This window comes from Podarcis tiliguerta (assembly GCF_965153285.1).
Source record: "Podarcis tiliguerta genome assembly, chromosome: 1".
Classification (NCBI taxonomy): Eukaryota; Metazoa; Chordata; class Lepidosauria; order Squamata; family Lacertidae; genus Podarcis; species Podarcis tiliguerta.
This window is the reverse complement of record NC_139534.1, coordinates 88,708,912-88,852,350: the sequence shown is the minus strand read 5'-3', so window position 1 is coordinate 88,852,350 and position 143,439 is coordinate 88,708,912. Positions and strand designations below refer to the sequence as shown.

At 44.0% G+C, this 143,439-nt stretch overlaps 5 protein-coding genes and 4 long non-coding RNA genes across 15 annotated transcripts in view; 5 read left to right on the top strand and 4 right to left on the bottom strand.

Annotated features, from left to right (window-relative positions):
- The window catches only part of SUSD6 (sushi domain containing 6), a 58,640-nt gene extending 9,736 nt beyond the window's left edge, over positions 1-48,904 (bottom strand). The window contains exons 1-4 of one of the 5 annotated variants that reach the window (XM_083399038.1): positions 48,177-48,904; positions 20,922-21,113; positions 4,052-4,249; positions 2,911-3,049 (exon numbers count right to left, since the gene is read on the bottom strand). In XM_083399038.1, coding sequence (XP_083255164.1) covers positions 2,911-3,049; positions 4,052-4,249; positions 20,922-21,042 — 458 coding nt within the window. In that variant the 5' untranslated portion in view covers positions 21,043-21,113; positions 48,177-48,904. Of the gene's footprint in view, positions 1-2,910; positions 3,050-4,051; positions 4,250-20,921; positions 21,118-21,628; positions 21,752-27,777; positions 28,032-48,176 lie in introns of those variants that run through there. The other 4 variants (XM_083399036.1, XM_083399039.1, XM_083399037.1 and 1 more) reach the window with 4 other exon arrangements.
- Positions 48,905-59,556: 10,652 nt separating this feature from the next.
- On the bottom strand, positions 59,557-63,103 carry LOC310657981. Of its 2 annotated transcripts, XR_014502062.1 has the most exons (4): positions 62,136-63,103; positions 61,341-61,412; positions 60,661-60,715; positions 59,557-59,935 (listed from the first exon to the last, which is right to left on the bottom strand). It is a non-coding gene; the product is annotated as an uncharacterized lncRNA (long non-coding RNA). The 2 variants fall into 2 exon arrangements; XR_014502063.1 differs by lacking the exon at positions 62,136-63,103 and having other exon boundaries at positions 61,341-61,498.
- Positions 63,104-63,119: 16 nt separating this feature from the next.
- Positions 63,120-65,848, top strand: CCDC177 (coiled-coil domain containing 177; the record flags this gene model as incomplete). The annotated part of the gene is made up of 1 exon (XM_083398613.1): positions 63,120-65,848. The coding sequence occupies one exon, from the start codon at positions 63,120-63,122 to the stop codon at positions 65,217-65,219; it is 2,100 nt and encodes a 699-aa protein (XP_083254739.1). The 3' UTR covers positions 65,220-65,848.
- An 8,814-nt stretch (positions 65,849-74,662) lies between these two features.
- Positions 74,663-84,589, top strand: LOC310657992. The gene is made up of 3 exons (XR_014502070.1): positions 74,663-75,024; positions 75,514-75,690; positions 84,331-84,589. It is a non-coding gene; the product is annotated as an uncharacterized lncRNA (long non-coding RNA).
- LOC310657994 lies at positions 76,075-79,365 on the top strand. Its single transcript, XR_014502072.1, has 3 exons — positions 76,075-76,251; positions 77,870-77,975; positions 79,203-79,365. It is a non-coding gene; the product is annotated as an uncharacterized lncRNA (long non-coding RNA).
- A 1,206-nt stretch (positions 84,590-85,795) lies between the features above and the next one.
- PLEKHD1 (pleckstrin homology and coiled-coil domain containing D1) lies at positions 85,796-113,227 on the bottom strand. The gene is made up of 13 exons (XM_083398858.1): positions 112,505-113,227; positions 104,458-104,551; positions 103,248-103,337; positions 101,438-101,514; positions 96,863-96,954; positions 95,009-95,061; positions 93,571-93,665; positions 92,882-92,975; positions 91,564-91,745; positions 91,090-91,222; positions 89,697-89,841; positions 89,332-89,481; positions 85,796-88,682 (listed from the first exon to the last, which is right to left on the bottom strand). The coding sequence occupies exons 1-13, from the start codon at positions 112,651-112,653 to the stop codon at positions 88,528-88,530; spliced, it is 1,509 nt and encodes a 502-aa protein (XP_083254984.1). The 5' UTR covers positions 112,654-113,227; the 3' UTR covers positions 85,796-88,527.
- On the top strand, positions 89,787-98,241 carry LOC310657986. The gene is made up of 2 exons (XR_014502066.1): positions 89,787-89,924; positions 96,891-98,241. It is a non-coding gene; the product is annotated as an uncharacterized lncRNA (long non-coding RNA).
- A 6,890-nt stretch (positions 113,228-120,117) lies between the features above and the next one.
- SLC39A9 (solute carrier family 39 member 9) lies at positions 120,118-135,631 on the bottom strand. The gene is made up of 8 exons (XM_083399022.1): positions 135,412-135,631; positions 134,839-135,003; positions 132,636-132,744; positions 129,454-129,651; positions 128,676-128,744; positions 128,152-128,237; positions 126,661-126,795; positions 120,118-123,847 (listed from the first exon to the last, which is right to left on the bottom strand). Exons 2-8 carry the CDS (start codon positions 134,932-134,934, stop codon positions 123,617-123,619), a joined length of 924 nt encoding a protein of 307 aa, XP_083255148.1. The 5' UTR covers positions 134,935-135,003; positions 135,412-135,631; the 3' UTR covers positions 120,118-123,616.
- An 84-nt stretch (positions 135,632-135,715) lies between these two features.
- Positions 135,716-143,193, top strand: ERH (ERH mRNA splicing and mitosis factor). Of its 2 annotated transcripts, none has more exons than XM_083399226.1 (4): positions 135,716-135,870; positions 137,210-137,297; positions 137,684-137,804; positions 142,727-143,193. In XM_083399226.1, the coding sequence occupies exons 1-4, from the start codon at positions 135,868-135,870 to the stop codon at positions 142,827-142,829; spliced, it is 315 nt and encodes a 104-aa protein (XP_083255352.1). In that variant the 5' UTR covers positions 135,716-135,867; the 3' UTR covers positions 142,830-143,193. The 2 variants fall into 2 exon arrangements, with proteins under 2 accessions (XP_083255352.1, XP_083255351.1); XM_083399225.1 differs by having other exon boundaries at positions 135,868-136,205.
- Positions 143,194-143,439: the final 246 nt, after the last annotated feature.

Here is a 143,439-nt window from a genome sequence, read left to right as displayed (position 1 = left end):
TGGGCTTCTGTGGAACAGCTCTCTGCCTCCGAAGCCAGAGAAATGGTCTACACAGCAGCAAAAGTTGTCTGTCAGGAGGATTAACTGCTCGATGAGACTCCTTAACCAGGAATGCTTCGGCACTGAACCCTATATCCAGGTTAAAAACAGCTAGAATGACTGGGAATATTGTCACTAAGAACAGCATGTGTCAGACCATAGCAGGAGGGAAAATTCTCATTATTTCCAGGGAACTGTCTGGGGTTCTTCCCATATATGTGTGTGTTTGTTTTAACAAACCCTCATCAAGTCTCCAGAACTGAGTAAGATTTCGAATGTCCAATTCAAGCAAGGGCTTCAGCTTCTGAGACAATGGAATTGATAGCTATCCCAAGCAATGTCATAATTCCTAGTAGAAAACCAAAATCTAAAGAATTAGAGGTGGCTCTTTACATGGGGCAAATAGAGCTGCACCCTTCTTGCACCCACCAGCCAAAGCGCACTTTTCCCCTGCTCTCCATCACTTATAACACACTTTTTGCTTGCCGCCACTGAGTCATATGGCCTGGCTTCAGCAGCAGTCTCCTCCCTTGTTCTGGCCAGCCAAGGGAGGTCTGCGTGCATCTCTTCCTTCTTACTGTGGCTTCTGTTCTTCCCCTCATAACTGAGCTTCAGTAGCAGCAGCCCATTTTTCTGAATTTTTTTTAAAGCATAACGAGGTGGTCTAGTGTGTATTGATGGTGGTTAATAGAGAAACCAGCACGCAGGTTGCACTGTGGTCTAAACCACTGAGCCTAGGGCTTGCCGATCGGAAGGTCGGCGTTTCGAACCCCTGCGACGGGGTGAGCTCCCATTGCTCGGTCCTTGCTCCTGCCGATCTAGCAGTTCAAAAGCGCGCAAGTAGATAAATAGGTACCACTCCGGGGGGAAGGTAAACGGCGTTTCCATGCGCTGCTCTAGTTTGCCAGAAGTGGCTTACTCATGCTGGCCACATGACCCGGAAGCTGTACAAGGGCTCCCTTGGCCAGTAAAGGGAGATGAGCGCCGCAACCCCAGAGTCGTCCGCGACTGGACCTAATGGTCAGGGGTCCCTTTACACTTTACCTTTAATAGAGAAGCAGTTAACATCACCACTCTCCCTACTGTGAAATAGGCTTTTGCTGAGTTTTACAACTGTGAAATGGACAAGTATTATTGGTCTCTGTTTGCCCGCCCCTAAAATGGGTGTTCCATTTCACAGGTGCTGCTGCAAAGAACAGTGCACCTTAAAAAGGAATGCACAAATGTTTTCTTCTTTTGAGGGGGGGGGGGTGTCCATTATCCAAGAGAGTGGTATGGGAAAGACAACATGTCTGTATGGTTTGAGACTAAGCTTCAGATCTGTTTCCATGCAAAACTGGAGAGTGTAAAAGCAGAACAGCAGACAGGACTGCCGCAGAAATTAGCCATGAAGCAACAAAGCAGTGCCTGTTACTGTGGGCCTCATCGCCTACATACATTGCAAAAGAGCACCACAGATGTTTCTGGCGTTCTCCTCAATGAATAATTTCTGTGTTGTGTGATTGCTGCCCTGAGTTCATTATCTTGTTAAGAGGCAGACTTTCTCTCCCCAACCACCAAGCCTCCTGCTACTTCAGATACTGAGCTTAGAAAGGAAAATTATGCCTCATTCTGCATCTGTGAGGCTCGCTGTTTGCTCCAATATAAAAACTAGTAAGATGGAAAGTCCCTTCTCTCTCAAAAGAACATGCCTTTCTTCTACCTCACTGCAAAATACGCTCTGTGTGAATAAGCCTGGATAGTTCAGTTGGTTAGAGCATGATGCTGATAATGTCAAGGTTGCAAGTTCAATCCCTGTAGGGTGCAACTGCATATTCTTACATTGCAGGGGGTTGGACTAGATGATCCTCAGAGTCCCTTCTGACTCTACAATTCTATGATTCTATATAACCCAGAACCCACATACTAATGCCTGTATTACAGCAATAGCTACTTAACTGCTGCCATTTAACAGCCTCTGTAGCAGAGACTTGGTAGGCTCACTAAGGCTCTATACTAAGCCCTCCCCTATCCCTCTAAGTGAAGACCAAAGCAAAGCTTCCACTCAGCAAGTGCATCGCCACCATCAGGTGAGCATGAGCAGCCCCCAACCTTTGAACTATGGTGGTGGACATAGTTGCACTGCAATCCCTCCCCACAACTCCAAAAGTGGGAGGCTGGATAGGGGTTGTTTAGCTACTGTGTAACTGAAGTGCCAAGAGCACCTCAGCTGCACAAAGGCCAAGTCTGCAAGCCCCCCCCCCCCCCCACTCTCCCTTTTCCTGCAGGTAAGGGTGAGAAGGCTCTTTGGGCCATGCAGTGGCCAAACCAGCAAGGGAAATTGTAGGATCTTGGCAGCCCCAGCTTTTAGCAGGCTGTTTTGGACCCCTGCCAAAAATCATCAGTAAAAGCTGTGCCTAAGGAATGCTTCCCAAGGAACTACCAAGGCTGAATCTTCTCTACAGATTATGAGACTGCAGTCATTAGAGGCCTGCACAACTTGAGAACCATCAAGCCCAATGCAGTCTTCACAGCCACTGCCCCGCCCCCTTTTCTACAATCCCCTGGAGGCAACAAGAGCAAGAGGCTTATCAAGCCTTTGCAGGTCGCAACATGGAGCTGCTAGACTGCATTAAGCTTAGTGATCAGTCTTAGTTGTGCAGACTTGCAGCAGGATCAGCAGCCTGATAGCAACTTTTTGCCAAAGAATGCAGATACTCTGCTACTAGAACTCAACCTAGAGAAGAAATCCACAAGAGTGAAAATAACACAAAATGAATAATAAAAAAGGAGCAGGCAATAAGCATGATTGTAGGCAGGACAACAGCATCTGCATGCACATACATCTGCCCTCTAGTTACAGGTCATCTCCACCAACTCCCAGAAGCTCACCTGCTGTGATGAAAGGACTTCAGCTTTGGCTGCAGCAAAACAAACAACACAACTAAGAGGAGGATGAGAGCTACAGAGCTTGCTGTGGAAGCCACTATGGACAGGGTGGGCACTCCTACACTTGGAGGTGAACCTTTATCTGTAGAGCAAAAGAAAAAGTTGTTTTTTAATGGTTTCTTCTTATGAAGCAGCTGTTTCCCATCACCAAATAAGAGTCCTAATAAACTGGGCAAGGAGAGAAAGTAGGATTATAAAGATGCTCTGGTCTTCACAAGGCCAGTCAGTACCATGTGGAATTGTCCTAGGGAGAGACCTGTCCCAAATGCATTCATTGGGTTGTCAAGTGACCCTTAACCATTTGACAGCCAGTGCCCCTTTCAAGTGTTGAGGCTATTTGGTTACATGAATGCAAGCTAACCCTACTAGCTAGCACCCACCCACCCCTACCTCTCATCTGAATTGCATTTTATATCAAGGGAACAAGGAGTTGAAATTTTCTCCTTATTTATGTCTGGATGACTAAGTCAACTTCTCATCGAGCATACTGGTGAACTGTGAGACTGCTGCATCTTATCTGTTTAATAGCCTGTCTTCCTGTTGTGTCTTCCTCCACTCACTCCAACAATCTTTAAAAACATGCATGATTTTCAGCACATCATCCAGCTTGCAGGGAATTTCTCCTTTCCACAACATTTTATTCAATTACACACACTCCTCCCTCCCTCTGCTCCAATACCTCATGGTCAATTAAATGACAAACATTTTCCTGCAGACTTCTTGGCTTTCTGTCATGGGAAAGGAATTCCTATCCAACTGGTAAAAACCTTGCAAGACACAACTGTCAAGTTACTTTGGGGAAGTTCTTTTATTTTTGAGACAGGCAGGACTAGGCAGAGAGAACATTCTGTGCTGCAGCAGGGTACAATCAAGCAGTATCCAAATTAGACCCCTCTCCCTCAACTTGACCAGGTTCACTGAAGCTGATGGGATCTGAAATCAAACAACCTCTACAGGGCTGCTCTTAAACCATAAGCTTGCTATTTGAAAAGAAGATCAAGGGGAATCATTCAGAGTTATGCATGAAACCTTTTTACCAACCCAAACTGGTGTGTGAGTATATTCACAGTGAAGCATTACTGACCTTGGCTGAGCCTACAGGTAACTTCCATGTCTGGGTTCCACTTTCCATTCTTGCAAGTCAAATATTTGTAGTCTCCCTTCAGCAGATAGCCTTCCTCACATAAATACTCTATGACACTGTCAGATGTCAATGGCTCTTTGCAGGGGGACGGGTGGCATATGTAGCCTCCATTCTCAGGCTCGGGTGGCTGTGGACAGACTGAAAAGGGAGGGGAAAGAGCAGTTATGATAACAAACTGAACAAGGGGAGAGAGCAAGAAAAGAAGCAGGAAACAACAGGAAATAAACCGGATGCCCTCCCTCTACCAGCTTAATTCTTATAAGTGCTATTGAGACATATAGCACAAATATTTTCTAAATTTCAACTGTTAATGAAAAATGCTGCATAATAATCAGGGTCCATTTTTTGCTCATGGCAGATGAGAGGAACATATGCAATGGATGCTGACTGAGCACCTCAACTCCCCCACTAGCACTCTGCCACTGCCACAGGCACCATATTCTGTTGTTTCTAGGTTGGCAGCTGAAAAGCCAGGCGGCATCCCTAAAGGTCCTTCAGTTGCTTCTGATCATCACAGCCATACTCTCAACCTATTTTAATTCCAATGTGAGGGGAGAAAGACTCTGTGTTGGCCAGCAGGTAATGGCTTTTTCCACCTGCCTTGCCTCACCCGCCCCCCTCCCACCCCAGCCGTAGGAGCCTTCATAAGGGAACTGTTTACAGAAGAAGAACTGTGAGAAGGGGAGGGGCGAGGGAGAGAGACCTGTTTGCCATCAGAGGGTGGTTGGTCTCACCTGTGCTGCCCCACCTTCAGCCCAAGTGAGTTGCTGCCACGGGCATTATAAGACTGTGTATTTTAATGAGCTGTATAGAGTGAAAGAATATGAGTCATGAGGGTGTGGAGAGAGTATGTTGTTTTATGTATGATAAATGTTGTATTGATTTGCTAATCATATAATATGCCTTTTGCTTTAATGGTGATTTTTAGCTTTTTTTTAGTTGTTTTGTTAACAGTGTTTTACAACAGTGTTTAGTTGTTTTGTTAACAGTGTTTTACTGATTATTTGTTAATTATCCTATATTATGTATGATGCATTTGTGATGTTCCATTATGTTCTTTTGACTTCAGCCCCAAAAGTGCACTCCTCCATTGTCTCCCGAGACAGATGGATGGCAACAACAACAAATTATGCACTATTTGTGAGGTTCTATTATGTTCCGTCATGTTATTTTTATTTATTGTTTGCAAACGGTTTTGGGATTCATTTGAATGAAAAGCGGCATAGAGATATAATAAATCAAATCATTTGTTCCAATTACAACCTTTCAGTTTAAGGACTTGGAAAAACAATTTAACTTAGAAAAGCACTGGGATAAGAACAAAAAAGCCTGCTGGATCAGGCCAATGGCCCATCTAGTCCAGCTTCCTGTTCTCAGTGGTTGACCAGATACCTGTGGGAAACCCACAAGCAGGAGCCAAACAAGAGCACTGTCTCTTCCTGTGGCTTCCAGCAACTGGTATTCAGAAGCACTGATGACTCTGACTGTGGCTAATCCATTCACACAATGGTACAATTGCACTACTGATTACTTTCAGCAGCGGGGGCAGGACTAGGTCTATAAAAACATGCAATAATTATTCATGAATAGATTACTTTATGAGTGTCAGATCTTTCACTCTTCCAGAAGTGCAGAAACAACAGCCTCAAATAAATAAAAGATACATGCACTGGTCTTCCGTCTCGGCTTTTCTCATTATTTCCCTTGTAAATGTGCTCATCAAGGTAACTTGGTACTGGGGTGTAGAAAATAGATGGTGCCACACCGTGTTCAAAAGCATCTGTTATAAATTAGTGAGCTCTCGTTTCATTTCCCACAATATGTAAAACGTTAGCTGAAGCTGAAGTTCAGCACAGGAATGCAAGTTCAACAGCCCAGACCTTGAACAACATGGACTTTTACTGACTAGACATCTTCATTTTTTGTCTTTGTAGTGTTGAAGATCAGGCATCTTCAGCATGAGAGCAGATGGTTATGTCAAGAGAAGGGCAAGTTCCAGAAGGAGCTTCTCTCAAAATCTGCCACAATACTTGGGGGTTGCAGCTGACATCAAGCTCAGACTATGTTGATGGCTGTTAAAAAACCTGTCTCTATACCACGTAAGATGTAATGTATAATGCAATAGGAACACAGTACAAGATTTTTAAAATGAACATTTCAGTGTACCTCTTACTCCCACCCAACCGTTTATTTCACTATGAACTTTACTGAATTCACAGCAGAAAAAACTTCAACGTTTGTTGCTCCTGGTTTCTTCATATCAAATCATTATTGGGAAATTACTGTTTCCCTGTCAAGCCTGTATTTTGAAGAAGAGTCTACTTTTGTAAGCTAATGTTGATAAATGAGAGCACGCTCAAGAGAAGGGATTTGTCTGTGTAATCATAGCTGTGCATTTATGTAATTAGACACAAACACTTATACAGTGTAAAATATGCCCAGTCATTTCAGACTTCCCCAAAGCTTTTTAATAAAAGATCCCCAAAAGAGAAATAAAGACTAATTACAGTCTTATACCAATGCAGTCACCAGCTGGTGATTCACAAGCAGCAGAGTTGAATTCTTAATTAACATGCGGCAACACTAGAAATACCGCATCCTCATTAACCCTCTACCATGATTAGCAAACCAGGGAGGAAACCTGCCAGAGTACAGCTTTCTATTAAAAATATTGGGTGGACTTTAATGCCGTGCCATGACAAATGCTCCATTCGCAAAAGCATTTCCGCTTCCCCGATGGAATGATCCCCCCTCTGCACACTGTTCTGGGGGTTCTCTGGACACCTCCCCAAGCCAATTTTGAGGGTTCACGCTGATGGGACTCATTTGGTTAATCCTGCCCTATGTCCTGTAGCGTGCTCTAACTTTGCAGTTAAAACCATCTCATCAGTAGGCCACGTTCCTAAGAACGCTTTGAGAAATTTAAAGAGTCAAATGATGGTGTATCAAATCTTAGCCGATGATTATGGAACGTAGTAACTATTTGTATCCCATAAGCTGCCTTAATTTGGTTTCTGTGTTAATATAAAATTGGGCTTTAAAAATATTACACACCAGCAAAAGTATTACTTATGAACTGGATTTAGAGTGTGTTTGCTTATGTTGACAGACCTTCAAAAACACACATATTCCATAGTTTTCCAGACAATTCACTGGGGAAAAGGTGTACCTTATTTTTGTGACACTAAATTGTCAAATCTATATTCTAATTTGTAATATATTTCTAACAAAAACAGCAACAAATGTAACAGGGGGAAATTGCATAGAAAAAGACAATCCATTCCCAGGGTTAGCATAATTCATTACAGCATTCCAGAAGCGAGCAAACAAAGGCCATTTATCATTAATCTGCTTTACTTCAACAGAACAAAACCAACAACAAAACCAACATTGTATGCAGTCTGTATACTAAGTGTCTGCTGGCTCTCCAAGTACTTCTGTCACAATTAATACATTTGTGTCCACTACTAGGACACCTAAAAGCTTCAGTGTTCCAAGCCAAACACAAGCTGAAAAGTCACTAACAGATAGTATGAAGGCTTCAATTTCAATCACCCACAAGACAAGATAAGCATCACTAAAATAGAACTCTAACCAGAAGCGATAGGTAGCCAAATGTTTTAATGGTTCTCTTAATAAGGCAAAGGGACGCGGGTGGCGCTGTGGGTTACACCACAGAGCCTAGGGCTTGCTGATCAGAAGGTTGGCAGTTCGAATCCCCGCGACGGGATGAGCTCCAGTTGCTCGGTCCCTGCTCCTGCCAACCTAGCAGTTCGAAAGCACGTCAAAGTGCAAGTAGATAAATAGGTACCGCTCCGGCGGGAAGGTAAACAGCATTTCCGTGCGCTGCTCTGGTTCGCCAGAAGCGGCTTAGTCATGCTGGCCACATGACCCGGAAGCTGTACGCCGGCTCCCTTGGCCAATAAAGCAAGATGAACGCCGGAACCCCAGAGTCAGTCACAACTGGACCTAATGGTCAGGGGTCCCTTTACTTTACCTTTAATAAGGCAAACAAAGACTTGAGCTACTGAAGGGGTCTTGAAGAAAGTTGGAGTGGATATCACAATCTCTGAAACTGAAGACTCAGAAGTGAGAGATTTAAATGCTGATGATTACAGTGAAGTTGTGATCTAATAAGTTGATGAGGTAGCAGAAGGAGAATAAGCTCAGTGGAGAAGCTGGAGGAGATATGGAATTTCTCCATGGAGACAGCTGAAAGAACAGAATGAAGTGATGAGTCACAGGTGGAGCCCCAATAGACATGGGATCCCTCAGACAGAGAGGCGAATAAAGGATGCACACCCTGAAATATTATGTCAAATAGCTTTCAAAGCACATTTGCACATTTGCACCTGTGGTTCCCTAGCTTTCTGTGTATGCCTTGGGCAACGTTTGCAGGTCTCAACAACCTTCACAAAAACAAATGAGGCCAAGTTTATGACAGTCATATTCAGGGGTTTTGCTGCAACAGTACAGTGTAACAATTCTCGGAAAGTGCTCTACTCACCAAAATAGAGTGAAAGTGCAAAGAACAAAGTTCTCAGGGGGAAAACCCCTCAGAGAGTACTTAAAGAGAGGCCACTTTCTGGTTCTGCTAGATGCCAGTCAGAAATAAACTGAACAAAATAGCACTGGTTCAACCTTCTTGCCCCATGTGTTCGACGCCAGCTCAACCTGGGGATGGGGGTTTCAAAAATTTCCCAAATGCTCTATGGCTGGATGCAGGTACATTCCCAATAACAGACTGCACAGAACCCCCCTGCCCGCCTTCCACTTTGAAATCATTTTAAGGTACAGTGGTACCTTGGGTTACAGACGCTTCAGGTTACATACACTTCAGGTTACAGACTCCGCTAACCCAGAAATAGTATCTCAGGTTAAGAACTTTGCTTCAGGATGAGGACAGAAATTGTGCGGCGGTGGCATTAGCTAAAGTGGTGCTTCAGGTTAAGAACAGTTTCAGGTTAAGAACGGACCTCCAGAACAAATTAAGTTCTTAACCTGAGGTACCACTGTATATTACCAATTTATGCAACACTAACATCAGAAAATCTTCCTCAAAATCTGTGATATCCCCCTGAAACCTGTCCCCAAAGTGAGCTAAGCCACTGAACAAAAAGACAAAGCATATTGTGTTCCATTTCTCAAGATGACACAAGAAACGAACTTTAAGAAACCAGATCGATGCTGAGACACTGTAGAAATGGAAGGTTTATACAACCTTTGTGTAACTTCTGACATTTATGAGTAATGGTTATACTGAAGTTTTAGTCTTGACAGAGCTTTGAGTGGATTCCTTATGATGCAATGCACTGTTGAACTCTCAGATCCATCAAATTAAATCATAGTTTCCCCAGTCAATAGATATCTGACTTAGAGCATTCTTATTCAGTGAACTTCTTCACACTTTATTTTATGCTGCTCTTTGCAGGCATAAGAACTGGGTGCTTTTCTAACTTAAATCATATCTCAGATTCTCAGGATTCCACAGGAGCAATTTTAAATCATATTTATTCATTAAGGGATCCCATAGACTGTTGGCACAATAGAAACACAGAGGTTTTCAAGGTTCATGTCCCAAGACCAGTCCTATGAACTCCAGAGCTTAACCTATTCCATTACATGATGAAACATGCCAAAACTGCTGCATCTTGCAATATAACAGTGTACACAGCCTGGTAGATCACCTCGCACACACTGAACTGTAAATTGTTTAAAACTACCATTTGAGAACAAAAGCCAAGATCCGAAGCCATGGTTTTATTGATCCTGGTTTGCTCTAACTAGCCATAAACATCCATAGAAATCCATCTTCTCCAATGGAAAAAATTCTTGAGCATTAGGTTTTCAGAGTTCATTTGACCATGTTTGAATCTCTTTGGTTTATTAAACAGATGCAGTTCATATTTCATCCTCCCTCTACATCCACAAGAGCTATAGAAAATTGCTTTAAAATAAAAAGTACATTTGACTATGTGTGGTTCTCTGTGCTAGTTATTTTGGGCTCCTAAAAATCAATGCCACATGAAAGTTTAGTCAAACCTACATGAATCATGGAGATCACAGGAAATAGAAGCTCTACCATTCTTTGTCCATGCATGTGTACAGCATATGTACATTAGCAAAGGCCTTACAAATTGCACACCTCTCAGAACCTACTTTTCTGACCCCCCATGTGTCAGAGCACAGGATGTACACAATTAAACCAACCCATTTGAAAAAAACCAGAGCACAACAGAGTGACTCAGATTCACTGGTATGACTCTGGGGAAGTTTCTTTATAAGTGTTGGAAATAATGCTATGGTCTGCTGTGTACTGTAGTTCAGATATTTTGGAAAGGTGGTTTGTCAGTCCAAACTAAACATAGCTAGAGACTGGGGTTCCTTCTTCTCCTCATAAAACCTGTGAGCACAGGAAATTCCCATTTCTCCATATGAATCCAGACTACTAAAATAGAGAATTTATTATTTATAATTGCTCTTTTGAAATGAGGTAGCAGTGGCTTCCTTAAATACACAGAAGGGACTTCTTGGTGGTATCCCAACACTATGCAATGCTAGAATGGTTCGAGCCCTTTTTTACAGATTAGGAATCTTTAATTAGGAGTAATTAAAAAATTAATCCTTGGAGTATTTTATTGTATTAAACTACATTTAACATTTGGCTTATTTTGTGTTTATTATTTGGGAACATTTTATTACTGGATCATTTTATAATTTTTATAAGCGAGTTTATTATAGCATCCTTAGAATCCATCAATTTGAGCAAGTGTTTAGATAACATGGAATATGCAAATAAATCTTAACATCCATGTACACCTGGAATTTGTCTGAAAGCAAGATAAATGCAAGCCAATCTAAGGGAGAAGAGTTTGTTACTCTTAATGAAAGCCCAATTCTTAAGAACAGGTCTATTTTAATAGTTGTGACCTTCTTCTTCTTCGTCTTCAGTGATCACTCGTAGCCAAGTGTCTTCCATGAACACTGTCTTAACAGTGAGTCCGTATGTGACTGTGGAGGCCCATTCTGGATCCACACGTCCTTCCACAATGGGGACATAGGTTTCTGGGCATGAGATCATCATGGTGTATTGTACTACAACCTTACTGTACACTTGTGAAACATGGACCACTTATAAACACCATCTCCAACTCCTCGAAAGTTGTGACCTTATGCTCTACCTGAATCTCCTTTAAAATAGTTATCGGAAACACTTCTTCTATTTAATGGTGCTCTTAACAGTACCAAGTATTGTCATGAAAGCAAAAGACTTCGTTGTGAAGTTTTTAGAATTTTTTTTTTAATATATAGAAAACATCCATTATTTCAGTGTATTATAAATATAATCCAAATAGTAGAAAATAAAGGCAAAGGAAGAGCACCCTTAATATTCTTTAGAACACTGTGATTATGATTAGTTTTTCTCAGTCTCTCCAATGATCCTCTATAGCAGATCATTCCTGTAGTTACATGAACTACTGTTAAAATCCCTCGGACCCGTTAAAAAGGGTAGAAGTAGTGCCATTTGTAGACCCTTGAAATGTTAAGGTTTGTGACAACCTTCACTTTTAAAGCCTCTCCAAGTCTCACTTTTATTATCTGCTATGCATGTCAATCAGTAGAATAGCTACAAAGCAGCTTTTCAATTAGGAGGCAAACCATCTACCTCTTAGAACCTGGGGGTTATGGAAATTCCCCTTTTGAAATGCTAATATTATTACAAGCACAGCACCAGAAGACAAGTGGCAGAGCCTGGGTGACAAGCCGTTCTGGCTGTGCCCTTTTACAGATGGTTTAATCAGGGTCTATTGTAAGCTACCTAAACTCCCACTCTCAATAGCTATTCCCCTCTGTGGAATATTTGACAGCTGTGGTCCAGATAAATAAAGTTTTGGTAACAAGTAATGGGGAACAGCAAAATGAGGAATAAGTGTGCCAACCGTCTGCAGTGTGAAGCTTCATTCTCAGCCATGCTTACAACTTGCCTAAGGCTACCTTACATTCAGTGGAGGCAACATTTGAAATGAGAATTTCGCTCAAACCACTACATCACGAATTGTTCTTCGAAAGTCTACTCTCAAATCAAGATGGGGCTTAGGATGCAGTTGCGTGTGCAACATCATGAAAGTACTCATTGCCATTTTCCTTCCTTCAAAATGTAGGATGGAAGAATATGATTATTATTTTTTGCATATCCCAAAGCCATGAATTCTTACATTAGAGAAATTTCAGAGAAGACATGCTTCAGGTTGTAACCTTTTCCCTGACCAAACATAAACAGGAACCACATTTTCAAATGGACGGAATTATTTACATACAAGGCAAGTTAGAATGTTAGCTGACCACCCAAAAACCTGCAATAGGCAGAACTGTCACCAACCAACCCAGGACTACCGGAAGATAATATTTACATTGACATGAAGCAAGAACTCTTCATATGTTGCTGTTTTCCCACCTCCAATTTGTAGGGATTTCAATGAGTCTCTAAGCAGACCACACACAGAGCTTCAAGCTGAGCCTTCAGTCAAGTGGAAACTAGGCTAACATTTAAACAGGTGAAAAAACACATTAACTGGCAGCGTACACTGCTGATCAAGCTACTGTATCCAGTGAATGAATATTCCAGTGTTCAAAAGTTGTTTCCATTCCACTGCTTGTTCCCTGGCTGGATTTAGAGATGATTGTTTTTAAGACATCTTGCCAAAAGCAGAAGCAGTAAGCTGAAGATTCATATAAAGAAACCATTTTATCACCTTGCACAAACTGCCACAGCAAGGGGGGGGGGTAAAGAGGGAATAAAAAAACATTCAAGTAAAGTGTTAAATACAAACTCCTAGCAGTACATGGTAACCAACCTGTTGGGATTATTTCAATAGTGCATTTGTGTGAAAGTGTGTTAAGAATTACCATCTTGTTCAGCTTCATATATAACGTGTATGCCAGAATGGGACAATTCTAACCTTAAATGACAGACAAGCTTCATCATACTAGGCCCACTGATGAGTACAGTAATATTTCAAGAAGGAAATACGGATCTGCAGGCTCACAATGGACCCATGCCAGTGTGTGTGGCCATTAATTCCCCAACGTACAAAGAATTTGTATTCCAAGCATTCGAAGGGAGGCATGGTTATGAACCATAGAGAGACTTGTCATGTGAAGTGTTTACCAGCCAGGTGGCCAACTGGCAGGAATGTATGGATGTGGGAATTTCAAGTTCAAATTCCCACTTGCCTGCAAAGATCACCCTTGCCTGGAGCATGCCAATTGCTCAGCCTAGCCCACGCACATCATTCCTCAGGGCTGTTGTAAAGCTAATACTGTTCTCAGCTCCTGGAAGGAATGACAATACACCATTCTATGCCATGCCATCCCACACTAATGATGTCAACATTGCTCTTGAGCTGCTCCAAGTTTTGTCTCTTCTTTGCTGTGCCCAAGCCTAAAATCCATTCACTTTTGCCTGGAGGTAAGCCATTTGGATGAAACATCGGCTCTCGACCCATTCCAGTCCGGCTTCCGCACTGGTCATGGGACCGAGACGGCTCTGGTTGCCCTAACAGATGATCTTCGTAGACAGCTGGATCGAGGTGGGTCGGGGCTGCTGATTCTTCTAGATCTGTCAGCAGCTTTTGACATGGTCGACCACAAACTTCTGGACCACCGCCTTGCCGACGTGGGGATTCAGGGCACAGCCCTTCAATGGCTGCGCTCGTTTCTCTCTGGTCGGGGACAGAGGGTGGCGCTTAGGGGGGAATTGTCATCGCGCCACTCCTTGGTGTGTGGAGTACCTCAGGGTGCGATACTCTCCCCGATGCTTTTCAACATCTTTATGCGCCCCCTCGCCCAGCTTGTCCGGAGTTTTGGGCTGGGTTGCCATCAGTATGCTGATGACACCCAACTCTATCTGTTGATGGATGGCCATCCTGACTCGGCCCCAGACACACTGACCAGATGTCTGGAAGCTGTGGCTGGATGGCTACGTGGGAGCCGGTTGAAGTTAAATCCTTCGAAGACAGAGGTCCTGTGGCTGGGACGGGACGATATGGGATTGAGGGGGCAACTCCCATCTCTTGCGGGGGTGCAATTAGTGCCAGCACCGTCCGTTAAGAGTTTGGGTGTAATCTTCGACACCTCCCTTTCAATGGAGGCGCAGATTGCAGCTACAACAAAGGCGGCATTTTTCCATCTCCGCCAAGCTAAGCAGTTGGCTCCTTACCTCTCTCGCCCTGACCTAGCCACTGTGATCCACGCGACGGTCACCTCCAGACTGGATTATTGTAACTCGCTCTATGTGGGGCTGCCCTTGAGACTGACCCAGAAACTCCAGCGGGTGCAGAATGCTGCAGCGAGACTCCTTACGGGGTCTTCGCTGCGAGATCACATTCACCCGGTGCTATACCAGCTGCACTGGCTCCCGGTGGAGTACAGGATCAGGTTTAAGGTGCTGGTTTTAACCTTTAAAGCCCTATACGGCCTAGGACCCTCGTACCTACGGGACCGCCTCTCCTGGTATGCCCCACAGAGAAACTTACGGTCTTCAAATAAAAACATCTTGAAGGTCCCAGGCCACAGAGAAGTTAGGCTGGCCTCAACTAGAGCCAGGGCTTTTTCGGCCGTGGCTCCGATCTGGTGGAACACTCTGTCACAAGAGACCAGGGCCCTGCGGGACTTAACATCTTTCCGCAGGGCCTGCAAGACAGAACTGTTCCACCAGGCCTTTGGCCAGGGCACAGCCTGACTCCCTCCATTGGCAATCTTCGCAGAGCTCTGGCCCAATGGTTGCCAGTGGCTTGAATTAATTAATTTTATAATGAATGATTTTAAAGTGTTGTTTGTGCTGTTTTACTGTTGTTAGCCGCCCTGAGCCCGGCTTCGGCTGGGGAGGGCGGGATATAAATAAAATTTATTATTATTATTTATTATTTAGTAGTAGTAGTAGTAGTAGTAGTAGTAGTAATATTAGTATCAGTATTAGTAATAGAATTACTATTAGTATTTTGCCAAAAAGGACCATATAGTGATCAACAAGACAGGATGCCCACCTAAGCTCCACAAGATTACTATGCAATTCCACGAGAACATGCTTAGCACCACCCAGTGTGATGGCTCATGCTCAGACACCTTCCCTATTAAAAGCAGCGCTGTGTGCTCACCCCAACTCTCTTTGGCATATTCTTCTCCCTCGTGCTTTCCTATACCTTCAGCTCAACTGAAAACTGTGTGTACGTGTCTGCAAACAAGACATGAAGACTGAGAACATCAACCCTGCTGTGTGGGAATCCCTTGCAGAAAACCATAGTGCCTGGAGACAGGTTGTGTATCTACAGCAGTGACTAGAGGAGGAAAAACCACTGGGATGAGTGCAGAGAGAATAAATGCCATGGTGCATCTGCAGCAGCACAACCAGATGCCTTCATCTGCCCCAGCTGCAACAAAACATGCCTCTCCCATATATAGCCATGGCAGGCAGGCCCTGTAACTCTCCCAACGGTTTGACTTCATCCCTAAAGGTGCACACCTCCATTGTCTCCTGAGACAGATGGATGGCAACAACCAACAAGCTTTCCTCCTGCAATCAGTAAGATAGTTTCCCTTTGTCTACATGTTCCTCAGAACTCCTATCTACTGACTAAAGCGTATGTCTGCAGTCCTGTACAAGTGTGTACATTCTCATTGTCAATGCATAGGCACCATTCATAGCTCTGGCCGATATTGTATTTTTTATGGCTAAAGTTTATGAGATAGGGTTGGGAGTTTTGGGGGTATTTCAAGCTTTGCTGGTTCTGAACATCTTTATAAAATGCATGTTTTGTGTGGGTAATTCAAGACACTACAAAAGTCATCCCATTTTATAAAGAATCAACTGTCTAAAATGTGCAGAAAAACCAAACTAGCCAAATTCCTCTAACTATAAGTATTCATTATGTATATTACACAGACACATCTGGGAAAGTGCTGTTTCTTCCAATGATCCATATGCAAGAATGAATTTTATTTGCTCAAGTCAATAAAAGAAAGTCACCACTTGACAAAATATTGACTTCAAACACAAAGCATCATAAATGTCCAATTGCAGTCTCCCAAAAGACAGCTGAGACACTGTGCTTTTTCTTTCCCAAAATGTAAGAGATGAATTTAGCAAGCAGAACATTCAGCCATCTGCAATTCCAAATCAAGGAAGCATCCACAAATCCTCAGCTGGATGAACTAACAGACAGAAATGCAAATGCAAGGTCATATTCACATATTGGGATCAAATAAACTGCTCAGTAGGGATGGACAGATTTCCAGTCTGTATCAATTTCATATGTGTTTTAAAATAGTTCTTTTTTATGCAAACCAATTGGAGTTTATTTTTTATTATTATTTTTGATTGAGCAGTATAGAAATCTGGCAAATTAAATAATTCTGCCCCATCCTGTTTCTGGCATTAATCTGTGAAAAATATCTGAATGAAAATTCATTTTTAAGTATTTATTTTATCAGATGTGTTTTAGAACATGTGTTTAAATTTTATTTTGGTACTTTTTCTGAGCAGAGAACTATATCCTAGGTTTTGGAGAAACACAAAATCTGAAGGATTACATTCCAATTCTGTTTCATCTGTGGGACATGAGATCTTTTGAACCATTTAAGTGTTTAGAAATCCTTTTGCATGTAAATGTGCATCCATTTTTTAACGCAGAAACATAAGGAAATCCAATGGATTGCATTTTGAGTAACTCAAACATTGCCCATGTTTTAAAATTACTGGGTACTATACATTGTAGCATGAATGCATGGACAAGCCTTCAAGGAAAAGTTTTTCCCCCCAGCCAGAACTCACGGGAACTGAGTTCCGGCATCATTTTGTTGTGCTGCAGAGGCGGGAGGTGGCAGAGCGATTGTGGTGGCAGAGGTGGGTGGTAAAAGTTGAAGTTTGGGTGCTCCCTCTCAAAAAAGGTCAACAAGTTCCGACACCTCTTTTTCTAGAAAGAAGTCCTACATAAACCTAAATGTGGTGTCATGAAATAGCCTACTAGAACAATGGAAAAGAAAGTGGTCATACACAATGGAAAATGCTTCCAACAAGAAACTTGGGAAGTAAGAGTGGAGAAGAAATACCTCAAGTTCTTACCAAAGCTTTCCCCCACAGCCCTTTCCCTGAACAACCCTGTATTAATTAAACAGCAGACACTGCAACATGTCAACGCTTGCTGTTACGAGAACAGATCAGCATTCTGAATGAATATACTATTACAAGCACAAAGTCAGTGATTTGCTTGCTACAGTTCAGCAGGAATAAGGTTTGATAGCATCAGCAGTTTAAACCAGTGTGCTCTCTGCTGAATGGATGTCAGCTCAATGCAGGGCCCCTTCCACACCATGATGAGCACTCAAAGCTGCTAGAGCACAACGACCACCCTCATCTAGTGCTACATCAGGGGCACCTCCATGCCTGCACCAAAGATGTGTAACAGGGCTGCTCCCAACAGCAGTTGATAGTGAAATCCTTACAACTGAGCTGGAAACTGCACCAGAACTCATGCATGCAAAGATCTTCTGGGTCAGAGCAAGGGCCTAAAATTATTAGTAAGCTGCCTTATGCCAGGTCAGGCTGCTTGCGCATATAGCAAAGTATTGTCTAGTTTGCCTGGCAGCAGCTATCCTAGACCCTGGCAGAGGGCTTTCACACAAACTACTACCCGATCCTTTTAAACTGGAGATTACTAAAGACTGAACCCAGGACCTTTTGCATACAGAAAATCTTACCTACAACAGAGTCTTGTCAAACGTTGTGATTTATAAAGTGGTTTGGTGTGGTGACTATCCCTAAAATGTGCAACGTTAGAAGTGCTCATATGAAGTGCTCAGTTACACTTCCAAGGTCTGTTTACACCTTTGTCTGGCTCTCCTGAACAAGGACCTCTACCTTTCTCTTACCCATTTAAAGGACACCTAGTCACTTAAACGTTCTACTAAGAAAGCAAGAACTATTAGTCATCTTCCAAATCATATTCAAACAAATCAGTTTCCCTTATCACAACAGTGGTCTTGATAAGTTCTGAAATTCTAGTAAGTGGTAGAGTTAGCCAGAAGCAGATTAAATTAAAATTTCTCATGTCACCTTTATTTTTTGCTGGATACTGCTGCCAAGAAATGGGCCATGGGGATCTTTTGGCAATATCTGAAATCATAAGCTTTGAATCTAGCTGCACATCATTTAGGACCGTTACATACAATTAAAGTTAATATTGTCATTCAAGATATATATTCCATATGCTTCAGATTCTGTTCCATTATACTTACTTCATTTCTTATAAAAATCTATCAGTATCACTGTACACCTTCACTTGGCTATCTCAAAATGAATTTAGTGCTATAGGCAACTAACCAGTACATAGATTTCTATTTCCTCACATATTATAGAGTTTCCCCCTCTCTTCAGGAGCTACATCTGCTTTACCATGGATGGTAAAATTAGAGGAAATTCTTTTTTTACAATATTCATGCCTGCTTTATGAGCCTTTAGCCCTCACAGAGGAGTGTACTCAGTGTGGGGTAGGAATAATTTAAATTGATGTGTGTCAGCTTCATCTGGGGGACATCTGCTGTCAAACTTTTAGCATTTCCCCATCCCTTTGCATCAGCATCAAATTTTAGGAATGAAGGCAATTAAGGAACTTTACCTTTTCCAATACCAAGTGCACTCATGTTATGACCTTTGCATTCTTTTGTATAAATGTCTAAATAGCAAGGAATCCCAGAAAGCAAGGAGAGGACTAAACTGCTCAAAAATAGGTAGGTATGCCTACTGAAAGCAGAACTGGGTCCTTATCAATACATCAAATCCTTAGCGGACTTTAGGTTACAGTACACAAAAGACCTAACTCTGCTGCCGGTGAACTTTGTTGCATGTCTACAGTCTTCCACCTCTCCCTGAAGCTATCAGTTAACTTGCAACTAACACAAAATAGCTGCATCTGGAAACAGTCACATCCTTAAGGAGAAGGCTCTAGTGCAGGTGTAGGCAAACTTGGCCCTCTAGATGTTTTGGGACTACAACTCCCATCATCCCTAGCTAACAGGACCAGTGGTCAGGGATGGTGGGAGCTGTAGTCCCAAAACATCTGAAGGGCCAAGTTTGCCTATGCCTGCTCTAGTGTGTCAAGGAATACTCCTAAACTAAAACCTTTCTTCCCCACAAATACTTTTAAAAGCTGTGGTCCAGCCACCTGCTTGTATGATACAATCTCTTTACCCATTTCAAACTCCAAAGAAAGGAAAGAATGTGATGTACTGTAGGAGACAAGCAGCCCATTTCTAACACAAGGCACAAACCTTTGAACCAATGCAAGCTACAGCTGCTTCAGGCAACTTTCTCAGACACAATTGGAAAACTACACTGAAGAGCTCTAAAAAGTATCTTAAATTCCATATCTATAGTCAGATGAGTTGCCATTACAAGTATTGAAAATATACAGATATTTCAGAAAATAATTGAGAGTTTCAGGAATGAGACATTACAATCAAGCATCCCATAGGCTTATGGCCAAGAAGCTATGGAGAATTCAAAAATAAGGATGCATGCATTTTAAAAACAGGCCTTCCCCATTCTCTAGTTTTTATAATCTATCTATCTATTTATTTATTTATCATACCCCACCCATCTGGCTGGGCTTCCCCAGCCACTCTGGGCGGCTTCCAAAAATATTAAAACACAATAGTCTATTAAACATTAAAAGCTTCCCTAAAAAGGGCTGCCTTCAAATGTCTTCTAAAACTTATAATTCAGCCATAATCTACCTGACCATCCACACCAGGGAGAGGGGGAGAGACTAAATATTGCCCATTCTGCCACACCTGGACAGCAGCTAGTGAGTCTCTCTGTTCCAACCTCTCTTCTGCCCTCCAGAACCATACTTAATATTTTGCTAAGTTTTTATTACAAGTACTGTATATTGCATAGATGCACTTGTCCTATCAGGGTTCCCTTCTCAATGGGAGCTAGAATAAAGGGGTGTAAACTCAAAATAAAGACCAAGCCAGTGTCCTCAACAACAGTGATTACCTTTACTGAATGTTAGCAATTCATATAAGAAATTGTCCCCCAGAGACATGGTGAGAAATAGAATATTTCCTGTCTAACATGTATTTCCTATAATTATTATTTATTATTTTTATTCCCCACCGTTTTTCTCCAAGGACTCAAGGTGGTCTACATGATTCTCCCCTGTCCTCAATTAATCCCCACAACAACCCTGTGGGGTAGGTTAGCCTGAGAGGCAGTGACTGGCCTAAGGTCACCCAGTGAGCTTTGTTTATGCTGAGTGGGGTCCCCCAGGTCCTAGTCTGACACTCTAACCACTGCACCACACAACTGCAGTCCACTGGTTCTATCTACACAAGTCAGTTCTAGGTTTAAACTAAAATGTATAATGGAGAAAACCACAAGCTGCCTTTTAATATATAGAGTAACCTGTCATTTAGACAACAGGACGTAACTAATGCAACTCTCACAAGATTGTATCTGCACTAACCAGTCAAAATAGTTCTCTGTGTATCAGTTCCATACTTCATGTGGTGTGATTAGAATCTCCACTTCATTCACAAGCATGCACTGGAGGCAAGCTAACCCCCTACCTAGCTCCTACCAAGATCCTTAAAGGATAAGGAAGCTGCCTTAAGCCATTTTTGTTCTCTGTTCTGTTTCTGAATTTTTAAGTGACAAGAGGCCATTTTTAATGCATTTATTGTTACTTGCTTTGAGCCATCGCAGAGAGAGCTAGAAACCTAACAAAAGTTAAGTAGGGAGAGCTTTACTTACATGAGTCCAGTCCTTCCACCGTGAGTGTACTGAAGAGAGCCAATGGAAAAAATATCCCATGACTGATCAAGGTAAGCAGCGATGTGGTGGTGCTCGTTGTTGATACCATTCCATGGCACATCTTTTAGACGCCAACTGCTTTTGATTATTCCCCCCCTCCAACGTTTAATGTTTTCTTGGCAGAGGTCAATTCTACCTACAAAAAGGGGGAGGAGAGAGAGAGAGAGAGAAGGTCAGCTAAACTTCTAAAATGGAAAAAGAATATTAGACATCTCCAAATAAATACACTCCTGACTAAATCGACTTCCATATGGGCATGTGTGTGTGTGTGTGTGTGTGTGAAACAAAATTCAAGAAGCCTTTTGAAAAAATCCATGAAATATAAAGTTGCCTGGAGTCTATAGAAAAGGGACACCTTTCTTGACTGTTGTTAAGGAAGATGATATACGTTACGAGGGTGACTTGTTTTTGTTTTAAAGATACAAGCCACCTGGCAAACTGCCTCATCTGAAGATATCACTCAAGAGACCTCAGGTAAACCAGTTTTACTAGACAGAGGCATCGGTCTTTAAAAGGAACCACTCACACAGAAATGACAGTCAGACTAGACAGCTACGATAAATAAACCAAAATCCTTCATTAGCCACCTGGAAGGAGACAGAAACCAAACCCCCAAGGGAGAAAAATAGTCAGAATATATACACTACCTGAAAGGAACTGCCGTATAAGTGGAAGCCAGCGAGAAAAACAAGCTGCTGAGCAGAAATGTCAGACCTCTGAATTACAAAAGAGTGCAGCTATTTAAATGCAGGGAAGTGACATCATTCCTACCTGTGGACTATTAGATTCAAGCCAATGGTGTATGTCACCTTCTATATTCAGAACGGAAGCCAAATGAATAAACAAAAACCTGTCCTCTGGCAAGTAGCTTCAGGGGGTTAATAATGTATTCAAACGCAGTTTACAGCTGTTATAACTCTCAAACATTCAATCCCAAATCAGTACAAAAACTTCCTGGAACTGGATTTCAAAATACCGTATCTGCACTGCAGGGGGTTGGACAAGATGACTCTCGGGGTCCCTTCCTACAATTCTCTGATTCTATGAAACCCTTCAATGAACATGCACTTGCATATAGGAACAACTAAACCTATGCTATTTATTCATCAGAGTGGGAGGAGGAAGAACACACACCTTTGCTATTCAGTACCAGTGATCTCATGGCCTTCAAATCAACACTATTTGCCAATTAAACCAAGTTATCGGCTGGAGCTGAAGTACTTGATTCTCAACCCCACCCCAAGTTCACGGGGTGAAATATGTAACTGAAAAGTTACTTGTGAGTCATATTGGCAGAATATATATCCTGAAAGGGGGGGAGCAGTATAAATAACTGTAATAAAAAATATAGCACGCCTCCACCTTTTGAAGATCCCTCCCAAAAGGGCTCCTTTTCCAACTGACTTCTCATTTATTCATCTCAGCAGCTCACACAAGCCAAACTCCAAGATTCCAGTCAAGAAGAACCTCCCAGACCTTAGGCATTTGTGAGAATTCTGTACACAGATACAGTGGTACCTCGGGTTACATACGCTTCAGGTTACATACGCTTGAGGTTACAGACTCCGCTAACCCAGAAATAGTGCTTCAGGTTAAGAACTTTGCTTCAGGATGAGAAGAGAAATCGTGCTCTGGCGGCGCAGCGGGAGCAGGTGGCCCCATTAGCTAAAGTGGTGCTTCAGGTTAAGAACAGTTTCAGGTTAAGAACAGACCTCAAGAATGAATTAAGTACTTAACCTGAGGTACCACTGTATTTACAGTTTAGTCACTGTACGCAAACAATAATTCCAAAGACTATAGTATTCATTTACATGTCAGAAAAGGCTTCACACAGCACTCAAACTCTTATGTTAACTGAATTTGGAAGAATGACACACATTTCCAGGCTCATATTTATTGTATTGTATCTGACTTTTACCTAGATCCCTTGGAAAAGCAAAGTTTGTGTTTGTGTGCACACACTCTCTTTTTCTGTCTTGGTGGAGGAGGGAAGAGACCAGAGAGGTTGGTGTCCATGGTACTTGATCAAAAATGCAAATGACTCCCTGAGGCTAAAAAGGTTGGCAACCCTTATTTGTCCAGGAGGGCATTCAATAAATATTTTAATAAAATTAATACCAAACTTAGGATTAATTTAAAAAGAACTCATCCCAAACAGGATAAAAAAAACCCGGTAATCTCAAGGGGGAAAGTCTTCTTTAAAAATCTCTTTGTAAACCAATAGGAGAAAGACTGGTTTAAAGTCTAGTCTGCAAAAATTCTATCTGCTTTTTTGAGTTTTATTTTATTTTATTATTTTATTGTGGTTTTAAGTTAAGTTCAAAGCCTTTTGAGAACACAGTTGTTTCAGAACTTATAGTTTTAATTGTTAACTCTTTAAATTATGCGGATAATTTAAGAAATGCCTTTGAAATACAGTGGTACCTCGGTTTAAGAACAGCCCTGTTTATGAACTATTCGGTTTACGAACTCCACAAAACTGGAAGTAGTGTCCCGGTTTGCAAACTTTACATTGGTCTAAGAACGGAAGCTGAATGGTGGAAGGGCATCGGCAGCGGGAGGCCTCATTAGGGAAAGCACGCTTCGGTTTAAGAACAGTTTCAGTTTAAGAACGGACTTCCGGAACGGATTATGTTCGTAAACCGAGGTACCACTGTAGCTATATCTCTCCTCTCACAGGTTTTTTTTTTTAAAAAAAATCCTCCGGTACAGAGTTCCTACAGAGGACAGCACCTCAAAACCACTGGAAGAAGTTACAGGGGAAATGAGAAAATGAAAGAGAACCAATGTAAAAGGGTCTGCTTAAACATCTCAACTCAGCCAGCATTCATCAACCAAGTGTGACTATTAGCTGCTGCAAGGATGAATAGCTTAAGGAAGGTGAAAGCCTTTACACACCCAAAACACTATAACAATGGAACAGAAGCACATCTATTTCCTAGTCCTATGAAGCACTAGGCACATGACACTTTAATGCTATGTCTAGGTCTACACCTCCTGCGGACAATTCCCAACCCTTACCCTGAACCTCTAACGGTCACTAAGCAACAAAAGCCAAGCAGCTAGGGTGGGTTGTTTATGGGGAGATGTTTCCTAGTCCCAGGAGTTTCAGGTTCTAAGTATTTTAATATTTATCTCCTATCAAACCAATACACATAAGACAGGCACTATTCGAAGCTTTTATTGTTGTTCTCTCTTAATATGCAGCCAGGAAAACTTACTTTGAAGCTGCTGCCTTTGTGAATTAATCCACAGACCACTCATCATTCCATCATTGCCTTTTGAAGTAGCAAGAGATCAACACATTCCTTTGTTTGAAAATACTGAAGCTTTCTACTCTCAAATTCATGTGAGCATGTCTCCTTAAGCAGCTATTGTTACTCAAATTTTCCTTCTTACTCAATAATGTATCTCAGTTTCTTGAGAGTAAATAACCCTGGTAGATGCACACTCATCAGAATTATACAGAGATAAATTGTTTACAAAAGCACCTTTACTTAGCTGGATAATGTTTGCCTAGGCTGTATTTTTAGGGGGGAGAGGGAAAGAAAAGGGTCTATTCAAATTAAATTTAAGGCTCACACGCTTCCTACCTACAGGCAATAAAATTCTGCTGAACAGAGTCAAAGCAGGTCTAGGTTTGAAAAAGCTGCCGGGAACAATCTCAAGTGTCAAACATTCAGCCACCAGCTGCATAAATCTCAGCAGCAGCTTGAAGGCAAATTCTACCTGGGCTGATTTCAAAAGCTAGGGTGGAAGCCTACCTTTGATCAACAAGTCACAAGATAGGCTGTATTTAATTGCCTGTATTTAATTGCCTTTGACCTAAAGGGCTGATACTCCTGTTTTTTCTCTTTCATTCTTCACCTCTCTCAACCCAAGGTGTCAGAAGCTTGTAAAGTGCTCAGCAACTGGATTCTACATAATTACTGCTCACTCTCACTACTGCATAACTTCTTTGCTTGCACTAATTCTCCAACAGAATGCATTTTGAATTTGTCAACAATTTATCTACAAAAGCGGACTGCTTCCCAAAATCTAAGCAGCTACCAGGAAGCACCCTTTTTTTAGTAAGGCTTCAAATCAGTTTCAATAGACATGAAGCTCTGGCCAAACATGTGTGCACCAAGGGTTTTTTGTCACTCTAAAGCCAAGAGGGGCACAGGCCATAAAAGGGGAGGAAGAGGAGAGCAGCAGGAGACCAAGTTCAAAAGGTAAAAGCCCATCTTTAACAAGACCTCTAATCTACATTTGAAAGGAAAACTCAACAATTTTATGCTGGATTCCCCGCCCTTCATCTGCTTAAAAGGATCACATTATACAGATTTTATAAAGGAAACCCCTGCAGACAACATTCTGTGGGAAATGTAATTGCCATGTCAGTGGGTGGAAGATTTCTGAATGAACACATAGATACTTATAAACCACAGCAGAAAACTAGCTTGAAACAAACCTGAGTTTAGCTATTAACAGGAATGGGAAAGAGCACAAACACACACAAACACACACACACAGAGAAGTATGCACCACTAACTCAAACACCCAAATGTTCTTCTCTATAAAATATCAGGAAACCTCCTGGCCCCAATAAAACAGTCCAAGCAAAAGGATGCAAGCTAAGAAATACCCTATTTTCATACATACCAAGCATCAGGAAAACAATCAAATATATGACAGTGTGTTTAATTGACACCTTTTCTGGGGGAGCTATTATAATTGTAGCTTTTGTCCTTTATTTTGTCCCTGCTTGCCAGAGAGAATAAGCTTCCTTATCCTCCCTCTGTGCATTGTTCTGGGGGTTTTCCTGGCTATCCAGAGTGGATTTGGTGGTGGCATGGGGCAGGGGCACTAATGGAAGCCCTTGTGTTGACTTCCACTAATTTGCTGAGTAAGGGGAATTAGGGCCAAAATATCATTTTTCTGTGTCTAAGAAAAAAATCCTGAGTTTACAAATTACTTTTCTTGGGAAGGAAAGGGGACCCTGGAACAAGGAAGAGGAATAAAGAAGTGACAATCTGAGAACCAGTGCACCAACAAGTATACATTTTAAAGAGTAACTTTGTGTTTGCCATGGATACTCAGTTTTAATCATTGAAATAAACTAATCAGAGGAGCATGGCACTGAATTCCTCCCCATTGATTTCCCTCTCATCAAGTCATCTGAAGTGAAACTGAAGTCCGGACTATGAGCATGTACGCCCCTTGATTCAAACCAACTACATGGTCCTTGAGATACCAATAGATGCAAACTGTGCATCTGACTGTATCATTCTGTTAATTTATGTGCACAATCTGTAGCTGGGGTTCTTAATGATGCAGATGCGGGGACCATGGCACCCTCAGACACCCTCCATAGCACCTGCCAATGGTACCTGCCAAGAGTACCCACCTTTCACTTATTAATTTTTAAAATGATGTTCTTTGACTTTGGGGGGATGTTTTGCTGGTGGGAGATTGCCTGCTTTGGAATTGATGGTATCTGCTTTTTTGATTTGGTGTGTGCACGTGGTTTGCCTATTGTTCTTTGGAGGTCTCAGGATCACCAGTTTTTCTTATTCTCTTGTGCTGCCCACAGCAGTTTTAGTTTTCCAAATGAACCATCCAGGCCAAAAAGGGTAGGGGACCCCTGATCTATAGCATAGTATTATACACTTATTAAATGAAGATATTTTGTTGATTCTCTGAACTTCCTGTATGACTACTCCTTATATTCATTTATTTGTACCCACAGAATTGTGCCCAATACTATAATTACTAGGCTTTTTACATAATTACTTCTTATTGGTCAAATGCAGCAGTTACACTGTATATTAAAGCAGTGTGAGCCAAGAAGCAGAAACTCTGTGCATATAAATAAAATAATGAAGTTGGTAGTTGCATCAAAACAAAGGAAGTCCACAACAAAGCTAACCATTTAAATATAATATAATGCTGCAAATTATAGATGTTTCAGTAAACTGGCATCCAAGAGCAAATAAACATTAATACTCTGTTTTAACTACCTGTGGGTGGGGAAAGTTTTGGAGAAGGATACAAGTTCCCCAAAATGTTATAAGTCTCAGTTTCCAGCATATGCTCAGTCTTTGGGGCTCAGCACCACATTGCCATTTTACCCTATTTGCTGTTGTGTTTATTTCTAGGAAGCTTTGAGCACACTTTTTTGGAAAAAAAATGTTAATTTTCTACATGTGAGAATCTATGCAGGGGGGTAATTGCAGCCTGGAACTATTACAGTATAGGGGCAGATGACAACATTGAACGATACTGTTTTGCCCTGCGAAAATGACAAACTAAAACCAAATATTTGATATGGTACGTCCAAATGCAACACATGGTATGTGAATTTGCAAGCATCTAAAAATGTCTAGAGTTCCCTTTGTTCACAACAGTTTAAATATTGTATGAATTTCAGTTAGTGCATAATCAGCTTAAGAACATAACAGCTATTCAAGAAACCTATTTCTGAGAACAATGGCTCTCTTAGCCTCTATGATTTATTCCCTCTATGTTAGTTGTGGGAGAAGTTGCTCCATATATATGGATATTTGCAAATACCTCTTCAGAACAGCCTATTGTATGCCAAGCTTTTTTCTTCTACACTTAGAACAGGAACCCAACAGCACCTCTTCAGTACATACAGGTCAGTCAGTGGGACTGGCAGAAAAACCCCATACAATTTATTCTTACATAGATTCTTCTCTCTCTCTCTCTCTCTCTCTCTCACACACACACACACACACACACACAAACAGAAACAAAAGCAGTGAAAAGCTGTATAGAGGGTAGGCTCACTCACCACAAATGCAAGCCACTGAGCAAATTCAGCTTTATATTAAATTGGCTCTGAACAGCAGCAGGCACAACACAAAGGAGAGGATATTCAGTAAAGATGATGACCGAGAAGCCAGGATCCAGTTACTGAACTCTTTGAAAAGACAGGCTTTATTTCTACATGGTGAGCAGCTCCTTTGTCCATGAATTTTTGTATTATAAAATCCACACCAATAACTTGACACACAGCAACAATTGCTGCCTGCGTTACTGCTGACGGCCCTCTGCAGACAGGACATGTGGGAACAAAAGAAGAGATCAGGCAGCAACTGAGGAAAAGGACACAGTGAGAGAAACATCTGTTGGTTTCACTAGAAATGCCATATGGCCTGTATCAGATACAGAATACTGAGAGCCTGCCTTAACTCATTTAGAGCAAACACAAACCCCATCTTTTATTTAGAAATTTAAAAAATCAGTTCTTTCCTCAACTCACGCTGACCAGATGACGTCATGGTGTCTGAAAGTATGCAAAGTAGCTGTCAGAAATGAGAAATGCTGCTCAGAACCAAGACTGTGGTATCTAAAAATACTTTTCTCTAGAAAGGCAGACTCATTCTGTTGGCTCCACCTTTGGCAAACAAGTATGGGATTGACTGGCCAGACCCAGCCAGGAAGCAACTCTTTCCACAGTTGCAAATTCTTTAAGAGGTCAAGAGAACAGTTCAGAGCAGAAAGTGTTACCAAACTTGGGCAGAATTTGAAACATCCAAGATTTTCCCCATTTGCTAAAATGAAGAAATAAAGCCACCATTTTCATGTGACAATGTATATTCCAAACTAGTCCACTCTTTAGGGAGTAACAACAAGAATTTTGAGTTCTTGTCCTTTGCGAAGAAGGTCTTCCAAAGGGAGAAGTATATTTGCTCAGGGTTCAAAATTAGCATGGCACCAGGAGCATTTCGCACCTAAATATTCTCCATTTGTGAGCCCCTCAAAAGGTCTGGGTGCCATTATTTGCACCTGGCTGACACTCAAGAATTGCTGAAATGTATGTGCTTTGATGCGGATGGTGCTGTGGTCTAAACCACAGAGCCTAGGGCTTGCCGATCAGAAGGTCAGCGGTTCGAATCCCTGCGACGGGGTGAGCTCCCATTGCTTGGTCCCTGCTCCTGCCAACCTAGCAGTTCGAAAGCACGTCAAAGTGCAAGTAGATAAATAGGTACCGCTCCGGCGGGAAGGTAAACGGCGTTTCCGTGCACTGCTCTGGTTCGCCAGAAGTGGCTTAGTCATGCTGGCCACATGACCCGGAAGCTGTACGTTGGCTCCCTCGATCAGTAAAGTGATATGCGCGCACAACCCCAGAGTCATCCACAACTAGACCTAATGTTGAGGGGTCCCTTTACATTTTTATGTCTTTGAAGCCTCGAAGTATATGTTAAGGACAGACAGTATGTTAAGGAGTTTAGAATGTTTTGAAAATTGAAATATGGTACCAATATTTTTATTGTAAACACCAAATTAAAAATGTATTAACATTTTTTTTAAAAAACACACATATTAACAATGAGTCACTTATGTGAATTGCATATTAGTTCATGCGCATCAAAATAATAAATAAAATCTGTTGCCGACTAAATGGTGACTAGACAGAATATTTTGGCGCCCACAACCCAGATCCCAGGAGCCATTTGGTTCCTAGCTTTTCTATCCCAGTTTATAACACTGTATCTGCTGTCCCACCACCCAATAATGTCCATCTTTGTGTACGCAATGAGCTCTTCTCTCCCACCCACCACCTTGCCTTTCATCTACTATGCCAGAAACTGTGAGCTTTACTGCAGTTGTGGCAAGTGCATTTAGCCTCTTTACAAGCTTTTTAACTTGGTGGATTGATTGATGGCACACAGGGCCAATCAGTTTGCAGTTCATTACCAACATTCCTTGGGGGCCCTTAAAGTATGCTAAGGGCCCATAAATTTTTGAGATTGGCTTCACAGGCTCTCTTGTTACTACTAACTATAATACCCTTCTCTATCCTTTTTTTAAACCACTCATACAAACCTTCAGTACAGACTGGAAGCTTATCATCTGCTTCACCAGCACAATTAGATGCCATGCAGCTATTCAAAATAAGCTAGGGATGACTCAAGAAAAACAAAGCTATTTTTCCTCTTTCAAATCAGACTGTGGCTCCTATATAAATTCAGAAATCTAGCAGCTGTGCAGTATAGTTCAATGATTTGAGTTTGCAGTGTTTTTGCATCCAAATTTGGAACACCAGACCACCCCTGAAGCCTGCACTTTAAACAGCTGCATTTTTAAAAATGGACCCATTACTAAATACAGCTTGCTTGGGAAAAGCAACCTCTTTCTTACTAATGTAGACCTGCAGCAAACACATTAAAAATGTAGTTAATTCCTTTTTGCCATTTTACAATGGGCTGGACCCAGGATAAATTAGCTGAACTTACGTTAGATGGGAATCAATCAATGTCAGCAGCAGCAAGTGAGCTATGACCCAAGACAGAGGTTCTCAAACTTTTTGCAGTAGTGGAACCCTTTACTTTAAACAAAACTAGCTATTACAGTGGTACCTCGGGCTACAGATGCTTCAGGTTACAGACTCCACTAACCCAGAAATAGTACCTCGGGTTAAGAACTTTGCTTCAGAATGAGAACAGAAATCACACGGTGGCGGCGCGGCAGCAGCGGGAGGCCCCATTAGCTAAAGTGGTACCTCAGGTTCAGAATGATTTCAGGTTAAGAACGGACCTCCAGAACGAATTAAGTTCTTAACCTGAGGTACCACTGCATTCTATGGGGGGGGGGGGGGCTGAACTTAAAAATGAATTAGTCCGTATTACTATAAGCTTAGTCAAGCAGTACAAATACACAAAAATCAGGGCCCTGGAAAGCAAATGTAACCCTCAATTACCAATCCAGCATTCCTGTTTTGATTTATATTTGGTATTCTATTTTTTTCCTTACCAGCTTTCTTAAAAAATATAGTGCCAGCATCTAGACCCATTAGTCTCCTAGATGTGGCTTCCAAATTATACTCATGATATCTACTAAATAAAATTCTGGAATGGAACAGCAAACAAGCCATCATCCATGAAGAACAAGCAGGATTTAAGAAGGTCAGGTGCACCACAGACCAAGTATTTGTTTTGTATCACCTAATCTGTAATTTCACCAAAAGCCCACATAAAACTTTCTATGCTGCACTCATTGACTTCTCCTCAGCCTTTGATTTAATAGATAAGGAACAGCTGTGGAACAAACTCGCCCATCAGATATTGATAAAAGACTTACCTGGTTCATCCAACAATTACATTGAGGGAACCCCATGCAAGTGAGACTAGGCCTTCAATGTGCCCTTCTCACAGACAATTCCAGTTAACAGAGTTGTCAAGCAAGGATGTATACATGCACCCTTCCTATTTAATTACGATATAAATAATCTCATTCTTGATATGGCATCCCCATCCTTCTTCGCTCCCACCCTTGGGAATTGTAAAGTGCCAATTCTGCTCTATGCCAATGACTTAGTTTTGTTATCCCAGAATAAAATTGGATTTAGAAGGATGCTGGTTAAATTTGGACAGCTGTGTAAAAAAAGAGTGTCTAAAAATTAACTACCATAAAACCAAGGTCATTGTATTTGGCAAGAGGACTACCAAGTCCAGGTGGACTCTAGACAGTCACACCCTTGAGCAAGTACCCAGATTTAAATATCAAGAATTACTTATTGATGGGAAGTCATCATGGAAACCCCATCTGGAAGCAATTGAGCTAATACTGGCCATTCTACTGGGCAGCTATATAGGTTCTTCCATTCAAAGGGCAGACAGTTAATCAATCCAACTATTAAGATATTTGTCTCTAAAATCATTGGACAAATGCTCTATGGGGCTAAGATATGGGGGATTCATGTCAATTCTGGAATAGAGGTCCTACAAAACAAATTTATGAGACAGATTTTGGGGTTTCCATGGGGTTTCCATGCGGGACACTGGCAGCCCACCGCAGAGCAGAGTTGGGCCTTCCCTCGCTAGCAGCCAGAATTGATCTAGCCTATCTGAGATACTGGTGCAGGCTAAATGCCTTTGAAGATAATACTCTGACTAAGCTCTGCTGGTTAGAGCAACTAAGGACAGGGGCTGGGCACAATAGTGCCAAGATAAGCTTAGGGCTTATAATCTCCAAATGGAGAATTACTTAGCCCACATGACCTTAGAAATTGGATTTTTGATCAGGATGCCAACGAAGACAGAGCATCCATCTTTGCTGCACGCTACTCTACTCAGTACCCCCAAATTAAGACCAATCACTCAAGGCCCCTTTACTGTGAGACTGACCTTCCCACAACTCTGCAGGGTCTTTGTAGAACTAAGATTTCAACAGATGCCCTTGGCATATTTAGAGGGGAGATACCGGGGAATTCCCCATACAGATCGCAAATGGATGCTATCAGGTAGAAGACATCACACGCTACCTGCTGACTTGTTCCCCTGTATACAACGCCCAGAGGAAAATTTGTATCACCAATTCTTAATTGGCTTCCAGGTTGATCCATACAGGAAGTGACAGCTGAACACCTAGCAGATAAACATCTATATATTACATACCAGGTAGTCAAATTTGCACTGGCAGCCAAGAAGCTCTGTTCCAGCTATGTGAATGCACTCCCATCTTAAGTCTTAATGTTGTAAATTCCTTTTATGTTGTAAACTGCTACAGGTTATGTACATGATTTTAGATTAAAGTTTCATTTAACTCTCTGTCATCCATTGTAAAGGCCTTTGGTTATACAATAAAAGTTGATTGATAGTGCCAGTATCAGATTCTTTGGGATTCTCCAAATCTTGATTCACCTGCTATTGGCATGCCTTTTAAACAATTTACTCTTCTGCAAATGGCCCATACAAAACTAAAGACACTGGGCAACCAGGTCTAAAACCAGAAAGTCCACCACTAGCCTCATACACGTGCATCTGCACCAATAGTTTAAATTGAACCAGTCTCTTCCAGACCTAGAAATAGCACTGTCTTTGATAGTATCAGTGTATGAACTATCCAATGAAGTGCCTTCAACATTATATTCTAAAATAAACAGTGGGTTGGGAACTAAGCAAGAGTTTAACTTCTTTCTGAATATACCATTAATTGAAGCAGAAATGAATACTAAGGGCCAGAGAGAAAGGGGCTAATGCTATAAACCCAACAATCTCCATGAATCTTCAGATTGTTACTGACAGTAGTAGCCTTTATGTTCTAGAAGACAACAGAGGCATTCATTCCTTACAGTCACATCCACCCAATGGCCAGACTTTTAAGAGAACAGTACACATAAACCAAGCACCCTCAGGAAAAAAATACTCGTGCTTTTGAGAAGGCCAACTTGAAACCACTCAGTTAACTGATGTCTAGGAAAAAGTAGCACAGCAACATGAATATGGAATGCCTTGTTACTTGAGCCAGACAACAAAGCTGGCAAGGAAGTATTGTGCCCTGTACCCAAGGACATATAGATTTTCCACTTTGGAAGGAAGAAGGGATAAAGGGGAATCTATCACAAAGATCATTGCTAGTCAAGGAAGCACTAAGTGGATAAGGCCAAGGCAGTCTCAAGTGTCCACTGAGCTGTAATAAAATACCAGCAGATCATGATCACCACTCATCTGTTTCTTACAAGACATTTCTGCTTTCTGCAAACCCTGACATGATAAGGGCATGATAAGGGCACTGCTTTGAAGGAATTGTCCAAAAACATCATCATGGTGCAGCTGGACATCATGCCCTTAGGTTAAAAACATGATGTATTAGCTACAGGATGCTGAAGAGCATAGGGCTGTACAGGTAGCTGTGGAAGAGAAAACCTGGCAACTGACAGCTTGCAAATCAAAAGGGACAACAATCAACAAATTTCAGTCACACCAATTTGAGTTTTCAGTTCAGCAAAACAATACAAGATTATGTTAGAACACCTCTACATAAACATGCAAGGCAGAGAGGGCTAGCAAAGGTTACTCTATAGCAGCTGAACCCACAGAGAGACCGCAACAGAAATCAGAGGTCTTCTGTAGCACAGCTCACATATGCCCCTGGGATTATTATCTACCTTCTAATCAGCTCACCAGATCCACCTTTGGCTCCTATCTTTTCATATTTTGAGGGCCCATGGAAAACCATGGAGGGCAATTGACTCAACCTTTCAGAACAGTTTCATGCCTTTCCCCTCTAGAAAGCAGGGAGATAGCCTAGCCCAAATCACGCAACTACCAGGATTCTGCATATTTCTTCAAGGGAGAAAGCAAATCCATTCTACTTACTATGTATGAAAGGTATTTCTGGATCCTGTAAAAACTGTTGCCAGATTGGGATTTAGGTTTGGCACCAACCAACGGTCAGTAGGCAACATTGCCAGCTTGCAAAAAATAAATAATTCAAACAGGAAGTTGCCGTTTTAGCTCCTCCCCTCCCCTTCCTTCTTCAGTTTTTAAATAATAAGCCAGAAAGCAAGGAGATTTGGTACCAGTATAGCATGGAAGGCAGCTTTAAACAGAAAGGTTGCCTTTAAAATTCACTGAGACTCTGGTAGGAAAGGTAGAGAAGTATGATGGAGAAACTATTGGGGGGAGCGGGAGACAATTGATGAGGTGCAATGGAATAAACAGCTGCTGACAGCCTGGGTGGGCTCTGGCGGTAGCTTTTATGGGATCCAGAAAAACCTTTCACAGAAACAAATGCGGCCAGATTGGGATGTACAAAAGCCTACAGACCCATGAAGAGTGGAACAAACAGTGACTGGAAGAAGGTGCTGCAACACCCTCCTTCCAAAGGCAGCTGAAGCTGAAGCCAAAGTGTCAGTTTTGTAATGCTAAAGGAATGTGGAAGATGTTGACCATGTGACCAGTCTGCAAAACTCTTGTATGTAGATGGGCATTTAGGGAGAAGGCTGCAAGAGTGCTGCTGTCCTAGTCAAGTAGGTGGAGGCAGGTTAAGAGAAACACAAGCCAACAAAATGCATTGTTTCTGCCATCCAGCTAGAGTAGTGAATTCAACTCTTTTCCTCCTCAGGAGAGGATGAAAGGAGCTGAAGAGCAAGCTGGTCTGTTGTATGGACCGTCACTTTTCAACGAACATCAAGGGAGTTGCCTGCCTTTTCTGACAGATGTACCAGAAAATAGCAGAATGATGGAAGAATCAGGTCTTGTTGGCAGTGGAATTGTGAAAGTACCTTTGGAAGGAATTACTATCTCTCTCTGTGGAAAACACAACGATGTCTCTCAACTGACAATGAATTTGGTTCTGAAATGCCTCTGGTGGAGGTAGTGGCTATGAGGCACAGGACTTTAAAGGATAGTAGGAGGGACCAACTTGAGTAGCTCAAAAGGAGGACATTATAGAGATGATAAGACAGTATGCAGATTCCAGGTGGGGAATTTATGTCGCACAGACAGGGAGAGAAGTGCTACTCCTTGAAGGAACGGGAGGAACGAGTGAGCTGGCATAGGACGATCTGGGTCTTTAGAGAGGATAGATGAAAAGTGTTGAGGTCCAACAACACAACAGGCACTGTAACTCTTCAACAGTTTGACTTTACCTCCAATGACGCCCGCTTCCATTGTCTCCTGAGACAGACAGATGCCAACTAAGGTTGTGGGCCTGGCTTGAATGCAGCATTTTAATCCTTTAAATATAAACAAAAGAGTCTATTTGTCCCTTCTTCTGCAGTGGTTTTAAAAAATGATTCAGCAACACAAGACAAACTGCCAAAAGTTCAAATTTTAAGATATTTCACTGAGAAGGAGAAATGAAACTCAATAGTGCTGAATTGTTACAGTTCGCTACACAAAACAGTTAAATCAAATTAACCAACAGAGTTGGCCAGAGATCAAAACTAACCCAATAAAAATTCAAATGCTGAGTCAACTATCACAAACAAGTGGAAATTGTGAATGCAAAAACCCAATTCAAGCAAAAATGAAACTACTGTTATGTTTAAGATCCTGTTGTTACATACAGTATATAGTTTTTATGAACAGAAAAATTAGACTCCTGGCTTACACACCTCAGTCAAACTCAGCTTTTCAAGGACGGCAGGCCTCCTAAATCACAAACAAAGAAGAAAATTGGGCCTAAACATGATACAACTGAATCTAGAAGTCTACACTTAATGTAAAACACTGAATGGCCAGAAACTCCAAATATGAGAACTACACAGATATTTGGGTGTGTGAGAGAGAGGTTATTAACATAATTCCTGCAAATTTGGGGATTTGTTCGGGACTAGGATAGAACAGGATGGGACACTTTTACAGAATGCTTCTAAGAGTATCATTTGAAATTCCTAAACAAGTTACACAAGTCTGCAGAGCAGTGTTAGAAACTCAGATATATAAGTTAATTGCCAAGTGGCACCTTAAACCTAGGTTACAGTTGCCACAACAGAATTTCTAGGCACACAACAGAGGTGGGGGGTTTTTTTGCAGTGGAATTCATTATTATTTTCATTTCTACACTGCTTTATATTTAAAGAAAAAAAATTCTCAAAGCAGCTTACAGCACATTAAAACATCAAATAAAACAATTCAGAATAAGAGAAATTCAAGTTTCAAGGAAAATATTTCAGATTCTTCTCTAAGTGACATTTTGCTTTCCTCACATTTATTTACCTACTTAATTTATATAGCTGCCCCATAACAGAAGTACGTCAGTGTGGTGTAGTGGTTAGGGTGTTGGATTAGGACCTGGGAAATCATGGTTCAAATTCCCACTCAGTCATGAAGCTCATTGGGTGAGCTTGGGCCATTAACAGCCTCTTAGTCTACCTCACAAGATCATTATAGGGATTAACTGAGGGGAGGGGCCAAACTCCTTGAAGAAAAAGGTGGGATATAAATACAACAAATAAGCTTTCTGCATACTGGCTTCAAAAAGCTGGGGGGGGGGGCAGCCAGATGGAGATGTCAGTTGCCAAACTGGCATCCAGAGATGTCCATATGGTCACACCTGGACCCACACCAGTTGCAAAACATGCCTGGCACTTGGGGAATTACTAACACTGCTACAGAGTGAGAAGGTCTAATTTCTGATCAGTGGAACCCATACTCTTGTTTTCTTTCCCCCCTACCCCCTTTTTAATCCCCTGACCTATGCGTTTGCAGAAATTTATCGGCAATACATTTATTTTTCAGAGTTTGGAATCTCAAGCTTCTAACTGAACTGAAAGCACAGCTCAAAGCCTATATTCTGCATTCAGCCTTCTCCTACTCCACTGCCTGGCATCTACTGCAAAATTATGGAACAGTGCATGAAAGGTAAACTGGAAAAATTCCAGTCTCCTGAAATTCTTATTCTGCCTCTTAGAAGTTTGAAATTTTTATTCCTACACAATGATAATGTCTAAAAGAAAATGATGATTGAAGTCTACAGAGTCAGTTTTTACTGCCCTCGTGTTACTGCTACAAAATTAAGGTTTTCCCAGAAAGCATCCCTCAACCCAGGTTTGTACAGAGCTTACTTTAGAGATATCCAACGTAGCCAATTGCAGCAACGCTGGATTTTAAGGGCACTGTCCTTATTAGCAACATGTTTCTGAAACCCGCATTCCAAACATTGTAGAAGAGTTACACAAACATTAACTGCAGAAATACAGGCAATCTCATTTTCAGTGGATCCCAACTGATAATCCTTTTAAAAACATTATCAGGAACCTGAAGATAAATAACTATGACTATACTATGTCTTTACACATATTTGATAAGTAATGGCCCTATAAATTATAGACACACAATACTGATAGCTCTTTTTGCTGATGAAAAAGCAGAAACATACAGTCTCATTAGGCACAACCTACTTAGAACTAAACTAAATGCTGCATGAAAAAATGTGCGCTATCACCTGCTCCTCAGAATGCTGATTTGGTAGAATGCAATTAAAATGTTTTACACCTATTGGCAAGGAAAAGGTTGAACAGACTCCCATTCAAAGTATCCTCCCACAAATTTCCAAATGGATGCTTGTTCTTCAACATGTTTCTATTACTCCAGAAAGTGGGGATGGGGGACTGAGTAATTTAAAGCAGAAAACAACAGGTAAGGAAAGGGTCTCTCTCTCTCTCTCTCCCACACACCATTTCTCCATTCCCAATTGCCCATTCTTTACATTAATTAAACAAACACACTCCAAAAACAAAAGTCATGTTGCAAGGAGGGAGTGGCTTTATTTTACCTAATTTGAGACTATATTTTTATCAAACTGGTAGCCTGTGCAATACAGAACCATTTCAATGCTCAGAAGCCACTTCAAAAACTGCAAATACCGAGGCTTAAAAGCACACTATTTAAAAGCAGCCCATATTAAAACACTGCCTTGCATCGAAAACAGCCCTGGCCATTTCTTATCCACAGCCTGCATCAGCACTTTTATCTTAAAGCATCTTATAGCGCCAAGAAAAACAAAAGGCCTAGACATTTAAGAAGAGTAACAGATTTTGCCCTAAAATAAAGTCTGTCATTTTCTAATTTAAGCAGATGTGGTTACAGAAGACTGACAAATAACACACTACAGAATGTGACTACAGGATGTGTAAGAGCATCATCTGATCATATATAGTCTCTTCCTCCCCCCAAAAAAATTCAGACTATTATTTCTACCTGAAGAATTCAGGCTTTTATGCCATAGGATTTCTGGTGAAGAAGTCTTCCTCCCCACATGTCTCCTCCTATTGTTTCTTATTTAAGCCTACCTCATAATTATATACAGAAAAGCCAAGTAAAAGAACAGTTTCCAATTATAAAAGCATACAGTAACATTGAGAAGCTTACACTGAAACACCTGGATTCAAGGACATTAATTTACTAGTAGCAGCATGCTACATTCCCAGTTGACATCTGAAAAGATAATTCATCGCTATACCTAGAATACTCTTAGTTTCTGTGATCAGGAACAATGACTTCTCTAGTATAGGCCATGGGTAGGCAAACTAAGGCCCAGGGGCCAGATTCGGCCCAATCGCTTTCTAAATCCGGCCCGTGGACGGTCCAGGAATCAGCATGTTTTTACATAAGTAGAATGTGTCCTTTTATTTAAAATGCATCTCTGGGTTATTTGTGGGGCCTGCCTGGTGTTTTTACATGAGTAGATTGTGTGCTTTTATTTAAAATGCATCTCTGGATTATTTGTGGGGCATAGGAATTCATTCTTTTTTCTCCCCCCCCAAAAATAGTCCCCCCCCCAACAAGGTCTGAGGGATAGTGGACCAGCCCCTTGCTGAAAAAGTTTGCTGACCCCTGGTATAGACATTTGTTAATCACCACCCAAGTTGATGATCTGAGGTGAAGGCTGTAAAATGTAGTCTATAATTAATCAATATTAAATGCAATGGTCTTCTGTGATTAGCAACAGAGTAACAAACAGGAACTAGTGAGGTGTCAGCCGAGGACAAGATGAAAATAAATGTGAGTTAACATGCATGCTCTTTTTAGCATTGCTCTTAAGGTCCCACCTCCTCACCATAAGCTAGCTTTGTTGGCTGAACCATATTAGGAAACCTTTCCAGGGTACACAAGCTCACTTACAAACATAGCACAGGAAGAGGCACTCTGACCAAATTATTCAGAAACAAGTAACCAAATGCACATACTGAAATACCATTAGACACTCAGGAAACAAACACAAATTATTGCTCCTTAACTCCCTCCAATCTTTGCTCTTGCGTTTATTATATTGTGAACTAACAGAAGCAGTCTTAAATCTAATCTACATCAGCCTTTCACATTGTGTTTCATTTAAAATAAAATTCTTGCACGACCATTTCACGAAGACAGGAGTGAATTTTAGCTGAAGCGATGTGTTGGATTTCAAATACAATGAGTAACAGCAAATCTTGAGGCAGATTCAGATAATAGAAATATTAGCACAGACAGCAGATGCGAAATTAGCCGGCTCCTCTGCTTCCAAACTGCTCATTCACCTGCAGTCACATCCATATTCCATCAATATGACCAAAGATTACATTTGTGTGTCAAGCAGCTCATTACATTGCATTAGCAGTAGGATAACATGCACACATTAATCCCTACATCCCATCCACCTTTGTACTTCAAGCCACTGTGCTCCTTTTGGTTTCCATTAGCTCAACAACTTACATAACTTCACACTTTACAAGGAAACTGAGTACTCATCTGTCTACTGAAATTGTGAGCAGTGTTCCCAGTAATGCCCAAGACAAATTCGTCCTCCCTTACACTCCACAAGCAAGCTTGGAAAACACAGCCCAGATCCCCTTCATAATACACATAATGAGAAAATAACTTACTCCATATCTGCTATGGTAAACTCTGAAAGGTACACATAGCATATAGAATATGCTTGCTAATAATACTCAGAATGTGAAACAGCTATCAGAAAAGCAATCCTTAAAGGGAATCTCAGACTTCCTTTGAAATATTACCTCTCACTGCTCAAGTTTATCTTCTTTCTTCATTTTAAGCAGGATTCATGCATCTGGACCCCCATGTAGGGGAGAAAATGCTTGGGGTGCCATGTGAAGCCAAGAAACAGCAAGTAGGAAGAGGATTGTGTACCTCCTTCCCTGCCACTTTGCTTTCTTCTGAAGCTGCTTTTCAGAATCACAGCTCTGTTTTATGCATCTGTGTAGTTAGCCCCCAAGAGATTTGCTTTAGGGAACTAACTTGAAAACCAAAACCTTGTAATTAACATTTTCCTCATTACACTTTTTGCCTGTAGGTTTCTCTGTCCTCACTGATTTTTGTCATTCAACCACAGCAGGAACTTCTAAATCCCTTCTGTGGCGTCCACTGTCCAAAGAACTATCTTGAATGTGCCAAAAGAACTAAGGCTAGTGAAAGATAACAAATAAATCTGAACAGCCACATTGCTGTTCTTTATGGCTAGGAAAAAGAAAGGAGGAAGTTGCCTTTGTTTTGTTCTATCACCTTACACACATTCTTCATGGTTGTATGCTGCAGCATGCTAGAAGCACCAAAGTTTCAGAGTTATGTGTCCAGTTTGTCTTTATATATTGTAATCATATGAACTGAGCTGTGCTTCAGTATTCCAGGCAAAAGCCCCATGGATTTTCAGTAGCCAGTTGAATAATTATTTTAGGTCTCCTGTACAATTTCACTATTCCCAAGATCCAGTGCAGTGCCGGAAGTGCAAGGCTGAATGTTGCAAACACAGGTTCAAAATTCTGATTCAGCCATCAAGCTTTCTGATTTTTCTAATGCTAGCTTAGTTTTAGATAATTGTATATAGGATCAGACATCCAAGACACATACAATATCTGTACGTATACATTAGTTACTAAGGAAAAAAAGTTGCACCACCCTGATTAATAAGTTTTGAAAAGCAGATTTTCTATATATTAAAATAGCTTTCAGCCTGTGTGCCATTCATCAGTTTAAAAAGCGGTACAGGCAGAGAGTTAAACAACAGAATTTTCATGCTTGAGTATTTGTAGAAACCGATTTTGCTTCCTCTTGTGCTTCATTAGCTACTGAAGCATTACAATAAAGCTAAAACAACAGAAACATTGAAGTAGCTTAAGACTGCCAAGAAAGAATACCACTACATTCCACTCTGGGTGTGTGAAGCAGATTTAAAGGAAGGTTGGGTTGTTTCCAAGACTGCTAATTCCTTGCAGGTATTTATGTGACAGGACACAAAACGATCCTTTCTTCAGTGAAGATGGATCTCAATATGTACATCTGATTTTAGAGTATATCTGCCTCCTACTCCAATCTTCCACTTTTGTGAACCTTTAAGGTCCCATTGTGATATTAATGTAGGTATTGCAATTGACACCCTTCCATTGTTTAGTTTTGTCCCTCATCCCTAGCTCTCTGTTGGTGAATGCTGAACTGACTCAATTCAAATAAGGAAAGAGAAGCACTCCTCTGTCCCTTTCCAGTAAAAGCAGGGCAAGTACCACAAAAAATTCCATAAAATTTGACATGAGGAATTACAAGTAATACTTGGTAAAAATATCATGACATTACAGAAAAACATTTTTTATTATCTTTCTTAGGTTATACTTGAGCTATGTTTGTTCTGTGAAAATTTCCTGTTTGCAAACTTCACCATAGAACAAGTTTCCTGTTTGCACACTCTCTTTGTGCTGCAATCAATGTTGAAAGTTAAATGCCGTCCTTCTATTTTTTGATATGAATTCACTTCAGGAAGAATTAGACATTCAGTATAGTTTCTAAGTTGGAACTGTAGTCACTATGACTATATTCCATTTGATTTGTGCACAGATCTTCATCAATAATTTTAAAAAACTCAACGTAGTAACAGTTACATTTTCCTTCCTCTCTCCAAAAACTGTCATTAACAAAAGAATACATAGTCAGGTGGCAAGAATCTTGATTTTTTAAAATGTTATAGACTTCAAAAGGGCAGTGTTCTCCATAGTCACTGCCAAATAATCACACCCGTGTTTATCACTTCTTTGAAACTTTCCCCTAACACAGTGAAATCATTAAACCACTGCAGCAGAAGCATTGTGACCTCCACCAGTGCCCCCACACCCTGCAAATGTCAGTCCTCATCTCAGTATGGAGAACATTGAAGTGAAAGAGTTAATGCTGATACTTAAATGTTAGGCGCCTGGGATTTTTTCAGCCCTGGATCTAATGAATTAACGAAGCAGAGTATTGACACTCATAAATGTTCTGATATCATTATACTACTAGAAAAGAAGGGATATTCAAGGAAACTGGAAAGTGCACAAAAGCACAACCAACACTCCTTACTTCAACTTTCTCATGTCTAATCTAACTCATGACAATCCCTGACCTGCTAACAAATTAGGAAACATTTTGTCACTTTTTTTGTATGCTCCCCTGGTAGTAAAGCAGATGTCAAATGAGTCTTGACAGCGTAGCTTAAGTAAAGGGGGCTAATTTGATCAGATTTGCATGAGGGCCATTCTTAACATTTGCTGGGGTTTATACATGTTTCTCCCTTTTAATTGCTTCACTAGAAGCACTTGGAAAAGGTAATGGAAAGAAAACATTTTTTTCTTCTGCAGTTTACTTAATACTGTCTAGATTAGAAGCCAAAGCCTTGAGCAATTTTAACATCAAAGTCATTGGGTAGCTAGAACAGCAACAGCACAGGGAAGCAGCTGCAGTGATTCATGCTCTGGTAACCTCTTCTTTGTATTACTGAAACACACAATACATGGGGGAGTCTTTGAAAACCTTGCAGAAATTTCAGTTGATCCAAAATAAGATGGTCAACTAGGACTGGACCTTATGACCATAATACACCAGTACTTGCTTGCTTCCCTCCATCCCGCTCTTTCTTTCTTTTGCACTAGCTTCAAGTATTGTTCTGGGCCCAACTCAAAGTTCCAATATTAAGCCTTTAAAGCCCTAAAAGGTTGCAGACATGTTATCTGAACAATAGTCTCCTTTCACGTAACACCTGCCACATTAAGGACATCAAGGACCTTTTTCAGGTGTTCCACCAAACGAGATCCAGCAGGTAGCTACCGATTGAAGTTTTAATTGGTTATTTGCTATAATTGGTTTTAGTGTTTATATTGTGCCTGGGTCACTTTTGAATGGAAAGCCCCTTATTAATAGTAATAGTATCAATAATAAGACTTTTCAGTGGTGCCACCCTAGCTGTACAATGTCTTCTTAGAGAGGCTCCCCTGACACCCACACTTAGGATAGATTGGGACAAATTTGAAAAAGACTTACTGGTAATTGTCAAAATATATCTATAACTGTTTGTTCCAAAGTATTATTGTCCTAACTGTGTTATTGTTCATTGTCCATTGTTCTTTTTATGCTTTGGAGTACACAAAAAGCAATTTTCATATTTGTTGATCTTTATGCTGACTGTGCTCAATACATAAGGACTTTTATTGCATATTATACTGTATCTTTGAATTGTTTTTATTATGCATGTTGTGTTTTTATCTTGTATTTTTATGCTGTGAACCACCCTGAGATCTATGGATGAAGGTCAGTATACAAATTTAATAAATTCTACTACTAATAATAATACTAACCCAGCCACAAGCCTGAGCATATTATTTTAGTTCTCTAGTTGCTTTACTCATTAAAGTAATTTTATTATCATTTGTTGGACACTGCCTGGGGTGATACTAAAGGAAGGGTGATTCATAAACAACAACAACAACAACGGCACACATGCAATAGAGTTTAGCTTACCTGACAACAAATGTATTTCTGAGCCTTAACCACAAACTGAAAATTAAACCAAACTTAGCTCTGACAACTCAGTTATTTATGAGGGGGGAAACTGGTTTTCATAACTTTCAACTGCCAATCAAAAACCACTGTACTATGCAAAGGATTCTGGAACATGTTCTTGGGTACCATTCATATGAGGCATGCACCAGCCCTGTTGGGCTTCACTCTTGCCCCCCCCCCCCAACATAATGTGACTCAGGACACACCCAACACTCCTTCAACTACTGTGGTACCTTTGGATGCGAACAGGAACCGTTCCGGAGCCCTGTTCGTATCCTGAAGCGAACGCAACCTGGGTCTGCATGGGTCGCGATTCACTGCTTCCGCACATGACGTCATTTTGAGTGTCTACGCATGCGCGAGCAGCGAAACCCGGAAGTAACGGGTTCTATTATTTCCAGGTCGCCGCAGAGTGCAACCTGAAAACGCTCAACCCAAAGTATGACTGTACTCACTGTTTGTGAAGAGAAGGAATGCTAGGTAGCTATCTTCTACGTTTCTTTGCTCTTTCTGATTTCTCACTGAAAACCCCTCATAAGATTCTAAGGATCAAAGTTCCCCAGAAGACATTGTAAATAAAACATATGCAATGACATAGGTTTTCCTCCTTGCAGACAGGCACACAGACTAAGCAGGCTCCAGCTTTTGCTACAGAGGCCACTTATGGAGCTGCTGCTTTGCACTTGCTGCTGCTACCTGCAAGAAAGAGAAAACTGCCCAGTTACTTATATGGCACTGTGGGCATGTAGTTTAATCCAATGCATGTTTGATTTTGTAAGTCAATCAAATTACATTCACTGAGTCAGAGAGCTCCTCCGGATGTTATCTTTGTAGAGTGGGAGCAAGAACACTGCAGTTCAAGTCTAGACTTCTTATATTACGCAAGTGGCATGGGAAGAAGCTGCACAGTTTGCAGCAGTTCCCATGTAGTGAAGCCAACTAAGAGGGTGCCCAAGTATGACTGCAAAGTACGCTCTCTTTTGTACCTGCAAGCATAATTGCCAGGTATAAGTTATCCACACATTGTCCATAAATCCACATAAATGGGCTTCAATGTTTAGCATTCAAAAAAGAACATCACTCACAACACTGTTTTGTCTTTCTCTGGTGGGGACAGTGCCCTGTCTGAAAAATTTCTTAGGCCTATGCAAGCATTTTCGTTTCTCTCTTGCCGTAGTTCTGGGACAGGCAAGTACATTTTATTACAGAAGGAGACAAAGTGGCATCCTCCTCCTGCTTCTGCACCCAAGCATCAGGCTTTAGATACTATAGTTCCAAGACTATTTCAACAACCCTGAGCAGAGTTTAGAAAAATCTCAACTTGTGCTAGGAAAACAACATTCTCTTTTGTTAAAAACACTTCTTCACTTTCCTTAAGAAAATCACTTTATTTTAAAAAAGAAAGAAAGAAAGAAAAACCCTGAATATCTACCATGATAGAAGAGAGCCTGCCAAGTGAAGCCTTGCTACACAATAGCATTTACTGGAACATAACGAAAGCACAATAAAATAAATTGGCAGTACTTGAGATACAAACAACTTCAAGCATCATCAAGAAATTTCAACATCTTCACTTCCTTCCCAGTTCAGACAAATGTATGACACAAGGTTACAATAAATTGTGATGACATTCAAAAACTTCAAACAAAAACCCACATTTCCTAAGAACTGAAGCTTGCCAAACTAGTGTCTCTTAAATTACTCCTCAGCAGGGACCCACAAATTCGTCTACCACACTTTCTGATGAGACCATCAGCTGGTGTCTTCCTCTGAACCTGTCAGATGGGGCAGTGATTTTTCCTCTGGATGCACTATACTTTCGGGACACCAGAATGCCACAGAAATGCAGGGAAGAAATGCAGCGAATTCAGGGAAGATCCTCACTCCACTCTCTAGTTCCAAGGTGGAGAAGGCAGCTATGGTTGAAGGGAAGACTGATCCCTTCCCTACTTCTACACTATGAGCTGGGGAAAGGAGCAGGGGGTTATGATTGTACAGCACACAAAGAGAATCCTAGCAGTTTCAAAATATTTTTGGTTAGCTAAAGCTTGCAAATTTGGGGATCCAAGTGTGTGGAGCTCTGCTCATCAGACACTATCACATTTTAAATTACCGTGTACTGTAAGTTGAGTATAGCCATTCAGGAAGAATCTAAAGACCAACATATCTCAACCATTTTTGCTTTTTTCAGCCCCTGGACTTTTGATACTAGAGTGGTGACTCTTGCTTACAGGCCTAGAATCAAAATGTTATTTCAAATAACAAATAGGTATAGGTATACTGAAAAGTGGGATGTAGTAAACAAAAAAAGCTATGTACTAAATAGATTCAATTGTTTGTATTATCTGTATAGTAGCAGAGCTTACAAAATTCTACAAAGCCGATGGGGGGCAGACCTAACATGGACAGGTGTACATTCACACACATGTACCCAAATAGTGAATGTCAACTCTATGATGCAATTCTTCAGCATAAGACAACAATTAAAAACTGAGAATCTCATCAATCCCCCACCCTTTAATATAAGGAATTTTTTTTTTAAGTATATCCAAATATTGAACAAAAGTTAAACCAGACAGAGGCCTTGTATAAAAATTCAGCTCCTCAGCACTAATATGCTAATATTCAGGTGGAAACCACCACTTAGAATGAAATATTCAATAGAAAGTGTCAATGTACCACTCAAGCTGATCTTGCATATACATTTTATAGGAAAGGAGAACTCATACATGAGAAGACCTTTTGTCAGCAGAAGGCTGTGCTGGTTTTTTCTACTTTAAGTTTATTATAGAACACATCCTAGCAGCTAACATTAGGATCAAACAGGATCAGCACACCAGCCACGATTATATACGATTAGCAATTCTTACGTAAAGTTTCGTGGAAGAGGAGCACATTACTGGAAAGCAAAGCATTCACTCTCTCTTAAATCCAATAATGGACTTTTATTCTTATTCATAGGCACAACTATTTTCTCATTACACCTCACAACTTATTTCAAAACAGAGATAAGCATATGAATGCAATATTTCATCTTCTAAAGCCCAAAAGGCTTTTGTAAAATAGCACAACTTTCTAAAGAGATACAGATTTTTATTATTTTTTTAAAAGAGTCTTCTTTCTTCCCCTATTCCTCTTTTTTAAAAGAGTGAGGTAGTTACTTACAGCCACACAACTTTCCCCAGGAAATTCAGCATTTGTAGAGCAGCACCCAAAGTACAGATTCAGACACAAAGAAACTAGACATTACCAGAGCCTAAGAGTCATTTCACCACCCACACCACCCGCTAAAAGGAGGTTTCAGAGACATGGCATAAATAAAGATTGTGTTCCGTTATGTCATCAAGCCCCAGAATTCTCTTTAGTAGCTGCCCCCAATGCAGACACAGGACAGGCACATCTGCATTTGAGAATCCACTGGTCTTCAACTAGTGGTTTGGGACATGGCCTGGACTAAGACAGGTTAGCACAGCAGTGCAATGATTACAGGAACAGAAAGTAAAATAATAATGACAATACTTTCGCTAAATGTTTGTGTGGCTTAAAAGAGGGTCACAGATCACCAAAAACTGCTGCATCTAACTAGCCCATCCTCCAGCAACTTTGAGCGTTCTGGCATCTCCACCACAGCTTTGTCCTGACAAGTTTCCCAGGCGATGATGGGATTTCTTCCCAGGATTTCTCCCCCCACCGTCACCCTTGGGAATCTAATCCTCTGAAGGAATTTTTTTTTTTGGGGGGTGGGGGGGAGACGAAGAGAGTGGCTGTCAGTCTCCATCCACAGATGCTCCCGCAGAAAACAGGGCTCAAGCATCTTCGCCCTCCGCCCTTTTGCCCCAAATCCACCTAAACCGTCGCCGTCTGTACTCGGCGGCTCTTTTATTATTTTCCAGAAGCCGCCCCCCACCCCACCCACCCCCCGGGCTCCGCAGAGCAGGTGTGCATGTCTGGGAAGGGGAAAGCCCAGGAACTCTTGACAGCCCCCCCCCCATGCCTGCCTGCCTTCCGCGCTTGGCTAACAAAGAACCAAAGGAGGTGGGGAGGGGTGGAGAGAAGGACGCGCCTTCAGCCCCACCGCCAGCCCCCTCCACACACCCCACACTTTCCTCGCCCGCCCTCCCCTCCCCACCCCCTTTCCCGGCAGCGGCTCGCTCACCCAGCCGCGGCTGGTTCCGGGAAGAAGGCGGCCCCTTCTTCTTCTTCTCCTCCTGCTACCTCCTCCTCCTCCTCGTCGCTCCAAGGCACTGAGAGGCTGGGCTGCCGCTGCTGTTGCCTTTGCTGCTGCAAGGCCCGCGTGCCCTTGTCTGCCTGGCCCTGGTTACGGCAGGGGAGGGACCCGTCTCCTCTTGGCGCAGGGCTCGGCCAATGCAACATTCGCGGCCGCCAGGGGAAATAAACAAACAAGCGAGGGGTTTTAAATAGATAGAAATGCCAAGGCTAAAGTAGCTCCGGGGCAACGTCGCGCGGGCGGCGGCGAAGGCGAGGGCACTTTCCCTCCCCCCCCTCCTTCCTCCTCTCGTCTCTTCAGTCTGCTTCGTTCGGACTCCGACGCCGAGTCCCGCTTCCTCCTTCGCCGCCGCCGCCACAAGCAACAGCCGCTCTCGGTCGTTGCTCCGCCTGCGCTCTAGCGCGAGCTCGCCTCACGCGCCGGGCCTGGCGAGTGGGAGGGGAGGGAGGCGGGGGAACGAGGGCGGCCTGCCCTCCCTCGGCGAGGGTTTAAAGGGGCAGAGCAGCTGCTCCTGCCGCCTGCAGGGTCGAAGTTAGAACCCTGGCGGGAGGGAAAGGATTGATCGGGGCGAGGCTCCCCAGGCCGGAGGAATACAAGGGAAGGGAGGAGCCTCGCCGGCCGGCCTTAACAACGCGGGAGATCAGCCAGCGCCTTCCCGCACGTGGACTGCCGCCTCCCCGCTCTCCTCGCGCGGCCTCGGCGGCTGTGGGAAGAAGAGGAGGAGGAGGAGCAGCTCCCTCCTCCGGGGCGGGGAATATGGGAGGAAGGGAAACAGGCAGGAGGAAGCGGGCTGGCTCCGTTCTCTTCCCATGTGCGAGGTTGCCCACTTTGCGCCCTGTGGCTTTGGGGTATTTTCGTCTCTTCTCATAATGTGCCTTAACTCTGAGCGCAGGGGGCCTTGACTTCTCTCCCCCTCCCCCGCTTTATTTATTTCTCCTCTTCAGCGTTAAATGGGTTGTCAGAGGAGACAAGCTTCCGAATGCAAAATGTTACATACGCTAGAGAACAAGTTGGCAGTTGTGGTTTCTGTCGCCAACCCCACCCTTTCCACAATATTGCCCTATCCTTTCTGTCCTCTCCATTTTCTCTTTTGCCACTTTGTATTCGTCCCTTTTATCGGATCAACCTGCTTATCCATTCCATACCCATTTCCCCCCATTCTTTGCTCGCAACCCATCCTCACCCAGTGCCTGAATGGACTTCTGCTGTAGAAAGTCAAATCTCTGGATAAGTTATTTCCTCGCTTTATCAAATGAAAATTCCGAGTCTTGCAGCTCCTCCCCTATCTAAATAAAACACCATTTAGCATCCAGAAACACACTTTTGTGAGAGAAACTGCCAACACTAATAATTGCTGCTTTTGTCAGTAATTTCCCAAAGAGGTGCAGCATGAGGCCCTCTGAGGTGCTTTTCATACAGCTTTTAATCTGATATCTTTGTCACTGGTTTTGAAAGACTACACATTTGTTCTTCCACTTTGTTTTCCTGTTATCTCAAACTCAAAAGAAGTGCTTAAGGCTTGACAATCTGAAAGTACCCAAGCCTTTGCGGAATCAGAAGCCCACAGATTCTTTCTACCAGGAATGAGGAACTTGTGGTCTCCAGATTCTCCCAAACTACAGCTCCCATCTTTTCTGGCCACTGGCCATCCTGGGGCTGTATCCAATTACCGTAAGTCCATCCCAAGAGTAGACTCAAAATTAATGAACCTAAATTAGTCATGTCTATTAACTTCATTCAGCCTGTTCTGAGTAGGACCAGCACTGGAAACCACCTCAAAGCCACAGGTTCTGCTCTATATTCTTGCTCATCTGGTGTGTTCATGAGTTAAATTACACTTTGATCACACTCTTTTTTCCAGTGCTCAAATAAACCAAGGTGAAACTGGGAAAAAAAAGTCAGAAAGGTGTATCTTTTATGAAGGCCTGTTTTGTATTTATTAGGGGAGGGGTGTAATATTTGATACATTTATGTATATTATTCTGTGTGTTCATAATAAAAGGTAAATAAATCTCCTTAGTGGCAAGGTGATTATGATGGTATCACCATATTTAAAATTGGCTGCACAGCTTAGGTCCAAGCTATCTGAAAGAATGTTTTGGCTCATATGCAAATGCCTGGGTTTTGAGATCTTTCTTTGTTTACCTATGCAAGACACTGTTTCTTAGCACCCACAATTGTTTGGGTTTCATATTGGGTATTTGTGTCTGGAGTCCCAAGCAAGGACTATCCCTCCTCTGAAGTCTAAGTGTGCATACATAAGGCTACAGAGATGTAGTTCCCTGCCAAGCGGCCTTTCATCTGAGCAAATTCTCCCTCACGGTAGTGTCCTGTGTACACCATATCCTGTGATCTTGTGTTGCAACATGGGTGGGACGGTTGTCAATTCAGGGATGTCTGTAAAAAAAATTCAGGGACGTCTGTAAAAAAAATGTTTTAAATCCCTCCTATTACATCAGGTTTGAGCTGATGTAGAATCACAGTGTCAACAACAGTGTGGCACTTCAAGTCAACCATGTCAAGAGCCTGATGTGTCTCGCTGTTCCTACTGCCTGACAGGGGCTCCAACCGTGTCACCTGCCCTGTCTACTGGAAATTCCCCGTGGGCAGGCAAGAATCCATTGGGTAACTGGCCACATCCTACCACGAGAAAAATTATTCATTTGGAAAGCCCCATATGATTATGACATGTCATGAACTAGGTTTTCTTTTTTAATATATCCTCATTCTTTCTCCTTTTGTCTTTTCTTGTCTCTCCTAAAACATAGTTTTTAATGAGCTAAGAATGACAGTGTAAAAAAGAACCGATTCCAAAGAAATGGAAAATAACAGCAAGGAAAAACCAAATACATAGACAGCACAAAGGAGACATGTGATACCACATGCCAAATATATCCCAAAAGGCCATGAAATCTTTCAAGTCCTGCTGCATCGATCTCTTAAGGAAGATGGGAAGTGTTAGATGAGAGTCAGACGACTGCATCATCTGGCTCAGTATTTGTTTATAATGGTTGCCAGCAGCTCTCCAGAGTTGCAGGCAGGGGTTTTTCCTAGCTCAACCAGGAGATGCCAGGAATTGAACCCAGGGACCTTCAGCAGCCTTAATAAACTACAGGTCGGGGGGGGGAATTGGGGAGACGCTATGACTGTTTAAAGTGGTATAGTGCTTTAAACGTATGGTGTGCATGAGGCTAATATTTTACATCCTAACAACTAAGCATACTCAGGGTTGCTTGTATTAAGCAGACTGTGCAAGAATACCCATAAAGAACATACACCTGCATGTCATGTATTTCAAACTTTCAAGAACACAAAGTGCAAGTTTGATTCATATGGTTCAGTGAAAGCTAAGAGGACTCCTCCCATCTGGCTTCCTGACAGGCACTTTGCTTGTTCCTTAATAATAAACATACTCCAAATGCAATTCAGCAGCCCTTTAGCAACCAGTCATTTCCTGCATTTTACACGTGTGTATTGCAAACATAAAAACATATGCTAAAAATGACCAGGGGCCAGGGAGGGAGAGGACAGGTTGCCTGTAAGTGCTGCCCTTTTAGCAGTCTTGATGACACAATGTCAGCCTGTGCACCTTCTAGGATAGCGTTAAATTCACAGGTTCCTGCTTATATGACACCCTGAGCCTTTATAAATAAAATGAAAAAGTAAGTGTGGGGGGGGGGAGAGAAAACACACAATGTATGGCACAAAATGGCAGGAAACATTTTGGTTGTGTATGTCGTCCAGAGTGGCTGGGGCAACCCAGCCAGATGGGCAGGGTATTATTATTATTATTATTATTATTATTATTATTATTATTATTCCTGACCGAAGTATAAGTAGCAATGACAAGGAAGGCTAATGTAACACACAGGAAGCTTGCTTGTCTGAAAAAAGAGACAATGCACATACTTTTGTAAACCAATAAAATCTTTAATTTTAAAAAAATTATATAAAAAAAGAAAGTTTGCTTGAATTTGGTCCAAGGACATGACTACATGCTAGCTGTCAACAACACATTACCTATTCAAAATGCTCTGCGTATAAACAGCATCTATTCAGAGGCAGGAAACAGCTGTATTATCCACTTACTAGACGATTTCTACTTAGACAGGAAAGCAAAAGGTGAAAGAGCTGCACAAGAATTCCCCTGCTGTTTGTAGCATACCCTCCAGCATTTCTCCGATGAAAATAAGGACGCCCCATTCTATAATGATAATTTTACTATTTATACCCCACATCTCACTGGGTTGTCCCAGCCACTCTGGGCAGCTTCCAAAATAATAAAAAACATAATGAAACATAAAAAAAACCCACTTCCCTATACAGCAGGGATGTCCAACTCCCAAGAGATTGCGATCTACTCCTGGAATAAAAAAACTGGCAGTGATCTACCCATTTTTTTTGGGGGGGGGGGAATCCAAAGTTGTTGAGTTGTTTTTTTTAAAGGGGGAAGGGGGAGCAACATAGTTCTGCTTTTGGGGGGGGCACTCCATAAATCGCTCACAAACCAATAGACGCTCCGCAGCTCTCATCTATGACACAGCTTCATCCCCACTGGGGCCATCGCAGGAAAGCAGGGAACGGATGCCAAGAACAGTCTAAGGACAGCTGATGCCATGGGTAGACCGGCACTGTTGGGGATCCAAGAAGCCTCCTAATGGAGTGAACTTGCGGCAGCTTGCTGGCAGGGACTTCCTAAACACCAATGTACCAGGGTGCCAGCAGCCTAGCAACGACTGACTCACGCCAGGTCAGGACGGCACACACACGGATGCTCTTTTTCTCCGCAGAGAAAAATGAGCCAGCGATCCACCATAATCTATCACAATCACCCGGGGATCGACATGTTGATCGCGGCTGACTCGATGGACACCCCTGCTATACAGGATTGCTTTCAAACAGCTTGGGGGGTCAGATAACTCCATACCCTCCAACATTTCTTCAATGAAAATAGGGACATCCTAAGGAAAAGTATGACATTCTGAGATCAAATCATAAATTGGGGCGGCTTCTCTAAATCAGGGACATCCCTGGAAAATAGGGACAGTTGCAGGGTCTGTTGTAAGCAGCACAGTCGTACCTCGGGTTACATACGCTTCAGGTTACATACTCTTCAGGTTACAGACTCCGCTAACCAAGAAATAGTACCTCGGGTTAAGAACTTTGCTTCAGGATGAGAACAGAAATAGTGCTCCGGCGGCGTGGCAGCAGCAGGAAGCCCCATTAGCTAAAGTGGTGCTTCAGGTTAAGAACAGTTTCAGGTTAAGAATCGACCTCTAGAATGAATTAAGTACTTAACTCGAGGTACCACTGTATATGCTTTAGTTTGATTTGTGTCTTCGTTCTGCAACAAGAAGCAAAAATGCAGAGGAGAGAACTGCAGGGGGTCTCTCTACCACATGGAGAGACTCCCTAGGTTTTGCAGGGAAAACGGGGGTGTCAAAACTACCTCCTGCCTCACATCCAAAACCATCCAAGGCTGACGGCTGGATGTGCGTGCCGCCCTCATGCTGCCAGGAAGGGAACCATGGCAGCCGAGAGATGCACAGGCAGAAGCTGTCAGCCAGCTGGCACTGGGAGTTAGGCTGAAGGAAAGCAATGAAGCAGACAAGCACTTGCTTCCCTCTAGCTTGGGGCCTAATGGGGAAGAAAGGACCTGGCTGTGGAAAATAAACAGCTTCCTATCTTCCAAGCCTAAATTCCCACCCAAACAGACCCTTTAAGTCAGTGTTCATCAATATTTTCAGACCTGGAACCCAACTGTAATTCAAACATGCATTTGGGGGCCCATTTCTCTCTCTCTCTCTCTCTCTCTCTCTCTCTCTCTGTGTGTGTGTGTGTGTGTACCATATATTTGAATGGTGGTAGTGCTGCTGTTTTGACCCATCTTAGCTCAGGCAGGCCACAACCCTGTACTGGCTCGCAACACACCTGCAGGAGACTAATGCTTTAAGCTGTGAAATGAGGCCTGCCATTTTAGAGTTTAAAGGTTCATGGGGATGCGGTGACGTGCACTGGGGGTGGGGAAATTGGTCTTGGAGGGAATGCTTGAAGATTCACATTCAGAACAACCCGTCAATAATGATATCAGTTGATTGGCAGGATGCGAATGGTGCTGTGGTCTAAACCACTGAGCCTCTTGGGCTTGCCAATTGGAAGGTCAGCAGTTCGAATCTGCATGACGGAGTCAGCTCCCGTTGCTCTGTCCCAGGTTCTGCCAACCTAGCAGTTTGAAAGCATACTAATGCAAGTAGATAAATGGGTACTGCTGCAGCGGGAAGGTAAACAGCGTTTCTGTGTGCTCTGGCACTCGTCATGATGTCCCTCTGTGCCAGAAATGGTTTAGTCATGCTGGCCATATGACCCAGAAAACTCTCTGTGGACAAACGTTGACTCCCTTGGCCTGAAAAGCGAGATGAGCACTGCACCCCATAGTTGCTTTTGATAATAATAATAACCATCCAGGGGTCCTTTACCTTTATACCAGTTGATTGGCAGGTATGTTGTCCTGGCCACCTGACAAAGTTGGCCCATGATCTGGCCCACCCTACCCAAAAGGTTCCTGAAAGTTTTCACAATGCCCCAAGGCCTTCAGAGGAACAAAAGAGAGCCTTTGGCTCTGAGGGATTCTGAGTAACTCACCACTCCTATCTTCTCTGCCCATTCCCATAAGCAGTGGCAAGATAAAAAAAAATGCCAAAGGGCTAAACACATGCTATATGTACAGAAGAATATGAGAAAATAAGAAGAGCCTTGCTGAGTCAGGCCAAAGGTCAATTGCATCCAGCATCCCATTCTCCCCGTGGCCTCGGGGAATCCCACAAACAGGAACTGAATGCAACAGCGCTCCTCCCAGAAACTGGTATTTGGAGACATCCCTGAAATTGTAGTCAGTGTTTCAGATGGAAATCAGATTAAAATCTGAGGTTTCCCCCCCACCCCCAACTGCTTAACCTGATCCAGGAAGCAATTTCATGGGCGTCAACTGTGCAAAAGTTCTACCAACCATGCCAATCCCGCTTTGTCAATACACCTTCTATTTTTAGCAAATATAGACTAATATAAACATTTAGCCTTTTCAGATCTTGGTGTGGGAAAAGGCACACTGCTTGGGGAGTGTTCTCAAAGCCTTGGAAGTAATTGCTATGGTTGGCTCTTGAGCTTTTCTCCTAGATGAATGGTATTGCCGTTCATAACAACCAAAAGGAACTTTAATGTAATGCATGACAATGACAGTGCGTTCTAACAAAGTACTAATGTGGTGACACACACAATAATGCCATTTGTTCAAGGTCTCACCATGAGTTTCTTATTTTGGAGCGCTTCAGGTGGCAAACCTATTCGCCTTTCAGCCCTTGTTCAATTGTTTGAAAGTTGGTTGATTGAAAAATTAAAAATAAAGTAACTAATATCTGATCAGTGAGTGCCCTCTAGTGATGAAAAATATTCAAATCCTCTGCCTATAGATTGGAAATCCCCTATGACATCTGCCTGTTTACAGTTTCTAAGCACCGCCCTTTAAACTCAAATGTGAAATCTTATCTGGATCTGACTCAGTGTAAATCTGTGTTTCTTCCTCCAGAATTAAGCACAATGCAAGCTGGGCTGAGCAATCCTATATTCATATTAACCCAGCACAGGAGATATGCCACCACTGCACTGGTAGAACGGCCGCTATATCCAATCCATGCTCCGTCCAGGGCAAGAGGAAAACACCCTAGCAGAAAATGCAGAAGCCAATCAGGAGCTATACTGGCAATAATGCCCCTAAGCTGCCTATGCAGGAACAAATAATGAACTCATGACAATCGGAACATAGCATGACTAGTGGCTGTTGCACGTGCTGAGGTGCTGGTGTCTGTCAGGGCTGGTTCAGCATGAAGACTCAGAGATGAATAATAAAGCTAATTCTTTTATTCAAGGCAATGGAACACACACAAACCTGTGGCAGACCCTCCAAGTGTCTCTATTTTGCTGGGACAGTCCCAGATTTACAGAAGCCACCCCAATTTCTGATTTGATCCTGAAAATGTCCCGCTTTTCCTTAGAATGTCCCTATTCTCATCCGAGAAATATTGGAGGGTATGGTAGGATTTTCATCAGAAAAATGTTGGAGAGTAAGGAGTTATCTGACCCCAAGCCACCTGAAGGCAGCCCTGTATAGGAAAGGTTTTTATAAAATGTTTAATATGTAATTTTTATTATTATTTTTATATATGTTGGAAGCCACCCAGGGTGGCTGGGCCACCCAGTCAGATGGGTGGGATATAAATAGTAAAATTATGATTATGATTATTATCATGGAATAGGACATCCCTATTTGGAGGGATGTTGGAGGGTATGCTAGGTATGACTGGCCCTGGTGAAGACATTCACAGAACTAGAGTTCTGGGTCTCCCACTTCCTGCTAAGCCTCCTCCCCACCCATGTGTCTTCCCAGCAGTCTTAAACTCTGCTGGAGAGGGGCCCTCTGAGCTCTCTGCTCTGTAACATGCAACACCCTCTGAGTCCTCCTCAGAGACAAGCGGGGAGGAGAGCTAAATACAGTAGGACCTGCCTGCTCCTGTGAATCTGTCTCAGCTTCAGCCCCCACCTCCTCCTCCTCCTGTTCTTGTTCTATGTCTGCAGTGTTTTCCTTCTCTCTCTCACTCAAGCCTGTTTCTTGTTCAGCATCCCCCCATTCCTCCTCTGTCTTCATTGTCCCACTACCACTGTCCCAGCTCAGAGCTCTTCTCTTCTGAAGCTTCCCTGGGGTCTTTGGGCTGGAGCTCCCCATCATTCCTCACCATCCAGCCAGTCCCTGACAGTGTCCTCATCACCCTGAGTTCATAGGCTCTTTCTCTATGGACAACATTTGAGCATTATCATCAGCTGAGTCCATGGTGGGTTGCCACTAGTGGTGTATCGTGGGTTGCCAGGGGCATGTCTGTCCCTTTTATACCATTTTTGTATTTTCTGGTTGTGTACTTTGCCCTTCCTTCCTATGATAAGCTTGTCCAGGATATTGTGGCCATTCAGCCAACAGCGCTCTCTTCTCTCAAAGCATAATTATAGTTATGAGTTGCTCTGCAAATTACTTCCTTCCTGTCAACATTGAAGGTGAGCTTTCAGAGTAGCTTTTATTGTTGTCTATTCCAAGAATGGGGAATGTGTGGCCCTCCAGCTCCTAAACTGTGACACTCCTTTCTTCACATGGCAACTATATTTTCTGTGCTCTATGATTTTACACACTGCTGCAGAAACTGTCAGTTTCAATTCGAACTGTAAAGTCTTTCACTTCCAGCCATTTTGAAATTATGTTAATAAGGCAGATGTTTCTGTTTGTTTACTTTGCCTTGTAATTAGAAGAGAACGCTTTAAAAGTATGTGTCAAGACAACATTTTTTTTCTGTTGGTATAAACTATATGCTCTGTGTTCAGGGGTTTGCTGTGGGGCTGTTTTTGTTTTTTTGGTCTGGTTAACCCACATATAGCAATTGAAAGGACCCAGGAAAGAGGAAATCTCCAATTAACATCAATGCAAACCTTAATGCATGCTAATTTCAAGGGCAGCTCATTTAAACCACGGTCAGCTGATTTCTGTATTTCTACAGGATTAACTCTTCAACATCTGGCACCGAGGCTTGTTCCAAACATTATCATAGTTCAAAAGCTTTTCTTCTAGCAATCTCCAATGCTGGCAACAATCCCAGATACGTGGAATGAAAATGAAGCATTGATGTGGTATACGCATGCGTGTGCACAGACAAGCATGCCAGCCAAAGTAAGTGATCCCACAAACCGTCCTACACAAACCACGCTGGAGCTAATAGATTCTATGCCAGGCTTCCTCAGCCTCGGCCCTCCAGATGTTTTTGGCCTACAACTCCCATGATCCCTAGCTAGCAGGACCAGTGGTCAGGGATGATGGGAATTGTAGTCTCAAAACATCTGGAGGGCCGAAGTTGAGGAAGCCTGTTCTATGCAAATGCTGACAAGTCAAAATTGACTTTCTTGTGACTTTCAAATATCTAACATTTCAGGAAAATATTAGATTTCGGAAGCTTCCCCATGGCAAGCTCAGTATGTGCCTCTTGTTCTTAGCATGTGAATGACAAAATCAGCAGCAGGCAATTTTGTTTTATCCTTTAACTCCGTGGTTCCCAATTAGCTAAATACTGAGGACCCTCGATTTTTCAAAAGCCAATCCACAGACCCCCTACCTTTGAAAATTTTGATAACTCTATGGTGGTTACCTGTGCAAAGCAATTTTTTTGAAAAAAAATGTGGGGTAGCCCCTAATAAGCAAAGGATTTTAGGTATACTAAAAAACAGACTAGGGCTGAGTGATATATCATGATGTTGGAAAACAGATATCAGCAGCTAAACATTGCGATATTCCGATATATCACGATGTCTTAAATTTGAGATCAGGTGTGGGGATGAGGGAAGAAGTAGCCTCAGAGATCGAAGGTAGTGCCATGGTGTCTTGAAGTGAGGGTAAGCAGCTCTGTCTTCCCTCAGCTTGAAGGAAGGCAGCTCAGATCAGCAGCGTTGATCAGCCGAGATCGGAGGTGCCTTGAAATCGGCTGCCCTGCTCTACCTCACACAAGGGCAGCAATATATTGCCGCATATTGCCAGGTCAAAATCGTTATCACAGTGTGATTTAAAAAGCGAGTTTGGTCAATATATTGAAAAAATTGCACAGTGCTGAAACAAGACCATTGAATCTGTGATGTTACCATGCAAAAATGACAAAAAAATTAGTTGTAGGGAGGCAAGGGATGGGGCCACCGACCCCCTGGGTGTGTTCTCCGGACCCCTAATTGGGAACCACTGCTTTAACTAACAGCCAGATCCTACTTATGTTTCCTTGAAAGTGCAGCTGTGCTCACTGAGACTTATTCATAGTAAATATGCTTAGGATTTCATCATGTGTGAATGAAGAGAGCTGAGGATGAGAACACAAGAACCGCCTGCTGGAACAGGCCAATAGCCCATCTAATCTAGCATGCTGTTCTCACAGGGGCCAACCAGATACATTTCACTCATCTCAAGGAGACACATGGCCAGTTCCCTAATTGGAACCACATTTTTCGGCTGCGATGTTATGGGGCCCATCATCAGACCCAAGGTCCTGAAAAGTTGTTGGACTCCAACTCCCATCAGCCCCAGGCAGTACGACCGATGGTCAGGGATGTCAGGACTTCTTTTCCAACAAAATCTGGAGGGCCAAAGCTTTCCCAATGCTGTTTCATATTGCATTTTAATTGTTATATGTGTTTTGCAGGCTGCCCAGAGAACTTATGTTATGGGGCAGTTTTGTGTTGCCCAGGCGTTTCTGGCAGCACAGAGAGTGGGCATGTTGCAGGGCAGATCTTCATGAAGCCAAGGGCAGCCTGTGTATGTAGGAAATATCATGCTCAATATTTCTCTGATCAGTTTGAGGTTATTATTGAATGTTCTCTACTGCGTCCTGTAACAATAAAACCCAGACTGTTTTATTGCCTGCGAGTCGGATCAGAGGGGAGATACTGTTGCTTTATGTTCGGAGCACCATCAACTTTTGCACCTTCTCTCACGAACCTTGCAAGAATAGAGGAAACTGCCCAGAGCAAGCAGGTTAACCACTCCTTGGAGGAACAGCTGGGTGCACCCAGGTGACTGTCACGTTATCACAGAACAAGTGGTGGGATGGATCCTGTACCTGGGGGAGAGCAGTCTATGATGAGCAGAGACAGACTCACAGAGAGCGATGAGCAATAGTCAGCAGCTGGAGCAGATGGTTCCTGGACTTAGAAACATAGAAGGTGTTGTGAGGAGGTGAGAGGGAAGAGGGAATGGTACCAAATGGGTGCTCTGTCAGTACAGTGGTACCTCGGGTTAAGTACTTAATTCGTTCCAGAGGTCCGTTTTTAACCTGAAACTGTTCTTAACCTGAAGTGCTACTTTAGTTAATGGGGCCTCCTGCTGCCGTCGCGCCGCCAGAGCACGATTTCTGTTCTCATCTTGAAGCAAAGTTCTTAACCTGAAGCACTATTTCTGGGTTAGCGGAGTCTGTAACCTGAAGCGTATGTAACCTGAAGCGTATGTAACCCGAGGTACCACTGTACCACTATTGGGGCTTGGGGAGAAACCAGAGAAACTGTGATTATAGTCCTCCTCCCCCCGCCCCCGTTGGGGTTGTAGTGAAACTGTGTGCAAAGTGGTTGTCTGTTCTGTGCATTCAAGCTGTGAGCAGAGGCAGATTTAGGGGAGAGCGACCAGTTAGCCTGCACTGGGCACAGAGCCAAAAGGGTCTCGCAGGGACCCTTGTTGTTTGCCAGCAACAATGGCAAACAAAGCAAGAGGCGGGGAAGGGGGAGTGAACTGAATTTTGGTGTTGCACCAAATTTTAAAGCCCAAAGTTGTCCACTGCTGTGAGATGCTTACCTTTATTTATCCAGTTGTGACATTGGTTAGAGTGTCCTTTGCCAACAGAGGGAGCCTGTTGGGAGCAAATGTTACAGCAATATGGTCAAACAAGATGTAGTCTTGCTGTATGTAGGAGAATGGAGAAAGGGAGTGAGACATGAGAACAACAGTTATATATTCCAGCATGTTTGCCCCTTCCCTTGCTTAATTGTATGGGGTGGCCTATCCTAGAACCCCCAGTTGCTTGAATTGAGTTTTGTATTGGGTGTTTGGGGTTTCAAACACAACAATCCCTTCGTGTGCAAAGTGACCTTTCTCACTTTTCCCCATCACCAAGTCCCCCGCTCCCTGCACAAATTCTAAGTGTGCACAGCACCAGACCACAAAGATATAGTCCACGTGCTACATGCCCCATCATCTGAGCTGTGGTCTCCCCACCTCTGCCATCATCTGCAATGTGGAGATAGTGCTGCTGGCCAACCTTACAAAGCTGTTGTAAGGATTATGGAGATATCACGTATGAAGGTTTTCACAAAAGGGATTTTTCACATTTATTTATTTTAATAGCTTTTCTCCAAGAAAGGTTCTCAAAGTGCATGGCTACAAATAATACAGTCCCTGTCCCTGCGTACAGGACACAAAAGGAAAACAGATTGGGAGGGAGGAGGAAATAAACAAACTCAGGTATAAGTTCTTACCTACTAAAATCCTAGTGATGTCCAACCTTAGTCATACTCAGAGACCCACTGTTGGCTATCACTCGCATTGAGCTGTAGAGGCAGGCGTGAGGGTTATTCAAAAGGCACATGGGGAAATACAGCAAGGGCAAGAAAACTCGCAGTACGCTCCATCCCCTCCTCTCTTATTCAGACCCCTCCTTCCTCCTCCTCCCCGCGTCCCCCGTCTCGCGGCAAGTGGCGCGGATCAGCGTTCCCCGCGCGTCTCTCCTTCCCGCGGAGCAGCAGCAGCGCAGCAGCGGAGGCTCCATCGCATCCTTGCAGGCGGAGCTCCGAAGGCGGCGGCGGCGGAGGGAGGGAGGCAGGAGCCCCGCAAGCGAGGCCGGTGGCAGCGGAGATGGGCAGTCGCTGTCCTCTTCCACCTTCAGCTTAGGAGCCACAACATGCTAGGGGTTGCGCAGCCCAAGGCACCTGCCAGCTGCCTCCTCCCGGCCGTGGGCAGAGGCTCTGCGCGGGGGTTGCCGGGCGCCATGGAGAGGCCGCCGCAGCCGCCACTGCTGCTGCTGCCGCCCGTAACCTGATCTGCCCCCCACACGACACACTCGCACACACACCAATACCCGTTTGGTGCTACATCATCGAAAGCCCGCGGATCCCCCGAAAGCCCAAACGGTGAGTGATCGGCACCCCCTCCCCCTCTTCGCCCACCCCAGATGTTTTTGTCTGCGGCGAGGGGACTGATCGATTGATGCACGTTTTGCTATGGGGCGGGGGGGGGGGGAATGGAAGGGTCGCCGGGAGGGGCAGGCGGCTCACCGCTGTAGCTGGAGGAGAGTGTCCGAGGCTTTCCAAGGATGGCTGTTCCCCATCAGGGTGTTTTCTGGGTAGCGGCGCTGCATCCCAGCGGCAGGGAGACGAGGCGGAGGCTTGTCCAGAACCGGGGAAACCGCGGAGAGGTCGGTCTCACGGGACCCGGAGGAAAAGCAAGCTTGCGTTAGAAAGAGGCGCTTTGGGATCCTGATCCCCTCTGTCGTCCCCGCACCTCCCCGCCCTCCCCTTTCTCCGGTGGGACTTCAGGGCTGCTAGGTAGGCAGCAGGGCAGGTGCGAGGGGGCTGGGGAGGCGGAAGGGAGGGGGACCTCTTCAGCGCCCCTCTCTCCCATCTCATTATATGGGGGAGGCTAACCTTAATCATCCACGTTGCCCAGGGCGGAGGGAGAAGCGTTTGGGGCGGCGGAGCTTCGGTTGGGATCCCGCCCATTCACACACACACACCGCCGTTAGGTTCCCCTCCCCTTGATCTCCCGTTACTCAGGACGACTTTGCAACTTCTCGCCAAACTCCGCACTCTTTCTCCTTTCAGCCACCGGGGCAAGAGCCACTGTGCATAGAAGCCAACTCCTAGAGGCCGAGGTCCCTTCGGCCCCCTCAATAAAATATTTCACACACACATACACACCCAAGCATTGCCATTCAAATAGTGTGCCTCTCTGCACCATGTCATGTGATTGATTATGCGCGGTGCCCCCTCCAATATTTTATTCAAGTTGGCACCCCTGCCACGGTGCGGGGAGTCTCCCCGGATGGATCTTGCCCGGGTGCTATGGGGGGTGGAGAAAGGTTGTGGGTTCCGCTGCTTCCCACTGCGCCCCCCCCCCCGGCTATGGAGACGCAGATGCCGGCTAATCCCTCGATGGCAGCAGATTAAATCCCGGCGAGGTTATTTTTACGATTGATCCTCCTGATTTCGCTGCTTCTGTTTTTGCTTTCGTTCCCTCGCAGATCCTGCAGGAAGCCAGGCATGGTGGATCCGGTGGCGGATGCGGGCGAGGAGAAAGACGCAGAGCCCGGGAGCGCAGCAACAGCAGCAGCAGCAGCAGGTGGAGACGAGGCCTCGGCGGCGGCGGCCCCGGCCCCGGCAGCAACAGCAGCAGCAGCAGCAGCAGCAGCAGCCAGTTCCTCCTCCTCGGCGACGGATGGTGCCTCTCCGGCGTCCGCCTCGGGCGCGGCGGAAGCGGCGGCTCCTCCTGGCGGAGACGCGGGGCAGCTGCGCGAGGAATCGCCGATGCTTCACCTGGACCTGTACAACTTCGACTGCGCCGAGGCCGAGGGCAGCCGCTATGTGCTCACCAGCCCGCGCTCGCTGGAGGCGTGCGCCCGCTGCGCCGTCAAGCCAGTGGAGCTCCTGCCGCGCTCGCTGGGCGAGCTGGTCAAAGAGGCGCCCGGGCGCTCCATGCGCGTGGCCGCCGGCCTCTACGAGGTCTACGAGATGGACCGGCAGAGGAAGCTGCAGCAGTGCCGGGAGGAAAGGGAAAGGATTATCCGCGAGGAGAAGAGGAGGCTCTTCACGCCGCTCCTCACCGCCAGCCTGCCTTCCTCGCCGGCGCCCAGGATCGCCTTCAAAAGCACCAGCGGCAGCTGCACCCCAGTAGGGCAGGCCAGGACCGGCTGCTTGCCTCCTCCTCCTCCTGCTGCTGCTTCTGCTGCTCCCCCGGGCGCCAGGACCAAGAAGAGCCACTCTTTGGACTCCTTGCAGAAGAGGAGGGATGGCCACTCCACCAAAACCTCCTCCGACTCCGGGGCCTCCTCCTCCTACAGCGGAGACAGTTTCCGGGACAAGTGGCCCAAGGAGCTGCCCAGGACTAAGACGGTGGCAACCATGACAGCCCTAGTAGGCCGCAGCTTCAGCTTGGGCGACCTGAGCCATTCGCCCCAGACGGCCAAGAAGGTGGAGAGGATCGTCAAGGAGGTGAAGAGGAAGAAGGGCCTCAAGGAGGTGTCTGAGAGGGACCGGAAGATCGCGGCGCTGATGATCGCCAAGCAGCAGGAGGAGAGCATCTTGAAGGAGCAGAGGTACAGTGCCCACCTGCAGTGGGACATCCAGCGGAGGCAGGCGGAGCAGAGGAGGGAGCGGGAGGAGAGGCAGAAGCAGAGGGCCTTGCTGCAGTGCCACCAGCTGTGGGAGTCGCGGCTGGAGAGGCGGCGCAGCAAGGTGAGCCAGGAGGAGCAGGCGGCCACCCTGCTGAAGCAGAAGCAGAGCTGGCAGCAGGAGGAGAAGTGGCGGGAGCACCTGGAGAAGCAGGAGAAGATGAGGCGGGAGAGGCAGGAGAAGGCCCTCCTGGATGACAAGAAGAAGAAGCGCCACCAAGAGCACAACCTGAAGGCTCAGGAGGAGGTCAAGAAAGAGGCCATGGAGCGAGAGGTGCAGCTGCTGCAAGAGAAGCTGTCCTTGGCCGCCCAGAAGAAGCTGAAGAAGGAGCAGCTGCTGCAGAAGGAGAAGCGGCTGCTCAACCAGGCCGAGAAGCGGAAGCACGAGATCATCCTCAAGGAGAAGGCCAAGCAGGAGGCCGAGGAGAAGGCGGTGCTGAGGGCTTCTGTGGAAGGGAGCCTCAACAAGGCCCAGGAGAAGTACGAGCAGCTGGTGGAGAAGAGGAACCAGGAGCTGAGGGAGAGAGCCAAGCGGGAGGAGATGCACAGCCAGAGGGCCAGGAGGGCAGCGGAGAGGAGGGACCGGGAGCAGAAGGAGTACTTGAAGGCCTTGGCCAGAGCCTCCGAGCGGAAGCTGCAGCATGCGGCCCAGGTGGCCGAGGAAGTGGTGCAGCAGAAGGCCCAGAAGGTGGTGCAGAGCCGGCTGGAGAAGGAGAAGGTGCAGAAGGTGAACAAGAGGAAGGTGGAAGAGAACGAAGACATCCGTCGCAGGGAGATCTTGCAGTCCATTGAGAAGAAGCTGGAGCGGAGCGAACAGATCTGCAAGGAGAAGAAAAATGTCTTGGAAAACGCCCGGTCTGTTGCTCGGGCGTCGTTCCATGTCCGGGAAAAAGTCCGGGAAGAGATGAACATACGTACCTTTGACAGGATGGCCTTTGAGGCGGAATTGCAGGCCAGCCTGGTTAAGAAATAAACAGTCTTTTTTTTCCTATTTCAGTTAAGTGGCAAAACCTTTTTTTAAAACCTTATTTATTGTTTCAGGGGAGCACAGAAACTTTGGCAGCTACTTCACAGAACTTTTTCAAACTGCATTTGTTCAGACACCTGTTTCTGCCATTCCTACAGAGGAAAAGGTATATCTTACCCTCCACTGAAGAAAATGTTGTTTACAAGGCTCAAAACAGGGGCAAATAAATTTTCTACAACCTAGTGCTGCAGTAAAAGCTCCTCAGAAAATCACGGGCCATTTCAATTCCTCCTGCAGAAATTACCAAACAAGCAGCTACTTCCTTTTTTTTATACACCTCACACTTAATTTGGACTCCATTCGCTTTGGATCAGGCTGCAGCATTTGCATGCTGGGACTTGCGCTCCCTTTAATATATAAAGACGAGTGTATTTTACAGTGTTTTGGCTCGTATGGTGCACTTTATCCATGCTCTTGGAATGGAAACACTGGAGCTTGTAATGGACATTTCTAGACAAAAAAATGCAAGTAAAATTCTGATTAGGCCTGATCCACGGCATTAAGCAATATGCAGAAACTCTGGTGCAAATAAAACTAAAAATATATGGGAGGTGTTTTACAGCTCCTTTCATTAACTTTTTGCTAAGAGTTATTGGGTGACATCCAGCTGTGTCCATTGCTGAAGGAAGGGGTCCTCAGTGGAACAGGAAAGGGAGGCAATTTTCAGCAGTCCCCCCCCCAACTCATGCAGCCTCCCATGGTTCCTCTAGAGCTGAAGCTGTAGTAGGAATCACACAAAAATGCTTGCCTCCCTCATTCTGCTGCTGAATGCCTCCCATCAATGGGCAGACACCAATGGATGCCACCCACTTTTTACAAGCAATGTAGTAGAAAGAACAGGCAAATGTTGCAAATATTGACCTGTAGGAATAATTGCATCAAAAGTGTTTAAAACTACCTTGAAGCTTGGTTATCTTGTTGGATTCCAGGTGCATTCCTGTAGCACCATACCTAGATTATTGGATAAAACCCGTTTAGACCAATGTGCCCAATTTAAGAAGAAAGTATCGTGCCTGAGCAGAGAGCTGTATGCTGAACATAACATCTCCACTTATCCAAAACATTAATAGCAGCTAAATGTATACACATGTGGAACTAGCTGCAGGCGAAAGCTTATGAACCACCTACATATTGGATGGTAATTTAATTCCTTCACAGTATGAAACAAGGTCTACTCAAATTATTTCATTTGTTTGTCAAGTGAGGCTAATAATGGTGTATGGAGACATATCTTGTAACCAAATGAGTTTTGTAATATCTCTGCTCAGCATGGGATCATATCAGCCTGGATAGCTCAGTTGGTTAGAGTGTGGTGCTGATTAAGCCAAGGTTGCAGGTTCAGTCCCCTTATGGGACAGCTCCAGAATTGCAGTGGTGGCCAAACCTGGCCCTCCAGCTGTTTTGGGACTACAGTTCCCATCACCCCTGACCACTGGTCCTGTTAGCTAAGGATGATGGGGGTTGTAGTCCTAAAACAGCTGGAGGGCCAAGTTTGGCCATGCCTGGACTAAATGATCCTCAGGGACCCTTCCAACTCTCTGATTCTAAGACATTTCTACAACTTTGAACTAAACAGTTGTGTTACCAGCAGAATGAGTCCCACTAGCAGAATGGAACTCCCCCCCCCCTCCATCTCCCTCCAAATTAGCACTGTGGGGTGGGGAGTCAGGAGAACCCCAAGAACAGGGAGAAGGGGGAGGAAAAGGGAAATTGTTTCACTTGGCAAACAGAAATACTTGCACCTGCAGTATAATAGTGCAACACTAAATTCCTCTCTCTGAGTATCGTAGAATGAGTCTCTTAAGGAAGCACGATTGTCCCCCCCGAAAATTGCACTATGCAGAAATAAGTTGTCATGTTCATTATTTGGTTGGTTATTAATATTGTAACAACTTAACTTAGCAAGCGAGATCTTCTGCAGTATTGGAAGGGCCTAATATAGGAATGGTAATGTCCCCAAACTGAACAGAATTGCTAAATGTTGGCGACGCATCAGGACTGGCTTTACAATTCTGTTTTTACATAAACTATACAACACCATGAGCCAGGTAGGTTTTTTAAAAAAATTTAATTTGCTTATTTATTAAAATATTTCAGAGCACCTTTCGAGGAGTAATGGCCCTCACAAGGTGGTGTACAAAATTCCAGAATAAAATATCATGATATATAAAATCATCCAGTTAAAAATGGAACAGTACAAAATAATCCAAGCACAGCAGTTAATAAAACGAGATTGAAAAAGAACGGTCTTCAGAGTTTTCTTTAAAAAAAAAAAGCACAACCTGATAATGATGCAGCCACACATCTTTGGGAGGAGAGAGCTACATAGGTTTGAGGCAACCACCCAAAAAGCCCTGTTTCAGGTACCTGTCAGCCTAGTAGCACATAGGTAGCTAACCTGATGTCCTTCAGATGTTTTAGACTCCCAACTTCTGTTGGTTTCAGCCAGCATGGCCAGTGCTTAGCGATTGTGGGAGTTATAGACTACAGCCTCTGGCTATGCATAATCTAACCTGTATCATTAAGAGGTTGGGTGGCCATGATCTGCCAGAGATTCTTTAGCTGTGGTTTCCTAAATTGCAGCGGGTCAGACTAGATGACTCTAGGGTCCCTTTCAGCTCTACAATTATACAATTCTATGATAATAACAATATAAAACCTGGGAGTAACAGAATGTGTAAACTTGTAAATGAATACATACATAATTTATTTATTTATTTATTGGCTATAGGATATGGTTAAGGACAAGTGGGAGAAGCCAAAAAGCTTAGATGTATAGTGATAAATTCTAAAGTCCAGGCACTTTACATGACAATCCACATCGCGTTCTAAGATTACACAACAGAAATGAATTTCTGGCTAACACAGACAATGCGATTTCAATACCAAGCCAGCTTCTCTCTCCACTTCAACCCTGCACCTCCATCCTTCTGCTTTGTTTAAAATCCATGCTGATGAAGCATTTGGATGGACTGAAAAGTTAGCTTGCTAATTCATGACATTTGGATTGGTCATGATACAGGGTCTTTGGAAATGGCAAATCAACTCTCAGCTATGCTTGCCAATTTATCCTTCCCATCTCTCCCATTGGTGAGTTTCTTTCTGAGAAAAGCTTTAAAACCACCTTTTTAAAATGTGTGGGGTGGGGGTTTGGGGGTGGGGTGGGGCTGGCTATTGGGTTGTTGTTTTATTTTGATCATGTATTTTATGGTTTTATATTTTGATTTTATTCTGAAAACTGCCCTGAGACCTGCGGGTATAGAGCGGTATATCAATTCAATAATAAAAACAACAATAATATTTATTTTGCACACAGATAATTGGCAAATAGCAGCCCAGGAGATAATCCCTGCTGTGAAATAAGTGGCAGTGCAACATCCTTGCCTGTCCTTGCTCCTCTATGCCACTGATGTTCTCCTGGAGACACCTAGCTTGGTTGTCCTAGGGGATTTTAACATCCATGCCGACACGACCTTACAAGGGGCCGCTCGGGACTTCGTGGAAAGCATGGCCTCCATGGGGCTGTCCCTGAATAAGTCTGGCCCAACCCATAGCCGCGGACATGCCTTGGGCCTGGTGTTTACCTCTATGGATGTTGGTGATCTGGCCCGCTGGAATGTGGAGTTAACCAGGGCTATTGACTGTTTGGCTCCGAAGCGCCCTCTCCGATTGCATGGAGCCCGGACAGCCCCATGGTTTTCCACGGATCTGAGGGCAATGAAACAATCGTTGAGACGGCTAGAGCGCCGGTGGCGGATAACTCATTCCGAATCTGACCGGACACAGGTTAGAGCTCAACGTCGAGCCTACCAAGTGGCGATAGCGACGGCGAAGAAGACTTTCTTCGCCGCCTCTATTGCATCTGCAGAAAACAGCAGCAGGAGACTTTTTCAGGTGGTTCACAATTTAGCGGAACCACCTGCGACATCGGGGCCCAATATGGGCCACATGATCTCCTGCAATGATTTCGCAAAGTTTTTTGCAGATAAAATCGCTCAGATTCGGGAAGAAGTAGACTCCACCGTGGGAGCAGAGCCAGGGCGGGAGAGTGCTAGAGTCCTGTCTAGTCAAGTTGCATGGGATCAGTTCCAATCTGTTACCTCCGAGGATGGGGACAGGCTGCTTGGACGATTGAAGCCAACCACCTGTCTCCTGGATCCTTGCCCATCCTGACTTATGAAAGCTAGCCGGGAAGGACTGTGCGATGGGCTTCATGGGGTGGTGAATGCTTCCCTCCATGATTATTAAACCGCTTCTTTAAAAAACCATCTTTAGATGCGGTCACGATGGCCAATTATCGCCCAGTCTCAAATCTTCCATTCTTGGGCAAGGTGATTGAGCGAGTGGTTGCTGAACAACTCCAGGCACGCCTGGAAGATGCGGACCATTTGGATCCCTTCAAGTCGGGATTCAGGCCCCATCATTTTGGACTCAAAACTGTCCATGGAGGCACAGGTCAAATCTGTATCCAGGGCAGCTGTTTACCAGCTCCATCTGGTACGTAGGCTGAGACCCTATCTGCCTGCAGACTGTCTCGCCAGAGTGGTGCATGCTCTGGTTATCTCCCGCTTGGACTACTGCAATGCACTCTACGTGGGACTACCTTTGAAGGTGACCCGGAAACTACAACTAATCCAGAATGTGGCAGCTAGACTGGTGACTGGGAGCAGTCTTGAAAGACCTACATTGGCTCCCAGTACGTTTCCGAGCACAATTCAAAGTGTTGGTGCTGACCTTTAAAGCCCTAAACGGCCTCGGTCCAGTATATCTGAAGGAGCGTCTCCACCCCCATCGTTCTGCCCGGACACTGAGGTCCAGCTCCGAGGGCCTTCTGGCGGTTCCCTCACTGCGAGCGGCCAAGTTACAGTGAACCAAGCAGAGGGCCTTCTCGGTAGTGGCGCCCGCCCTGTGGAACGCCCTCCCATCAGATGTCAAAGCGATAAACAACTACCTGACATTCAGAAGACATCTGAAGGCAGCCCTGTTCAGGGAAGTTTTTAATATGTGACATTTTAGTGTATTTTTCATCTTTGTTGGAAGCCGCCCAGAGTGGCTGGGGAAACCCAGCCAGATGGGCGGGGTACAAATAATAAATTATTATTATTATTATTATTATTATTATTATTATTATTATTATGCAGTCTTAGTGTCACACTTGAGGTCAAACTGCACACTATAGGCAGCACATGACATCTTCTCTGACTTAAATTTAAAGCAGCAGGAGGAGGAGGAGGCTGCGATCTTGAGTGGAGGATCAACAGGAAGGAGAGCAATGGCTTGTCGCCTGTCCCCCGCCGCCCCCTTGGGATATTTTCCTACTCAAGATTGCTCCCCAATTGCTTTTTCTCTGGGGGGAAGGCACAGTGGGAAGAGAGATAAGTGCCTGTATCTTTCCCTGCAGAGTGAAAAGTAGGTTGTGTGCATGGGAGGGTAATCACCACCAGCACCCCAGCCAGCCCTCTGCTGAAACTTGCAGCCAGTTCTGCTTCAAAACGAAAGGAATTGCTTCAAAACGAAAGGAATTGCTAGAGAAAAGATACCTGCAGATATGTGAGCCAAACAGTTTGGCCCTTGGAAGATTGATTTAGGATATTGACACACAGATAATGACAGCTTCATTCTGCCTACAGGAAGGTGCTTTTCACCGAGACAAAAATCAATTAGGCTCTCCCTGTGACGAGATGTTGTTAAGGCCTTTCTGTCTCACGTTCTTCGTATCGTTGTATAGACTTGCTACTAATTAGTGTGCCTGTTCTTCTACCTACTACATGAGCATTTTTCTTCAGGGATTTTGCCCTGTGCATTTATCCTCTGCCACAGCAGTAAGTAGCAGTGGTCAACCTTTATGAATACAAATACTAAAGGAAGCCCTGTGGATGCAGATAAGGGAAAGATGCAAGGCTCAGCACTGCAAAAACCTTCAGCATTCATTGGCCAGTCACAACTGCACAAAGCAGATGGTGAAATGGAGAGAAGGGGAGAATCTGGATGCTCCACTCGGATGCCTCCCTTGAGGGTCACACTTTTAATAATTGATTTATCAGCAAATTTATACCCTGTCAATGACACGACTCAAAATCTACATACTGCTCTGCATTTGAAGAAACTGCAACAACTTACGGCACCAATCCGAACTTTTAAAGGCTGTTTTGTTGAAATTGCAAGCGGCGCTCCATTTTTTTTACTCGGGTCACTTGCAGATGACTTGTTTATCGAGCGTCCATCCAGATTGGCTAGCACAAAGTTTGCAGGGAGGTGTGAGCAGTATCACACCAAACAATTGTTATGCCACACTTTCCAGTCATGTTTCATGCCGCAAATTAAACGTCCAGGGTGGTGAGAGCAAGTTTGTGGTGCACAAGCACCAAATCCATTTTAACTGCGTAACCTAAATTTGCTAGTATGTAATTGAATCTCACCTGCAAAACAGCAACGATCTGGAAGTGCCCTTATCCACACTTCCTCTTGTCTTGCAGCTTTCCCCTGAGAGAAACCACTCTTTAGCTCTGTGGATTGCAGTTTGCTCTGATTTAAAGCTAAAGAGCAGGTTTTCACTGGAGGAAAAGTGAGGCAAGAGGGGAACTGCTCAGATCTGTTTTTTCTAGGCATGGGATAAATGGAAGGGTGGATGAACCCTAAATTGCTGTAATGATCATCCTGGTTACCAGGATAGCAGCTTAACAGAGGCTGGAACAGTAAGAAGCTGGTTAGAAATGGCCACCTTCCACCCAAATTTTTGTTATTGTACGTATGCAAAACCATGTTCAAAATCACTTAGGTCCAGTGGCGTAGCGTGGGGGGTGCAGGGGGGGGCGGCCACACCGGGCGCAACATCTGGGGGTTAGGGTTAGGGGGTGCAAATCCACGGGTTAGGGGGCGCAAATTACTTGCCTTGCCCCGGGTGCTGACAACCCACGCTACACCACTGCTTAGGTCTTCAGGTTTTCCCCCTATGAATTGCTAATCTAACTGGCTTTGGTACTCCCCATAGAAGTACTGCCACATATATCACAGCAGGGATTATGATGTTATCTCCTGCGGTGCTATTTGCCAATTTTCTGCGTGCAAAATAAATAAGCTTTTCTCAGAAAGGAAACTCGCCAAATAAACTAATCAGAGAAATGGGAAAGATATATTAGCAAGCATAGCTGAAAGTTAATTTGCCAGCTATATTTCCAATGATCCTGTATCAAATCTACCAAATGTACCAATCAAAATGTCGTGAATTAGCAAGCTAACTTTTCAGTCCACCCGAATGCTTCATCAGCATGGATGTTAAACAAAGAAGGAGGGTGGAGGTGCAGGGTTGGGGTGGGAAGAGTAGAGCTGGTTTGGGATTGAAGCCGCAGTGTCCATGTTCGCCAGAAATTCATTATGACCATAGAAGTACTTCTCATAGAAGCCTGTAAATGTGCAGTGCACTGGGGAAGAAAGGTGCCTACAGACTGGGACGCTGAGCTAAATAGAGGCCAGAATCAGTGGCGCAGCTAGCCGCTCAAGTGCCTGGGGCGGTGCATGAGCCCTGCAGCTGGGAGCGGAGAGAGCCGCCCATGGGGGCAGGGCAAGCTGCCCATGGGGGCAGAGAAGAGCCAAGGCAGGGCGCTCTGCATGGAGCCTCTCCCTATACTGCTCGAAAAAGCAGCGTGGAGCTTGCAGCCAGTCCGCCCCAGGAGAGACGCGTGCCCCCCCCCACCTCACCTAGCTACCAGTGGCATAGGAAGGGGGGTGCAGGAGTTTTTTTTATAAAGTGTAGTGAGCCCAACTTTTCAAAAATTATTTTGAGAACACATATTTTTGCCATTTTGTCACCCCCTCAGAGATTGCACCTGGGGCAGACCGCACCCACCACACCTCCCTTCCTTTGCCACTGGCCAGAACCTGAATTTCCAGGGAATGTTCTTTTAGAGCAGCTCTTTTAGGGGAGCAGCGGAGGGCTCAATTAGTTGATGTGGTTGAAGGGAGACAGGCTGGAAGTCCAACAGAAACTTGACAAATGAAAGGTTCACTCTCTCACCACCAAAGGAACACAAGTGAATAGCAGGGAACCTGCAGAAAAAAATGTTAAAATAAAAATGTTACCTGGAGGGGAAAAAGAGAGAGAGAGAGACATTGCACATACTTTTTTAAACCAAGAAAATATTTAGTAAAAATACATTTAAAAAACAAAACAAATGAAAGTTTCAAAAAATCCTGGGTTAGGGCTTAGCCTCAGTCCTGATTGCTCCATTTCACTCCAATTACATTCATTTAGCAGCACATAGCCTCTGAAAAGAGGGAAAGAACCGCTTTTCCAAACGTTAACTGCATGCATCAGCTATATTTGGACGTCACACAAAAATGCTGCTGGGTGCTGATGCTCCTATGTCTTCTTCACACAGCGTAAATGTCTGTGCCATATGGCTCCATACACTCACAATCGAAATGCCCCACTTAGGCTACAGCATCCTCCAGGTTGTTAATAGAAACGATAATGGCAATTTCTGAAACGGTTAATAATGTAACCCTTCCTGAAGATCTCACGGTAGCAGACTTTACTGGTGGGTTACTGGGAATGGGTGGGTGGAAGTCTGGAAACCCGCCATACCCAAGCCATGCAGCAAAGATATGGAAAATATTGCCTAATGCAGCAGTTTAATTACAAAGAGTTTATCTCTTGATCCTGAGTTTAAGGATTTGCCTCTGGCAGATAACACAGCCAGCACGTGGAAGATGCTCAAGAGGCTAAACTCTTGCCATCAGGGAGGCGGCTTTGTCCTGTGGTCTCTGGCTTCATCAAGGCTTCTGGAAGCAGTTCATGCTCCAAGAGAAGCATGCCCTGGATATGCAGAGAGTGGGGTGGGTGAATGGGGTTGTAGCCTCCTGCCTTCCGCGTCCTCCATTGACGTGATACCTAGAAAGCACACACCATTCCACACATGCATCTCCATCACTATTTTGGGCAGCCAAGTGTATTTAGTAGTGTGTGCCAAGAAATAATACTTCACGGCGGGGGGGGGGGGAGCTTTTAATAGTGCAGGAGGTTATTAACTGAGCAATACGTCTGGCTCAAAGGAGAAAGTAAGGCTTCCTAATAGGAGGGGAAACAGGAGCAAAGGTTAAGTGGCTATTTCCAGCTAGCAGGAGAAAGTGAGACATTTAGGACGTAACCCTGTTAGGGATGTCAGAGAATTCTGATGCAAATGGAGATGGGAGCAGAAATTCCAGATATTCACTTATTTGTCCCATAACCAAAATCAACCCAGCCAACAATCTATATATTGATATTTGCTGCTGTTGTTATTTTCATCTCCGCAAATGATATTGTTGGGGAGCGGGGGGACGGAGACTGGGCTGTATGCCTGAGTCCCCTTCTAACTCCTGGATCCAGCAAGGATTAAATTACTGGAAGAGTCAGAGCAGCTTTTTGGTGAGGCAATGGCCCCCTAAGTATGAGTTGTTAAGGAAGTGGCTTGGTACCATAAATCAAATGAGTGGGCTCTCCCAACTGAACTGGCTGGTAGTTAGGACAAAATCCAGCATAGACCTGTGTGAGAGAGCAAGGAGCTAGAAGCCGGCTGCAGGCAGAGGACTGTGAGAGAGATGTGATTGATTTCTGCTGTAATCCAAGGCTGTGTCTATGGGAGAAGCAAGACCCTCCTGTGAGCCCTTCCATCTTAGGTTCGGGTTACATATATGTGTGAATAAGCCATATACCATAAAGACCCCACAATCTCCACTGGGCCTCATTTCCAAAAAGAAACATGAACCCTGGGTAAGTGTCTGGAATATCACACAGCTTGAAGACTGAGGTGGCGTGCAACAATATGGTTTATGTTGTTCCTTTTTACCAATTTACATTGTGTTTCTTTTGTATTGAAATGCATGGTGTTGTATAATATAACTGTACATAACTTTTCACCCGAGCGGACGGCTAGACAAATAACATTGTTTTTGTCAGAAGCCAACCCCAGGTGAAATGAAACAGAGGTGCTTGCAAAGAATATGGGGCAGAATGGAAACTGATGCTTTCTTATAACCCTAAATCTATATCTGTGGGGTGAAGGGATACAGGATTCCGTAGAAGTTCCACTACATTGGCAGAATCCCAGCTGGGCCTTCTTCTGCAGCCCCTATGCTCCTGGTGTGTATAATTGGGTGTTGGGACTCAGGAGCAGAGAGAGATGTTTGCCCCATGCTGTGTGTGAGGATTGGCTTCTGTGGGCTGATGAGGAGTTACAGAATATAACTTGTCTGACGGCAGGGTGAAAAGGTCTGAAGTGGAATAGCAGAGGAAAGGTAGAAGAAGCAGAGGCCTTGAAAAAGAGAAGCACGTTGTTCAATGGGCGCCCACAAGATTTATAAAAAGCAGGTGCTGTTTGCAAGCAAAGGGAGCTTTGAAAACTGGGATAGTCTGAATTAGAGCCAAGAGGAGACATACGTAAGTGTTGAGTGTAAAGTAGGAGACTGCATTTCACTTATTCAATTATTCAATTAATCACAGCTTTAGCTGCAAGTCGTTAGCTGGATATTTATGATCTAGCCCTGGTGCTGAAGGATTATATATTATTTAAGGCAGATTTGGGGTTGGTCAAAAGCAGCATGTTCATTATTCACATCCAGCAAATGATGGCTTGCACCACGCTGTTTTCTCACAAATTCGTGCCTGTATTATTCCCAGCAGAGGTGTGAGACTTCTTCAAGCAACAGCAAATGGAAGTATTTTGCTCAGAAGGAAGAGGAAGCCGATGTTGCCATTATGAGGTTGGTTGGTGGGTGGGGAGGGGAAGAAAGGGGATGAACCAGGAGTGCACCAATACAAAATCCTGATTCTCTGCCCCACACAACTGGAAACCTGTCTCGTTTTATTCTCCCTCGGGGTACTACAGGACCCAGGGAGCAGCTGGCCTGAGCTGCTTTCAAATATTCTGGCAAGATAGTAAGAATGAGCAGATGGCCTTACACACTCTTTCCATGCCTGACCCCGAATATGACTTAGTGAGTTCTCTATAATTCATGTCCTTAACTGTTTTCCTTCAAACGTTAAGATTTTCCTCTCCTTTGATTAAAAAACTTGCTGTGGCCATACACCCTTATCCTAACCACGTTTATTCAGGAGTACATCTCAGTTTGATTCCAGTGGGATTTACTCTCAGGTAACTATGCTTGGGATTGTAGCCTTTGTAGCATAAAAGTCCAACCCCCGAACAAAACAAAAAACCAGCCTTTGTGCTCAGCTCTTCTAAAGCCTGATGCCTCACTGTTAAGGCTTAACTGTGCTCTCTGGTATTGTTGCTATGGTAACCCAACAGTTTATCCCTCACTTCCAAATATATTCGCACAGTTCTTGTTAAACACTCCCCCCTCCCTTGCAATTCTCTATTGGAATCCAATTATCTTGCATTAATTCTAAATCAAATTCAGAGCAGCACAAACACCCGTAACATGTGTGTAAATGATTATTTTTATAATACTGTTAGCGCCACATGCACATATATATTCTGTGCCTTTGAACACGCAAGAAAGAAGCTATTTTCTGGTAAGAACCTGATACCAGGCTGTTTTGTTTTTGGCTTAGCTGGGTAAAATGCAATACCGCTGAAAGCTGCTGGCCTTGCAGACTCGAATTCCCAGCATCTCTTTCAATCCATAAAACAGGCACCCCAGTGGGATTCCTCCCCTGTATGACTTTGACAAAGTACATGTTCAGGATCTTGCCTTAAGTGGGGATGTCAGTCTCCGCAGTATATTTTCTAGCACTCCCATCAGACAGGATAGTTTGAATTTGCTATCATAAAACGTAGAAATGTCACTTATTGGCAGTTAAATATTAAGCAGGGTAAAAACACAAACACAAACATCTGAAACGAAAAGGAACCGTACCAAAACTAAAACAAGTAAACAAGCAAAAACCTGATTTGACAAGGCATTGCCATCAGAGAGCTCCACTCTGTGCTTGGAAGGATTTAAGCAACAAAGCTCTTGGCATAGAGGTAACATCTGTATATGAATTCGTAGTGGTACTTTATGGAACTGTCTGATCAATAGGAATCTATGGGTGCAAGTGGTTCACTGACCTCGGCCTACAGGAGTAGTCAGTGTCCTGGTGCTGAGCAGCCCATTTTGATCACAAGTCCATGGTTGGCCCCCCACATACTACCCCTATGTGACCGATCCTCTCCCTCAACTGCATAGGAGCACATCCAAAAGCTCTGCCATTCTGAGACCTATATTTTTATATTGTACAAGAGGTACACATATGGGACAGCATTTTGGCTGGTTGACATCTGATGACCTTTTAAATGTGTTGTGGCTTTATTTGTTTGTTTTTATCATATATTTTGTCTTTTTATATTTGTGAACCGCTCTGAGATCTATAGGTATAGGGCAGTATATAAATTAAACCAACCAACAAACTTTATACATGTTTGTTAACATCTACCCATGCCACAGTTAAGAAGCCAACATGTAAAATAATAAAAAGTGTATGTATCCTTATGTCCTTGCACTGTCCTTGACCTGAAACCCAATGCCCATTCCTATTTCCAGGCATGGCATTGAGATAGTTTTACTGACAAAGCCCCATTCAGCTGAGTTTTGTGTTTCGGATCTTCAGAGAGAGTGAAGAGAAGCTTTGCTCCAGAGATTCTATGTTGCCTCTTTGGACAGGAAGGCAGCAAGAAGGAACTTTGACCACAAACCTATGTCTGCATCTGATATCACCAGGTAAGATGCAACTGACCTGCCTGTTACATCAGGTGCGCTTCACTTTTATGTTCTTTATGCTAAAAAAAGAGAGAGAGGTCCTTTTGGCCAATTAAAAGGTTGCATTCTGCTCAGGCACCACTAGAAGGCATACACTGAATTGGGTACAGAACTTCAAATGACCCTGCCCACGGCACCTGTATCATGCTCATTGGTGTAAATGGAAGATAGTGGGATCTACACACAGAACCGAGAATATGTGATGCTCACAAACCTGTGGAAAGTCCATTTCAAATTTTATTTGTAGCTTACAGCAGAAGAGCAACGGTTGGGTAGCACCAGGAGCCACCTGACAAGCTGTCAGGTGGGGAAAAAACATTGGAAATATATCTAAGGCTCCTTAAATGTTGCTATAGGACTAAATATACTAAGGTATTGATTTAACATGGAAAAAGAGTTCAGAGAGCTAGACAGCTGGAAACAGTAGCAAGGTAATGATGACCTTTTGGGTTTGGTTTTCCCAGCTAATGTTTCCTTCACAGCTAAAAATTGAGGACAGAATAGCAACGGAGTAGAATCTATGCATGGAATCAATACAAGATTCTAGAGAACAAGAGATAAACAGAGAGCTGAGCTCCAGGCCACAGATGAGACCCATTAAGTATGACAGACAGCAATGCATGGATAAATGAGTGCTTTTAACACACACACACACACACACACACACACACACACACACGAAGGCGCACACACACACACAAAACACACTGAAGGAACTTCCCCAGAGATTCCACATTCTCTCATGAACTGAAAAGCATTCTGCTAAAAATGATCATTCCAACAGCCTCTGCTGGGTTGCGGGGGTGGGGTGGGATTTGTTACAACAATGTCAAAAATGGGGAGTGGGATACACCTGAATGGCCAAAAAAGTCTCAGGTCCCAATGCAAAAAAAAATAAATTGTGAATATATCATCTTCTTTAAATTATAAGAAAGGAATGCACCTAAAAGCAAATATGAAATCTGATTTCAGATAAAATTATATCTAATACCATCATATCTAATGACACGCAATTGTGTCAAACAATAGGTAAGGAAAGGGTGCACAGGGGCAAGAACAACTTTGTATAGTTTGGCTGTGTGTATTGAGATGTTTTGGCAATGCTGTAACAAGTGGGCTACATAGCAGCAATTGTCTTCTAATTGTTGTTTTGTTGTTTTATTAATTTATTGGATTATCTAATTCCAGAAAGCTGGATTTTTGTACATTTCCATCCCATGTGGAGATATGTAGTGGGTATGGTATAGCCCTTCCAGCAAGGTGGTGAGGCGCCAGGATGGATCATTGCCAGCTTGTAATTGCCAGACCATCTCTCTTAATCCAACCAACCCCAAGGCCTGCTGTCATCCAGTCAGAATGTAAGTGGGCATTTGCAGCAAGGACATAACAAGGAACTGCAAGCAGTTGGAGGGGCAGCACAGCAAGGCCATTTTAGTTGGATGTTCTGGGAGCTATGCTGCAGAGAAAAGCAGAACCCTCAGGGTATCCTGGCACCCACAGACCCCATGTTAGTAGTGCCAGGATTAAAGTCCCTCCATTTCCATGCCGATTGAAATTGTGCCTTAGATGGATGTGCCTATTCAAATTCTGTACCTGCCTCCATTACTAATTCTTAATATCCTATGCTAACTGAAGTTGCTTTTGGTGGATGTGCACCAGCAAGAATATATTCTAGTCTCCGTGACAGTTTTAGGACTTGGGAACCTCTGGTTTGCAAGGAAGCTAAGAGCCCCGTACAGCAGACCCGCCAGGGATAGTCCCAGATTTATAGAGTCTGGCCTGGTTTTTATATGATCCTGGAATGTCTCACTTTTCCTCTCTATTTTCATCAGAGAAATATTGGAGGGAGACAAATATACCTATATAATTTTTTGTCCAGAGACAAAAAAATGACAAGGCCAGTTTTAAAAATCTGATTTACATCCATTCTGACTTGTAACTTTATTCCTCAAAATTCTACTGAGGCTTTAGACACACATTTTTATGATGTAGCCAGCACAGTCTATTTTGGAAAATTCCAGTCCCCTTACCGAAGGCCACATCACCAGTCTGTCTAGTGACAAACATGGAGCCAGAGTCGCCTCCAAGAGCTCTTCTCTGTCTTTTACCAGGCTTGGAACCCTGGGCTGAATGAAAGAGGAGTCCTGATTTAGAATAGTGAGAGGAACAGCACAGTCTTTCTGCTCTCTGACTGATAATGAGCCTGGCACATTCTTCCTTGTGAAAATCAAGAGAGATACATTTTAAACTATTAATGAGAACAGAAAACAAATCTCTGAAAGAAATGCACATTCTTTGCATACAGCTTTTAAAGTGATGTTTCAATATCATTGCCACCACATTCTTATGAATAAACACGGGAACAGCTGGTAGGACGTCCACACAAAGAAAAGCTTCTGGGGCTCTGTTGCCACTCAATTCTAGCAGACTTTTTGAAGTCCCTTCCACCCAGGCCGAATGAATGGTAGGAAACTTCAGGGAGCAGCTTAAAGATTCTCCAAAAATTTGCAGCTTCTTGAGTTTGCTGGTAGTTCATCAGAAGGGACTTTTCAGCTCACAGACATGAATGCTGGGCATTGTGTAGGGTTTTTTAAAATAAATAAATTGCAGCAACTTTGATTTTCACTTTGAATCAGGTCACTGCACCATGGTGCAAGTAAACACTACTTAACACTGTCCAAGCTTACCAAAGGCAGATGTGTATACTAAAATAGCTGACTGCTATGATGATTCATAGAAGTAAGCCCCCATTGAAGTCAAGGGGCTCTACTTCAACAAAATGTAATGCAGCGGAATAATGTCAAGGTAAAAACCTGGTAAATATTTATTATTGATGGCAACTATGACCTGGAACGCGGGTGGCGGGTGGCGCTGTGGGTAAAAGCCTCAGCGCCTAGGGCTTGCCGATCGAAAGGTTGGCGGTTCGAATCCCCGCGGCGGGGTGCGCTCCCGTTGTTCGGTCCCAGCGCCTGCCAACCTAGCAGTTCGAAAGCACCCCTGGGTGCAAGTAGATAAATAGGGACCGCTTACTAGCGGGAAGGTAAACGGCGTTTCCGTGTGCGGCTCTGGCTCGCCAGAGCAGCGATGTCACGCTGGCCACGTGACCCGGAAGTGTCTCTGGACAGCGCTGGCCCCCGGCCTCTTGAGTGAGATGGGCGCACAACCCTGGAGTCTGTCAAGACTGGCCCGTATGGGCAGGGGTACCTTTACCTTTACCTTTTTATGACCTGGAAAAACTGTCTGCGGAGTGGACAAATGGCAGCTCCCTCGGCCTGTAAAGCGAGATGAGCACCACAACCCCAGAGTCGTTCGCAACTGGACTTAATTGTCAGGGGTCCCTTTATCTTTACCAAAAGCAGAGCCATTTGAGGACCTAGAAAAGGTCAGGTATACCTCCAATGTCCCTTGATAGGTTGTGGACTCTCCTTCACTGGAGGTTTTTAAGCAGAGGTTGGATGGTCATCTGTCCTGGGTGCTTTAGCTGAGATTCCTGTGTTGCAGGGGGTTGGACTAGATGACCCTTGGGGTCCCTTTTGACTCGACAATTCTATGATTCTATCTGACCACCATAGTTTAAATTCAGCCTCCATTGCTTCATTTGTTATTTCCTTAAGTTTGTCTCTTCCTTTCCTCTCCAGCGCAAGTTCCTGAAGTAGCTGAGACTCAGAACGCCCTGGCCTTTCAAAGCAGTAACTGAAATAATTGGTTACATAAAGTGAATTAAGTCACAGCTGACTAGTGAAGAGTTCAACTTAAAGAAGAGGAACTTCAACAGACAGAATGGGGCCACTGTATGACCTGAACAGAGAGTGCAGCCTGTAGGACTGGGATGCTTTCAGCACTACCAACAGAGCGCTAAAACACCGACTCATAAATATCACTAGCCTCAGTGTGCAAAAGTATCTCACACTCCTTTTGCAGCCTGAACCCTATGCATGTGGTGCAACAAACAGATTACAACAGGGAACAGTTCCATTACTTTTTGTAACAGCCCTATAAAAGGCCTGCAGGGGGTGGAAGGGGCTAAAATTGGGGTGGAGGAGTCAGCAAGTGCCATTTGCAAGATCTCATTAAGGGCCTTTGAGCATTACATTCATTTGCATGGGATTGCAGCCTTGACACCAAGGGGTTATTCTCATTGTAACTCCCTGGGCAGGTTGATGGACTTCTCTGTAAAAGCAAAAGCAAAATTAAGTCCAGATCTAAGAAGAGTCCAATGCCATTAGTATGTTACATACTTACGGATCTTCCCAAATGGTCCTGGCACCAACTGAAATAAATGCTGGATTGCACCAATTTAGTTTTATGACTTTATGCTGCCAAACATATGGCAAGGAGTAACACCAGTGTAATGGTTCTAGGGGTTGCTCGTGCGTAAGTTGCCATTACTCCTGGATGGTTGCCTGGTTGAACCCTTCTTGTCTGGACAGCCTCAAGTACCGTGGCTGCCTCAGTGGCTGGCAGAATCCGTCAGTGGGCGTTTCTTGAACCTCTTCCAGCATAGAAGCTGTTTGACGCCCAGTCTCCTCCTACTCTGCGTGCGCGGAAGTCTTCTGCGCAGGGAGGGTTTGGGCAGCGGAGTACCCGTACTCTCTCCGCTGGTCTCCTGCGAGGAGTCTTGGAGCCACCTCTCCGATTCCCCCATCTGCCCCCCTTCTCCACTGGTGTTACGCTGATTTCCTTCCCCAGCGGATGGGCTACCTCTCTCCCTACTGGGACCCTCTCCGCCTCCAGCTCCGATGGCAGTTCCCTGACAACCAGTATCCTGTGACAATCACTAATTAGAAGGCACGTTCGTTTTTAAATGTGTTCGCGCGCTGGCATATGCTAAAAACAAATCTTGCTGAGAATAGGTAACAATTAGTTGTGTTTCTGTCAGCGTCTATGAAATACATGGCCTGGCTGGCCTGGCTGATCCACTGGGATCCCTTCCAGATCTGGTTCTGTGACTAGGGCCCTCATTATGAATTATTCTGAGACAAGACCCCTTAAGGCCTGACCATAGACAATGGATAGCCTAGGACAGGGTGGTGAGTCCCAGATAGATAGATAGATAGATAGATAGATAGATAGATAGATAGATAGATGCACAGCATGGAAATGTGGGAGAACCTGGGGCCAGGGTGTGTGAGAGAGAATCTGACCCCTGAAATCCCATCCAGGGAAGGTCCAAGGGCACAGAACAGGAGTCAAATTGGCCCTCAAACATTCCTCGTCACGTCCCCTCCCTCCCATGCAGCTGCAGTCCGGACTATCCCTCTTCTTGTACATCCTGGAGGGGATGGAGGGAAGAGGCAGAAAGTCACAGATCCAAGGTCCCCTTTCCTTATCTGTGTATGTATGTTTTGGATGTGAGAGATGTTAGAGGTGAAGGAAATAATAATGCACAACACCCAGCTTTATATGTCTTCTTTGAGACTCCAACCACTTTTGGGTAAAGGGACCCCTGACCATTAGGTCCAGTCATGACCGAATCTGGGGTTGCGGCGCTCATCTCGCTTTATTGGCCGAGGGAGCTGGCGTACAGCTTCCGGGTCATGTGGCCAGCATGACTAAGCCGCTTCTGGTGAAAACCAGAGCAGCGCACGGAAATGCCATTTACCTTCCTGCCAGAGAGGTACCTATTTATCTACTTGCACTTTGAAGTGCTTTTGAACTGCTAGGTTGGCAGGAGCAGGGACCGAGCAACGGGAGCTCACCCTGTCGCAGGGATTCAAACCGCCGACCTTCTGATCGGCAAGCCCTAGGCTCTGTGGTTTAACCCACAGCGCCACCCGCGTTCCACTTTTGGGTAGGGAGGTGCAATAGTAACATTGCCAGCAGGGTGTTCTTGGGCTATGATTTTTACAACAAATCACAGCGTATAGCTTTCCATTTGGACTGTTGCTGCATCAGAGCACCATTAAAATCTCATGCGTTTTTCCCCTGAAAGGACTTTGGCAAAATGACCCTGTTTGCTCCCAGCAGAGGTATTTCTATCTGACAGCTTTCAAAGATATTTTGATTTGCCCCATCAACTCCCGGCTTTCTAAAGCATTCAGCAACCCCACCCCTCCATTCCCATTTCCCATCACTCACACAGTACTTCTCTTCCCTGTGGCAATTGCACAGCCAAGGCTCTTAAGGAAACACAATGAATAGGAAAAGGCTTCTTTCTTATTGCCAATTGCTCCCCTATTGACTCCCAGGCCTAAAGGCAGCTTCTTCATCTCCACTAGTTCTTTTGTAGCAGCTAGGAAGGCAGTCTATGCAGCTCTTCATGTTATAAGCATTTGCTTTGTAAGCATGCATGTGTTGTTGTCTTTTATGTACCAAGGAGAAGACGTGGAAGCATCTGGCACCAGAAGGCAGAAGTCAACCGTCTACAGAGCTGCCGTTCATGACTCTGGTTTCTTTGGGATAGACCCACACCCTACTTACAAGCCAATAAAAGCCTCACAGGTCAACTAGAAGCTCCATGAAGACACAGACCTTGGAACTTTTAGGCCATCCTATGCACTGAAGAGATACTAAAATTAAAATTAAAAATCCAACTTCCTACTACCTTGAAATCTGGAGCCGGTCTCCTATTCGAGGCTCAAAGAAATCCCACAGTTATGGGTCTCTGTTCAGATAATGAGTCTTGATCCGGTCTTTTCTAACAATGATGCTTCATATATTACATGGGTAGGCAAACTAAGGCCTATGGACCTGATGCAGCCCAATCACCTTCTAAATCTGGCCCACGGACGGTCCAGGAATCAGCATGTTTTTACATGAGTAGAATGTGTCCTTTTATTTAAAATGCATCTCTGGGTTATTTGTGGGGCATAGGAATTTGTTCATTTCCCCTCCTCCAAATTTTAGTCCAGCCCCCCACAAGGTCTGAGGGACAGTGGACTGGCCCCCTGCTGAAAAGGTCTGCTGACCCCTGTGCTATAACATGGAGCCATGACTCTTTATTCACCTCTTAGATGCTATAAATGATTTGCCCATGTCCCCCATTCCAGATGTTAAAACTGAAAACGAATGCATGTCTTTTCATAAGTGCCGCAATTCGGGAGACGGTTACATCACTTGGTTTCCTTTGCCATTAGGCAATAAGCCAAAGGAAAGTGGAATCAAAACGGTGAAACTGTTGCAGAACCTAAGTTCCCAAATAGAGGTTTGTGTGTGCGTGCGCATGTCATTCATGTAATCTGAAAACTAAACCAGACCAAACAAAGAATGTCTCAAATATTAATGGTCCAGGTTAGATTTCAGGACCATGTGTGGTGTAGGGAGCCAGTGTGGTATAGTGGTTAAGAGCGGTAGACTCCTAATCTGGGGAACCGGGTTCGCGTCTCCTCTCCTCCACATGCAGCTGCTGGGTGACCTTGGGCTAATCACACTTCTCTGAAGTCTCTCAGCCCCACTCACCTCACAGAGTGTTTGTTGTGGGGGAGGAAGGGAAAGGAGAATGTTAGCCGCTTTGAGACTCCTTTGGGTAGTGATAAAGCGGGATATCAAATCCAAACTCCTCCTCCTCCTCCTTCACTTTATATGCAGCAACTCCCACCTTCACTTCCTCATTCACAGTAACTGCACTTTGGCATGACCTTGAAACTACTTTGTGTTTTGTGAACTGCCCTGAGATATTGTGACAAAGGGGCAGCCTACAAAAACCAATGAATAAATATAAAATAAATAAACTAAGTAAACGGGTCATCATGGACCACAGCTCACCTTCAAACCAGAACCCAGTTGCTTTCTAATTAGGGTTAGCGGTAATCACAGTTACTGCAAACCAGGAAACTGGTAGAGGGAGGAGCAAGGAGGGACAAACAGCATTCAAGCAGGCCTGGGGCTCAGGACCCAAATGTTGGACAGACAGACAAAAGGATATGGGGCGTATGAGAGTACAAAGGTAAATTTGCATTTATTGCTCCTCCTACTTTTGCCTCTGGCAACCACAAATGCAGCTCTCAGGTTGAAAAAGATGCCCTCCCCCTGATGTATAATACCTTAGTAGACTGGACACATGTTCTATTTCAAGTAAGGATGAGCTTGGGGGGAAATAACATCTCACACAGGTGAGAAACAATGGAAGGGAAGGGAAATCCCTCACAGGTATTGAGGTGACTGCGTTTCTTGGTTCTTATGGAACAACTCCACCTGTTATTTATTAGTTACTAATTCACAGCTGGAACCAGTGTGGGAAAGTGGTCAGACTAGGGCCTGGACCAGTCCCTGCCTATCTTAGGGGCTGTTGTGGGGATTAAACGAGTAGAGGGGAAGAACCATGAGCTCTTGGGAGGAAAAGGTGGGTTATAAATGAAACCAAGTCTGTCTTGTGGCAATTGCATTGCTACCAAGGGCCACTAGAGGGAGCCCATGCTCCTCCAATACAATAACTCGATAGTAACTTGTAGCTGGGATTGACTTAATTCAGAATCATAGAAGAGTTGATAGGGACACTGAAGGTCATCTAGTCCAACCCCCTCAATGCAGAAATCTCAACTAAAGCATCCATGACAGGTGGATATACAACCGCTGCTTAAAAACCTGCAAGGAAGGAGAGCCCACCGCCTTCCAATGTAGTCTGTTCCACTGTCAAACAGTTCCTATTATCTTCCCCTAGACCAGTGGTTCCCAACCTTTCTTTGGCCATGCCCCACCTAAGCATCTCTTAAATCCTGATTCCCCCCCCCCCCCGTGACATATAATTCTTATTATTCAAAAAGTGAACCCCTATTCATGTGGAGAAAGCCTAAAAGGCTATTAATGATTAATAACTCATTTTTGAATTGCCCCCCTTAAAAATCAAATTGGGAACCATGGCCCCCCTCCATTTTTATTTTTTACTTTTGTTAGATAAGGAAACAAGGAAGCTATTGATGTTTGTGTCAGCAAGCTTTTGGGTCAGGCCTCCTTGCAGAAGGCGGTACTGCCATGCTGTGTATGCATTCCTAGCCGCAGACACCAACAGCATTAGTGCAAGTTGAGGCCAGTGGTTGTGGAACTCAGTCACCACAATTGACCACTGGCTGCACACAAGCCACTAAAACTTTTGAAAGGGCATAATCAAAGGCATTTTTCACTATCTTTGAGCAAAGTTTCTGTAAAGAGCCAGTGGCAATTACTTACATACTTACTTATTTTTTCTTCCAAGTAGCTCAAGGTGGTGTGACATGGTTCTCCTCCTCCCCGTTTCGTCCTCATAACCACCCTGTGAGGTAGGTTAGGCTAAGAGATGGTGGCTGGCTGGCCTAGTGAGCTTCCCGGCTGAGTGAGGATCCAAACTCTGGTCTCCCAGGTCATAGGTCCAACACTCTAACCATTACACCATACTGGCTCCATACAGGAATGGAACCCAGAATTTGGCCTGCCTTCGACTTCTTGCATGTGCAGATGAGTTTGACACACCAAGGAGACTTCTCCCCACTACCACACTTCTCTGTCTTCAAGAAAGAAAGAAATCCAGGAGGCATTTAAGGGTTTAGCAGCACAACATTATGAAAAGAGATTTATGAAAGGGCAAAGTCATGTTACAACCATCTGCCTAGGCTGACTTGCCTGATAGCTGGTGGCTACTCCAAGGCGCTGGGATGTGCAGGCCTCACCGACAGCAGAGTGTGTTCAGATGCTAATACTATTGAGGAAAGCCAGGAGGGGAGGGAGCCACCTGAATTTGGGCAATAAATAAGACGAGGTAAATTTTGCCGCTGGCTAGCAAGAAGCAGCCTTGGGAAAGCTACAAAGGTATCCTATTGTTTTAAAGAGCTTCAAAAGTGTAGCAATGTCTATCTGCTGCCGCCACCCTGCCCTGCTTGTGAATTTGTAAACAAACCCCATAAAAAGCCTGTTAAGTCCTCAGACCTCTTGCCTTGCAAGAGAACCAACTCTGTGGAGGGCTGCCCTTGAAATGTCCTGCCACTCTGAGGAAGTGGGAAGCACAAAAATGGTATACTAGAAACATGTAGTTTTTGCAGCCAAAGCAGAATAAATATAGATAACTGTCTCCTAAGTAGCCACCCTATGCTTAGGGCAACTGCCTGCACATAAGCTGAGGAGCGTTTTGGTCATACTTGCATATTCAACCAGAAACCCAAGGAAGCAGAATAGGAATATCATTCCTCTCACCACAATGAAAAAAAGACTCTCCTCTTGTGTAACTGGAGGTCAAATTAGTCCCCTAGTCTGAAAGGTTTGGCCAAACATTCTTTAAGAGTAAGCTGTGGTTTCGATTTGAGGCAAACTATGGAGTATTGACAAAGCACATCTAACTGGGAGTCTCAGCTGATGGGACGGGGCAGCTGGCAGAAAAGTCATAACATGCTTGGCAAAACGGCTCCTCTCCCCTCAGGAATGGCGGCAAACCACAACCTCCACCAATGGAGAGTGTTCTAGTCACCGCCCATCATTCCCTCAGAAAGAGCGCACTGCCAGCAGGCATCTCAATTCCGCCTCCTCGTCGCAACAATTTGGTTTTTGGCCGAGTGGAATGGTGGCAAGCTGAGTTCGGACTCTCCCTCCCAAGAGAAGGAGCAAAAGTTCACTTTTTGTTGCCTGAGGAGGAGCTCTGACGCGATATCATGATCTGATAGATGGTCTCCCGGAAGTGCTGGTCCTGAGTCAGCCTCTTGGCCGCTTGCTTCAGGTCTTCTATGCTCTCGGCCTCCGAATACATGAACGACTGGGACTGCCGCACTGAAAATGAAAACAGCACACAACACTTAGTGCTGGTAAAGAGCCACACTAGGCGAGGAATGGGGTTGTTGAATCTGGAAGCTATTATGATAAAGTTTGACCTAGGTGGTGTTTAGCAGAAATGACTGAGGGCTCGTCCACACAACTGCTTGTCCTGCCACTTTCCCCCAGGTAAACCTGCTGTTTACTGCTGAATCAGAACAAACATCAATCAGTTTTTCTGAAGACTGGCAAATTTGTTCCAATTCATTTGTAAGCAGTGGGTTTTCCTGGGAAAAGCAGTGGGACACACAGAAAACTGCTCAGACACCTGCCTAGGAAGCCCAAGACAAGCAGAAAACCTCTTGGACTGATGCTTTCTAGGCAAGGGACAAGAGGAAGTGTGGCCTTGAGACCTCATTGTATGCACATAATTCAGTGCAAAGGCCAAAGAAGAAAGGTCAACTCACTCAGCCACAGGGGCTCACAGGCCCCTAAGAACCAGAGCCTGATGTGTACATCACAGAGCATGCAAGGGAAAGGGGTGTCAGAGCTGGTCGTAGCAAAACTGCATCCAAGTGTTGCAAGGCAGGGCTCCTGCAAAACCTGCACTTAGCACCCCACAACGCAATCCCACAGGCCATAGGAGAATATGGGGAAGAGCACCTACAATCAAGCCAGGAGTTGCTGGATCTCCTGCGATGGAAACGGCAGCTTTTTATCCTGCGAGTGGCCGCCTTGTGGAGGTACACAGAGTTCTTCATGATCACAGGCATCTTGGCTTCCAATTCAGCATTTCGGATGCACTCTTCAAAGAATTCTGCAGGGAAGAGACACCCAAGGGAGCCAGTTAATATGTTCCTTAGGCAGCCTCAGTTCAGGCAGATGTAGCATTTTGGAAAATCTCCTTGAGGAGATTCAGTTCTGGCTGACGAGGATCAACAGTAGGCTTCTGCTTTCAGTTGTTCATCTGGATTTTTGGGGTGATGGCACCGGACGTGTTGGGGAAGGCAAGATAAAGTATGGCTTGCTTACTTTTCAGATTGCTGACGTCGGCTTTCATTTTTTCCTCCTTCTCTTTGTTACGGTGCTTGCAGTTCAGGCCTTGCTCCAGGCTCTGCAGGGCCTCCTCAGCCTCCTGTAAACGCTTCTCCAGGTCCATGCGAACCTTCACCTCTGCCTGAGCAGGAAGGAAATCAGGCAGCCCTCAACCAACCAATAAAAATAACCCAGGGAAAGAAACAAAACACCAAAAGACAAAACGTAAGCAAGGACTTCCTTCCTTCCTTCCTTCCTTCCTTCCTTCCTTCCTTCCTTCCTTCCTTCCTTCCTTTTGCTCTCTCTCTCTCTCTCTCTCTCTCTTTCCTTGTCTTCTTCTAAGGCACATCCGGGAACTTGTATGCTGTGACCTAATTAAGGCATAATTTATTTAATTATGGTATGGATTGCATTACAGTGGTACCTCGGGTTAAGTACTTAATTTGTTCCGGAGGTCCATTCTTAACCTGAAACTGTTCTTAACCTGTTAACCTGAGGTACTATTTCTGAGTTAGCGGAGTCTGTAACCTTAAGCATATGTAACCTGAAGCATATGTAACCCGAGGTACCACTGTATATATGTTGTTCATCTAGGATATGTGTTTATCTATTTAAAAGATGTTTTTTGGGCCATGCTAGTCAACATTCTGTGTGAAAGTACTGGGAGGAACGCAATTGTGCGAGACCTTTGAGGAAAGAGGAGTGTCCTTCATAACGTTTGGTGCCTTGGGGTAGATTACTTGGCTCCCAATGTATACCTTTCTTTTATATTGCTTTTATTGTGAAGTTCATGTGTTATGTGTGTAGGAATAGGCCATATAACTTTTTAAACAAAGAATATACCTTCAGCTGTTGGCAAGAGAGAGCGAAGGATAATGAGATTGTTTGCTGAGCCTAAAGCAGAAGCCAAATTGGTGCACAACTCTATGCTATCAGTAGAGATGGGTGAATCAGTCAATTTCAGTTTCTCTCAGTTTCTCATTTTTCCAATCTTAAGTACAATTATGCACATTTCCACATTAGCTGGTGATATATATATATATTTAAAAAGTCCTCACGAACATTTATCAGCATTTAAGTACAAATTTCTGCCAATATAAAGGTTTGTATACAATTTTGCCCAATATATGCATATTTGCAAAGCAATTCTCCCAAATATAATGCATTTTTAATGTCATTTTCACTAATATATGCATTTTACTTTGGCTCAATATATGCATTTTTGTCACATTACTTGGGATTGCAACATTCAGGGAAGTGTAACTTCTCTGAATGGCTCACAGGATGGCTGGGTTCCAGTTCTCGTATGGTTTGGGAAAGGGCAAATTAGGTAGAGTCCCCTTTAATTGCAAGCTGAATCAGATCGAACTGAACCCCCAGCTATCAGTACCTTGAGATCTCGCTCGGTTTGCTGCTTCTCAGCGGTCAGCTCTGAGAGCGAATTCTGCAAGGCCTGCGACTGGGAAGAGTAGAACTCCCGCTCCTCCTCTAGAGCTCGGGAGCGTTCTTCATTCTCCTTCATCCTGCAAAGCAGCACCAGAGACACATTCAGCCGTTGTCCCCATTCCTCTGCCTCTTTTGTGCTTCTAGAGTTGCCAGGTTGCAACCCACAGATTGACTCTATACCTTCAAATCCTTCCACACAACAGAAGTGACTCCTCTTTGGCCCATTCCCTCCTCTGCCCCCATTTTCCCACTCCCTCTCCTGCCCGTGGGATGACACAAGATGGCAGGAGCCACAGAGTCAAGGGAGGAATGAATACAAAAAGCCACAGATGCCAAGTCGCCCGCTTCTTTCAACCATCAACCAGGTTGCGAACAGGGAATCCTGCCTGTTTGGAAGACTCTCCTCCCCACCCCTCACCTTTTCTCAGCCAGGAGTTTCTCCTCCAGCAGCTGGTGCATTTTCTCCTCGATCTGGTGCAAGCTGCTCTGCAGACCCCCGGCAGCATCAGGTTGCTCACAGCTCGGGCTGGTCGGGGGCTGCAACTCGCTCTGGTTCTCTTCCAGCATTTCCAGAGTTCGTTGCTTTTCCAGAGAGAGTGCCTTCAAGCCACACAGACAGGTTGGATTGGTTACCCCTTACAATAATTCAAACAAACTTTCTGTTCACATAGGGGGCTCGTCCACACTTGCTCTTTCCCTGCCACTCTCCCCTGGGGAAACCTGCTCTTTACCGCTGAATTGGGGCAAACATCAATTGGGTTTTCCGTGGATGGATGTTTTCTCTGATTCAGCAGGAAAGAGCAGGTTTTCCTGGGGAAAGTGGCAGGGCATATGGAAAACCACTTGGACCTGTGTCTAAAAAGCACGGGGCAAGCAGAGAACCTCTTGCTTGCTAGGAATGGGACAAGCCAAGTGTGGACGAGCCTTTAGTTGCAGTATGAAAAGTAGAGTCGCTACATTTCCCTTGATAGCAGTCCTTTAAACACACCCTTGATAAATAGAAACTTTGCAGCTTGACCCTTTCTCATCACTGCATCTCAGTAACAGAAGAAACTTGACCAGCATAATTTCTATCTCTCATTCAGCATTTAGGCAGGCAACCCTTGAGATTACATGGGAAATGTATCATGTGAACAAAGAAAACCCATAATTCTGAGAGTGACTTTCCAAGACAATTATACCAGGAGGTATAATTAATTTGTTGATAGACGATTTTGTTGATTTCAGTGTCTATTTCTACTTTTTCCAAGTCTTGACATCCGTTCTTCCCATTTCCACATCTCTGTGGTTTTTAAAAATGAAGAATTCAAAATTCATACACATTTTCAAGTACATTTCTCCTAAAATAATGCAATGTTGCCAAGTATACACACTTTGGAATGCTTTTTGTGATTGGTAAGCAGCATTCCAAAATTCAGAGAAGTGCAACATTTCAAGCAATGAAATGTTCAAAGAGTTTTGGTTCATGTATTGGTTCAGGAAATGAAAACTGGGTATTAACGTGTGAGTCACAAAATGTATTGCAAAAAGCCCAGGAGTCCATTGTACGATCTCCTAAAACATCCCTGCCATGAATAAGGGAATTGTGCTATAAGCAAAACATCTTTCCTTGAAGCCTTAAGATTTTAGTTCTTACTGTATAGATTAAAAACTCATTCTGAAATGATTTCCATGGAAAACAGTTGCTAGATCTTAAAGGCTGCCATCTGGAGAGAGGTGGAAAGTAAGACACCTACTTCCAGGGTCTTCTGCAATGTCTCTGTCAGGTTTCGGAGTCCTTTCTTTTCCTCCTCCACTCCTTTGAGGGACTGGGCAGTCATCTCCAGCTCCCTGGAAAACAACCAGTTGGAGGAAGAAATTTTGATTCGTGCAGCCTTCGCCAACCTAGTGCCCTCCAAATGTTTGGGACTACAACTCCCATCAACCTTGGTCAGCACAGCTGGTTGGGGGGGGGTCTGGGCAGGTGGGCCTGGCTTTGCAAGAAACAGCCTTGCAAGTTGCACGTTCACCATGACAGCACTAAGGTAACTATTACTGGAGTTGGGTAAATATTTTGCAGCTGTGTGCCGAAAGACAGCGTCTGGTAAAAATGCTGCTTGAAAGAATAGCAAAATTTTAGGCTTATTAACTTCAGATTAGGAAAGTCATTCTCAGCACAAGAAAAACCTGAAGGCCATATCCAAAAGAGGAGCCCAAATTGCCAAAGGAGGAGCATACATGTATTGATATTATATGGAGGTCAATTTACAAGAACTAGGCCAGTGGAGGACACAAGGATAGTTAAGAAGCAATAGGATGTACCAGGAAATAAGGGCATTCAGTGAGGGCTTACTAAGGTGGCTATTCCCTCAAGATAATCACCCCTAGCTGCCAATGAAAGGACCCACTTTTTCACCAGGCCGCTTCAGAGTTCAGGTACTATTACCGTTTAATCTGCTCTTGCTCCACTCGCAAATCTTGCACCACCTCCTCAAACTGCTGCTTCTCTGCCTCCAGTACTTGGTTGAGGTGCTCCAGAGCCTTAAAAGAGAAGAGGAGGAGGTACATGGAAAGCCCAAAAGGCTGCAAAGTTCCTTATCTCATACTGCGTCAGGTGCTCACATGTGGAAAACACTTCCACGTAGAAGACAACACAAACCTTGCACAGGTAACATCACACAGCATTTGCTGTAGGCAAACACACAGAAGGAGGTAGTAGCAAATCACAGTTTCACCGTGGCCTGGTTCTCAATGAATCTAAGCCATCTAAGTTTGTGAAACTGAACTATGACTAGACCTACTCTGGTTAGCTAACTATGGTGTGTTTGTAGCCAACAAACCACAACATGAAACCATGTTTTAAAGATGGCTTACAAATTTAGGGGTGAGTTAGCTTTAGTTTCTCTTTGTGTCTGAACCCACTATCCTGGCACGTTGTGGTTCCCCACCCCAGATGACTGCTAGGCTACAGAGGTGCAAGGCCAGAGCATTTTGAAAACAAAACCAGGACAGGGTGAACTAAAGCAACAGTTCCTTTGCCTGTGTGCAAGATTTAATCCAGTTTATTTAACAAACTATAGTTAAAACAAACTATGACTAAGGGTAAAGCGAGAATGCAGCCAATGTGTGCATATGCAGCAACAAATGCACAATACAAGTCCGTACATTCAGTGATCAGTAGGGACAACCATATTATAATTTCCAATATAGAAGTGCTCCCCACAGAGAATTTTAGGAAAGGAAGGTAAACCTGTGGCTTTCCCCAAACAGCATGCCCAGGGAGGGATGACTGGGAGCTGTAGTCCAGCAACAGCTGAAGGACCACAGGCTCCCCACTCCTGCTTTAAAGAGATGCTATCAAGGTTTGTCCAGGATGACCACTTTTTTTAAAAAAATTAAAAAACTGAAGCACTACATGAACAACATTCTTGTATTTTTCTGCCTATTCATTTATTGATTGATTTTTTAAAAAATAATCATTTGTGACGTGCAAACTGATCTGGGGGAAATTTATTGATGCAATGATGAGGCATGGTGTGAAAAGCAGCTAGTGCTTCAAAACTTGCAGAACTATCCCCCCCCCCCATATTCTTTCTATATTTAGATAGAATGACGTTGGTGTGCTTCCAGGAAAGCCATTAAAAGTGTTGCATCTGCCTTCACCCTAAGAAGAGATCACGATACTGTACAATCACTGGACCCCAAACTGCCCCATAATTTTATTATCACAGATTTTCCTAAAACCCCAGACGCCCTTCACTCTAAACTTCTGGAGGCGGGGAGGCAAAAAAATGCAACTTGTTTCTATTGCATTAAATGGAAGTCTTGCTCTTACACATGTTGTCAATAAACAAAGTCAGAAAGTTAAAAGGAGGAGAATAAACCTCTCTCTGCTCCCTCTGTAGACACAGCTCTTCCGTCTCTTCCATCAGTTTATCTGCAAACAGACAGGGAAAAGTGAACGCAAGCAAATTGCTTAAGACAGTTGGACAGAAATTGCATGGACCTTGAAACACAGCACAGCGAGAACCTCGCTTCTTGCATATTGTGCTGTGATTATTTGAATTTACTATGATGAGATTGCTTTCATGTGTTTTCGTCTCCCACCAGTCTCCTGCCAAATGAATTATAAATGACAATAACAACTTGTTCAGCCTTTAGTGCCTTCCTTTCAAGGGGGTCATTGTCTACTAATGTATCTAGATTTACAACCCCTCTCATCAGGTAGGATGGCATCACTGCCTTCATTTAACGGATGGTTAAAAAGAGTACACATTGAACAAGGTCAGCAGCAAAGCAGTGAAAAAGGCTCACTCCTAGTCCTTAAGGGGCTTTGGCTGTGTTCATACACTTGGGGGAGGAAGCACGCACTGTGAAACAACAGCACAGTGTTCCCAGCTCCCATGCAAATGTTGAGGGTAGGATTTGCAGGAGAACAAGTGGGTGGGAGGTGCTTAAATTTCCCATTTCCTGATTCCATTCTATTAATTCACCACTCAGAAAGCCCAGCCCCTTACCCCAACTGGCCTCAGCAATCCAAACCCAAGATTTGCCAGGATGAACACAGTTTGAGATAGATGGTTGAGCTGGCTGAGCCTGGACTATACCAGTCCACCATCCTCCATCAGCTAAAGACAGGCATCCCCAAACTTGGCCCTCCAGATGTTTTGGGACTACAACTCCCATCATCCCTAGCTAACAGGACCAGTGATCAGGGATGATGGGAGTTGTAGTCCCAAAAACATCTGGAGGGCCAAGTTTGGGGATGCTTGGCCAAAGATACGCTAGCATAAGTCCCGCATCCGGGTTCAGTCAGGATTCAGCCCAAGACGACTAAGTCAAAGCCAGGGTGAATCCCTAAAGAAGAGGCCCTCTGGGAGAGGGGAAGGAAGTATTTAATATTCTGTTGGAAACTGCCCAGGGTAGCTGAGGCAACCCAGTCAGATGGCAGATGAGTTGTTGTTGTTGTTGTTGTTGTTGTTGTTGTTGTTGTTGTTGTTATATTACCACTGCCCCATTCCAAACTCCAGTCACTCAGATATATGTGACCTTGCAACCCAGAAGTTACGCTGCCAAAAAAGGTGGTGTAAGTCAAACTGCCCCACATCTGTCAGTAGCAGCTCCACTCCTGAACAGAGTTTGGGCTAGAGATTAGTTACATTTGCATAATTTACCCTGCATAAATGATGCTGTCTTCCTATAGTCTGGAATGCTCTGTCCCTGTGCTTCGACATGGGAGGGGCACCGCAAAGACTTTCCCTACTTGATCTCGATGGGCAGGTGTCAGGCTACAACAGGAGCGGGAAATGTTCTCCTGAACCCCTCCCCCCCCCCCCCGAGTCACATTAACTTGGAAGCTTCCATCACAACATCAAACGAATATCTTTGAAGCTAGGAACGGTCTGCGCTCCCAAGGCACTCATTAACTCTGCTTTATTTTTGTCTGCTGTAATAGCTTAGCAGAACATGCTGCTTAATTGAGGTCACTGGTGATGAGGTCTTGAAGGTACACAGGCAGAATTGTTAACTTAACCATCATTACAGAAAGAAGGTAGGCACCTGGGATGTTGCATATGGGGGGGGGGTCATTACACCTGTCACACACACCCCAACAACATGTTATAAAGCACACTGTACACTGCTGACGCTCTATAAATGGTAAAATGCATTAATCATATACTGATTTGTGCTGCTGATACGCTATTCCTCCCTGAGGACTAGCGGCTGTTACTTCCAACCTAAATACTCCTGTTTCTCCTTGGCCAGCTGGAGTCCCTGGGCTTCGAGGCTCTCAATCATGGCTTCTCCCAGCTGAGCGTTTCTCCAGGTCCTGAAGAAAAGAACAAATGGAAGGATGGAAATAGCTCCTTTTAAAGAACAGCCTGCTGTCAAGTTTGCACTCTCCCCTCTCCCTGTGGCTGTGAAAGCAGAAGAACCTCTTCACAAACACTGAACAGAGAGGGACCGAGAGAGATGGCCTGTGAAAAAATGGCGAGAGTGGGCAGCCTGTTCCCCAAGTACATTAACCTGAACAGATAGGCTACCAGTTGGAGATAATGAAAACAAATCGCCAACACGACGATGGATCAGGAAACTCATTTCTCTCCAGAGAACAAAATGGCAATAAAAGCGTGGGGCCGAAGTAATTCATCAAGTCCTTTTAACCATCTCTTTCAATTTCCTAGGCTTTCTGCGGCTCTTGTAGCTCCAAAACTCTCCCCTTGTGTCCCACAAATCACAACCCTCCCGATTTCCCTCCACAGGCAGATTCTACATCCTGAAAGGTTGGAAATGTGAACCCCAAAGCCAGGATGTGGGCCAGGACCACACCCAGATTTCAGAGCAACAGATGGATCCAGAGCTCAGGATCGATGAATAATTTGAATTAACTGCTGGGGAAGCCTGAGTGCTCTGTTGCTGTTGGCTGAACCTTCCAGGCCTCTTGGTTGGTGCTCAGGACGCTCTGCAGATGACACACTTTCTCCCTGGGCCACACCATCACTGCCCCTGCTTTGCACCAGCTTCTGAGTGCTTCTGCTCAGCCAGAATGTGTCTTTGAACTGTGACGATGCTTCTTCCTTATCCAGATGGGTGCAGGGTTACCTGTGTGCATGGACGTGCATGTAGAAATCAGTGGTGTTTGACCTATAAAGCCTTAAACGGCTCAGGACTGCAAGACCTCAAGGACCACCTCTTTCCATATGAACCTTCCTGGATCCTGAGATCATCTTTTGAGGCCCTTCTTCATGTGCCTCCTCCTCGAGAGGTCCAGAGGGTGCAACCCGAGAAAGGGCCTTCTCTGCAGTGGCTCCCCTTCTGTGGAATGGTCTCCCCAGGGAAGTTGCCTGGTGCTTTCATTATACACCTTTAGGCACCAGGCAAAACCATTCCTTTTTAACCAGGCCTTTGGTTGATCCAATTTACATCCTATGCCCTTTTAAAATGTGGTTTTTTGTGTGTGTGGTGGAGTATTGGGTTGCTGTTTTTATTTTTATTAGGTATTTGTGGTTTTAAATCTTGATTTTATATCTTGATTTTATTCTGTGAACCACCCTGAGACCCCTGGGTATAGGGCAGGCTATAAATTCAAACAACAACAACAATAAAATTAACACCTGCTGATTGACTAGATTTTTCCTCTACCCCCCCCCCCCCGGCATGTGCCCCCCACCCAAAGGTTGCCCAACAGGGAATGCAGCTCCCAATGCTGGAAGCATTCCCTGAACTAGACGAATAACGTCCCTCCCAATATCTGAGGCCCCTGGACTGAGATTGCCACGCAGAGAGCAAAATGGACGTGACTGCTTTGCTACGGATGGCCAGTTTGCTTGCTTCTGTTCCACCAAAGCCCACGTTTTTCAAAATGCTCCTTGACCTTCACAGCCACGGGCTCTCTGCTTCTCTCCTAACAAAGCAACTGCATGACTGGTGGAGCAATTCCTCAGAGCTATTTTAAACTCCTCTGGGCAGCAAAGGTGCTCTTCGGTGATTTTGCTTCTGCAGCAAGGATACGCAAGCAGCAATCTAGATTGTTACTTGTGACTGAGCTGGGCTGTAGGCCTAGAGTTCTGGTGGGTATGTTGCCCTGCAGACATTTGCTTGATTATCAGCCTGAAGGCTGGAAGCCAGGTTGGCTTGATGGCATACTTCATGGTTCATAAATTTAGGGGTGAGGCAAGTCCCATAAAGAGGGGAAGAGGAAACGGAGCTTGGGGTCTGAGAAAGTTCTGTAGCAGTCCATGAAGCAAGACAAGGGAGGACTGGAGCAGAAAGTTCAGGTAAGCTGACATAGGTAGCTTAGGGGACATTGACATAATGAGCAGGACCGGGTCTGATGTAACTCCAGGGTTGGTTTTTTTTTTAAGGCCTGCCAGCCAGTCAACAAATTATACTGTGAACCAATAAGAGGCTGGAAGCTTCCACAGCCTAATTAGGTGCTGCTGACTCTCTTCCCTTGTTCATTTGCACATGCAAGGGGTGAGTCAGCCGTTTAAAAGTGCATCAGAGGAAATCCAGTAATGTCCAGGGGTGAGTGGGGCAGACATCCATTCATACAACAGTGAACTGCAGTCCCATGTGCACCCCCAAAATCGGCTGTGGGGGGCTGGGGGATCCTGCAAAGCAGTGTGTCTGCAGGGCAAACAAGAGGAATGGGATGTTGTGCAAGTCCACTCATGAGATTTTGCCAGCCGCCCATTGTTTATTATCTCTGGGATAATGGGTCCCAGGTCAATATGGAGCAGCTGGAAACTCACGCTTGCAGCTACTGGCAGAATAACCCAATGCATGTTCACTCACAAGCCAGTTTTCCGTTTCAGTCACACCCGCCGAGAAGGTTGCTTAGGACTGCTGCATAGCCAATGCTATGTCTGATGCATAGGCGCCTTTTATGAAAAGTTATTATGTGCTTCGTCCTGCTATTGCACTTGTGTGTGACCTTGCTTCCCCAGTATGAGTACACACACAAAACCTAGAATAAACCCTGGTGGGTGAAAAGGATTTGTTTTTTTTTAATTGTTCCCTGTAAGCTTCAATGAAATAAAATCTTTCTAGCTGGATATAAACTGCTGGTATGGAGCAAACAGCAAAACTTAAGCAGCTTAGCTGACAATTATAGGGCTCTAAAAGTTCCCCATCTGTTTTGGGAGTGCCTCCCACTGTAGCCCTTGCCTTGCTTACTTCTCGGAGATGGAAAGAGCTTCCCCTTTCATTATGTGAAACACAGCATGAAGGTCAGGAGGACAAGCACTTGGAGTCCAGTTCCATGCTCAGTGTGGGGTCCCTAAGCCCCCTGAAACAATATAAAACACACCTAAATCAACATAGGATTGCAAGTGTGCAGCTCAGTCCTTCTTATGTTTATGCACTGGACTCACTGGAAGTACATCTGAGTGTGCAAAGGTTTGCAGCCTTAGTAAAAAAACCACATGCTTGCTGAATATTACAGGTGTGCAAAAGCAGGGTAAGAATCTTGGAGTAACAGACTTCTTTGTAGAACTTTGGGGAGCTGCATGATTGCTGATGAGAAGAACATAATGAGATTCATCTTCTTGAAATGCATCTATGGTCCTAGTTGCCTGCATCTAGATTAGGAGGGAAGGGACCTCATCTCCTGGCCACAGAACCACAATAGTAAGTGCCATAATAAACCCTCCTGGACACGGTAACCTAAGTACAGAGGCCACTTTGTAAAGTTCCCTAGTGTTAAATGTATTGTGGTTCTGCTAGTCAGAACAATGTGCCTACTAGGAAGTTATGAAATCTGGGACTTAATGATGCAGTGGTACCTGGAGAAAGCAGCTTTCATTCTCAGAGTCAAAGCCACAATCCAGACAAAGTTAAGTACCTTTAAATGCCACTGATTTCACTGGGAGAATTAGGAATGTGTGTCTAAGTTCTTAACTCTGGCTGGATATACAGTGGTACCTCGGGTTAAGTACTTAATTCATTCTGGAGGTCCGTTCTTAACCTGAAACTGTTCTTAAAGCACCACTTTAGCTAATGGGGCCTCCTGCTGCTGCCGTGGCACCGTAGCACAATTTCTGTTCTTATCCTGAAGCAAAGTTCTTAACCTGAAGCACTATTTCTGGGTTAGAGGAGTCTGTAACCTTAAGCGTATGTAACCCAAGGTACCACTGAACCCACAATTCCCATTCCCCTTTCCAGGGCTGTTTTTCCCTGCCTACCCTCAGAGAATCCCTCCACTTCAGTTGCCATACCCAACTTCCACTTGATCCCAGCCCCAAATCTCCCCACTAAATTGTAGTTTAGCGTGATGAGAACAAACTGCTGCAAGCTCCATCAGTCTTGCATGTTCTTCCCTCCCCTCCTCTGTTGGAGTTGCAAGTAGTTTGGGAGTTTTTGCTTCTTCTTTTTCCGTAACCACACCGGTTAACACTGAGTATGGTTTGTTTGAAACAAGACAACTTCAAACTATAGTTTCAGGAGATGGCTTGTTTAAACAAACTGCAGTTAATGTTAACCACAGCTGAGAGGTTGAACAAAATGCTGAATTCTGGTTAAAGTAAAACTGAAGAAAGGCATCAAAATTTCTGCTTGTGGCTGGGCTGAGGAGAGGGGCGGGCAAGCTCTTAGCTCTTCATTCTCATCACAGATTTCTGACCGTGGCCATATTCTTGCCATTATCTCCGTTACCCTCCGTTACTGCAAATTATATATTTTGGGACACAGCCCCCAAAGAGCAGCAGATAGTATTAATACTAACAATTAGAGTATTAATGAAACCAGAGCTTAAGTAAATAGTAGCTTTAAAGTAAGCGCAAGCCTAACAGAGCAGCTCCTCAGATACTTACACTTTCCCGGACTCCTGTAGCATTTCCAGCCACTGGGCTTGTTCATATTCTGATTCTGCTGCCAGGACAATGGTACCCTTAAAAGAGAAACACAGCGGCTATGAAGAGAGAAGCGGTATGAAAATATTAGGGCTGTTGCATGGGCCCATTGATCTGATTTGGGGCCTAACCCAGTGTTTCAGAGTGGTCCTGATCCAACCCTGGATGATTTGGGGCCACCCCAATCCCGATTCTAGACATTGCCCAGTCATGCAGTTAAGCATGTGGTCGGCAAGGGAAGAAAGGAAGGTCACACACACACACACACAAACACACACACACACCTGGCTGCACCCACTTTTGACTGGATGAAAAGTGGGTGGAATGGACCTAATCTGTCTTAGGGTGATTTGGGGCTGCCTTAGTCTGATCTGGCCCAAATCCCAGGTCCACCTGAACCTCTTTTCTTGTGTATGACGAGTGTCCAGGGAATATATCTGTACTAGACACATCAGTTTTATGCTAATTTAACAGGGGGAAGAAGGGCTGTCGCTCAGTTGTAGAGCATCAGATTTGCATGCAGAAAATCCCAAGATCAAACATCAGCATCTCCAGGTACAGACCCTCTAAATGTCCCTATTTTCCAGGGATGTCCCTGATTTAGAGAAGCCGCCCCGGTTTCTGATTTAATCCTGGAATGTCCCACTTTTCTTTAGAATGTCCCTATTTTCATTGGAGAAATGTTGGAGGGTATGGAGATCTCCAACCCCCAATCCATATGAAGGCAATCGTGTAAAGGGAAGGGTTGTGGTTTTTTAATGTTTAATGTTTTGTTATGTTATAAGTTGGAAGCTGCCCAGAGTGGCTGGGGCAGCCCAGTAAGAAGCGTGGGTTGTATTTTCATCAGAGAAATGTTGGTGGGAATGCAGGTAAAGCTGGGGAAAGACCCCCCCTCTGAAACCCTGGAGTTTCTGCACTGCCAGTCGTTGTAGGTAAAGCTGACCTAGCTGGTCTGACTAGGTATAAGGCATGTTCCTAAGTAACCTGCATCGTTTTCACAGTCTTGGGAATTGTAGTTAGATCAGGGATGCCCAGTCACCCTCACAAACTATTCTCAGAGGTCCCTGGGGAGAGAGAATAACTATTAATCCCAGGGATCACCACTGTGGAGTCTGTGGGTGCACATGTGCCCACAGAGGCCTTCCCTGGCATCCACAGGGTTCCCTCTCCTCCTAGAATAAGGCTTGAAAGCAGTGCTCTGTTCATAGAACCACAGAATTGTAGAGCTGGAAGGAATCTTTTGCCCAACTATGCTGCAGTCAGTATAGCGGTTGTGGTGTCTACAACAGTTTCTCCAATTTGCAAACGTGGCCACAAGCCCAGAAAGGCTGGTAACCCCTGGTTTAACAAGTTTAATTGCCTAGAAACAGCCTTACTTCTGACATTGCAGCACCTTATGTCAAAAGCTGCAGTTACAGAAAACAAAACTGGGAGGTCATTCCATTCCCCATAAGAAACATGAGCATGGCTGTATAGTGGGGAAGGGCTGTAGTTCAGTGGTAGAGCATCCTCATGCAGAAGGTCTCAGGTTCAGTCTCCAATATCTCTGGGCCCTGTCTGAAATCTCAGAGTGTCACTGCCAATCAGTGCAGGCCATACTGAGCTAGATAGACTAACGATCTGACTCGGGATAAGGCAGCTTCCTGCATGCGACAGTTTCAATCACATTCACTTCTCATCTGTCAGCACACTCAGCTTATTCCTTAATTGGTGGCTTGCAACAGCTTGAAAAAGTACTGCAAACTGAGGAGGAAAAAGAAATTGTCTTTACGTGGAAGTCCTCATGGGAGATTTTCATTGCATAAGGCATGTTTGGCTCTTCTTTGGCTTCAACGATGCAGCCGCCCAGAGGTATGACACCCTGCGGAGACACACCAAAAATTTATACTAGTTTGTGTGACTCCCTACTGAGTTGCAGCATGATACAGCTTAAAATGGGAGGCGGGTGGCGCTGTGGGTTAAACCACAGAGCCTAGGACTTGCCAGTCAGAAGGTTGGCAGTTCGAATCCACGCGACGGGGTGAGCTCCCATTGCTCGGTCCCTGCTCCTGCCAACCTAGCAGTTCGAAAGCACATCAAAGTGCAAGTAGATAAGTAGGTACCGCTCGGCGGGAAGGTAAACGGCGTTTCCGTGCGCTGCTCTGGTTCGCCAGAAGTGGCTTAGTCATGCTGGCCACATGACCCGGAAGCTGTACACCGGCTCCCTCGGCCAATAAAGCGAGATGAGCGCCGCAACCCCAGAGTCGACCACGACTGGACCTAATGGTCAGGGGTCCCTTTACCTTTACCTTTACAGCTTAAAATGAGTTAGGGTCAATGGGTATCTATCATGGTGGTTTCTAGCTCATCCTTTGAGGAGATTAGAGAAAAACCAGAAAGTCCCCCATTTAGATCTCCCCTCAGCCACGGACATCACTCTTTTTCAGCTGCAGCCCCCCTGCAGTAGCAGCCATAATAATATGGATCTATCTTAGACTGTTATATCTTTAAAGCACATTCTTTCCCTCAAAGACTTTTGGGCAATGTAGTTTACCACACAGAGGATTAGAATTCCTAGCAACCCTTAAAAAACTACAGTGCCCAGAATTCTTTGAGAGAAAATGTGCATTGACTTTTCTTTAAAGGTGCCTTATGAGAAACTGTACATGAACTATAGAATGTACATGTATTAATTTACAAAGCCCTGAACAACTAAGGTCCAGAGTACCTGTGGGTCCACTTGAATCCTCATATCCCAGCTTAATCATTGAGATCCCCCATAGTGCCACCAGTTGACCCCTGAGTTAGGCAACACTCAAGTGCCCACAGTGGAAATGATTGGATACCCATTTATTCATATTTAAAAGTGTATATTTAAATATACACATTCGTGTTTTTAATGCCCAGTTAGCACACCTAGGTTCTTCCAGGGATATCTTCTATGAAAAAGATACACAAGAGTCCAGGTGTCTAGGAGGAGCACATTTGCAGATGCTGCTTACTTTAGGGTGGATATTAAAGTAGCGATTGTTTTCAAAGTTCTTCTTTTCATTCTCAGCATAGTAAAGCAGAAAACTCTCCTTGATGATAAAGAACCTGAAAAGAAAGGAAGACAGAAATATTACATTTTATAAAAACACTTAACTCCCCAATAATTTCATATGGGTGACAATACTGCAGGTGGACTGTATCGTGATTCTGTAGAAAGTACTAACATTACCAAACCTTGTGTTCGACCTGCAGATCTCTCTGGCAATGGGCACCACGCTCTCTCCTTCCAATGACATGTGCTGATTGGCTAGTATTGTAGCTGCCCTTACAGCCCTGTGCTTCCAACCAATAGGCTGACCTGACACTATCAGACCTGAAAGGTTTAGAATAGAGGTTTTCAAATTTTCTACCCTCAGGACTCACCTGAGATGGCTGAAAATTACTGAGGCCCCCTAGTCACAAAATGGTGGCACAGGGGCAGAGCCAGGCATAAAATGGTGGCAGAAAGAAGAAGATTTTGGCATAATCAGCCAAAACAATAATTCAAAATAATTTTATCCTTTGTTAGAAATTTCTACATTGTGAGTCACCAAGTTAGAAGATAATTTGAGAAGGCCTTTTATTGCTAGTAGTTCATTTGTATTGTTTTACACACACACACACACACGTAACTTCATGAAAAACAAGAGATACTACCTGAAAACAGTTACACATTGGGTTATAAAGTGGGGATGGATTTGGCTGAATCACTGAATGTGGTTATTTTTCACCCTTGGATGAGGCAGTGGTGTGCGTGGGCTATTTTGGGGAGGGGTCATCACATGTGCATGAGCATCCAGCCTCCCTCTCCAAGCCGGGCAGAAGCTTCCCGGGCTTTGGGAAATAGGCACCAGGGTAACATGTAGGAGACTAGTCTGTTCCCCCTAATGGTCCACTTACTGCATGCCAGTGGATGTTGACTATCTTTGTGGAGGGGTTTTCACCAGCAAACCCAGAGAAGGAGTTAGATCGAAAGAGATGACTACAAATTCACCCTCTAATGGGATGAAGGATATTCCCTTGCTACTGTAATCCATCCCAGCAGTGAGAGTGTTCTATGAATATTATCTGTGCATTTAAGTTTTAGCTCTGCAGTCTGGAGGGCATAAGAATCTCAGGAGGCCAAATACTGGAATGATACACTGTTCCTCCATGTTTGCTCTTATGTGTGAATGGAGCAAAGCAACACTAGCAGAGTATGAAAAAACTGAATATAGAACCCACTGACATTGTCTAGGGATTTGAAGCCTAAAGTGAAATGCAATTATCCAGGCTGGAGATTTGTTTTGAATGTTCTCAAAGTGACAAAAGGAGCTTGAGAGGTTTGCAGCTCCCAATACTTCTTTAGATGATAGGTTTGCCCTTAATTGCTAATATATTTCAGAGCAATTCCAATTCTCAGCCTTGGCAAAGGAAAGGCACTTTCTGTCTGAGCAGAATAAGGGCCTCTTGATTCATCATCCCCAGAAGCTCCTGCTTGGATAGGTGTTTTCTCCAGTTCCTCAGTAAATCACTCCAGAAGCAATTCCGTCAACAATGGCATGGCTAAATGCAAATCTCTGCATCCCCATCTCAAATGCAAAGTATTAGTCTAGGGAATCTCTAATATTTAGTTTAGTTATATTCATTCATTCATTCATTTCTATGCCACTCTTCATCCAAAGATCACAGGGCAGTTTACAATATAAAAACACAAAAATACATAACATGATATCAAACAATAATAATAACCACGCACACAGTTATAAAGGCCATATATTGTTTAATAAACCAAAGGCCTGGGAGAAGAAAAATGTTTTTTGCCTGGCGCCTAGAGATATGTAATGACTCCCACCTTCCATCCAGGAAACTCAAGGTCACCCTCTCCATATTACCCTCACAACAAACTGGTGAGGTAAAAAATGTAAAAGGGTAAAAGACCCCTGGACGGTCAAGTCCAGTCAAAAGTGACCATGGGGTGCGGTGCTCAACTTGCTTTCAGGCCGAGGGAGCCAGTGTTTGTCCACAGGCAGCTTTCCAGGTCATGTGGCCAGCAGGACTAAACCACTTCTGGTGCAACAGAACACTGTGATGGAAACCAGAGTGCATGGAAAACACCATTTACCTTCCTGCCGCAGCAGTACCTATTTATCTACTTGCACTGGTGTGCTTCCGAACTGCTAGGTTGGCAGGAGGTGGGGCACAGCAACCTTCTGATTGGCAAGCCCAAGAGGCTCAGTGGTTTAGATCACAGCACCAAGGGCCAAGCAGGGATTCGAACCCTGGTCTCCCAGGTCCTAGTCTGACACCATAGCCACTGCACCAACATCTTGTTATTGCCAACTTCATTAGGAGCCAGTTGCCTTTTTCTTGTTATTGTCAATATTTGAACCCACTTAGCAGGGCATGGGATGATGGTGGAGGAGAGGGAGAATCATTTTTTACTTCCATTCCGTCAAGTGAGCAAAGTTGCTTCATTTGTGGCCACACTCTGGGCTTTGTAGTGTTAAAGATTTCTTTGCATTTGGTCTTCCAGAAGACCTTGTTTTCTTAGCAAAGAACTGAAGGTTGGAGGTGGATGGTGACTTTTCCATGAGTGAAAGATGGCATGGTGAAAGATCGCTGCCCATGCTGTGAAGACTTGTTTATTTTGCTGCACTAGAAGAACCTGACAAGTCTGTTTGACTGTGACCGTGGTGGGATACCTTCCCCCACCCCCCCACCCCCCGCCGCCACTAGAACGCACATCACAAGAAATTATGGTCTTTAGCATTTCACTTTTAGCCCCTGAAAAATATAAACTCTTCATTTTTAAAAGGTATAATAAAATGGATTCCAGGAATTTTAAAGACAATACTAGAGAAGACTTAAGTGCAGAAATCAGGTGTGGTCATTCAAAAGGCATTTGTGTGGAATTGCTTTCCCATTCTAGTCCTCCATCCTGCTTGAGCCCAACTTCCTAAATTAGACATGGGAGGTATCCATAAAAATACAGCCACATTTATCCTTACGCTTTATGCCAATATTTATCCTTATCCCAATGCCAATTGCCTGACATCAGGTGCAGGACAGCAAAAAGCACCTCACAGCACCAAGACTGGAACCAAGCCCTCTTTGAGAGGAAAAATCAGCTGAGGGAATCTCTGTTCTCTGAACTTAAGTGTTGTGGAGGTTAGCCCTACAGCTGGAGATAAGTGTTGTCTCTGCTGCCTTTTAGAGGATTCAGTACAGAAGATATCCAGAAATTGATGAAGCGTCCTTTTTTTAAAGGGACGCGGGTGGTGCTGTGGGTAAAACCTCAGTGCCTAGCACTTGCCGATCGCATGGTCGGCGGTTCGAATCCCCGCAGTGGGGCGAGCTCCCGACTTTCGGTCCCAGCTCCTGCCCACCTAGCAGTTCGAAAGCACCCCTAAGTGCAAGTAGATAAATAGGTACCGCTTTATAGCGGTAAGGTAAACAGCGTTTCCATGTGCTGCCCTGGTGCTGGCTTGCCAGAGCAGCTTCGTCACGCTGGCCACGTGACCCGGAAGTGTCTCCAGACAGCGCTGGCTCCCGGCCTCTTAAGTGAGATGGGCACACAACCCTAGAGTCGGACACGACTGGCCCGTACTGGCAGGGGTACATTTACATTTACCTTTTACCTTTTTTAAAAAAGACAACAACAAAAATAGACAAAAACTGTTCATGGTAGGGGAGTATAGTACTCACATTAATGATGCCAGAAGAAATCTCAGGGTTCAGGTGACAATTGTATAAGCTCCCACTGTCACAGTGTTGCTAATTCAAGCCAGAGGACATAATGTTCAGGAATGTTTATGATGTTGATTGCCCACAGGTGGAAGGCTCCACACTCCTGCTTTAGGGAGCGCATAACCCCCTTCAGAACAGGTTGAATTCCACACACCTGGACAGGTGAGCTAGTTACTAACGCTATCTCCAGCTTTTCTGGATTCTCAGGTGTGTTGTTGTATTTACTGACATCCAGTCCATTAGCACATCCAGGCACTGCTTCTGCCTCATGTGTTCTTTCCAGAGAACTACCTTCACAAACTGCTGACTCACACAGGATGTTTTTTCTGTACACACACCTGGCATGACTGAGACTGCTTATGTGAAAGAAAGAAAAAGAGCCAGATTGTGGGATCAACTCCACAAAAGCCTGTTTTCCACCCATAAATGTTTTGTTCCTAATACACACAGTCAATGAGATTAGTTAGGTAATATTCATAAGTGCGTTTTGAAAACATAAAAGGGCTGTGTTAAGTATTCCCCGCAGATTATAATATTGTTGTTGGGTCTTGGAGCCCACAATGCTTTTTTTGGAATAGCTCCAGGAACTAAGTATAGCAACTAATTGATGTTGGGGTGATCTTTCCTCCTCTGGGGATATTCCAGTAAAAGTGGAACAAGGCAGCCTCCAGGGCGGTTCAGTTTCGAAACTGCTCAGTCGGATGCATGTGCCGCCTGGAAAGCTAAGACAGGCTTCCCCAACCTGCTACCCTCCAGATGTGCTGGACTACAACTCCCATCAACCAAAGCCAGGAGGATTTCCAAAGCCATTTAAATAGGTCAGGCAACAGACATTTGGTGTGGAGGAAAAGATAGGGTTCGTGCTGTGTCCCTGTTTGTTAATTGCAGATTTCTGTCTGACCATCCTGAATTGTTAACTAAAGTTTGTTCAGATATTTCCCCTGATTAATCATGACTCTTATATGGCTTTGGAACCTTAGTAGAGTGCAGTGCTTCTCAAAGTGCGGGTCACAGATGGGTCCAAAAATGTTCCTGGGCAGGTGATGGTCAAACAATGAGGAGCTTTTTAAAAACTTGCTTCCTCTATATTATTATTATTATTATTATTATTATTATTATTATTATTATTATTATCATCATTTCTATACTGCTTTATATTTTTAAGAAATATAAACCTACATCAAAGAAAACAATCCCAAATAAAACATTACTGAAGAAAGTCAAATATAAAGTACAGTATACGTTCAAAGCAACAGGGAACAGGAAATTAAAAGATTATCTTAAAGATTTCAAAATAAAACTTTACAAAGGAGGTCAACTACAGAATGCACAGTTAAGGCAGCAAAGTTAACAAACAACATACCATTATTGTCATGAAGCTTCTAAATGACAGTTATTCCCTATATTTATGTATCGTGGTTAAGTTCTATTCAAATACATAATGCTATTAGGAATGGGCAGTACAGTTGTACCAAAAATTTCGCCAGCATTTCTTGTGACCATTCTTCATCAATAAATGGGACGGCAAATACCACCCACTGCATCAGACCGAAAGCCTATCTAGGTGGGCATTCTGTTCTGGTTTTTATCTCTAAACTGGGCTTGGAACACACAGCATTGCAAGCAAAGGATGCCTTCAAAGGAGAAGGACTCTTCTCTGGTGGACCTGTTCAAATAGAGGATGCATGTAGATGATCCTGGGTAGATTCTTCTTCAGTGCCAACTTCTCTTGCCATTAAAGCCTTAATTCAGGGTGGTGGTGGGGACTTATAAGGAAAGTACAACAGAGGAGGGTGGGGTCACACAGGCACCAGAGAGACCAGCTATGTTATCAGAAAGAGTCCCTTGCGTTCCCTTGGATTAACCTAACCTGTCCTTCCCTTTGCACCAGCTGCACTATGGGCAGAAGACGGCTTCCCTTCCTTGCCAGGAGGTGGTCCAGTATTGTGGCTGCTGACTACTGGGTTGGGATATGAAACACTCAGCTTAATTTCTCTGATTAGGTCTGATCTTAGTGGCCCTGGACACTGTTGGGCAGTGGAACGGACTCCCCTGAGAGGTTGTGAGCTCTCTTTCACTGGAGGTTTTTAAGCAGAGGTTGGATGGCCATCTGTCATGGATGCTTTTGTTGTAATTCCTGCATTGCAGGGGGTTGGGTTGGAGTATAGACAACCCTTGGGGTCCCGTCCAACTCTAAAAGTCTATGAGCCTGTGACAAATGATGATGACTCAGGGCTGGAGCAGTCGTGTGATGCCGGAGATACGTCCAAAAGCAGCCACGGGGTTAGATCAAAACAGTGAAAAGGGCTGTTGACCAAACTAGGGGTGGGGTGGGATGCTGTATGTCAGATGTCAGAAAGGAACTTTGGGGAAGGATTTAGAATGGGGAAAATCTGTTGCTCAGCATCTTCAGGTAGGACTCGGGGAAACCCCTGCCTGAAAGTCTGGAGAGCTATTGCCAGACACAGTAGGCAATGTTAGGTTGGATGAACAAGACAGGTTCCTGCGGTTGTTTCCTCCATTACAGGAGGAAGTTACTCCCTCCCCCCCCCAAAAAAAAATCCCAAATTTGGAGCACATGCTTGGCAAGCAAAAAAATCTCCTGTTTCATTCCTGACCTCTTAAGAAAGATCTCGGAAAGACCCTTGTATTTCTGGGTCCTATAAGACCTATAAGTTCCCCATGCCTGCCCTGCAACTAGCACCCCCTGATTCTTGCAGCTTAGATGCATATACGTATTTGAGTAACGCTACCTGCTAAAAGTGACCACTTCCAGCAATAAAGCTGCTGAATTAATAATTACGCTCTGAGGCCGGAGTTGCATGTAAGCAATTTAGTTTGGAGGAAATGAGCATCGGAGAGAACTTTCTGCCAACTGTGAAGGAATCTTTTGCCCTTCAGCGTTCTCTCTCACAGGGGATAAACCACCAGGCCTTGGCTCCTTTCAGAAACACCATGACTCTGGAATTTTAAATAGGACTTGCTTGTAAACACAAAGCACCTTGGCTGTCATTTTCTTCTCGTAACAGATTAACAAAACTAGTGTCATGCTGAACTTATGAAACAAAAGGAAAGACGACAGGAAGAAGGGGGGGGAAAGTCGCTGAGAGTAGTCTTTTCCTCATGAAGGTACTTTACTGTTGATGGTGACACAATTTCTTAAATTATGTATGAGTATTTGTAGTCAAATCCCTTACCCAGATTTATCCATCAGGTAGAAGCAGGACCGGTTCCACATGACTCATAATACATCACTAGGTCCCCACAGCACTCCTACCCCCCATTTACTCAGGAGCAAGTTCCATCTGGGCCTGAGATGGGGGTCCACGATATTACTAGGTCCAGGGGCACATTTGGTATCCTAAGAAATTGTCATGGGCGTCTCAAAATACTCATTTCACAGAACCACTGATGCTCAGATCCCATCCAAAATGGGCAAAACGCCTACACAACCCCCTCCACTTTTTGTAAACATTCAGATGTCTTTTTTTGTAAAGGAAATGTGTCTGCATTATGGGGATGTTACACATTCTCGGCTCAAACCACAACCTTCCCCAGCTAGCATGGCAATTGTGAGAGCAAACGCAACATGGCTGAAAGTCACAGACCCCTATTGGATAGTACCTGCGACATCACTCACAACACAACTCCTCTCTGCCGTACTTGCCCCATGTCCTGCCTTCAGGTCATGCAACCAGTTACCCAGAAAAGAATTCTGGGATTCAGTTCACACATCATTCAGCCAAAAGGGAGGGAAACAGCTATTTCAGTTCCTGGCACAACTTCTGATCAACTGTGTTACTTCCCCCCAAATCCCCACTGAAGGCAGCACCACACTCCACTAAAAACACCTGCCCCCCCCCAAACCCAAGTGTTCTGTGAACTTCAAAATGCCACACATATTCTTTCTTAAAGCTAGCCCAATGCTAGCTCCAATTTTCTTTCCCTGGGGCACAGAGGGCAGCAGAGAGAGACACCATGCCAGTCTCCAAGGAGGGCAAATGCCACTACTCATACCTGCTAGCCTGCAGATGCTATGAAGCTGTAGCTGATCTCTTACAACACTGTGTCAAACACAACCTCAGCATACTTGCTGAGCTCTCCCCTCAACTCTTGAACCCATCTGCTTGGTCATGGGACGATTTTTCATGCCTGGCTTGAGTGTCCCTCGGAGGCTTCCCTCGATTTTCGGGCTCTCCCCCACCAGCACAAACTCTATTGTCATCCCCTGCCCCCCCATCTCCCCAGGGAGCCTTTTCATTGCGACGGCAGCTCTTTCCAAACACTTACCTCCTGGACCACTTGGCTGAGGGTCTCCCAAAGGGTCTCTTCCAGAGTACTCCATACAGCTGCACTTTGGTGCTGATATCCAAGGCATCCGAATCGGCAGGTTCCATCGATGGCGAAGGAGACACCGTGTTGGATTTTGAAGTGAACATTGTCGAGGGAGGGAGATGGATTTTTGAGCTGATTCTCTGCCTCTGCTCTGCAGCTCAGGGAATCCGATTAAATGCAATGAACCAGAAGGACGTAACCAGCCGCCCCGGTGGGAGAAACACACACACACAGACACCAGAGAGGCTGAGGCTGTGCTTTGAATCAATATCTGGACTGCTCAGTGCTCAGTCAATACCTGTCTCCCTGATGCAGTGATGAGAGCTTCCTCGTGCCATGTGCCCGCTTCCTGATGTGCCGGGGAGATGGAGTGAGTCAACATTCCAGACCAGCCTGAAAACAAGCGAGGCAGAATGAACGCTCCAAACATCGCACAGCAGGCCAAACTCTGAATGTGCATGAGACGCTGGCAAAACGCCCACTGCAGCAGAGGCCGGCACACATTAATACTTAGCATGCATCTGCTTCTGTCCTGTAGACACAGGGTGAGTGGATTTATTTCTCACTATGTATACAAAGGTATACACCAGGGTCCTGCTGGAGAACAACATCCCTAAACATAAGCCAGGCTTGCTTCTGTGCCTCTGTAGTGCCTGTTCAATCTTTTAACTGCATAAGCAGACTATTAGTTAAAAAACAAAACAAAAACCCACCTATTAACCCTCTAGTACTCTTAACTGCAGAGGGAGAAATGTACTCTATAACAGCTTCCCAGAACTTCTCATCATTCAGAAGTAGGGTGGAAACAGGAAAGAATATGCTTTCTGCTTTGGCAGTTGTACTGTGTGGTGATGGGAGATTGATTATATGAGGAATGGTAAAGATTGTTTGGAGTTGTTGAAAGGGTATAAAAGCCTCATGTTCCCCCAGTGCTGTTTTTGAATTCGTTCAGGCTAACATCAAGATTCCTTCACGAAACATGCCATTGATGAATTGTGTGAACCAAATAGCGGAAAGTCATTTATGCTCCCCTTTAGCAATCCAGGGAAATCATGTAACCATCATCGTTCGGGGGGGGGGGGGGGAGGCAAGTTATTGTATCTTGTTCACATCCAAGTATCTGATTCTAGAAACCACATCAGCCTTGCCATTCATGTGGTTGATTTGCTGGCTTAATTGAGAGCCAGCTCTGAGCTTGCCTTCCCTCACACACCCCAGGGTATATTTCAGACATTGGCAGGCATCAGGGGTACGGAACCTCAGACTGTGTGCTGAATGTGGCCTTCCGGGCCTCTCCACCTGGCCCCCATGACACTCTCAGGTCACACCCCTCATTAGCCCTGCTCTGCACCCCTTCAAATGTCTTTGCCTGTCTGGAATTTGCCCTTGAACCTTGATCATCTTGCTTGCTTGCCTGGATTGAGCATGGATGAAGAGAGGGAGGTGTGTGTGTGTGTGTGTGTGTGTGTGTGTGTGTATAGAAACCAGGGTTGTGAGAGAAATTCAACTCAGTTTGCAATTAAAGCTGATTTGATCAAATCCACGCTCCCCACCCCCAAAGGAAAACCAAAGCATAGCTAAAATTTGCACTTTGCCAAATTTTGTGATGCAGTAGTGAACATGTATGTGTGAACCAGGTCTGCTGTTCTGGACACAAAACCATTTCAGCCTCCTGTAAGACAATGAAAAAGTAGACAGACTATAGGTTTGTGGGTGGTTGTCTTTTTGGGGAGAGAACAGAGCCCTGAGGTACTCCACAAGTGAGTGATCAGGGGTCCCAAACACTCACCCCCAACACCACTTTCTGGACACGGCTCAAGAGGAAGGAGCGGATCCATTGTATAACAGTGCCCCCAGCTCCCAGTTCCTCTAGATGGTCCAGAACGATGTCATGGTCAATGGCATCAAAGGCCACTGAGAGATCCAGCAGAATTAGGAAGCAGCTTTCAGCTCTGCCCCTAGCCTACCAGAGATAATCAACCAGCGCAACCAATCAGTTCCATGATGGGGCCTGAATCCTGACTGTAAGAGATCCAAATGGTCCACAGCCTCAAAACGTGCCTGGAGTTGTTCAGCGACCACCCGCTCAATCACCTTGCCCAAGAATGGAAGATTTGAGACTAGGCAATAATTGGCCATAATGGCCGGGTCCAAAGATGTGCAGAACCTTGATACTCTTAGCCTGTGGAGGATAAACTGGCCTGAAAAATCTGTACCATTTTATGGCTTGGTTCTTTTCTTTTTAATCCTCAAACACGCAACCCACCCACACTGTGAGCTGTACTGTAGCTACAGACTTATGCATCCGAATCAATCCCCAGGAGCTCAGGTCTTCCAAGTGGGCGAGAATAAAGCACTGCTCAGCTGGTCCTACTTTGGTAATAGCAACTCTGATGACTCTTGCTCAGCCCACAGCCCTGTTAAATTTTAAGAGCCTGAAATGAAAGAGGCGGGGGGACAGCAGAGCTACATTCAAAAGCCAGGAAGGTTATTCAACAAAAAAGCCATAAACGTCAGAACCCTGCATGTGGCCAGCCTTGCCATGCTTGCTAACGAGCTCGAAGGTTAATGTGTAGCCTTCCCTCGGGTTATAACTGGAAGGCCTGACTCAAGCCTTCCGGGCAGAACCAAAGTTATTACGATTAATGTGGCATATCCTTGCCCACCATGGAACAAAAAACCATGCTGTTAAACATGGGCAGAACAAGATTAGGCATTGTACCAAATACGCTGTACCATCATACTTGGGTCCATCCATTATGGAGCATAATTAAAAATACATTAGGCTCAGCTTAGCTTAGAGACACCCCACTCTTTCTACCAGACCCATTTGGATCTCTTAAGATACGTCCAGTTTCGGAAAGGGATTTGTTTTTGTTTGCATCACAAAGAGAAATGACCTAATTTGCATTATTCAGACCAATATATGAACCGAAACACATATATTCTTTGAAACATGCCCTCTTCCAATACATTTACTAATGGAAAGTGTGCATACAAAAGTGTTTGTTAGTGAAAATGCCAGTCAAAAATGCATATTGGGGGGAATCACTTGCAAAAATTGGTATATTCACCGAAACTGCATACAAAAATTTGCTTCTGAGGAACTTTAGACTAAAAGCCTGGTGCATTCTCATGAGTTTTTTTTTAAAAAAAGAAAACCACAGATTGCTGTGGAAATGTGTAGAACTGGAATTTAAGATTGGGAAAACTGAGAGAAACTGAAAATGACAGATTAATGCATCCCTTGCCAATTAATTTTCAGTGGATTTTTTTATCTACGCTGCTTAGAGATATGAATAAAGTGGTATAGAAATATCATAAGTAAATAAATGCAATGTATTACCAGTATGAAAGGGCATGAATACAGACCCTCAGCAGCTCCTCTTTGTACTCCACCACCCCCCAAACCTGGTAAAGTCTCAGGGCTCCCTCCAGATGACCCGTTTGTTGAACAAGCATCCTGATTTGCCTGCACAAAGCTTATGTGGTTAGGTTACCTCTACTCTTTACTTTCTACTCTACTCTTTCCGCGGCGGGGTGCGTTCCCGTCGTTCGGTCCCAGCGCCTGCCAACCTAGCAGTTCGAAAGCACCCCCGGCTGCAAGTAGATAAATAGGGACCGCTTACCAGCGGGAAGGTAAACGGCGTTCCGTGTGCTGCGCTGGCTCGCCAGGTGCAGCTTGTCACGCTAGCCACGTGACCCGGAAGTGTCTGCGGACAGCGCTGGCTCCCAGCCTATAGAGTGAGATGAGCGCACAACCCTAGAGTCTGGCAAGACTGGCCCGTACGGGCAGGGGTACCTTTACCTTTACCTTACTCTTTATTGAGAAGTTATCCTGATTTGCTTCTCAGATGTGCGCCCCAGACTTTTAAATGCATTTCCCTTTCACTTTCCCAACTTCAAAAAGTCTCCTTCTTTCTAAAAGCAGATTTGTTGCACAAGGGGAACAGAGCAGACCTAAAGTTCTGGCAGGCATTTGAATGCTTTGTGATGGCCTGGAGGCATCCCAAGTCTGAACACATTTTGGAAGTGGTGCTAAAAGTGATGTTTTTGCTGGCTGGTGGGGCAAATTCACAGCATTTTAATTCAATAAAATGTATAGTCTTACTGTAGACTCTTTTCTTGTCTACTTTGTTGCCCACTGGCGCCAGGCTCTCTTTAAAATGTTTCGAAGCTCCAAACATTCCCTCTACAAGGTGAGCAATGGATCTATTTTCAGTCCTAAAGTAAATATAGCAGTAGCCTACTTAGCATGTGAATAAGGGTAGCTACGCTCTTTAAACTCATCTGTAGGGTTGCATGGAGAGATAAGGCCATATTCAATGTTGCAGTTGGGAAAGGATGAGTTTAAAGGTCTCACGGCAAAGAAATCCCAAGGTCCTGCAATGCATCTTATTAGCTTCTGCAAATGTGGCAATGGCAAGACCAGAACCTCCCCCAACTCCTGCCTTCTCTTTTCCATGTACTCCACCTTGTGGATGCAAAGTTAACTGCAGGCAAGGAAGCCAAGTGCCGGGGAGGCTTTTAACAACTGTGTTAAGATGCATTACGGTCAGGCAAAATTAAAAGGAAAAACAAAAGGACACATTTTATCTGATGCCAGGAGAAATTCATTGGCTTTAGGTTTTGACTGGCAACACAAGAACAAAAAAATATTACCTGCTCAATACATTTTGGCTCATTCAAAACCAAAGTTTCTTTCCAGTTTGGTTTTGAGTGGAAAAGTGGCTTGCTCATTTTTCAGTGGCGGCAATAAGAACTCGCGGGGCAACTTCCCTGCAAACTGTCCTTGAAATAGTGAGCTGAAGGCACAGCCAGCCCAATGCATTTTGCCACCCGAGGCAGGCCACAAAAACGACACTTCCCTGCCAGGGAAGAAGGGTTGAGGGAAGAGTTACATCAGGAAGGGGGGGGGGAGATAAAGATCAGGAACAAGGGTGGGAGACCAGCAGTGCCTCCCATTAGCCAAGATACCACTATAAACGTGACACGGTGTGGGACAGGGGTCAGCAAGGTTTACCTTGCCTGGGCCGGTTCACTCCAGAGATCCCTCCGTGCGCCGGATTGTGCAGGCGCCCGCAATTTCCAGCGTCTGCACAGACACAATTTTTGGCATCTGCGCATGCACAGACGTGATTTTTGGTGCAACGAAAGCAAGTCCCCGCGCTGCACTGCGCCAGTTTAGCGCAGCGCACTGGGACTCACCAAGCGGGTGGCTCAGTTCGGGAGCAGCTCGTGGGCCAGTTAAACGGCCCCTGTGGGCCGCTTGTGGCTCATGGGCCTTAGGTTCCCGACCCCTGGTGTGTGAGACAGACCTGGCCTCCAAGGAGCACAGGACAACTCCCCATTGGCACTGCAGCAGCAGGCGATGCATTCCTTGGATCTGCTGCTTCTGAGGATCCTGCCGTCTGAGGCAGTCCTCACCTTGTCTCATGGGTCGGCTGGCCCTGGCTGAAGAGGCTGCATATAGAGGGGTTTGAAATAAAAGCAAACACTAAGCATTCCTACAACACTACTGCTGTCTAGAACTGTGGCCTCTATCTGCAGTAACCAGCATTACTCTGGGTTAGCATCTTAAGCCAATGGTCGCATGAAACTAGGGACAAATAAATCACTCTGGTACTTTTGCATGGGTTTTCTCTAAAACCCACCCCATCCTCCCATTAATATGCATTTTTAAAATAAAATAAAATAAACACAAAAATCACATAATTTTTATACGCATTTCTCAACATAATGGGTTGCACCGTTTCTCTTCCAGTTCCCCCCCTCCCCATTTTATCCTTCCAACAAGGTAGGCTAGGCTGAGGGACACTGATTAGCCCAAGGCTACCTAGTGAGCTTCATGGATGAGTGAGGATTCGAACCCAGGTCTCCCAGATTGTAGTCCAGTACTCTAACCATTACACCGCACCGGCACTCCTCAATTTCTTCTACACGTTTTGGCAGTTTGCCGGGGGTTTACAAATGATTGCTCAGTGGAGGTTCGCTATGCAGCATCGCACAAAATTTTAATGTGCCTTACAAATACGTTGTTGCTCAATAAGTTGCTCAATAAGCTAACATTAAAACCATTTTATGCATAACTGTAGCAAATTCAAAAATTATTGCACACATTATTTAGAAATGGAGATGTATTATTTTAAAATACTGAAATTCCTCATAAAAGAACTTTAAGATATATATATTTTAAAAAAGAATAAAAAAACCCTATGAAGATGGTTTAGGAATGGTAACAGTGTGGGCCATCCCTAGTACTTCTCTAAGCTTATTCTCTCACTATAGACTGCATGGTTCTTCAAAATCCTTCCAAACAGCTATCAGAATTTAGGAGTTGGGGAAGTCACTGTGAGATGGTTCCACCCCCATCTCTAAGGGCAATTTTAGAAAGAAACAATGAATAACAGGAAATAGCTCGGTTGGCTACAGCATGGTAATGCCAAGGTTGCAGATTAAATCCCCGTAAAGGACAGCTGCATCTTCCTGCATTGAATGGGGGTGGACTAGATGATCCTCAGGGTCCCTTCCAACTCTATAATTCTAAGAACTTCAGCCCCATGGGAGTTACCAAACAACCAAAGTCTATGTCCATTGTTGTTGTTTAGTCGTTTAGTCGTGTCCGACTCTTCGTGACCCCATGGACCAGAGCACGCCAGGCACTCCTGTCTTCCACTGCCACCCGCAGTTTGGTCAGATTCATGTTTGTAGCTTCGAGAACACTGTCCAATCATCTCGTCCTCTGTCATCCCCTTCTTCTTGTGCCCTCCATCTTTCTCAACATCAGGGTCTTTTCCAGTGAGTCTTCTCTTCTCATGAGGTGGCCAAGGTATTGGAGCCTCAGCTTCACGATCTGTCCTTCCAGTGAGCACTCAGGGCTGATTTCCTTAAGAATGGATGCGTTTGATCTTCTTGCAGTCCATGGGACTCTCAAGAGTCTCCTCCAGCACCATAATTCAAAAGTGTCAATTCTTCGGCGATCAGCCTTCTTTATGGTCCAGCTCTCACTTCCATACATCACTACTATGTCCATAGAATGAACATTTAACACAGGGGTTCCTAACCCTGTTAGCCCAAGAGCCACACTTGGTATTGGCCACCCCTCTGAGAACTGTGCACTAGTGTGAAACATGACCAGACTAAAAGTGCACACACAACTTATTCCAGATGCCTCTCTTATTGGAAGTAGGAAATTCAACAGCAAATGGGCGTTAACAGTAGCACCCTGGCTATGAAACATCAAAATTGTGATTTTTTGGGGTACCAGGCAAAAATGTTTGCTTATGCATGATTTTCCATGATTTTCAATTTGTTAGAAGTCCATTTCATAGGTTTCATTGTATTTTTGTTATGAATGAGTGCATCCCACCCTGAAATCCAAAAAGAGGGGTATCATCTTTAATAAATAAATAAATAAATAAAGGTTTGTATTCAAGGAGAAAGATCAAACACAAGCGCAACTTGAAATGAAATATGTGGTAGAAAAGCTACACACACACACATCTGAAGTACAAGAGACTTACTAAACCTCTACAGCAAGACTATTCACATGAAATAAGGCCAACTCCTTTTAGCAATGCAGCTAATAAAAATTTTAATATAATAAAAACAACATTTTTTAAAATGTTCACAAAGTGGGGGGAAAATCAAAAATAAGGCAGCCATCCATGGAATGATTTTATGTGTACAAATGATTTGGAGAAAAAAAACATTAAAATTACACTTTTGTACACAGAATCAGGTATACAGCTGTGCCCACAAAGTCCGAGCTGCTCAGAAACATAACCAAAGCACAGAAAAGCTGATCTCCTTTTGAAATAGACATTCAATTTTCAAATGTCTCTGTAAGCACACCCACCCACCCAAGTCTCCTGTGGTTCATCATAAAGAGCATAAAACAACAGCACATACACAAGTTCAAGTTTTCCCCATTTGAATACAGATGGCTACAAATGCAAGCTTGCTCTGAGTGTTTTGAGTTGTTGAGCCCTCTGAGCAGCTGAATATTTTCTTCTGCGGTTTCAAATTATCATTTTCAGTTATCCTGAGAAGTTTCCTTCCACCATTTGGAGATTCGGTGTTCCCTTGATATGTCTGCTCTGTTGTCCTCTTAGCTGTTATAAAACAAGTTTAACTCAGGCAAGAGAGCATCCCCGTTTTGTGAATGAAAGCAGGCTAGCCAATTAAATGGCCAAACAATGTTGCACACAGATAGAGCTCATCTTAAACTGATTTCCACTTAAACTGATTTCCACTTTCAACTCAGTCCAAAACTGACATGAATAATGGAAGTACATGAATTTGTAAGTAGTTACAAATAATAAATCCCTTTATCCTCAGCAGTCTATAGCTCCTAGGAGTCTACTGTGAAGCCTAGATTGGAATTTGTATTTTACTACTAAGAACTAAGAGCAGAACTAGACTACAAAGCCCTCATTTCAAGTGAAGATTGAAATAAATCCACATTTACCATGACCAATCTGGAAGATTCTTTAAAGTTAGGATTCTCACAGATACAAGAGATGAAACATCTGGTTGCTGTTAATAATGTAAATATTCCCCTCTCTTTGCTACCTACTTTTCTTGTGGTAGTTAGCAGATGAAGCAACTAGACACCCTCATCGCCAGAGTGGAAAATCAGGTTGCTTCTGGCAACATTCTAACCTCACAAGATCTTGACACACTGCCTCTATGACTTACCGCTCTTAAATTGATGCACACAGTATAATTCTACAGTGTGAGAGGTATACAGTATAATTCTAGATCCTGTCCCAAATGCTCTAGACGCAGCCCTATAAATCAAGGACAGAAGTCCAATGAAGCCATCCTACCAGTGGCATAATGGGCCAAAAGTTAGCGAACAGGGATGGCAGAACTGGCAGGCCTTGTTTTCATAAATACAAAGTGATCCAATATAGGTAGCTACTGGCCACTTTCCAAAATGTAATGAGCAGCTAAAGGCAACTTTGGCCAACAGCAGGATTTTCAAGATACCAGCATCACAACGCTGACTCTCAAATATTAAATATACCAGGAAAAATTGTTTTAAGTGTGGTTCAATTCCCATTCCTACACCCATTGCTTCTATGTCAGATAGTTTGCCGTTTACCCACAAGTTCCCATTTTTGCGGTTTTCCTCTTTGCCAGCTCAGGAACAGCTTCCTCCTCATCTTGCCCACCACAGGAGGCCAAATCGAGCCTTTAATTATACTTGTGCCCAACTTATCTTTGGTCATCAATGATGAAGATGTGACATGCACATCTGGGTTCACATATCAGGTGTCCGTACCTTTTCTTTGTTACAAGATTTAAGAGTATTTCTGTTTTCAACATAGAGAAGAGATTCTTCTTCAAAAGAGACTCTTGATCAGTACAAAAGCATTTTTACTTTTTTAAAGCAGGCCTATATAACCTGTGTTGCACAAACCCAGCAGCTGTGGGTTCTTACAGTCCCAGGCAGGCAAAAAGCAACAACAGGTGTTTTATTCAAGCTTCTAGTGGATCCCCTTATGTAGTTGGGTACCTGGTAGAATAGATTATACTGAGGAGGCCTGCTGAGATCTTTTAAAGTAGATCAATAATAAGCCTTCAGAAAAGACGATACATACAATATTGATTCTGTGTGGATTTTTCACTTACATTTTTAATGTTAAATGCCCCCATATATATATTTTTTAAAAAAAGATCCCTGGTGAAATTTTGATCTTGACTATCACTGCTGTACCAATGCCAAACAATACCAGCAAGCAAGAATCACCCATTAAAACAAAACCTTCATGAGGAATCATACCAATATACTATGCCAAACAACTACAGGATGTGAAGAAGGCATGGAAGAGATCAGAATTGTAAGAGCTACTGGGCTGTGAAAAGATGGGGAAACATTTGTCACGTAGAATAACTAGTGCTACAGAAAACTGCCAATTCATCTTCTTGCTTTGTGTGTGTGTTTTAAGATAAAATGACCATTAACTGAAGAACAATGGAGGTGAAGGTTTCAAATTGAAGTAAAAATTGTGCACCAAGAATGTACATAAACTTTCAGATATTTTAGGATTCTCCCTATGACTCTTACAGTTTCTTTCACAATGAAGTTAAGTTTATAGGCCAAAAGGAAGGCTCTTCTCCATGGAAAGGCACTGCATTTCAGAATTGCAGTTACACTCGATGTTTATTGAAATATTTCGGATTGAAATATTTCAGAATAAGATTTCAGGAAGAAAGGGAGGCTCAATTCAGACAGGCTCACAATTTAGAATGTTTCTTGTTTGTAATAACAAGAAATGTTAAGGTCTTTGCTTCTGTATAGGTAAATGCTTTGGGCACCCTTCACTCTTAATGAACTGTGCTTACCTTAGTCTATTTTAGCAGAATAAGCCTTTGTAGATGCGCACAGTGTCCATTTCAATAAGCACATACCCCTCTGCGCTCAGAACCACCTAACTTTCAGCCCAATGTGACTCCTTGATTCTACCATATAGATGATAACACTCAAGAGACACAATAGATGTGCTTCCTAGTAATGCAATATAAAAAATCCTATCAAGCCGTTTAACTTGTACAGATCTTTTCTAGGACTTTATCCTGTTGATGTTTCTTCACCAGATGCATCTCCCAAGATAGTTATGCCTTCATTATCACATGAAAAATCTTGGAGGTGAAAACTAGTCCCAGATGTCAGAAGGCAGCATCCAATGTCAAGAGGTCAGCTGTGAATGCTGACATATAGAATACTTTTGATTATGCTTTCATGATGAGCCACAAAGTCCTTCCCAAATCATCTGCCATAGAATCTCTAAATTCCAACTTCCCTGAGAATAGGGCAGGAAGTCATAATTAAAACATCTTCAGAAAAGGGAAGTTATGCAGAATTTATATCCGGCTGTCGAGAGTATCATCTCCTATGCTAACAAGCTTTCCCATAAATCCTCCTTTGCGTCTCTCTGACTCCTTAAAACAGATGGGGTGGTTAACAGGGTAAGAGAGACAATGATAAAAGGGCAGCTTGACACACCAGATTGCTGCTCACATCAGAGACTGAGGAGAAGATTGCTGCACTTCAGACCTTTAATGCTGGTGTCCAATGGACAGAATCAGAGGAATCAGGCAGCCGAGAACTAATGCTGCCACCTCCAGGCGACTGAGTCCTTTGCCTCCAGTAGAGTCAGGTTTGTGGCTATGTCCCATTCCGCCCACTTCAGGGAGAACGTGAACTGTGGCAACATAAAGAAAAGTTCCAGCAGAGAAAAGCATGGCGACTCCAGTGGCATTGACGTCTGAAAGTGCTTGTTTGCTGCTCTGTAAAAGAAGAGGGTGGCAAGGGAGAGAAAACACAGTTGATCTGTCTTTAATAATGCTTGTAACTTATTCCAGGGAAGAAGTCAACTCTGAAGAAATGTTAATGTTGACCTAAAAGGATTTCTGCAATCAAAAAACCAAGCTACCTTTACAGCTATTTTCCCTCATTGCCCCCTAAAGATTATTATCTTTAATACACATGCACTGGTCATTGCAAAAACAGACTGCCTACAGATGGTTAACATAATATTGATTATGAAATCATAATTTCCCCCCTGTAAGGGTGGTGGGCCCACTCAGATGGCCTGCACTCAGAGACTGATGGAAACTGATGTGTTCCTGATCGCTCTGGGGGATTTTCCAGTGGAGAAAGCTAACGATTCTTGATCTCGCTATGGAATTGTGCAATGAAACGTGTGGTTGACACAAACATTCCCATGCGTCCTTTCTGGCGTTGTGGAGCCCAAGCAGCCCTTTGGTATTCTGAGAAGCTCCAGGCTATAGAACAAGTTGGATGAAGGTAAAGGTAAAGGTACTCCTGCCCGTACGGGCCAGTCTTGACAGACTCTAGGGTTGTGCGCCCATCTCACTCAAAGAGGCCGGGGGCCAGCGCTGTCCGGAGACACTTCTGGGTCACGTGGCCAGCGTGACATCGCTGCTCTGGCGAGCCAGAGCCGCACACGGAAACACCGTTTACCTTCCCGCTAGTAAGCAGTCCCTATTTATCTACTTACACCCGGTGGTGCTTTCAAACTGCTAGGTTGGCAGGCACTGGAACCAAACAACAGGAGCGCACCCCGCCGCGGGGATTCGAACCGCCGACCTTTCAATCGGCAAGCCCTAGGCGCTGAGGCTTTTACCCACAGCGCCACCCGCGTCCCTCAAGTTGGATGAAGACCTGAGCGCAAATGGCTCAAGCCCTGCTGTGAAGTTGATCAAACACGTAATTATGCCTACCATGTGGCAGTGCGAGCTGCAAAAAAGCTCATTTTGCAGCTCGCATTGCATCCTCTTGCAGTCGGTAGCAGTTATTTGGGACAGTCTGGAAGTTACTGACTCCCTGGTGTGGGAGGGACCTCTTTCAAAGACCTACTGTGACTAACTGGTTACACACTTTGAGGATAATGTTGCTTGACTTTGAAGTGATCTTTATTCTGCACTTGTTGCACTCCACTCAAACACTTCAGTATATGGAACTAGTGCTGTTACAGGTGCCACATACTACCTCTTCTGTATTTAGTGTGGCAGCACATACACTTTGGGACTGACTCCCTGCCTACTGACACCAGGCAGCTGACACCACGCAGGCTTGCCCTTTTTTCAGCTTCTGCTAAAAATAATTTTGTTCAAACAGCCTACCCAGATATGTCATATATATAGTATGTTGATGTGTGTTTTAACTGGTTTTTAGTTTACTGCTGATTTTATTTTATTCAATGTTTTGAATAGTTGTTTTTACTGACAAGCTTATTGCTTTATAATCTTTGTAAACCACTTTGAGGGTGTTTGTTTGTTACAATCAAACAATGTATAAATTTTATGAAATAAATAGCCAAACAATGGTTTTCATTCAAAGCATGTCTGCACAAGGAACCATTAACAAAGTTGGATCCAGACATGCTCTTCTGTGGGTAAAGGGCTCCTGCCAGTTGCAGAAGGGACTCTAATCCTGTGGGGGGTGCCTGCTGGGGGTTAGGGGCAGTTAATTTCTACCCAATCATCCTTAAATTACCATTTCCCATACTGTTCTAGACAGTTATCCTGTTATGAATGACATGCTTTGAATGAGCCACAAGATTGGCTGAAGACCATCACCCAAATTGGATGCTGTTAATGAACTATTTCTGAACTGTGTTGATCAGAGATGGGATGTTCATGCTCTGGCAAAAAGTACCACACCTGCAAGGAAGCGTGAAAGGCCGGCCATGCATTGCTAGTTACAAACAATGAGTATTGTACTGTGCCAGAAGTTACAGAAGATCAAGTACAAACAATAAGTATTACAATAATAATAATAACAATAATTTATTATTTGTACCCCGCCCATCTGGCTGGGTTTCCCCAGCCACTCTGGGCGGCTTCCAACAAAGATGAAAAATACACTAATGTGCCAAGAACATGCTAAGGACTGCCAGGAACATTCACTCAGGAATATGAGATTCAGATGCACAACGAGAAGAGCATATAAGATTAGACCGTCTCGGACTAAGCTGTGTGCTGGACTGGGATCCTGAAGTCTGCCACCCATAACTCTGGCGAAGAGCGAGTTGAGTGTGTATGCGTGTGTGGGTGTTTGACTGAGTGCATGTTCCCTCATCTTGTTATATGCTATGTTTGTTAATCAATAAAGCAATTTTATAGAATCATTCCAATACGTATTGGTTGTCTGACTGCTTACTTGCCCTCTCTCTAGAGCTTACTGAATCTCATTTATGCTAAACATCTAAACAGATAAAAGAACCTAGTTTATTCTTAAGCCCCCCCCCCCAACTTTTCAGGAGGCAAAAAGGAAAGGCGGAATCAGCAGAAATTGTTTCCACTCTACCTTTCTTCACCACGGTATCTCCTTCAATCCATGTAAGATCCATTATGTTTTTAGTTACTGTGCAATTGTCTAGCTGCAGTTTTTAAAAAATACAGACATACTGCTATTTTTTCAGCTGTAAGACTAACTGGATGGTAGTGTGTTAAGTGGCTCACAAATAAAAGTGACAAAAGGAGTAGATAGAGCACCTCTGAAGAGTTGATTAAACACTGGCCATGCTCCTCAGCTATTAATCAGTATTCTGGAAAGTTAGACCTGAAATATTTACCTTGCTTAGTCCCAAGTAAGTCACCATTGACAGAACAGGGGCTGCAAGTGCAAAAACCAGCAAGTGCTTCCTGATTCGATTCCGTTCAAGACCAGCGTGCATTAGGAAGGAAACAAGACCAAAAGCAGCTGGTGCCTACAAGAGAAAAAACAGTCAACAAAACTCTTATGTACAAATACAAAAGAAAGTGACACCCCTCTTTCTGCTCATGTGAAATTCAATGTTCAGCTAGCCACACTGCTACTAGCCTGTAGCCATGCCGTGTGTAGCTTTCTCTGCATTTATGGTTATTCTGAGCATGAGGTGTACTGCAAGCACCTCATTTTTACTTATTAGATTTACAAACTGCCTCTCAAAAAGCATGCTATTAGCACTTCACAGCTCAAAGGTTTGCATAATCATTAAAATCACATTAAGTAGGCTATAAATGGTCTTTTCCACCTTCATTTTTATATTTATTAACTTCAAAGCAGCATCAATCACAAGTTTCTGCTGGAAAATGCACTTCTATTCCTAACTTACCAAGTTTCACTATGTGACCTGGAGTACAGCGGGGAAATTCTCAACTCATAGATTTAGAACCTTTTAGCATGACATCCCTTTTCTGCTTTTTAAAATAAGCTAAAATGACTCTTTCCTCACAGGGAAAGGACTCTATTTCAACCTTTTATCACTCCTTTCCCATCCTAGGCTATCAGAAAGATACCACACACTTAAATGCATCTATTTACTACTAGGATGCAATATATAATTGTATGCCAACTAAAGAACAATTAAGAAAATGTTTGGATGTCTTAAGACCCACATAGTTTATTGAATCAAAATTTATACAACCAGAGAGAATTTCTGTTACAATTTCAAATTCCTAACAGCCGATAGTGAAATATGTAGATTATTGCATTGCGTTACACATGGGACTTCCTCTGAAGATGGTTCAGAAGTTTCAGCTGGTGCAGAATTCAGTGGCGGGTTGCTCTCTGGAACAAGATAGCTTCAGCATATAGTGCCAATCCCGGTCCGATTGCACTAGCTGCCAATTAGTTTCTGGGCCCAATTCAAAGTGCTGGTTTTGAAGTAAAACCTTAAATGGCTCAGGACTGCAAAACCTCAAGTACTTTTTCTTGCCCTATGATCAGACCTTGTGCTCATCATCTGAGGCCTCCTCCATGAGAGGTCCAGAGGGCAGCAAAATGAGAACGGCCCTTTCTGTGGTGGCTCCGTTGTAGGATGCTCTCCCCAGGGAGGCTTGCCTGGTGTCTTCATTACCTATCTTTAGGCACCAGGCAAAAACAACTTTTGTCCCAGGCCTTTGGCTAATGAGCCAATCTATGGCCTTTTAAATTGTGGCGGGTTTTGTTTTTGTTTGTTACTATCTTACACATTTTGGTGTTGTAAATTGCCCTGTGATGTTCAGATGAAAGGTGCTATAGAACTGTAATAAATTTAACAAGCAAACAAGAAATATGTAAAGGTTTGAGACTCAAAACTTACCTTATGTAACATAATTGCAACAAACACTATTAGCTGGACACTGGTCTGAGATGTGGAAGCAGCCGCACCCAAGGCAACACCATCAGCTTAATGAAGATGGAAAAAAGCAAACCACACAAAAGTGAACTTACCTATTGATCAAAGGCTTACTGGGACCAATTTATGCAAGGAACAAGCGTACCAACACACCTCTTATGCCACTCCAGAGACCTGAACCAGAAGCTTCCCCCACCCCTCAGAAAAAAAACTTAAATTAAAAGCAAATATGATGCTTCTTGCTTATGCACTGAATTACATGTCCCCATTAGGTACATCTCCCTGAGCTTCATGACAGTCTTCTGTCTCCCTTCTCTTATCCAATACAAGATAATGCTCAGTTAGCCTGGAACTGGCTATAGCAAGCATGATACAAAGGACTAACTACTAGTGTCACATTTAGCAAAGCAACCCTAATTCTAACCCAGGTGACCTGACAATATATGAAGGTCTTTGGCATTATGCAGAAATGAAAAACAGTAACCTACCTGCAGCATGAACAACTAGTCCCAGTGTGGTAGTAATTTTGGAATTGCCCGACCTTGCTGCTTCTGGGTCTGAAATAATTAAGGAATCTTAAGCAAATAAGATACAAATAAGTAGGAAGAGAACCCTAAAGAAAAATATTACAGGCATTAAGGCACAATTTTTCAACTGAAACCAAACTACAACTTCTTAAAAGGTCACTTGTTTCTTTATTTCAGATTATGTTTAGAATTAAGGGAAGGTGGAATATTCCAAATATTCCAAAAAGCTTTGAGAGACATTAAACTTCAGTTTTCCTATTGCCCATTCTCTTCCTGTTTTTATGTGATGGGTCTGTTTGCTGCAGCTGGCCCTGGATATATATTAATTACTGCTTGTTGTTTCTAGTATTTTACCTATGATTTTTAAATCAATTTTCTGTGTTTCATTGGACTGTTTCATATACTTTTTGTTATTTGTTTGTTTAGCATAGATATTTTCTGAAAAGTGGGATATAAATTTATTAAAATAAATAAAATACCAGTAGCTGCATTTTCACTGATTGCTATTATTTCCTGAATTAAGACTGCATTTACCCAGTACTTTAAAGCTGTCATACTGTGTACTTCTTTGTTTAACTGTAAAAATCTAGAACATTATGAAACATTTTCTTTACATCAGTGAGTGTTTAACAAATTGTTCTACTTAGGAGTGAATACCAGAATATTCATTCAGGTACTTGAATATTTCAAAGCCCTCGTAATTTACTCTGGTTATGTGTCCATAGAAGTTAAGACTTACCATCTGTAGCGTGGACATGAGAACTGCCAATCTGATCTACCAGAAGCATAAAGACAAACCCAAGGACCAGGGAAACACCAATATAAGCATGTAACCTTGAATGGTCATGGCTGTGGACATGGTCATGTACTACGGGCACATCTGCTGCCTTTTCTGATTCAACCATCTTTTGAGTCTCACTAGCTGGGTGGTGCTTTGCTAGAAAAAACAAAAACAGGACAATCTGGAGTTATAACACAGAAGCCTCAAACATTACATTCCCAACTTATTTTTAATTGTCAAACAATTTGTTGCCCTACTAGTCCCAAAGCACTCCTTTGTGCTTTTGGAAATAGAGTATTGCAATGATAACCAAATTCTCTATAGCATATGAGGTAATCAGGATAGCTGTGTGGTGTTCTTTATATCCCAGGAAGAGATTACTGTATGTCCAGGGAGCCTCTCTCAACCTTGGGTTCCCAGATGTTGCTGGATTACAACTCCCATCTTCCCTAACCACTGGCTCTGCTAGCTAGGGATGATGGGAGTTGTAGTCCAACAACATCTGGGGACCCTAGGTTGAAAAAGGCTGCCCCAAGATGTAACACCAACATGGCTCAGTCATCTGCCTCCCCAGCTCTCTGAGCTGCATCACGTTTTCCAGATGGAAAGAGTTAGTAAACGGAAAGAGGAGACAGTTAAGGAGATGGGGAATGAGCAACAAAGAGGACAGTGAATATATTCTTATTAACCCTTATCTGCAGGGTGGATAGATCTGTTTCCAAACGATTAACAATTGGAAAGTGAAGCATTCATCTAAGGTAAAGGTACCCTATTAGCGGAATGCCAAAAACTTTATTAGGGTAATTTCTTTATTAGGCCAACTCAAATGTCGCAAGATGGTGTGCAAGGTTTTGAGTTCTCCAGATGGCTTGGGTGGAATTTGGCGAGGCTGTCTGATAAAACCATCTGTATCTATATCTGGTAAGAGTCTAAAAATGGGATGTGGAAGGAGGCAGCAGACATTCAAAATACTCTTTAATGTGTAACACAGGCTTCAGGTTGCACCAAGGCACTTTAGGAAGGCAAGACACATAATGCTCAACTCCTCATCTCTGAAAATACAAACACCAGCTGTTACACAGTTCTGTCTCCATCCTTAGACAAAACAGACAGGTTCCTTCAAATAAAGAGAAACTATGCAGTCTTTATGCTAGCAAAGGTAAAGATTTTTTGGTGTATTTAAGATCCTCTTGCTCCGCTTTGGGATCCTGCTGTTGTACAGCTAAGCTATGGTTTAATGCGAATGAGCAGCATGGTGATGCACACTGCTCAAACATTCTTCACAAAGGAAACAAGCCAGATGCTGGCTTGTCCTGTTATCCAAACCCAAACTTGTGGTTTGTTCCTCCCCTCTCCACAACAAATTATAAGCCCAGGTTCAGATGAGACAAGTCAGAATCTGGCTCGTTTCATCTTCTGCATGGCAGGAGGGAGCAGCACCAAAGGAATTCTTGAGAAGGGTGCAGCAGCATGATGTTAATTTACATTAAACTATAGTTTGTTTAAAATTGATTTAAATGAGATGTGCAAAGAAGGCTGGTTCTCTCAGCCTAACACCTTAATCTTATGGTTGTAAGTTGTTTTAAATTGTTGTTAATATTGTTTCCTGACCTGGGACCTTAAGGTGAAGGGCAGGTAAAAAAAATAAATTAGCAGCAGCAGCAGCAATAACACCACACTGTGAGGTACAGTCTTCTCTAAAATCTAATAAGCACATAGAACTGTCCAGAATTTTACCTATTTTTCACATTATTATCTTTGAATCCCCATGGTATATCACAAGCTGCTTTTGAAAGCCCCCTCCATTTCAAAAACCGACTGCCATGTGGCATGGGGTGCTGTTAGTCAAGAAAAACAAATCAAAATTCCTCCTTGGGCTCACAGAAGTAAGTTTCAAAGTTGTCCGGATCCTGGTTATGATCTTTAACCTATTTTGGACCTTTAATTAAGATGGAAATAGAAAGCTTAAAATTGTTCTACAACTATTACAATTCAAAATACCTCATAGTCTATAAGACCACAATTTGGGACTGCAAACAAACTAAAAGTTTCTCTTCTGTAGTAACCAGTGCTTGAATTTTTAATCATAGAATCTTAGAGTTGGAAGGGACCCTAAGGGTCATCTAGTCCAACCCCCTGCAATGCAGGAATCTCAGCTAAGGCATCCATGACAGATGGCCATCCAACCTCTGTTTAAAAACCTCCAAAGTGTCCACCACCTCTCATGGGAGGTTCCACTGCTGAACAGCTCTTACTGTCAGAAAGTTTTTTCGAATGTTTAGTCAGACTCTCCTTTCTTGCAACTTGAAGTCATTGGTTCGAGTCCTACCCTCCAGAGCAGGAGAAAACAAGCATGCTCCCTCCTCCATGTGACAGCCCTTAAGATATTTGAGGACAGTTATCATATCTCCTCTGTCTCCTCTTTTCCAGGCTAAACATACCCAGCTCCTTCAAATGCTCCTCATAAGGCTTAGTTTCCAGACCCTTGATCATCTTGGTTGCCCTCCTCTGTACACGTTCCAGCTTGTCAACATCGTTCTTACACTGTAGTGCCCGGAACTGGACACAGTATTCCAGGTGTGGTCTGACCAAGGCAGAACACAGTGGTACTATTACTTCCCCTGATCTGGACACTATACTTCTGTTGATGCAGCCTAGAATAGCATTAACTTGTTTTACTGCTGCATCACAATGTTGACTCATGTTAAGCTTGTGGTCCACCAAGACCCCTAGATCCTTTTCACATGTTCTGCTAGTAAGCCAGAGGTCCTCCATCCTATATTTGTGCATCTGGTCCTTCCTGCCTAAGTGCAGAACCTTACATGTGTCCCAATATGTTAAGGTCATTTTGAATTCTGATGCTGTCTTCTGTGGCATTAGCTATCCTTTCCAGTTTGGTGTCATCTGCAAATTTGATGAGCATCCCCTCAATTCCTTCATCCAAGTCGTTTTTAAAGACGCTGAACAACAACGGGCCCAGGACAGAACCTTGCGGCACCCCATTTGTCACTTTTTTCCAGGATGATGAGGAACCCTTAATGAGTACTCTTTGGGTTCGGTCAACCAGCTACTAGTGCACCTAACAGTTACATCGTTTAACCCACATACTCTGCACCAGAAGAATAGTGTTGTTTTCTCACCCTCCAGGATATCTTCATAAAGTGCATGTACTCCTTCAGGCACAATGACAGCCAAGGCAGTTCCACAAAGAAGTCCAGCACCAAGGACTGTGACCAGCTTCAACCTTTCCTGCAAATAAAATTCAGAATGAATATTTCATAAGAACCAAAATTATGACACACAAATAATTTTTGGATAGATATTGTTTGCTCAAATATACACCTGAGCTCTTGATATTAGAATTGGGAGAGGGGAACAGAAACTTGGTGCTAGCCAGATGTGGCACTTCAAGCATCTTGCCTGCCCACTGCCAACCCCAACCTTAAACTCTGGAGCTGGAGAATAAGTCTGGGGCTTTTTTGTGATGGGCAGTGGTGGCACTTTACACACCTTACCACAAAAATGGCTATCCCAACTTTTGTTTGTAGCTTGGAGCAGCATAGCAGCAGGATGGATCATTGTAATGTGCCTTCTGAAACACAGTACAATTGCAGTGTCACTTCTTGCCAGCTCTAAGCTAGAAAGCAAGGGTGGGTCTCCTCTCATTGCCTTTCATCTTGGCAAAACAGGAAAGCAAAAATGCAAATAACTGTTTAAAAAAGAGAAACCGAATAGTGCAATTCTGAATACATGTATTTGAACTGGCATTTTACCAAGGACTGATTCACACAGCTATCTACAGAAACCCTACAAATCTCCAAAATCTAATGTGGGCATACACTGCAGGAAGCAATAGTTGATCAAGAGGTCTCTGGACCACATACACATAACAAATGTGCAGTGCTTTAAAAACCCATTTTGAGCATTTCCAATATGAGCACCACTTAATATTAACGTATCACACTGCCCTAGCTTGCTTAAGCAAGTTGGTAGAAGGGCTCCTTCTGTTTGCATAAGGGACTGAGATCCAGAGGAGGCTTCCAGCAGTGGAATTAGGAACTGAACAAACCAGGCGTTTATTTAACCAGCCATGTAGAAAAATGTAATATCTTCCAAATACATAGCTCCTCAGCCACTGTGGCCCAATGGTACAGTACATCCAAGATTTCTGGAAAAACTTGCAATTAGCTTGCAATAAGCTGAAAAGGTGCTATTCACTACAAAAGTTACACAACTAAGGAAGCTGCCTACTCCAACTAAACCAGCAATTTTCAAATTACTTGTTGTAGCTCAGCACTTTACAGTCAATTCTCCCAAAGAGAAAAATCATAGTACAGTAAAAAGTATCCAAAAGCAACCGTGCCATTCATGTTTCTCACAGTAAAGTAGTTGCCGCATATTATAGAAATCTTTTTCTAATAGTGATATTTAGCATATATGCTAAATGAAAGCCCATATAAGAACTCAAGTACTGCCTTTAATACATGAAACATCGGGTGATTGTTTGTCTTGTACATTTATCCTTTAGCATCAAATTTCACCCCCCCCCCCAAAAAAACACACACACACACACCATGGAAGCTTCAAAAAGTATTTTTCAGGAAGTTTTTATCACAACACAATCCTAGTGCTATGTATGCATTTTTATTTTTATTTTACATATAAGATCAGAAGAATCAGAGATACTCTGTCAAATGGACAGAGGTGAGGCAACAGGTAGAGGTTATGGGAAAAAGTTTTCTTGTTCAAGTTTGAGTTACCAGTAAAGGACAATAACAAAGTGATAAAAAACATATCAACATTTTTAGTATAAAGAATACCGAGTTCTCAGTAATTTGGATTTCACAAGACATTTCTGCAAGCTATACAAACCAAGCCACACAATACAAATGTTAAAGCTATTTACCTTTACCAACATTTGCACCACACACACCCTTAGCAGAGGGAGGTAAAGGTCAGAGGGAACTTAGTCAAGTAAAAATTACAGTTAATCACAGAGAGAACTCAAAACGCTGCTTTTGCTTTTTTAAAACCTCCAATTTTTGCCACCTCTTCTTCCCCCCCTAGTCATCGCAGAGCACGGAAATCGTGACGTGTGGATCATGGGTAGCTGGGACGTGTACCCTATTTCAAAAGGTGGGCTAAGTTTGCAGGTTAGGCTTCCGTTTACCCAGAGGATTTATTGCTTTCTCTCACTGTTTCTCATTTGCTGCCTCACTCTTTTTGAAAAAGCAGGCGGTTCTGTCTGTCTGTCTCTCTCTCACCCACACACTGGACGAACTCGCTCCTGCGCGTCTCCCTTACAAAAGCAGACGGACAGTTACGCGGGAGCCTCCTCCTTACCTCGGAAAAGTTCACCGCTAAAGGGATGATCCCGGCCACGTAGCAGCCAACCAGCATAGCCAGGGAGAGCAAGCTGATCGACAAGAAGTCATCCATGGCCGGCTTCTGCTCCTCGGCCGAGCTGCTCGCAGGGGCTCCGACTCACGAGAGGATTCGCCTTCCCGGCTGCGGAAGGGGAGCCAGCCTCAGGGGTCGCATGAAGCAGCGAGCGGGACAGCGGCGCCTCCTCCCGCGCCCGCAACAGGCCGAGACCCCGCGAGACACCTGCGCGCCTGGGACGCCGCAAACTCCCCCCAAGGCCCCGCCCGCCCGCTGCCTCCGCGGAGAGGCTCGGAGGCCCCGAACCAACCCCTGGAGGCTGCCTCCCGTCCCTCGGACCCGCAGCTCGAAGGACAGGCGCCCTTGCGGTGCAAGCGGAGAGACAGGCAGGCCGGCTCCCGTCACGCAGAGCGAGAAAGCTACAAGGGAGCCCGAGAAACGGCCTGTGCCTCAGCCTCCCGCCACCATCCCTGCCGCCAGCATATGCCCAGCTCCCTCAGCTGTTGCCATGAAGGCCAAGTGGCAGCTCCTCACTCGACTTCCTCTTCCCTCACTCGACTTCCGGGACACTTGGCAGTTGAAAGGAGGCCCGTTGACCAAGCAACGCTGCATTTGACTCCCTCGTCTTCCCTGCCCAATTTTAAGATGGCGGAGAAAGGGGAGGAGAGCTGGGCACTGTAACGGGCGGCCATGCGTTGTTGTCTTTTTTGCCAGGAATGAGACGGCCGAGCGAGCCCTCACTAAAGATGGCCGCTTTCTGAGTTCTTGCAAAACTTCCGTCTCCCGCGCGGAGAGAACTGACGGCGAGCCACAGTCTCGCGAGATTTATGTACCCGAACGAGAGGCGAATCATGTCTATGGCGCTATAAAGGTGCTGGTGGGTGTGAGGGCGAAGGTAGGTGTAGTGCTTCCGGTGGTCGCGGTGCATTGTGGTCGAGAAGACGTTGAGAGTTTTGTGCTTCGCGCCTGAGCCGAACGGAACGAGTCGCCATGGTGAGTTAAGGCAGAGAAGCTGCCCTCTCGTCTCCATCAGGCGGGAGCGCGGATGGGTTTGCTTGGAGAGCGTGGAGGAGAGGGAGGCGCTCCGCGTGGCGTCTCCCGGCGCGCTCATCCCCTGCTTCGGGCCTAAAATGGCCATGGCCCCGCAGTAAGGTCCGTTAGGCGGCTGCTGGGCTGCCGCCATATGAAGTGCCTGCTTTCTCTTGAAGGCTCCCGTAGCATCTCAGGAAGAACAGCCGCAGTTCACCCCCACTCCAAAAAGTTGCTCAAACAAATTCGAGCTAATAATGCATAAAGGCGTGCTTTGCTTTCCATTATGTCTCGAGTTGGTGCGTGGAGATAGCAGTGCATGTTTTGGAGTTCTCATTTTTTTTTTTTTACTTTGGCGTGCTTTCTATGATAAAAAGCAAACTCAGTAAAGCGGGCAAATCAGGCTATGAATCACAACAAGCAATCCTAACAACAAAGTAAAAAGAAGCAGTGATGTTTAAAAAAATAGCTCTATAAAAACCATATCAACGTCAGCTGAGTTCTAAAAGTATATTTTGAGTGAGTTGTTTTAGCTAATGACTAGGGCCCCTTAGTGCTCACATAACTTTCAAACACCAGCTTCAAGCTTGTCTCACCCGTGTTTCTTTTTATGAGGGGGTGTCTTTCTCCCACCTAACCCTTCTCCCCCAAATCACACAGATGTCACTGCTGTGGTGGATGAGAATGAAGCTCACACTGAGATAAGTCTCTTTAAGTTGTATCATTTGAGGGTACTGGATGGAGCTTAATGTACTTTTTACAGATAAACTCCTTGCACAATTGAGAAAAAACAAGCATGCTAGGGAGAATGCAAAGCCAGAACACTAATCCCTGTATGGAGGGATTGTTTCACCCTTTGTTGTGTGAAGGAGCATTTGATCACATGAGCAGAGTCCCTACTTACAGTCTCAAGTGCCCAGGTGTGAAGATGGAAGGTTCTGTTCCATTGCTGATCTTCAGGCAGAAACACCCCACCCACACGCAGCAGTAGCCACAACAGAGCCTTTCAGGGGCATGTAAGAGAAGGACATGAACTTTCAGGTTCCTGAGTATCCTATTTTCTCCAATGTGCCCACAAACTGACTGCAAAATTGCACCAGTCCTGGAGCTGGTGTAATGTATTCTCTCTCTCCCCGCCCCCATTGTTGTAAATTGGAGAGAAACCTGCAGGAGGAAAAAAGAGCCCTCCTCTCCAGCTTCCATACAAAAAAGTTCCTTGCACATAAACAAATCGTCTCTCCCCCCCCCGCCCCCTTTTTAAAGATCATTTGATTCTATGTAAATGTTAACTTTCTTTTTATAGTCTCACACAATTTTGCTTGTTCAACCTACCAAACGACCAGAAGGCAGGACTTATGCTGATTATGAGTCTGTGAATGAATGCATGGAAGGTAAGTACCACTGCTCTAGATGGAAAGCCAAACAAGTACCTGCTTAGATCCTTAGGTTGGGCCAGATCAATCATTTACTGTGGGGGTCAGAAGGAATCCCAACCCAGTAAAAGTCTTGGGCTCTTGCATTATCGTGGGGATACAGTAATTACTGGCCTAAGATGTACTGCATGTATTTGAAAAATTACTTTTACCAAATTATGAAGACATTTTAATGCTGCATTATTGGTAGGCTTATCCACATAAACCAAAGTCTACCTTCTTTCAAGCTGTTGTGATAGCCTATTTCGACACTGATCCCCTTTTCCTATGTTTCTTGACATCTAAGAACTTTAGCAAGCTGGAACCTTAAATGTTTCTAATATAAGTCCTGAATATTTTCTTAGGAGTCTGTAAAATGTATGAAGAGCATCTGAAGAGAATGAATCCTAACAGCCCTTCAATTACATATGATATTAGCCAGTTATTTGATTTCATTGACGACTTGGCTGACCTCAGCTGCCTTGTGTAAGTATTTTATAGCTTATTATCTGTAAAGATACATATATTGGCTTACACATGTATTCTGAGGTATACATATTTACAGTGAGATTTTTGTTCCTCAACAGCTCTGCAAGTTCTGTTAGCTATGACAACATGTATTTTTGGTGTTAATATACATCTGGAACCAGTGTTACTTGAAATGTAACATGATTTTGAGATGGACAAAATTTATCTACAGTGGTGCCTCGGGTTAAGAACTTAATTCATTCTGGAGGTCCATTCTTAACCTGAAACTGTTCTTAACCTGAGGTACCACTTTAGCTAACAGGGCCACCGCGCTGCAGTCGCGCAATTTCTGTTCTCATCCTGAAGTAAAGGTCTTAACCCGAGGTATTATTTCTGGGTTAGCAGAGTCTGTAACCTGAAGCGTCTGTAACCCGAGGTACCACTGTAATAGGATTTCCATTGCACACAGAATGTACATTGGAGGTAGAGATGTGAAGGTCGGGAAAAGATGGAGGAACACCAGTTTTTGCCCAATTCCCCCCCTTTTTCTGATCCCTTCCACCCTTCACATTTCTACTTTGAACACCTGTAAATTTTATCAGCTGTTGCAGAATGAGTGCTTGAATTGTTGGGGTCACTATGAAGTCTAAAATGGAACTGTCAATCCAGTATAAAGCACATGCAGAGAGCTGCAGGTCTGGAGCAATCACATGTCAGAATTAGCTGGTTGTAACCATTTTAGCAAGATTCCTGCATTACAGGGGGTTGGACTGGATGACCCTAGTGGTTCCTTACAACTCTACAATTCTGTGGTTCTATGGTAGCAGCCCAGGCAACATATTTTTCAAAACCATACAGAGGGCTTGCATCGTATATGGGGCAAATTTAAAAAACATTTACAGTTGCAGTCCCAATGAAATCAGTTGGAATGCAGCAGTACAAATGGTCTATGGTAGGGATGGGGAAGTTCTGGCCTGAGAGGCCATTTTTCCCAAACGACATCTGCCCACCCATCTGCTGACATAACTAGTGATGTCAGCTAATTGGCAGGAGAACAAGGTTTAGTCTTGCATCAGCAGCGCACTGTGTTCTTAGCAGAGAACAGGATTGTGTAGCCACAAAAGAGGATGGAAAATTAGACCATATGAAGAGTTAAAAAATAAATTATCAGGTTGGCTGCAGTATCATCAAATTAATGCCTTATGGAAGGAAGATAAAAAGATCGGAATGAATGAGAAAAAATCTAAGTTCCAGGTAGAGATAATAGAAAGTAAAACCAAACTGCTATCTAAAATGTATAATCAGCTACTAGAATGGGATACCAAGGACGAGGAGGTTAAGGATGCTGTGACAAAATGGGCAATAGACCTCGGATATAATTTGGATTTTGACAAATGGACGAGGTTGTGGACTAAAGGAATGAAATTCACAGCTTGCACCACCCTTAGAGAAAATATGGAAAAGATGATGTACCGCTGGTGCATCACCCCTGTGAAATTGCAAAAAATGTATAAGACCGGAGATAATAGGTGTTGGAAGTGTAGAACCAAAGAAGGAAGTTTTTTCCACATGTGGTGGAAATGTGAAGAAATAAAAAAAAATGGGGAATCTATATACAATGAACTGAAAAAAATACTTAAATACACTTTCGCTAAAAATCCCGAAGCCTTTCTTTTGGGAATGATCGGAGACGAGATTAAGAAAGAGGACCATATAATGTTTCAATATGCAACCATAGCTGCTAGGATCCTGTTAGCACAAAATTGGAAAACCCCAAATATCCCGACCGTTAAAGATTGGCAAATTAAATTATTTGAATATATGGATTTGGCAAAAATGACGCAAAACATCAGACAGCAAAAAGGTACAAAGTTTATTGACGACTGGACTAAATTTATAACATACATGGAATCAAACTCTAGAGATATAAAAATCACAGTAGGTTTAATATAATCCTTGCAATGTTTAGATGATACAAAATGAAAACTGCAGAATAGAATTACTATTTTACATAACCCAAAACCGAGATGGAGGGAAGTCAATTATTATTTGTGTTAATTTATGTTTGTTTTTTGGTTTGCTTACATGTTCATGTTTTGGTTGATGTTGGTTTTTTTTCTCCTTTATTGGTGTGTCTTAATTAATTTTCTTTTTCTTTGTTGTTTGGCATACAAAATTAATAAAAAGAGTTTTTTTAAAAAAAGGATTGTGTAGCTAAGGCAGCAGAATTTAATCAATGCTCATCACCTGTTTGGGGGATGGGGGCTAAAGCCCTTTGCAAAAGTGCTCTTTGAAGCAAGCTGCCAGGCAAGCATGGAACCCGATCATTGCTAATTCCAAGTTGGTGCAGCAATTTACTTCCCCCTGCCTTCACACCAGTCAACACAAGCAGAGCTATGGGGTAGTGGTGGCTACATTAAGCAACCCTGCTCCTTAGCTGGGTTTTGGATTGCAGCCTTAGTTGGATTTCATTCTTGTTTCAACATAACTTGGAAAAAGAATACAGATAAAATATTAAGAGAAATAATAATAAACACTGTAACGATGGAATCTGTGACTCTTCTGTAGCATTCAAGATTATAGTAATACATTGGTAGTGTATTGCATTGTGTGAAAATAGCATTTCTTAGCCTGATTTCTTTTATTTCTAGCTGATGCTCCATCTAGAGGATTGGAGAAGAAACAGTGTTTCTCAAACTTGGGTCTGCAGCTATTGTTGGACCGCAACTCTCATCATCCCTGACCACTGGTCCTGCTAACTAGGGATGATGGGCATTGTAGTCCAGCGACAGTTGCAGACCCAAGTTTGAGAAATACTGCTAGTTCAAAGCTATGTAATATTTTGAAAGACAAATTAGTGTATAAACATTCTTGCTGCTGTATTCTGAACTCCCAAACAGTCTTCAAGGGTGACCCTATGTATAACAGGCCTTGATAACACAAGATTCTGGATAACTTTTTCAGGCTACTGCTGTCTAGGAGGTGTCATACACAAGCCTGGGCTAATGAAAAGATCCTGTGGAATCCAACCACACAAATGCCACAGAACTAAGAGCTGTGTGACCTATTTCTGAAAGACAGACAATTCCAAAGGTGGTGTGACTGATATCAAAGGCCACAGAACTGTGGAAGGACCAACTTCCCCAGTGATTTTCCCTTCACAGATATCCAGCTGGGCAACCAATGCAATTTCAGTGCTACATCTTAAGAAGGAATTGAAGTGGATTTATATAGTGGTTTTCAACCAGTGTGTCATGGCACCCTGGGGTGCCTTGAATGATGGCCAGAGGTGACGCAGACAACATTGGCTTCTGTACCTCTTTCTTTTCCTCCTCTGATGCCCTCTTGTGTTGCTGCCTCCCAAAGACTTGCACAGCTGTTTATTGCAGCAGCTCTGGCTACAAGCTTCACAAGGAATGGTGCCTCTGGGAGGCATCTCTTTGCGGGGGGTGAGGAGGCAGCTCAGAGACCAGGGATGGCAGCAGCAACTGCTTGGAGGACTCCCAAGGGGAGGGGAGAGGAGAGGAGGCTGAGGGACCACTCCACAAGGGAAGGTGTTTGAAAAAGCGTGAGAGGCTGCCAACTCTGCAGACAAGGGGTGACCTAACTGGACTCCTGAGCCCCACACAGGTGCCGCAGAAAGAAGGTAGTTGGTCAAGGGAACCGTGAATTTGAAAAGGTTGAAAACCTCTGGTTTGATCAAATGGTGTCAAGTTGCATGGCTACTGCCTGTTAAAGCACATTGCCTGAAAATGGGAGTTGTGCCACTAACTGCTATTTATTGTAATCCTCTGGTTCAGGGCAGGTATTTTACAGTGTAGTGTTGCAACTTCCCTCTTTGTGGCCAGAGTATCTCCTTTTTGAACCCAACCGGATGTACAGTCTCATGGCTGAGGCTGAGGTTGTGAACCATGAAGGGTATGGGTCTAGAAAAAAAATGTTAGGCCGCATCACTCCTTGCTTGTACGAGCGTATTAGATCAGAAGTATTAATAAGTTAAATCATAGTTATTCATATTTATTTAGATTTTATAAAGCCACCAGAGGGCATACTTTGAGCATGAAATATTTTATGTTTTTTAGCTGTAGAGGTCTAGATGGTGGTTCTGCTACTGCCCCTTCCATGGCATACTATCAATGACAAATTAAAACCATACAGACATGCTGATGGCACACAACTGAGTTCAGCACAGCCGGGCATTTAGAGACCTGCTTATTAGCTTGCCGTTATTATACCATTCATTAAGTTGAGATGCAGAGTTGGTACAGGCTTGAGATTAATATTTGTTTGAAACTTTGTTACTAGTGCTGTGTTAATGGTAACCACTGAAGGCATTGTTCCAGCATCACAAGATAATTGCATTTGGAAGCAAGTGGAAACTATTTTGGGCTAGGCTTTTGGAAGCAAGCTCTTACAAATATATAAATTCCGCCAAGATACACATCAGACTTGCTCTGTGACCCTAGACATTATCACCCTTCATTTTTAGAATTGCAGGGGTGTCTATATTCTGCTTGGAAAATGGGACCCTGATAATAGGTATCTCTTCCATTTAGAAATCACTGGTTCATTCTAGAAGAGAGACCATGGCTTCACTCGCATTTTTGACCTGCTGACTTTGGCTTGGCCTCACATACTGTATTCTTTATTTACAAATACTCTGGTTCAGCAAACGGGACATGGCTGAGGTACCCTTACCATTTGTATAGGGCAAATGTGAGCTCTGAAGCAGCGGGCATTGATGGGCAACGGGTGCGTGTGTGGAAACCCCTGCTGGATTGAAACGATTGAATTTTGATTCCCAGCAGACACTGTTCTAGCATCCTACTGTTGTATAAGCTGCTGTTCAAAAACGTGTGAGGTTAAGGCTGATTGGTTTTGTGACATTTAAGAAATGCATGATGAACGATATTAACTGGCCTGTTCTTTTTCCCTCACAGTTACCGTGCTGATACTCAGACATACCAGCCATACAATAAAGACTGGATAAAGGAGAAGATCTATGTCCTCCTCCGCAGACAAGCTCAACAAGCAAGCAAATAGACACCATGGTTAAGGGGGTTTTGAGGGAAGGGTTTTGACAACAGGTGTGTACAGCGTTCTGTAGTGAAAGTTTTGTATTGTAGTCCTCCTGTTCATTCTTGTTAGCCTGTATCTGAGACAAAAATCTGTTAGAATTCCCAGGGACTTTCTCAGTTTAATACTCGAAGAAAAAAGGATATGCCTTCCACAGGTCTTTTAGTTTAATTGTCTTTGCTTAGACAGTTCTTCTTTCGTTCCTCACTCCCGGGATTGTTCAATTCTGCTTTACCACATTCGCTGTATGTACTCCTCTTTAGGGGGTTTTCCAATGTTATTTCTTGGAGGCAGTCACGGTGAAGAATAAAATAAATACTCTTTAGATAAATGTGTTGAGTGGTGGCTTCATAAGCCATGTAAGTTAAATCTAGCCAGCTTGTGGAACTAACCACTTGAAGCTTGAATACTGATTGGATCTTGAAAGATTTTGAGTTGCTGCAATCATGATACATCATGACAACATGCAAATATAACCAAATAGACTTGGACCCTTGGTTTGGTGCTTTGAACAGGCCTTGGTTTCCTGCCAATTATTGTTTCAACATTTACATGGTTTGGGGGTAGATCTTTATAA

Excerpts from the sequence above, each read along its gene's own strand:
- PLEKHD1 (XM_083398858.1), bottom strand. The coding sequence starts at position 112,653 with ATGTTCACTTCAAAATCCAACACGGTGTCTCCTTCGCCATCGATGGAA. Across the intron at positions 92,976-93,570 it reads GAGCAAGAGCAGATTAAACG|GGAGCTGGAGATGACTGCCC; the intron begins GTAATAGTACCT and ends GTTGTTTTCCAG. Across the intron at positions 88,683-89,331 it reads CAGCAACTCCTGGCTTGATT|TGCGGCAGTCCCAGTCGTTC; the intron begins GTAGGTGCTCTT and ends TTTCATTTTCAG.
- SLC39A9 (XM_083399022.1), bottom strand. The coding sequence starts at position 134,934 with ATGGATGACTTCTTGTCGATCAGCTTGCTCTCCCTGGCTATGCTGGTT. Across the intron at positions 128,238-128,675 it reads ACTAGTTGTTCATGCTGCAG|CTGATGGTGTTGCCTTGGGT; the intron begins GTAGGTTACTGT and ends ATCTTCATTAAG. Across the intron at positions 126,796-128,151 it reads TTGCAATTATGTTACATAAG|GCACCAGCTGCTTTTGGTCT; the intron begins GTAAGTTTTGAG and ends TTTCTCTTGTAG.
- ERH (XM_083399225.1), top strand. The coding sequence starts at position 136,164 with ATGCATAAAGGCGTGCTTTGCTTTCCATTATGTCTCGAGTTG. Across the intron at positions 136,206-137,209 it reads TTCCATTATGTCTCGAGTTG|TCTCACACAATTTTGCTTGT; the intron begins GTGCGTGGAGAT and ends TTCTTTTTATAG. Across the intron at positions 137,805-142,726 it reads GCTGACCTCAGCTGCCTTGT|TTACCGTGCTGATACTCAGA; the intron begins GTAAGTATTTTA and ends TTTCCCTCACAG.